Here is a 144,179-nt window from a genome sequence, read left to right as displayed (position 1 = left end):
ATAATATATATATAGTACTTAATGAAAATAAAATATTATATATAAAATATCTAGGGATGAAACTAACAGTACTGAATGAAATTAATAAAAATACTTATATTAGTAACAGTATTATTTATTAAAAGTCAGTAAAATTGATAAATAGTGAGATAAACCAAAGAAAAAAAAAGATCATACAAAAAGTAATATCTTAAGTGTGAGGGGAGATCACTACTAATTCCACAGATATTAAACAGTTAAAAGAAAATACTATGAACATTTCTATGCTCATAAATTCAACAACTGTGATAAAATGGACACAGTTATTGAAAGACACAAACTATTAAAATTCACTAAAAAATAGATAACTGTTATCTATTCTTTTAAACTGTAGTTTAAACCTTTGGGGAAAAAAAAACAAAAACACCAGTCTCAGGTGGTTTTATTGTTGAATTCTGCCAAGCACTTAAGGAAAAAATAACATAAATTTTACACAACCTCATCTAAAAAATATAAGAAAGGTGACAATTTCCTTACTCATTTAATGAAGACATTATTATCCTAATAACAAAACTAGACAAAGCTATTTCAGGAAAGAAAACTACAGACCAATATCCTACATATATATAGAAATAAAAAACCCACAAAAGTATTAGAAAATTGAATTAAGAAATATATAAATATTTTATTCATACTGAGAAAGCTAACCTGGTTCAATATTCAAAATAAATTCATGTAATTAACTATATTAACTGATAAATTAAGCTTACTCATATAGTCCATTCAATAGATACACAAAAATTAATGAAGAAGTTCAGCACCTCTTCTTGATTAAAAACTCTCAGCAAACCCAAAATACAAGACCAATCCTCAAACTAATAAAGGGATTTTTAATATAACCCATAGGCAACATCATATTTAAAGATGAAAGACAGAATACTTTCTTCCTATATTTGAGGACATGGTAAAGAAATTCCTTTCCACTTCTACTATTTATTGATGTGCAAGAAATCTAGCCATTGTTATAAGACAATTAAAAAGAAAAAAAAGGGAAAAAAAAGATATGCAAACTGAAAATCTATAATAATAAAAGCGTAATATGCTAATTAGACCAGACATCCTTCCGGACCAAGCTGCAGTAGGCGGCGGGCAGAGGCAGAGGCAAAGGCCCCTGGCCGCCATGGCAGGCGGGAGCCAAGGTAGAGACAGAGGCAGAGACAGAGGCCCCTTGCATGAATTTCTCGCATCAGGCCTCTAGTAAATAAATAAAATTGTATTAAAAAACAAAATGATTGTTTATAAAGAAAATCCAAAAATATTGATTTAAAAAAAACAACCTCCTAGTACAGCTAAACCTATGTCTTCTGATTGGAGCATTTAATCTGCTTATATTTAAAGTTACTGATGGTACTTATATATTGACATTTTATTTTTTATTTTTTTTATATATTTTATTGATTTTTTACAGAGAGGAAGAGAGAGGGATAGAGAGTTAGAAACATCAATGAGAGAGAAACATCAATCAGCTGCCTCCTGCACACTCCCTACTGGGTATGTGCCCGCAACCAAGTTACATGCCCTTGACCGGAATCGAACCTGAGACCCTTGAGTCCCCAGGCCGACGCTCTATCCACTGAGCCAAACCGGCCAGGGCGACATTTTATTTTTTATACCTATGTTCCTATCTCTCTCTCTTTTTCCTTTGTCTTTCTTTCTTCTTCTTAAAGAAGGCCCTTTAACATTTCTTGCAATACTGGTTTTGTGGTAATCAACACATTTCACTTTCTTTTAGTATATGTGCTGCCGAAGCGAGGATGGCATTTCACTTTCTTTTAAATCTTGGAAGCTCTTTATTTCACTTTTAATTCTAAATATTCTAAATTATAGCCTTGCTGAATACAGTAGTCTTGGTTAGGCACTTGTCTCTCTCTCTCTCTCTCTCTCTCTCTCTCTCTCTCTCTCTCTCTCTCTGTGTGTGTGTGTGTGTGTGTGTGTGTGTGTGTGTGTGTGTGTGTGTGTAATTCTCACTCAATTATATGTTTTTCTATTGATTTTTAGAGAGTGGGAATGAAAAAGGGGGAGAGGGAGAGAGGGGGAGAGAGGGGGAAAGAGAGGGAGAGAGAGAGAGAGAGAGAGAGAGAGAGAGAGAGAGAGAGATTGATGTGAGAATGATACATTGCTTAGATGCCTAGATGCCTCTGGCACACTTCCAGACCATGGCCAGGATCAAACCTGCCACCCTGGCACATGCTCTTGATCCCTTGACTGGAATCAAACCTGTGACCCTTTGGAGTACAGGCCAACACTCTAATCACTGAACAACACCAGCCTGGACTAAGTCCTTGCTTTTCATCACTTTTGATATTTCATGCCAATCCCTTCTGGCCGGCCTAAACTGTTTCTGTTGAGAAATCAGCTGGCAGCCTTAGGTAACTAATTTTCTTTCTCTTGTTGCTCTTAAGATTCTTTCTTTATCTTTAACTTTTGCCATTTTAATTATGATGTTTTTTGGTTTGGGTCTCTTTGGGTTCATCTTGTTTGGGATTCACTGTGTTTCCTGAACTTGTGTGATTTTTTTCATTCTCTAAGTTAGGGAAGTTTTCAGCCATTATTTCTTCAAACAGGTTCTTGATCCCTTGCTCACTCTATTCTCCTTCTGCTACCCTTTTGATGTGGTTATTGTTATGCTTGATATTTTCCCAGATATCACTTTTAATTTCCTCATTTTAAAAAATTATTATTTTTCTTTCTGTTGCTCTGCTTGGGTGTTTTCTGTTATCTTGTCCTCTAAATTGCTGATTCAGTTCCCTGCTTTATCTAATTAGCTGTTTAGTCCTTCTTGTGTATTCATCATTTCAGAAGTTGTATTCTTCATAATTGACTCGTTCTTTTCTATGGTTTTATGTTCTTTTTTAATTTTTACTACTTCTTTGTTTCAGTTCTTACTGGGATTATCCATTCTTCCCTTAAGGTCCTTGAACACCCTTATAATGATTGTTTTGAACTCAGTATCTGGTATCTTGGTTGCTTACATTTCATTTACTTCTTTTTCTGAGAATTTCTCTTGTTATTATATTTGTCTTCCCATTTCTCCTCATATTTCCTTGTCTCTCCATTTTGTCTGCCTTTTTGTGTTTGTCTTTGTACATTAGATAGACCTGCTATGACTTCCAAACTTGTTATGATGGCTCTCTGATGTAGGTGTCTTGTGGGTTCAGTGGCACAATCTTCCAGATCACCTGAGCTAGGTGCTCAAGGAATGTTTATTGTATGAATTATGTTTACCCTCTTGTTGCAGTTGAGTGACACAATCTTCCAGATCACCTGAGCTAAGTGTTCCAGGAATGTTTCTTGTGTGGATTATGTTTATCATCCTGTTGTAGTTGAGTATTGAAGGTTGTTGGACTTTTCATGGGTGGAGTTAACCCTCAAGCTGGCTGACTATAAGGATAAACCTTGATCACAATGTATGGGTCTCTGTGCAGGGGCTAGCCCCTGAGGCAGAGTTATTCCCAGCAAGGTCTGATACCTGCTGGAATCTTCTTTGAGTATGCCACTTGGGTGACTATTTGGGCTGAGCCCTGATGTGGTCTGAATCCTACCAATGGTTTTGTTGATTCTGAGTTAACTTTTGCAGGCTTCTGGTGCAGGTTGATGTTAGACATTGTGTGTAACCACCCTTGGGCCACCTGTCTGGAGCTACTATGCTATTTCCAGTTTGTGCCTGTGTCTACTGGGCCAGGGTGTGCATTGGAGGGGCCAATCTGTGTACAAGGTTCAACTTGCTTCAGTTAATGAGCTAAGGGCAGATCAAGAAAAGGTCCAAGGCTCTCTGAGGTATTTCTCCACCTATTGAATTCTCTGCCACTCCCTGAGTTTTCCTGATCTTCCTCCAGACCTTTCAAAGAAATACTGTAGAGTGGGCCCAGAATGGATACGACCCACAGACACTTCCATAAGGCTGGAGCCCAGTAAGGTAAGGTGATATGGGTCAAGATGGGGTTTGTATGTGTCCTACTTGGGGGCAATGTGGTCAGGTGCTCAATGGGAGGAAAGTGGCCTCTACTCCAGATCCATACCACATAGTCTTTGCCAGAGTCTTCAACTCTAACTTCTACAGAAGGAGTCTACCACAGGTTTAGTTAGGGTATAGCTAGTAGTTCCCAGTGCAGGATAAAGCTGAGCAGGGTGAGGCCACAGGGATTTGGGAGGATCAAAATAATCTCCCATTTGGATTAGTGCCAGCCAAGTCTGCAGGGTTGGGGCAAACTCTTAGACTCTTCCTTGCTCTGCAGCTATACAACCCAGTGCCCTTCTGGGTCCTGGACAGGAGGTTCTGAGGGAGACTCACCCCAAAGGTCCTATTTCAGAGCAACACTCCCTTTTGCCCAAGGGAACTAAAATCAATTGATCAAAACAGTCTTCTGTTTGGGGTGGCGTCAGCTGAGCATGCAGGAGGGGGAAAGTCTCATCCCTGCACCAAAGCTACACAGCTAGATGACTTTCTGAGTGTCTTTCTAGAGATTCTCCAGGAAGAGTGCACCAAAGTTCCCAATTGGGTGCAACCAACAGATTTCTCTGCAAGACTTGAGCGTGGCTGGGTGGTTTCACCAGTATTTGTTGAACCAGGTTAGTGCATTATTCAGGTTGGTGCTGTAAGAAGAGGACTGCTTGAACCTAGGAAGGTGGCACCTGAGGTGGTGTGGGATAGGGACTCAAGACCACTGAGGTCCAGATCTCTCCTTCGGTCCACACCACACAGATCTTCTATTTATGACTCCTATGTGCCCTGCGTCATCTTCCCTTTATCAAGTGCCCAGGAGCAATCTCCTGTGCATTGGCCCTTTAGGAAATCATCTGTTGTTCTGGCAGAATCCCTTCTCTTCCCAGCAGAAGAGTCCCCATTGATTTTCATAGCCAGATGCTATACAGATTCCCCTTCCCATACCTGGTGCTTTGGGTTGGGTTCCTGGCATGGTGCTGAAACCCCAGTTACTCAGGGGGATTATTGTAGTTAAGATATCCCTCTGGATTCTCAGCTGCCACATGTGGGTGCAGGGGCTAGCTCTCTATGTATCTCTGCCCTTCTTACCATGTGGCTTCATCTGTAAATCCATTGTTATAATACTTATTAAATTGTCCTTAAGTTGGTTAGTCAGGTTAATTGCTCTATAATTTAGTTGTAAATTTGCTTTGGCACTGGGAGAGGAGGTGAGTGTAGTTTTCACCTACTCTGCAGCCATTTTGGAATCCCTTATTTTATTAATTTTTAACTGCACTCAGTGGGGCAGGGGGTGGTCCCTCAGCCAAGCCTGAGCCCTCTCGCAGTCCTTGGGTGATTTCTGACTGACAGCTTAGGCGGGAGAGGCTCCTGCCACCGCTGCTGCACTCACCAGCTGTGAGTCCGGCTTCTGGCCAAGTGGCACACCCCCTGTGGGAGCACACTGACCACCAGGGGGAAGCTCCTACATTGAGCATCTGCCCCCTGGTAGTCAATGTGTGTCATAACGACCAGTCATTCCACTGTTCAGTCAATTTGCATATTAGCCTTTTGTTATATAGTATATTATTAGTCTTATTTCCTTCTCCCACATTAGAATGTAAGTTCCATAAGGCCAGATATATGGTGAGTACTCAGTAAAATTAGTTTAAAATATTTGCTGATCAATTTATTGAATGAGTGGGTTCAGGGCTAAGCAATGAGTATATAGGGAAGGAAAAAGAGTACTAGGCAGGTATCTATCTTTTGTATATCTGGCTAGCTAACTTCACACACACAAACATGGACACAGGATCAAATCAAGGACTCATAAATTTTTAAAAATTATATTAAAAAGTTATATTATAAAATCTACAGATGATTCTACGAAGAATTTCAGATAAGGGATTATGTAATCAGATTTGTAGTTTTGCTCTAGTATGAAGGATGCATTTTTAGAGTTATATTTTGGAAAACAAGAATAGTTAGATGCAAATTGATGTTGTCTAGGCAAGGGAAAATGGAGGTCTTGGTAAGATTATTTGGGTGGAATTAAGGAAATGTGTTTAGATCTGAGAGGTATTTAAGAGGTTTAATGAACAAAATTGATGATGAAGTGTATGTAAGAGATGAGTTAGAGGCAAGTATTATGGACTGCTTTCAGATTTCATGCTTAGGTTATTGAGTGAATGATGATGTAATGCAAAGGCATACAGAATAAGAGAAGAACAAATTTGGAAAGTGGGAATTATTAAGTTTTTCTAATGTTGAGTCAGATGTCTGTGGAACTGCCAAATATGCCTTGTATATCAGTATATAAATCTGGAACTCTATTTTATAAATCCTGTAATCTGTATATAAATCTGGAGCATATGAGAAATGTAGTAAGATAAATGAATTCCATAAAAACAGTTGAAACAATGATAATATATGAAATACCCAAGAAGCAGGTCAGGTCAGAAATTCCAATACAGGGAGTGTGAAAAAGAACTTAGGTTAAATCAGACATACTGTCTTAGAAGGTCTAAAAGTATCCAGTTAATAGAAAATGCACTCAATTTAGTTGAACTTGAATCCAAATAGCTTATCTAGCACGGTCAGTTAAATTTTGACAAAATATTTCACTTTATTCTTGCATACACTGATACAATACCAAACTATGTTTCCAAATACAATTATATAAAAAGTCACTGTAAAATAATGATAAATAGTTAATATTTTACAGTCAGGTAGACTTATATTAAAATCCCAGTTTGTCTGCCAATAATTAGATGTCTTTTTGGCAGGCAGTATTCCTAATTTCACTGAGTTTCAGTTTCTACATATGTGTTATACAACATATTAATGATGATAACTAATAGGGTTGTTGAAAAGTTAAATGAGATAATGTATGGAAAATATTAGCACTGTCTTGGACATAATAACCCCCCTCAAATAATGATTCTATGGTTATCATCATTAATATGTTGTATAACACATTTATTTTCATGTGTAATTTCTCTAAAATATATGTTCTTATATGAAAAAATAGAAAATATATAGGGAAGGTTTATTTTGTGTTGGAAATAGATTTCTAGTAGGCATATACCATAAGTAATATCTTGATCATAATGATATTTACCTTACAAGCTAAATAATCTCTCAAATAACATTATAGAGCATCCAGAAGTAATATAAGATATATGAAATGTGGAGACCGGGTAAAGGTCAATGGGGGAAAAAAGGAGACATGTGTACTACTATTTGTAATACTTTAAACAATAAAATAAAATATAAAAAAATGTGGAGAGAAAAATACATACCAAGATTCAAGGCATAGTACTGAGATAAAGATAAAAAATTCATATTTATGAAGAATTTGATGATACGGTTTATTTATCCATTGAACTTAATCAATACCAACATCCAATCCAAATATTTCAAGATTTCAAAAAATTGATAGGGAGTCAAATTATATTGCCAGTTGTCTATATTGATTGAAAAAACTAAAAAAAAATCAAGGAATTCATAAATATGTAGAATATTTTGAAAATAAGAGAGAATGTAAGCAATTGGGGTTTTTAGAAGACTGCAATTGCCTTATACCCAAACATTCTAGTCTTGTAGGAATCTGGACCAATTATGAGTAATGTAAATCAGCAAACTTACCTTATTCTTCTCTGCATTCCACAAAGGATCTATCAGTGTTTTAAAATGATTTAAAAAATATTAAATTAAATTTGTTTTAATATTTAAATGGTCCTTTAAGAGAGAATGTTAGTAAATGTAGGATATCATAAAATGTATACATACATTGAATAATTATAAAAGCAGTGTTTATTATGGCATTTCCTTTTCAAAATTGAGCTATAAGCTATTAAAATATGTATACATTTTGAGAGAGTAAAAATGGCAGGAGAGTAAGTACATGCTGTGACACATTCACAGGACCAAACTAGAATTACAACTAAAATACAGAAAAATCATTCTGAATAATCAACTGAAGACTAACTGGAGAGAACACTGGTAACCAAGGATGGAAAGTGGAGGCCACATAGAGACTAGGAGGAAGGGCAGAGGCACAAAAGGACTGGCCATTCTCCCACAGACAGCAGCTGAAGTTCCAGAGAGATAGGTCACCTGTGTGGGGTTGCCACTGAGAACTCTTGGGTCAAAACCCCAAGCTGTGTCTCCAGCTGAGAGCACAAAAAATAAGAAAGGGTCCCACATAACGTCTGGCTGTGGAAAACATCAGAGTTGCTGTCTGCCTGGAAGAGATTGTTGGAAATGCAGGCATCCTGTTAAAGTACCAACACACAACATTTTGAATGCACCCACTCACTTTGTGCTCCAGCCAAGGGAGGGCAGAGTGGACTGGAGCTGTGTGAGAAGAAGCCAGGGTTTGGGGCTCTGGGGTTAGAGCTTGGAAGGTAGTTATCCCAATTTCCTGTGCTGAATCATTCCCTCATGCTTCAGAGGACATCTTTCTCAGGCAAAAATTTGCTATCAAGGCGTATTTTTCCTGGGGAGAAGGCAGTTGTCAGCCCTATAGGCAAAAAAAATGTCTCACCCTGTGGAGTTTCTGGGGCCCAATAAGATACTGAAAATAAAAATTAGCTTCCAGAGAGAAGCAATTGCCCCACCCTATTGAAAAAACTCTTGCTACCACCTGTGGACAATTACCCGAGGCTACTCAAGAATGAATATAAACAGTCTGGAGGCAAAGGTGGGTATCTGGTATCTTTGAGTCTTGGACTGATCTAACTAGTCAGAAAGAGCATTTGACACTGTCCTACACTAGAGATTGGGAGGCATAGCAGATCTACCTAATACATAGTAAAAAAAAAAAAAAATCAGACAGCCAAAATGGGGAGACAACAACAACAAAACAAATGAAAGAACAAGAGAATTCTCAAGAAAAAGAGATACATTAAGTGGAGTTAAGAAATTTATCAGAGTTAAGAATAAGGATGGCAAAGAAACCCACACTCACTCACTGCCATTAACATTTTACCCCATTGGCTTTATTTCTCCACCTGTCATTCTCTCTCCTGTGCTTGCTCTCTCTCTTTCTGTGGAGACATACCTGATATATGGTAAACTTGAAAATAAGCTACATATATCATGGCCCTTTACTCCCAGATACTTCTGTGTATTTCCTAAGAGATACATTCTTTTATATAATTAACTTTAGTAAATTTAACATTGACACCATAGTTTTATAACTTTTAAAGTAACTTTTCAAAATATTTTGTTAAATTGTATTTTTATAAAGAATTCAAACCTTCAAAGACCCAATCTAGAGCTTAAATCAATTTAATCTTTCAATACCTAACATGAAAAGCAGAAGGAAGGAAGGAAGGAAGGAAGGAAGGAAGGAAGGAAGGAAGGAAGGAAGGAAGGAAGGAAGGAAGGAAGGAAGGAAGGAAGGAAGGAAGGAAAAAAAATAAATAGTAATCCAGCTAGCATATCTAAGCACTGTGGTCATTTTTCTTCATAAAAATAAACATTTGGGGGAAGTAGTGGTTCCAATAACAACCATAACTGTAGAAAAATGTCTTTCATTTATGAAGATTTCTAAGTAAGATACAATAAGCTCTCCTCACTTACTTGTATGCATGGGAATGTAAAGCCAAATAAGTACCAGTAAAATAGGTTGGGCTGTAATCCATATCAATTCTTTTACATAAAATAAAATTATTTAATAAGACTTTCTTAAATTTTGGTAAGAAATCACTTTAGATATGGTAGGCCAGTTTCTTTCTTTTTTTAAATTACATCTTTACTTTTGAAAGTATTACACATGTCCCCGTTTTCCCCCATTGACCCTTTCTATCCTGCCAACATCCCTGTCTTTCTATCCAGGCCTTCACCACCGAAATGTCTGCATCCATGGGTTATGCATGTATGCATATGAGTTCATTGGTTGATCTCTCTCCCCTCCTTGACCACCAACCCGACCCTGCCTCCCCTCTGAGGTTTGATAGTCTATTTGATGCTTCTATGTCTCTGGATCTATTTTGTTCAACAGTTTATTTTGTTCATTAGATTTCACACATGAGTGAGATCACATAATACTTTTCTTTCTCTGACTGGCTTATTTCCCTACTTAGCATAATACCCTCCAGGTGCCTCATGCTGTCCCAAAGGGTAAAAGATCCATCTTGTTCACTGCTGCATAGTATCCAAAGTATAAATGTACCACAGCTCTTTTACTGTGGTACATTTATACTTTGGATCCACTCATCTACTGATGGGAACTTGGGATGTTTTCAGGTGTTAGCTATTAAAAATAGCACTGCTATGAACATAGGGGTGAATTTATTCTTTCTGATTGATGTTTCTTTGGATATATTCCCAGAAGTGGGATCACTGGGTGAAATGGAAGTTTCATTGTTTCTTTTTGCCATTGTTGTCAGCTAATTATTTTTTAAATTATTATATTTAAAAAATCTTTATTGGAGAGACAAAACGGTGGCGGAATAGACAGACATGTCCCGAGCCTTGTCCTGGAGCAGATAGAATGAACAGCTGAAACAAATAACATCCAACCCGAATTGGCTAAGGAGACTCAGCGTGTGAGACATTTTGCAACCAGGAAGGGCATAGGATCCCTGGAAAAAGGTAAAATCAAGGATCTGGGCAGGAGAGTCTGCCAGACCTCTGAGCCCAGAGGGTCAGAGGGAATCTGCACAGCACCAAGCCACAGCCCTGGGGACAGGCACAGCCTCTGACTGTGGAAAGAAGGGCCACAGGACTGCTGGACTGCAAGGGATTCTAGAACTGGGTCCACAGTCACAAAAGGCTGAGCCCGGCTTCAGGCTGAGCGGTATTCCTCCTGTGGCAGCACACTGACCACCAGGGGGAGGCTCCTGTGTTGAGCATCTGCCCCCTGGTGGTCAGTGCGTGTCATAGTGACCGGTCTCTCCGCCATTTGGTGGATTTGCATATTAGCCTTTTATTACATAGGATAGTATAACTAGTACATACTGTTGAAAATGTGGGTAATAAAGAAAAGCACAATATACAAATTAAATCACTTCAACTGCCACCAATTCAGAGAAACTTCGATATAAATTGTTCAGCAAATTTTTTTTAAGTCACAACTATGCACAAGCCAGTATCATATTTACCCCTGGCAAAAATTGCTAACTGCTTATCCAGTATCTGCTCTTCCCTTTTTTTTTAATAAGATACTACTGATTTTATTGAGGCATCAGGAAATTTTCAGATTCTTCTTTGCAACTAGGAGTGTTCTTGTGATACAATTGATATAAGCATAAGAAGAAGTCATTGGAGAGTAATTTTATTCATAAATAAAATAACATTTACTTTAAAGGTTTTAGTCATAGTTCTTTTCATTTGCAGTTCTTCCAGCTTGGCACACAGCCAAATGCTGATCATTAGGAAGAATGCCCCATGATAAAAGTAGTGGAGTGGTGAGGGTGAGTATCCCTGTCTTGTTCCTGTTTTTAGGGGAAATGGTTTTAGTTTTTACCCATTGAGTATGATGTTGACTGTAGGTTTGTCATATAAAGTTTTTATTATGTTGCAGTGTGATCCCTCTATTCCAACTTTGCCAAGAGGTTTTATCAAGAAAGGGTGTTGGATTTTCTCAAATGCTTTGTCAGCATAAATTGATAAGATTATATAATTTTTATCTCTTAATTTGCTTATGTGATGTATCACGTTTACTGATTTGCGGATATTGTACCATCCTTGCATCCCTGGGATAAATCCTACTTGGTCATAGTGTATGATCTCTCTGATGTACTGCTGGAGCCAATTTGCTAGAATTTTGTTGAGGATTTTGGCATCGATTTTCATGAGAGATATTGGCCTGCAATTCTCTTTCATTGTGTTGTCTTTATCTGGTTTTGGTATTAGGGTGATGCTGGCTTCATAGAATGAGCTTGGAAGTGTCCCTTCCTCTTGAATTTTCTGGAATAGTCTGAGGAGGATAGGTTTTAGTTCTTCCTTGAATGTTTGATAAAACTCCCCTGGGCTTTTGTTTGCTGGAAGCTTTTTGATGACTGCTTCCATTTCTTCCATAGTTACTGGCCTACTGAGATGTTTAGATTCTTCCTGATTGAGTTTTGGAAGGTCATATTTTTCTAGGAATATGTCCATTTCCTCCAGGTTGTCTAGTTTGTTAGGATAGAGTTGTTCATAGTATTTTTTAACAATACTTTGTATTTCTGTGGGGTCTGTTGTTATTTCGCCTCTTTCATTTCTGATTTTGTTTATTTCGGTCCTCTCTCTTTGCTTCTAGGTGACCCTGGCTAGAGGTTCATCAATCTTGTTTATCCTTTCAAAGAACCAGCTCTTGGTTTCATTGATCTTTTGTATTATTTTTTTGGTCTCTATGTCATTTATTTCAGCTCTGATCTTTATTATCTCCTTCCTTCTGCTCACGCTGGGCTTTTCTTGTTGCTCTCTTTCTAATTCTTTGAGTTTTATTGTTAGATGATTTATTACCATTTTTTCTTTTTTTTTCTTTTTGAGGTAAGCCTGTAGCGCTATAAACTTTCCTCTCAGGACTGCTTTCATTTTGTCCCATAGATTTTTTTTTTATTTAATAAATCTTTATTGTTCAGATTATTACAATTGTTTCTCTTTTTTCCCCTCCATAGCTCCCCTCCACCATGTTCCTACCCCACCCTCTGTCCTAACCCCCGCCCCGCATACTCATCCATAGGTGTACGCTTTTTGTTCAGTCTCTTCCCACACCCCCACTCCCCATTCCCCCCGAGATTTTCAGTCCACTCCCTTTCTATGCCCCTGATTCTATTATATTCACCAGTTAATACTGTTCATCAGATTTGTTATTCCCTTGGTTTTTAGATTCACTTGTTGATAGATATGTATTTGTTGTTCATAATTTTTATCTTTACCTTTTTCTTCTTCCTCTTCTTAAAGAATACCTTTCAGCATTTCATATAAGTCTGGTTTGCAGTGATGAACTCTTTTAGCTTTTTCTTATCTGTGAAGCTCTTTATCTGACCTTCAATCTAAATGATAGCTTTGCTGGGTAGAGTAATCTTGGTTGCAGTTTCTTGCTATTCATCACTTTGAATATTTCTTGCCATTCCCGTCTGGCCTGCATAGTTTCTGTTGAGAAATCAGCTGACAATCGTATGGGTGCTCCCTTGTAGGTAACTAACTGTTTTTCTTTTGCTGCTTTTTATATTCTCTATCTTTTGTTCTTGGCATTTTAATTATGATGTGTCTTGGTGTGGTCCTCTTTGGATTCCTTTTGTTTGGGGTTCTGTGTGCTTCCGGGACTTGTAAGTCTATTTCTTTCACCAGGTGGGGGAAGTTTTCTGTCACTAATTCTTCAAATAGGTTGTCAGTATCTTGCTCTCTCTCCTCTTCTGGGACCCCCATAATTCTGATGTTGGTACACTTGAAGTTGTGACAGAGGCTTCTTACACTATCTTCAACTTTTTGGATTCTTTTTTCTTTTTGTTTTTCCAGAAGAGTGTTTTTTGCTTCTTGGTATTCCAGATCTTTGACTTGATTCTTGCAGTCCTCTAGTCTGCTTTTAGGTCTCTGTATAATATTTTTTAATTCTGTCAGTGTATGCTTAATTTCTAGTTGGTCCTTTTTCATATCCTCGAGGGTCTCGTTAAATTTATTGGTCATTTCTAGGAAATTCTTGAAAAACCTTATAACCGTGGTTTTGAACTCTATATCCAGTCTTTTGCTTTCCTCCATTTCCTTAATTTGTGGCCTGCCTCTTTGTCTCCGCATTTTAGCTGCTTCCCTGAGTTGATGTAGTTGCTTTGTGTGCTAGATGTCCTAGCAGAGCCCAGTAGCTCAGCCTGCCCACTTACCTGAGGTTGACACTCTTGGTGTAGTCCTTTGTGGGCTCTGTGTGCAGTCTTGTTGTATTTAAGCCTTGATTGTTGTTGATATCACTGGGGGGAGTTGACTGTGAGGATCAGCAGTATCTCCGCTGGGAGGGCTTCTGTGCTCAGCTTGGATGGGGCAGAGTCTCAGAGTGGAGCAGACAGCCTTGGTTTCCCGTTAGCCCTGCCTTACGAGGGCCCTGTATCTCAGTGTCCCACGGCAATGGCTGCACGCACCTCTGAGAGAAGGCTGCTCTCGAGTTTCGCTCACTGCCAGACAGTCCAGTTTCTCCCCGAATGAGTCTGGTACGCACAATCTCACCCGGAGCTGGATTTCAGTGCAGTTGGGAGGTTTTGTTTTCCTCCTGAACTAGAAAGCTAGCCATGCATTTGCTGCCTGCCCTCTCTGCGCGCTGTAAGTAAGCCAGCCGTGTATTCAGCCACCTGCCCTTTCCGTGCACACAGGTCTCCGCACCTCCACAGCTCCTCTGAGTCTGTGTCCTTTTCTCTTTCCTTCTAGTTGTAGAATTTCCACTCAGACAGCTTTCTGGTGGTTCTGGATGATGTGCGCTCTGTCTTCCAGTAGCAGTTTTAAAATTGTTGGGCGAGGCAGCAGTATAGGTGTTTACCTTATGCCGCCATCTTGGTTTCTCCCCCGTGTCCCCATAGATTTTGTATTGTGCTTTTATTGTCATTTGTTTCCAGAATGTTTTTAATTTCTTCTTTGCTCCCTTTGGTAACCCCACCACTGTTTAATAGCATGTTATTCAGCTTCCAAGTGTTTGAATTTTTTGAATGTGTTTATTGTAGTTTATTTCTAATATTATGCCATTGTGGTCTGAGAAATTGCTTGATATAATTTCAATCTTCTTGAATTTGGGGAGACATTGCTTGTGACCCAATATGTGGTCTATTTTTGAAAATGCCCCATATTCACTTGAGAAGAACTTATATTGCACGGCTTTGGGGTGAAATGTTCTAAAGATGTCAATTAAGTTCATCTGATCTAGTGAGTCATTTAGGATTGCTGTTTCTTTGCTGATTTTTTGTCTAGAGGATTTATCCAGTGATGTCAGTGGTGTATTAAAGTCCCCTACTATGATTGTATTGTTGTTGATCTCTCCCTTGATATCTTCCAGGAGTTTTTTATGTATTTGGGTGCGCTTGCATTGGGTGCATATATGTTTATCAGTGTTATATCCTCTTGTTGTAACAATCCCTTTAATATTACTAATTGGCCTTCCATATCTCTTGTTATGGCCTTCACTTTGAGGTCTATTTTGTCAGATATAAGTATTGCTACCCCAGCTTTTTTTTTTTTTCATTTCCATTTGCCTGGAAGATATTTTTCCATCCCTTTACTTTCAGTCTGTGTGAGTCCCTTGTTCTGCGTTGGGTCTCTTGTAGACAGCATATATATGGATCAAGTTTTTTTATCCATTCACTCACTCGATATCTTTTGATTGGAACATTTAGTCCATTTACGTTTAAAGTTATTATTATTATTATTATTATTTGTTTTTTAATTTCTTTATTGATTAAGGTATCACATATTTGTCCTCATCTCCCCATTCCCATCCCACACCCCTCCCCACGCATGCCTCCAACCTCCCTGTTGTCTTTAACCACTGGTTAGGCTCATATGAATGCACACAAGTCCTTTGGTTGATCTCTCCCCACACTCCCCTACCCTCCCTCTGAGGCCTGACAGTCTGATCCATTCCTCCTTATTTCTGGGTCTGTTCTTGTTCATCAATCTATGTTGTTCATCATTTCCCCTAGATGTGCTACTAGAAATACACTTATAAGAACCGAAAATGAGACAAGCAATAATGGTTATGCTGAAAGGCAAATGAATCTGTCTGTAGTGAGTTTCTTTCTGGGCCAACAGTTCTTTTGAGACCTAATTTCAATGTCAAACAGTTCCTTATGTGCACATGTCAGAAATGATATTTCAGTTCTGGATGGTGGACAAATGGTGGTAATGCAGGTCCGGCACACTCTGGTTTGGTCCTGGGCAACCTGCAGTGATGCACAGCTGCTGACTGCTAGTATGGCAAGGCGACGTCAGTGTCTTCCATCTCTGGACTGCTTCTTTTTTGTCTTCTTGGCTGGAGTAGTCCTGTCGATTCCTCTCTGTTGCTGGAATCCACATAGTCTTAGAGTTGTTTTCTGAAAATATACAAACATATTCTTCACCAAAACTTAATAAAGGAATATTTCCCATAAATTTGACTTGGGATCCTTTTTCATTTTTTGCCCAAATGATTTTCCTTTGGCTTGTTTTGACACCATGCATGTTTTTCATGGGTGTCTTCCTTTTAGCATTACAATTAATTTTCTAAAGTACAAATTTTCTAGATGTAATTTACTTGCAGGATATTTTTCCTTACATGATATTCTTCTACTATCACCCCTTTTTTGATTTAAATATTAGGAGGCTTTTGAAAAATTTTTAAGGTAGTCTTGATAGCTTTTAAATTATAATTTTTTGCACTATAATATGACTGCTTTAGGTTCATTACATGTTATGCAATTTTATCATAAGATGAACTACCAATAAAAATTTTAGTTAACACTTTAGGAGCTGCTTTTTGTCCAGTACTATTAATTTTTATAGAATATTTGCTTTTTTCAATTAGCCAATTTAAATTAGCCTGAAAACTTGACTACTATTTTACTGTCAAATTTATTACTCTAAAAACAATCTTATTTTACCCTGTTAATATTAGTGGAAAGGATTATTTGCCTTTTTGAGTAGACCCTGAGCATTCCTGGTGGTAGGCTGGATTTAGATATCAAAAACCCACTTCCCCACACCATGGGTTCAAGACAACTCAAACAATTCTTATTGCAGTGAGAGGGCAGCTGCTGTTGGTCAAGTCTCTGTCTGTTACCCAGGTCCCGATTTGAGCTGGGCATGGAACGTTAAGCAGCCATGGGGGCAAGAGACTTCCTTCAGAAGGGACGAGTGTTCAAGCCCCTGCAATGTTGGGGGGGGGGGTGAGGGTCTGTGCCCCACCTCTGTTGATCCCCAAGTTCTCTCCTGATGGCCCCTCTGCGACTGTGCCTGTCTTAGGTTGTTCCTTCCCTGAGGAATCTTACCCGTCTCTGGCTAATCAGCCATCCTCCAAGGCCAAGCAGGGTGATGTGAGGTTCAGTTCTATCTCCTTGGTACGCTATGTCCCAGTGGCCTCCATGCCCAGCACCTGCCTTGGGATCCCCTCGCCTACTGGCAGGCCCCAGCACTAATCACATATCTTGGGGAACCCGGGTTTCTTCTCCAGGGAGGGCTCAGCTTGCCCCACTGGGCGAGAGACAGATCCATGGTACCAGTCATCATGAGGCTTCAACCTCGACATGAACAGAAAACTAAGGCAACAGCTGTGTGCAATTGGATTGTGAGAAGAGGGTCCCTTTTGGCCAAAATGGCAAGAGGGACCAATATAGAATGCTCAGGTGCCTTCCCAGGAGGCCCTCTACACAATGGAAGGGATTAATTCTTTACATGTCCTTTTTAAATTGCTGCCAGACATTCAAAGAATTAGTTTGTAAGTTTCCTTGGGATAATTATGTATTATGCTGTTGTAATTCAAACATCAAGAGATGTGATACCTTTGTCTCCAAGCACCATAAAGATGATTTTTTTATTGATCCCCAAGGGTGCGAGGTACTATTATAGATAAGGGGGGTAATCCAAATCTGGGAAGAATTTTAATGACATTTTAGAATAATATCATGTAAGGATAGTCTTTGTTCTAGTCCATGGCAATTCCATTTCAAACTGGCTGTCCATTTCTTTTTGTTTTGACAAGGTCTTAGTTACATTTTCTATACCTCTCCCAGGAGCAAGTAGTGATAATAGTGACACCCTTTCTTTGATGTCCACACAAGCCAGAAACCTCTCTTTAATTTTACACACAAAGGGGCAGTGTTTTGATTTTGTACAAAAGGGAAGCTGGGTGGAGACCCCTGTGTAATTATACTTTCTTGCCCCACCTATGACCCTCCTGGATGACCAAGGTGTTTGATATTATTGGTGACTACATTAGTCAGGGGATCAGCCCACGTAAGGGGTCTTACCCATGAAGGGTCAGGAGCATAAGTCCAAAATACTTCCCCATTTTCCCCAGGTAATATTACTGTACATCTGATGATTGCTAGCATGGTTAGAAAGGTGTTCTCAGGCATTCCTGGGTTTCTGGTTACCGCACAATTTCTTCCCTGAGGTTTGACGTTCTGATTGATGTTTCTATGTCTCTGGATCTATTTTTTTTTTCTATCAGTTTATGTTGTTCAATATATTCCACAAATGAGTGAGATCATGTGATATTTATCTTTCTCTGCCTGGCTTATTTCACTAAGCATAATGTTCTCCATCTTCATCCATGTTGTTGCAAATGGTAAGAGCTCCTTCTTTTTTACTGCAGTGTAGTATTCCATTGTGTAGATGTACCACAGTTTTTTAATCCACTCATCTGCTGATGGGCACTTAGGCTGTTTCCAAATCTTAGCTATGGTGAATTGTGCTGCTGTGAACATAGTAGTGTATATATCTTTTCTGATTGATGTTTCTAGTTTCTTGGGATATATTCCTAGAAGTGGGATCACTGAGTCAAATGGGAGTTCCATTTTTAGTTTTTTAAGGAAACTCCATACTGTTCTCCACAGTGGCTGCACCAGTCTGCATTCCCACCAGCAGTGCACGAGGGTTCCTTTTTCTCCGCATCCTTGCCAGCACTTGGCATTTGTTGACTTCTTGTAAAGTTATTATTGAAAGGTAATTGTTTATAGCCATTTTTATTTTTTGTGCCTGTGTTCTTTCTTACCTTTTTATTTCTTCTTTTACAACAGTCTCTTTAGCCTTTATTGCATTGCTGGCTTGGTAGTGATAAATTCCCTTAGCCTGTTTTTATCAGTGAAGCTCCTTATTTCCTCTTCACTTTTGAATGATAGCCTTGCTGGATATTCTTGGATTCAGTCCCTTGCTTTGCATCACTTTGTAAATTTCCTTCCATTCTTTTCTGGCCTGATGTGTTTCTGTTGAGAAATCATTTGATAATCTAATGGGGTCTCCCTTGTATGTAACTTTCTGTCTCTCTCTCTTGTGGCCTTTAAAATTCTCTCTTTGTCCTGAACATTTGCCATCGTAATTATGATGTGTCTTTGTGTGGGTCTTTTCGGGTTCATCTTGTTTGTGACTCTCTGTGCTTGTGTGCTTTTTTCTTCCCCACATGACAGAAGTTTTCTGACATCATTTGTTCAAATACGTTTTCTAACCCTTGTTCTTCCTGTTGTTCTGGCACCCCTATTATTTTTATCGTGCTTCGTTTCGTTATCCCATAGCTCCCTTAGGCTCTCCTCCTGTCTTTTAATATTTTTGTCCAATTGCAGTTCAGTTTGTGTGTGTTTTGCTTCCCTGTCTTCTAATTCACTAATTCGGTCATCCATTTCTCCTAGTCTACTGTTGAAACTTTCCATGGTGTTTTTTATTGCAGCTATATCACTCTTCATTTTTTCTTGATTCTTACACAAGTTATTGATTTTTTTCATCCATTTCTTCTTGACACTTACTTAAGTTGTCGATTTTTTCCCTCATCTAATTTATGAACTGCATGACCCTTATTCTGAATTCTTTTTCTGACATATTGCTTCCTCTGCTTCACTTAGCTACTTATCTGGCAATTCCTCCTTTTCTTTCCTTTGGGGGTTTCTTTGTCTGCCCATTTTTGGTTGAACCGACTGATCTAGATGTTGAGTCATGCCAGGGCTGCTACTTGGGTGGCAGTGGATCCACAGGCTGTTGTTACTCCTCAGGAGGTTGCTAAATGGATGCTCCTCAGTTGGCAGCGGCTCTTCTGGTGGGTGCTGTTCGCAGCAATGGTGTCTCCTCTGGCTGGTGGGGGATGCTGCAAACACAGCTGCTGTTCCTTGGATGGGGGTGGGCTGCTCATGTGGCTACTGCTCTTTGGATCAGGGCTGGCTGCATGCTGCTGCTGTTCCTCAGATGGGGCGGGCTGCTCGTGAGGCTGCTGCTTCTTGGACAGGGGCAGGTTTCTTGCCGGGCTGGTGCTCCTCATACAGGTGCAGGCTCCTCATGCAGCTTCTGCTCCATGGACAGGGGATGGGCTGCTTGCATGGCTGCTGCTCCTCAGGTGGGAGTGAGCTGCATGTTCAGCTGCTGCTCCTTGGATGGGGATGGGCCTCTCACCCAGCTGCTACTCGTTAACTCTGTCCACTGGCCCAGTTACCTTTTGAATCTCTGCTTCAAAAACATCATGTAATATGCATAGTCAAGGAGATCACGGGGCATTGCATGGTTCTCATACCCATCTTATCCCTTCTATTTGGCATGGTGCTGCTTTCAAAGTTTTTATCTGTCAAAGGTCCACCAACAGGAGGCCAGTCTTGAATTTAGCCCTGCAGGACAATTCTGTTTGAAGGACAGATTCTTCAGTAGTGACTGCTTGCTTGGCTTCACCTTTAATCTCTACCACTGTTCTTTGACTCCCTGGTCAGGACCTTATTGTATTCTCCAGAAAATCCCAGTGCTAACTGCCCATGAGCTTGTTAAAATCTTAGATTATGTTTCTAGTTTTCTCAGCTGTCACCTCATATTCTATCTCTGGTGTACAGTGTCCCCAACCAATATCTGTTCTCATTAGCGAGGCTCAGGTTAGATCCCAGGTCACTCTTGTTTTTCTTTTGTCATATATTTGCAACCAGGGGCAGAGCATCATGTTATAAAGCTAGGGCCCATAATTTATAAGGCAGGTGAAGAAAAGTAGACTTAATTATTTCTTCTTTTTTTTAGATTTAGAAACTAAAATCTAAGGCACATCAGGGGCTTGCTTATATTCACAAAGGCTCCCATTTTCTGGAAAGAAAGTCAGGGTTTAGAAAATATTGATTATTGTGTCTTTGCATGCCAAATTTCACCTCTTTGCTATACAGTCACTCTCACCTGTCCTCTAGGAGCTAAGTTTTCCTCCTTTAATCAGAACAGCATAAAATGAGAGGAAAGAAATAATATTTTTTTACAATCTGGCATACATCCAATCTGATATGACAAGTCTAAGTCTGTCTTTTCATGGTGCCAATTACTTAAAGGGCATTGATGTCATGCCACCGTTAAAGTAATAGCAAAGACAGATTGTAGAACACTGTGGATTAATTGGTAAGTACTATCCAATCTCTTCACCTAAATAAAGCATTGGGTCATGAACATTAATTTAAAGTACAGCAAAGAAAATAAAATAATTCACTAAAAGCATTTGTCTAATGCAAGCATGTCAAACTTGTCGCCTGCAGGCTGCATGCGTGCGGCCCACAACGAATACTTTCTTTTTATTGTTTAAAGTATTACATATAGTAGTACATATATCTCCTTTTTTCCCCATTGACCCCTCATTCCAACCCCCAGTGTCTTGTGTCCATTGGTTGTACTTATATGCATGCATACAAGTCCTTCGGTTGATCTCTTTCCCCCCCTCACCAACACTCCCCAGTTTTCCCACTGTAATTCAACAGCCTACTCGATGCTTTACTACCTCTGTATCATTTTGTTCATCAAGTTATTATGTTCTTTATTTTCCATAAATGAGTGAGATTATGTGGTATTTTTCTTCCATTGCCTGGCTTATTTCACTTAGCATAATGCTCTTCAGTTCCATCCATGCTGCTGCAAGTGGTAAGAATTCCTTCTATTTCATAGCAGCTTAGTATTCAATTGTGTAGATGTACCATAGTTTTCTAATCCACTCATCTGCTAATGGGCATTTAGGCTGTTTCTAAATCTTAGCTATGGTGAATTGTGCTGCTATGAACATAGGGGTGCATATATCCTTTCTGACTGGTGTTTCTAGTTCCTTGGTATATATTCCTAGAAGTGGGATTACTGGGTCAAATGGGAGTTCCATTTTTAGTTTTTTGAGGAAACTCCATACTGTTCTCCACAGTGGCTGCACCAGTCTGCATTCCCACCAGCAGTGCACGAGGGTTCCTTTTTCTCCGCATCCTTGCCAGCACTTGTCATTTGTTGATTTGTTGATTGCCATTCTGACAGGTGTGAGATGGTACCGCATTGTTTTGATTTGCATCTCTCGGATAATTAGTGACTTTGAGCATGTTTTCATGTCTCTTGGCCTTCCTTCTGTCTTCCTTCAAAAAGTATCTATTTAGGTCCGTTGCCCATTTTTTTTATTGGCTCATTTATGTTCCTTTTACTAAGTTGTATGAGTTCCCTGTAAATGTTGGAGATTAAACCTTTATCAGTGATAACATTTGCAAATATGTTCTCCCATACAGTGGGATTTCTTGTTGTTTTGTTGATGGTTTCTTTTGTTGTGAAAAAGCTTTTTATTTTGATGTAGTCCCATTTGTTTATTTTCTCTTTAGTTTCCATTGCCCTAGGAGCGGTATCGGTGAAGAAATTGCTTCGGCATATGTCTGAGATTTCTCTGCCTGTGGATTCCTCTAGTATTTTTATGGTTTCCCATCTTATGTTTATGTTCTTTATCCATTTTGAGTTCATTTTTGTGTATGGTGTAAGTTGGTGGTCTAGTTTCAATTTTTTGCATGTATCTGTCCAATTTTCCCAACACCATTTATTGAGGAGACTGTCTTGACTCCATTTGATGTTCATGCCTCCTTTGTCAAATATTAATTGAGCATAGTTGTTTGGGTCGATATATCGGTTCTCTATTCTATTCTGGTATTATTTACTTGCTGCTCTATTTAAGGCATTTCCCATTATTGTACAAACACCTTTCTACACTCTTTCCTCATGTTTTGAAGGGATTTAAAATTGTTTTCCAGGTCCGGGCGAGGCCGTGTGCCCCTGGATCCAGGTGAGGCTGGGTCCCGGGCCCGGGAGAGGCCACGCGCCCCTGGGTCCGGGTGAGGCCATGCGCCCCTGGGTCCGGGTGAAGCTGAATCCTGGGTCTGGGCGAGGCCGTGCGCCCCTGGATCTGGGTGAGGCTGGGTCCCGGGCCCGGGAGAGGCCGAGCAACCCTGGGTCCGGGTGAAGCTGAATCCTGGGTCTGGGCGAGGCCGTGTGGCTCTGGATCCGGGTGAGGCTGGGTCCCGGGCCCGGGAGAGGCCGAGCAACCCTGGGTCCGGGTGAAGCTGAATCCTGGGTCTGGGCGAGGCTGTGTGCCCCTGGATCTGGGTGAGGCTGGGTCCCGGGTCCGGGTGAGGCCGTGGGCACCTGGATCCGGGTGAGGCCACGCGACCCTGGGTTGGGGAGAGGCCACGCGACCCTGGGTCTGGGTGAGGCCACGCGACCCTGGGTCCGGGGGAAGCTAGATCCCGGGTCCAGGTGAGGCCGTGTGCCCTTGGATCCGGGTGAGGCCACGCGCCCCTGGGTTCGGGTAAGGCCACGCGCCCCTGGGTCCGGGTGAAGCTGGATCCCGGATCCGGGTGAGGCCGTATGCCCCTGGATCCGGGTGAGGCTGTATGCCCCTGGATCCGGGTGAGGCTGTGTCCCGGGTCCGGGTGAGGCCGCACACACCTAGGTCCAGGTGAGGCCACGCGCCCCTGGGTCTGGGAGAGGCCACGCGCACCTGGGTCCGGGTGAGGCCACGCGCCCCTGGGTCCGGGTGAAGCTAGATCCCGGGTCCGGGTGAGGCCTTGTGCCCCCGGATCTGGGTGAGGCCACGCGCCCCTGGGTCTGGGAGAGGCCACGCGCCCCTGGGTCCGGGTGAGGCCATGCGCCCCTGGGTCCGGGTGAAGCTGGATCCCGGGTCCAGGTGAGGCCATGTGCCCCTGGATCCAGGTGAGGCTGGGTCCTGGGTCCAGGGGAAGCCGCGCGCACCTGGGTCCAGGTGAGGCCACGCACCCCCTGGGTCCGGGTGAGGCCACGTACCCCTGGGTCCGGCCGAGACCCAACCAGAGGGAATCGAACCTGCATTACCACCATTTGTCCACCATCCAGAGCTGAGGGGTCAGTGCCGACATGTACACATAAGGAACTGGTGGACATTGATATTGGGTCTCAACAGAACTGTTGGTCCAGAAAGAAACTCACTACAGACTGATTCATTTGCCTGTCAGCATAACTATTATTGCTCATCTCACATTCAGTTCATATAAGTATATCTCTAGTGACACATGATCTCGTTCATCTAGGGGAAATGATGAACAACATAGACTGATGAACAAGAACAGAACCAGAAACAAGGAGGCATTGATTGGACTATCGGGCCTCAGAGGGAGGATAGGGGAGGGTGGGAGGAGGGGGGAGAGATTAACCAAAGGACTTGTGTGCATGCATATGAGCCTAACCAATGGTTAAGTTCAACAGCGGGTTGGGGCATCCATGGGGAGGGGTGTGGGATGGAAATGGGGGAATGAGGACAAATATGTGACACCTTGATCAATAAAGACATTTTTTTTTAAAAAGTAAAAAAAAAATTGTTTTCCAACGATTTCCAACACTTTACTGACGCTTTAAGTGAATCCCCAGTGGTTTGTAACACTGTGCTATACAGTGTGCTTACTGCTATAATTCAGGGATTAACCCACATTGTACAAAGCCATTTCGGTACTCCCTTCACCTTGAAGAGTGATTTCGATGGGTTTTCTATTTAGTTGAGTTTGCACCTGCTTTTCAGTCACTTCTCTGTGATTTCTAACACTGTGGTATAACATTCTAACTGGTCCAATACAGGGAATTTCCCAGCCTTGTACAAACAGTTTTCTACCCTCTTTCTTCACTATGGGGATTGATTTAAATTGTTTCCCAAATATTTCATGCTGTTACCTGCTGCTTTTAGTCAATTCCCAGTGGATTCTTACACTGTGCTGCATAGCGTGCTTACTGCTCAATTAGAGGGTATTCCCCACATTGTACAAACACCTTTCTACGCTCTTTCCTCATGTTGAGAAGTGATTTCCACAAGTTTTCTAACTATCTTTTCCAGTTTAGAGCTTCTTTTCAGTGAATTCCTAGTGGTTTCTAGGACAGGTATTGTGTAATTGCTGCTCTATTTAAGGCATTTCCCAATATTGTACAAACACCTTTCTACACTCTTTCCTCATGTTATGAAGAAATTTATAATTGTTTTCCAACGATTTCCAACAGTTTACTGCTGCTTTAAGTGAATTCCCAGTGGTTTGTAACACTGCTATATAGTGTGCTTACTGCTATAATTCAGAGATTAACCCTCATTGTACAAACCCATTTCTGTCCTCTTCCTTCACCTTGAGTAGTGATTTCCATGGGTTTTCTAACTATTTAGTTGAGTTGGCAGCTGGTCTTCAGTCCGTTCTCTGTATTTTCTAAGACTATGGTATAAGGTTCTAACTGGTCCAATATTGGGAATTTCCCAGCCTTGTACAAATAGTTTTCTACACTCTTTCTTCACATTGGGGATGGATTTACATTGTTTCCCAAATATTTCATAATGTTACCTGCTGCTTTTCATGAATTCCCAGTGGGTTCTTACACTATTCTACATAGTGTGCTTACTGCTCAATTAGAGGGAATTCCCCGCATTGTACAAACACCTTTCTACACTCTTACCTCATGTTTTATAGGGATTTATAATTGTTTTCAACGATTTCCAACAGTTTACTGCTGCTTTAAGTGAATCCCCAGTGGTTTCTAACACTGTCCTATATAGTGTGCTTACTGCTATAATTCAGGGATTAACACTCATTGTACAAACCTATTTCTGTACTCTTCCTTCACCTTGAATAGTGATTTTGACTGGTTTTCAAACTATTTAGTGGAGTTTGCAGTTGCTCTTCAGTCAGTTCTCTGTAGTTTCTAAGACTGGTAGAAGGTTCTAACTGGTCCAATACTGAGAATTTCCCAGCCTTGTACAAACAGTTTTCTACTCTCTTCCTTCACATTGGGGATGGATTTTCATTGTTTCCCAAATATTTCATTCTGTTACCTACTGCTTTAAGCGAATTCCCAGTGGGTTCTAACACTGTTCTATATAGTGTGCTTACTGCGCTATTACTGGGAATTCCCCGCATTGTCCAAACACCTTTCTACACTCTTTCCTCATGTTGAGAAGTGATTTCCACAAGTTTTCTATCTTTCCAGTTTATACCTGCTTTTCAGTGAATTCCTAGTGGTTTCTAAGACTGGTATTGTGTACTTGCTGCTCTATTTAAGGCATTTCCCTGAATTAGAGATTTCCATGGGTTTTCTAACAATATGGTCCGGTTGTTGCTGTTCAGTCAATTCTCTGTAGTTTCTAAGACTGGGGTATAGGGTTCTAACTGGTCCAATACACGGATTTTCCAGCCTTGTACAAACAGTTTTCTACCCTCTTTCTTCACATTGGGGATTGATTTACATTGTTTCCCACGTATGTCATACTGTTAACTGCAGCTTTAAGTGAATTCACAGTGGGTTCTTACAATTTTCTAAATAGTGTGCTTACTGCTCAATTGGAGGGAATTCCCCGCATTGTACAAACACCTTTCTACACTATTTCCTCATGTTGAGAAGTGATTTCCACAACTTTTCTAACCATCTTTTCCAATTTATAGCTTCTTTTCAGTGAATTCCTAAGACTGGTATTGTGTACTTGCTACACTATTTAAGGCATTTCCCCACATAGTACAAACACCTTTCTACACTCTTTCCTCATGTTTTGAAGGGATTTATAATTATTTTCCAATGATTTCCAACAGTATACTGCCACTTTAAGTGAATCCCCAGTGGTTTGTAACACTGTGCTATACAGTGTGCTTACTGCTATAATTCACGGATTAACCCGCATTGTACAAAGCCATTTTGGTACTCCCTTCACCTTGAAGAGTGATTTCGACAGGTTTTCTAACTATTTAGTTGAGTTTGCACCTGCTCTTCAGTCACTTCTCTGTAATTTCTAACACTGTGGTATAAGATTCTAACTGGTATAAGATTCTAACTGGTCCAATACAGGGAATTTCCCAGCCTTGTACAAACACTCTTTCTTCACATTGGAAATTGATTTATATTGTTTCCTACGTATGTCATACTGTTAAATGCAGCTTTAAGTGAATTCACAGTGGGTTCTTACAAGGTTCTACATAGTGTGCTTACTGCTCAATACGAGGGAATTCCCCGCATTGTACAAACACCTTTCTACACTCTTTCCTCATGTTGAGAAGTGATTTCCACAAGTTTTCTAACTATCTTTTCCAGTTTAGAGCTTCTTTTCAGTGAATTCCTACTGGTTTCTAAGACAGGTATTGTGTACTTGCTGCTATATTTAAGGCATTTCCCTGCATTAGAGATTTCCACGGGTTTTCTAACTATATGGTCGGGTTTATAGTTGCTGTTCAGTCAATTCTCTGTAGTTTCTAAGACTGGGGTATAGGGATGTAACTGCTCCAATACAGGGAGTTTCCAGCCTTGTACAAACAGTTTTCTACCCTCTTTCTTCACTATGGGGATTGATTTACATTGTTTCCCAAATATTTCACATTGTTACCTTCTGCTTTTAGTGAATTCCCAATGAATTCTTACACTGTTCTACATAGTGTGCTCACTGCTATTATTCAGGGATTAACCCGCATTGTACAAACGCATTTCAGTACTCTTCCTTCACGTTCAATACTGATTTCCACGGGTTTTCCAACTATTTAGTCGAGTTTGCAGCTGGTCTTCAGTCAATTCTCTGTAGTTTCTAACACTGGGGTATAAGATTCTAACTGGTCCAATACAGGGAATTTCCCACCCTTGTATAAACATGTTCTACATTCTTTCTTCACATTGGGGATGGATTTACATTGTTTCCCAAATATTTCATAGTGTTTACTGCTGCTTTTAATGAATTCTCAGTGGGTTCTTACACTGTTCTACATAGTGTTCTTCCTGCTCAATTAGAGGGAATTCCCGCATTGTACAAACACCTTTCTATACTCTTTCCTCATGTTGAGAAGTGATTTCCACAACTTTTCTAACCATCTTTTCCAATTTATAGCTTCTTTTCAGTGAATTCCTAGTGATTTCTAAGACTGGTATTGTGTACTTGCTACACTATTTAAGGCATTTTCCCACATAGTACAAACACCTTTCTACACTCTTGCCTCATGTTTTGAAGGGATTTATAATTGTTTTCCAATAATTTACAACAGTTTACTGCTGCTTTAAGTGAATTCCCAGTGGTTTGTAACACTGTGCTATATAGTGTGCTCACTGCTATAATTCAGGGATTAACCCGCATTGTACAAACCCATTTCTGTACTTCCTTCACAATGAATAATGATTTACACGGGATTTCTAACTATTTAGTCGAGTTTGCAGCTGCTCTTCTGTCAATTTTCTATAGTTTATAAGACAGTGGGATTAGATATTGAAGATGGCTGCCGACAGGAAGGCAGACTGCAAGATAGTGTGTGATTGAGAAAACAAAGGGAGAGTGTGTGGTCACCTGGGGAATGTTTGTTGGTGAGTTGAGGGACAGCGATACTCCAGGTGACTGTGGAGGACTGTTGGACGGGGCTCCCGTGACCGGGAAGCCACCACTGCTGTTGAGTTCCCTCCCAGATCGACCGGCTCGGCAGAGGAGACCGTGCCATCTTGAAGGAGAAAGTGGATGTTATTGGGAGCCTGAAAAGCCCTGGGAATCTACAAAAACAGGAACCACCGAACAGCTGCGAACCTGAGAACAACAGTTCCCAAGTGGTGCAAGCAGGCGGATTCAAGAGGAGCTCTACACACCACCATGGAAAGGGGAGAGAGAACTACATAACCACACATGAGGAGAAGAGAGAACATGGGGACACAAAGAAACAGCCCGCATATGAAAGAAAAGCAGGCATCACCATGAAAGGAAGTAAAAGAAATGGAGACAAGCAATCTGTCAGAGAAAGAATTCAGAGAAATGGTCCTAATGTGGATGAAAAGAATGGAAGACATATGCAACAACATGTGTAAGAACCAAGAGGAAATGAAGAAGAATCAAGAAGAAATGAAAAAATGACATTGCTGCTGTAAAGAACTCAATAGAAAGCATCAAGAGTAGACTAGAAGAAGCAGAGGACTGATTCAGTGAGATAGAAGACAAGGTAGGAAAAAATACCCAAGTAGAGCAACTTCTAGAAAAAAAAATTAAAAAGCAGGAGGAGAGCCTAAAGGAACTTTGGGACAACACGAAACAAAACAACATCCGCATAATAGGGGTGCCAGAAATAGAGCAAAGAGAGCAAGGAATAGAAAATCTGTTTAAAGAAATAATGACAGAAAGCTTCCCTGATATAGGGAAGTAAAAACCCACACAAATCCAAGAAGCTCACAGAGTCCCAAGCAAAATGCACCCCAAAAGACTGATGCCAAGGCACATTATAATTAAATTGGCAAACACCAACGACAAAGTAAGAATCTTAAAAGCAGCCGGAGAGAGACAGAAAGTAACCTACAAAGGATCCCTCATCAGACTAGCAACTAATTTCTCAACAGAAACACATCAGGCCAGAAGGGAATGGAATGAAATTTACAGTCATGCAAAGGAAGGGTCTGAATCCAAGAGTACTATACCCAGCAAGGCTATCAATCAAACTTGAAGGTGAAATCAGGAGTTTCACAGACAAAAAAGGAAGAAGGGAATTTATTACAACCAAACCAGCAAAGCAAGAAATGCTCAAGGGTCTGCTGTAAAAAAATAAATACGTAGTGAAGAAGGAACACAGGGGTAAAGAATAAAAATGGCGACAAACAAGTACCTATGAATAATAACTTTAAATGTAAATGGATTAAATGCCCCAATTAAAAGACACAGGGTAACGGATTACACAAGAAAACTTGACCCATATATCTGCTGCCTACAAGAAACCCACCTCACAAAAAAAGACGCACTCAGATTGAAGGTGAAAAGATGGAAAAAGGTTTTTCAGGTGAATGGAAATGAAAAGAAAAAAAAGTGGGGGTAGCAATACTTATATCTGACAAATTAGATCTCAAAGTGAAGGACATAACAAGAGATAACGAAGGCCACTTCATAATACTAAAGGGAGCAATCCAACTAGAAGAAATAACTATGGTAAACATTTACGCACCCAATACAGAACACCCAAATACATTAAAAAAATAAAAACTCCTGGAGGATATCAAGGGAGAGATTGACTGCAAGCAATCATAGTAGGGGACTTTAATACCCCACTATCAACATTGGACAAATCCTCTAAACAAAAAATCAGCAAAGAAACATCAATCCTAAATGACTCACTAGACCAGATGAAATTAATTGACATCTTCAGAACATTTCACCCAAACGCCACAGAATATACATTCTTCTCAAGTGCACATGGGTCATTTTCAAAGATAGACCATATATTGGGTCACAGGCAAAGTCTCTTCAAATTCAAGAAGATAGAAATCATATCAAGCATCTTCTCAGATCACAGTGGCATAAAACTGGAAATCAACTACAACAAAAACAATCCAAAAATATGAAACACATGGAGACTAAATAGCATGGTATTAAACAACGACTGGGTTACCAGAGAGATCAAAGAAGAAATAAAAAAAATCATGGCAACAAACAACAATGAAAACACAACAATCCAAAATCTATGGGACCCACAAAAGCAGTCTTCAGAGGGAAGTTTATAGCTCTACAAGCCTACTGCAAAAAAACAAGAAACAATGCTAATAAATCACCTAACCCAGTGGTCGGCAAACTGCGGCTCTGTTGACTAATGTGTTTGCCAACCATTGCGTAAGGCATTACCCTTACCCAGAAGTTTTGAATTCAGGTTAAAGACATTAGTACATTATTAAAATGTTTTTTAAGTGTTTTTTCCTAAGGCAGTGGTCGGCAAACTCATTAGTCAACAGAGCGGCAAACCGCGGCCTGTGAGCCGCATGTGGCTCGAGAGCCACAGTTTGGTGACCACTGACTTAACCCTACAACTCAAAGAGTTAGAAAGAGAGCAACAAGAAAAGCCCAGTGTACGCAGAAGGAAGGAAATAATAAAGATCAGAGAGGAGATAAACGACATAGAGACCAAAGAAACAATACAAAAGATCAACAAAATCAAGAGCTGGTTCTGTGAAAGGATAAACAAGATTGAAGAACCTCTTGACAGGCTCACCAAGAACCAAAAAGAGAGGACCCAAATAAACAAAATCTGAAATGAAAGAGGAGAAACAACAGACCACACAGAAATACAAAGGATTGTTAAAAAATACTATGAACAACTCTATTCCAACAAACTGGACAACCTGGAGGAAATGGATATATTCCTAGAAAAATACAACCTTCCAAAACACAATCAGGAAGAATCTAAACATCTCAAAAGGCCAATACCTATGGAAGAAATTGAAGCAGTCATCAAAAAGCTTCCAGCAAACAAAAGCCGGGGGCCAGACGGCTTCACAGGGGAGTTTTACCAAACATTCAAGGAAGAAGTAAAACCTATCCTCCTCAGACTATTCCAAAAAATTCAAGAGGAAGGAATGCTTCCAAACTCTTCCTATGAAGCCAGCATCACCCTAATACCAAAACCAGTTAAAGAAAACAAAATGCAAGAGTATTACAGGCCAACATCCGTCATGAACATAGATGCCAAAATACTCAACAAAACTCTAGCAAATCGGATACAGCAGTACATTAGAAAGATCATACACCATGACCAAGTAGGATTTATCACAGGGATGCAAGGATGGTACAATATCCACAAATCAATAAACGTGATACATCACATAAACAAATTGAGAGATGAAAATCACATAGTCATATCAATTGATGCAGAAAAAGCATTTGACAAAACCCAACACCCTTTCTTGATAAAAACTCTCAGCAAGGTGGGAATAGAAGGATAATACCTCAACATAATAAAAGCCATATATGACAAACCCACAGCCAACATCATACTCAATGGGCAAAAACTAAAACCATTTCCCCTAAGAACAGGAACAAGACAGGGATGCCCACTCTCATCACTCCTGTTGGACATAGTACTGGAAGTATTAGCCATTGCAATTAGACAAGAAGAAGAAATAAAAGGCACTCAAGAAAAGAAGAAGTAAAGCTGTCCTTATTTGCAGATGACATGATACTGTACATAAAAAACCCAAAAGTCTCCATCAAAAAACTATTACACTTAATAACTAAATTTGGCAATGTAGCAGGATACAAAATTAATGCCAAGAAATCTATGGCATTTCTATACACCAATAGTGAAGTTACAGAAAGAGAGACTAAAAAAGCAATCCCATTTACCATCGCACCAAAAAAAATTAAGATACCTAGGAATAAACTTAACTAAGGAGGTAAAAGATCTATACACGGAAAACTACAGGACACTGAAAAAAGAGATAAGAGGAAGACGTAAAGAGATGGAAGAACATACCATGTTCATGGATTGGTAGAATCAACATCATTAAAATGTCCATACTACCCAAAGCAATTTATAGATACAATGCACTCCCCATTAAAATACCAACAGCACCCCTAGCCGATTTGGCTCAATGGATAGAGCGTTGGCCTGCAGACTGAAGGGTCCCAGGTTCGATTCCGGTCAAGGGCATGTACCTTGGTTGCGTGCACATCCCCAGTAGGGGGTGTGCAGGAGGCGGCTGATCAATGTTTCTCTCTCATCGATGTTTCTAACTCTCTATTCCTCTCCCGTCCACTCTGTAAAAAATAAATAAAATATATTTTAAAAAATAAAACACCTAAAGCATGTTTCACAGACCTTGAAAGAACTCTCCAAAAATTCATCTGGAATAAAAAAGACCCCGAATAGCCACAGAAAACCTGAGAAAGAAGAACAAAGTAGGTGGGATCTCAATACCAGATTTCAAGCTGTATTACAAGGCCACTGTTCTCAAAACAGCCTGGTACTGGCACAAGAACAGACATATAGATCAATGTAATAGAATAGAGAACCCAGATATCGATCTAAACCACTATGCTCAAGTAATATTTGACAAAGGAGGCATGAACATACAATGGAATCAAGACAGTCTCTTCAATAAATGGTGTTGGACAGATAGATGCAAAAAAATGAAACTAGACCACCAACTTATACCACACACAAAAATAAACTCAAAATGGATCAAGGACTTAAACATAATATAGGAAACCATAAAAATACTAGAGGAATCCACAGGCAGAGAAATCTCAGACATATGCCGAAGCAATTTCTTCACTGATACCGCTCCTAGGGCAATGGAAACTAAAGAGAAAAGAAACAAATGGGACTACATCAAAATAAAAAGCTTTTTCACAGCAAAAGAAACCATCAACAAAACAACAAGAAATCCCAGTGTATGGGAGAACATATTTGCAAATGTTATCACTGATAAAGGTTTAATTTCCAACATCTACAGGGAACTTATACAACTTAATGAAAGGAAGAGAAATGATCCAATTTAAAAAATGGGCAACGGACCTAAATAGAATCTTTTCAAAAGAAGACAGAAGGAAGGCCAAGAGACATATGAAAACATGCTTAAAGTCACTAATTATCCGAGAGATGTAAATCAAAACGAAAATGCAGTACCATCTCACACCTGTCAGAATGACTATCATCAACAAATCAACAAATGACAAGTGCTGGAGAAGATGCAGAGAAAGGGAAACCTCGTGCACTGCTGGTGGGAATGCAGACTGGTGCAGCCACTGTGGAGAACAGTATGGAGTTTCCTCAAAAAACTAAAAATGGAACTCCCATTTGACCTAGTAATCCCACTTCTAGGAATATATCCTAAGAAACTAGAAACACCAATCAGAAAGGATATATGCACCCCTATGTTCATAGCAGCACAATTCACCAAGTACACAATACCAGACTTAGAAGCCACTAGGAATTCACTGAAAAGCAGCTATAAAGTGGAAAAGATAGTTACAAAACTTGTGGAAATCACTTCTCAACATGAGGAAGGAGTGTAGAAAGGTGTTTGTACAATGCAGGGATTTCCCAGTAATAGCGTAGTAAGCACATTATATAGTACAGTGTTAGTACCCACTGGGAATTCACTTAAAGCAGCAGTTAACTGTATGAAATATTTGTGAAAGAATGTAATTCAATCCCCAATGTGAAGAAAGAGTGTAGAGAACTTTTTCTACAAGACTGGGAAATCGCTGTATTGCAGCAGGAAGTGCCTTATACCACAGACTTAGAAACCATAAGGAATTCACTGAAAAGCAGTAGTAAACTGGTCAAAAGACTTAGAAAACACATGGCAATACTTCTCAACATTAGGAAATAGTATAGCAATGTGATTGTACAACGTGAGAAAATTCCTGGAAAAGAGCAGTAAACACACAATACCACAGTCTTAGAAAGCACTGAGAAATCACTGAAAAGCAGTTGTAAACTACAAAATAGTTGGAAATCAAGTGTAAACCACATCCCAACGTGAGGAAAGAGTGTAGAACGGTGTTTGTCCAATGCAGGGAAATTCCTGGTAAAGAACAGTAAGCATACTTTAGCACAGTGTCAGAATCCACTCAGAAATCACTAAAAAGCAGCAGTAAACTCTATCAAGTAGTAGGAAAACAAGTGTAAGTCACTTCTCAACTGAGGAAAGAGTGTAGAAAGGTGTTTGTACAATGCGGGGAATTCCCTCTAATTGAGCAGTAAGCACACTATGTAGAACAGTGTAAGAACCCACTGGGAATTCATTAAAAGCAGCAGTAAACACTATGAAATATTTGAGAAACAATGTAAATCCATCCCCATTGTGAAGTAAGAGTGTAGAACATGTTTGTACAAGGCTGGGAAATCCCTGTTTTGGAGCAGTTAGAACCCTATACCCCAGTCTAGAAACTACAGAGAATTGACTGAACAGCAACTGTAAACTCGACTAAATAGTTAGAAAACCTGTGGAAATCACTAATGCAGGGAACTGCCTTAAATAGAGCAACAAGTACACAATACCTGTCTTAGAAACCACTAGGAATTCACTGAAAAGCAGCTATAAACTGGAAAAGATAGTTAGAAAACTTGTGGAAATCACTTCTCAACTTGAGGAAAGAGTGTAGAAAGGTGTGTGTACAATGCGGGGAATTCCCAGTAATAGCGCAGTAAGCACACTATATAGAACAGTGTTAGAAGCCACTGGGAATTCGCTTAAAGCTGCAGGTAACAGAATGAAATATTTGGGAAACAATGTAATTCAATCCCCAATGTGAAGAAAGAGTGTAGAGAACTGTTTCTACAAGACTGGGAAATCGCTGCATTGCAGCAGGAAGCGCCCTATACCACAGTCTTAGAAACCATAAGGAATTTACTGAAAAGCAGTAGTAAACTGGTCAAAAGACTTAGAAAACACATGGCAATCACTTCTCAACATTAGGAAATAGTATAGCAATGTGATAGTACAATGTGAGAAAATCCCTGGAAAAGAACAGCAAGCACACAATACCACAGTCTTAGAAACCACTGAGAAATCACTGAAAAGCAGTAGTAAACTACAAAATAGTTGGAAAACAAGTGTAAACCACTTCCCAACCCGCGGAAAGAGTGTAGAAAGGTGTTTGTCCAATGCAGGGAAATCCCTCATAAAGAACAGTAAGCGGGGGAGGAACCAAGATGGCAGCAAAATTAAACAACTAAACTGCTGCCTCGCACAACAATTTCAAAAATACAACTAAAAGACAAAACACCTACCACCCAGAAACACGGGAAAGCTGGCTGAGTGGAAGATTTACAACTAAGAAGAGAAAGGAGCACAAACGCTGAAAAGCTGAGGTACAGAGGTGCACAAATTGGGCTGGTGGCGGGCAACTGGGCGCGCAGCTTTTCTTCAACCGGAAGGGAGACAAGCTCCCGATCATTCTGAAATCCAGTTTCTGGGGACATGCGGGGGACCCAGGTGCCTACGGGGAGAAACTGGAATCTCGGCCATCGGGTCGGAAAGTGAGAGTGACTTTTTTGCAGAGGTGCGCCCAGCAATCATTGTTTACTGCGCTGGAGCGTGGGACGCAGGGACTTAGAAACGCAGAAAGGCAGAGAAGGCTGATGGCAGCCATCGCCATTTGCCACGCCCTAGCCTAGTGACTCCCTGATACCCCGCCCGCCCTAGACCCCGCCCCACACATTCTACAAACCTGCCCAGGCTCCACACAGCTGCTTTTACATATAAATGGCCTGTTCTGTGGCAGCTTAACCAAATTAACTGCAGATCCAGTCAGACTGCTCCAAAACCGCCCAAGCAAAGTGTAGAAAGCTGTAGTTCTTTTTTTTTTCCTTCTTTTTGTTTTTATTGAGGTATTATATGTGTACATATCTTACCATTACGCCCCCCACCCCACACCCATACATGCCCTCACCCCCGAGAGTTTTGCGTCCATTGTAGTTCTTGCTGTAACTCCTGCTGGGGGGCCTCAGACAGTAGCTGACCTGCACCCCATTGGAGATCCAGACACTAGTGTATCTAGTGGTCAGTGTGAGACGACACCAGATTTCAACTACTCTCATAAGGGACACATTCAAGAGGCAGACTCAGTGAGCACCAAAGCCCTACTGGAACAAGTCCTGCCCCATAAACGTGTCTCCAGCACAGCAATTCTTCCATTATAGACACAGCGGGTCCTCACAGTCAATTGGCTTGGAGGTCAATTCCTCCCAGTGACACCAACAATAATCAAGACTTAACTACAACAAGGCTGTACACACAGTCCACAAAGGGGTACACCAAGAGTGTCCACATCAGGTAACTGGGAGGCTGACCCATTGAACCAATAGGACACCTAGTACACAAAGCTACCCAACCAACTCAGGGAAGCAGCGAAAATGAGGAGGCAAGGAAACAGATCCCAAACGAAAGAAATGGAGGAGAACAAATGAATGGACATAGAGTTCAAAACCACGATTATAAGGTTTTTCAAGAATTTCATGGAAAAAGCCGATAAATTTAATGAGACCCTCGAGGATATGAAAAACGACTAACTAGAAATGAAACATACACTGACTGAAATAAAAAATATTATACAGAGACCCAACAGCAGACTAGAGGAATGCAAGAATCAACTCAAAGATTTGGAATACAAAGAGGCAAAGGACACTCCTCCAGAGAAGCAAGAAGAAAAGAGAATTCAGAAAGTTGAAGATAGTGTAAGAAGCCTCTGGGACAACTTCAAGCGTACCAACATCAGAATTATGGGGGTGCCAGAAGAAGACGGAGAGCAAGACGCTGAAAACCTATTTGAAGAAATAATGACCAAAACTCCTCCCATCTGATGAAAGAAATAGAGTTACAAGTCCAGGAAGCACACAGTACCCCAAACAAAAGAAATCCAAAGAGGACCACACCAAGACACATCATAATTAAAATGCCAAGGGCAAAAGACAAAGAGAGAATCTTACAAGCTGCAAGAGAAAAACAGTTAGTTACCTACAAGGGAGCACCGATACGATTATCAGCTGATTTCTCAACAGAAACTATGCAGGCCAGACGGGAATGGCAAGAAATATTCAAAGTGATGAATAGCAAGAACCTACAACCAAGACTACTCTACCAGCAAAGTTATCATTCAGAATTGAAGGGCAGATAAAGAGCTTCACAGATAAGAAAAAGCTAAAGGAGTTCATCACCACCAAACATGAAATGCTGAAAGGTATTCTTTAAAAAGAGGAAAAAGAAGAAAAAGGTAAAGATAAAAATTATGAACAACAAATACATACCTATCAGCAAGTGAATCTAAAAGTCATGTGAATTAAAAATCTGAGGAACAGAATAATCTGGTGAACATAATAGAATCAGAGGCATAGAATAGGAGTGGATTGATAATTCTCAGGGGGAAAGTGGTGTCTGTGTGGGGGGTATGAGAAGAGACTGGACAAAAAACATACACCTATGGATAAGGACAGCGGGGGGGGCGGTGTAAGGGAAGAGGGGGAGTGGAAACCGGGTGGTGGGGAGACATGGGGGGAAAAAAGGAGAAACAATTGTAATAATCTGAACAATAAAGATTTATTAAATTAAAAAAAGGAACAGTAAGCATACTATAGCACAGTGTTAGAATCCACTCAGAAATCAATAAAAAGCAGCAATAAACTTTATGAAGTAATAGGAAAAGAAGTGTAAATCACTTCTCAACATGAGGAAAGAGTGCAGAAAGGTGTTTGTACAATGCGGGGAATATACTGTAATAGAGAATTAAGCACACAATAAAGCACAGAGTTAGAAACCACTGGGAATTCACTTAAAGCAGCAGTAAACAATAGGGAATAAGTTGGAAACAAATATACATCTCTCCCCATTGTGCGGAAAGAGTGTAGAAAGGTGTTTGTACCATGCAGGGAAATCCCTGGTAAACAGCAGTAAGCACACTATGGCATAGTGTTAGAAAACACAAGGAATTCTCTTAAAGCAGCAGGAAACTGTTGGAAATCGTTGGAAAACAATTTAAATCCCTTCCAAACATGAGGAAAGAGTGTAGAAAGGTGTTTGTACAATTGCGGAAAAAAATTTGTTAAAAAACACTAAGCACACTATACCACAGTCTTAGAATCCACTCAGAAAACACTGAATAGCAGCAGTAAACTCTATGAAGTACTAGGAAAACCATTGTAAATCACTTCTCAACATGAGGAAAGAATGTGGATAGAAGTTTGTACAATGCTGGGAATTCCCTCTAATAGAGCAGTAAGCACACTATGTAGAGCAGGGTAAGAACCCACTGGGAATTTGCTTAAAGCAGCAGGTAACAGTATGAAATATTTGGGAAACAAAGTAAATCAATCCTTAATGTGAAGAAAGAGTGTAGAAAACTGTTTGTACAAGGCTAGGAAATCCCTGTATTAGAACCCTATACCACAGTCTAAGAAACTACAGAGAATTGACTGAAAAGCAGCTTTTAACTGGACAAAATAGTTAGAAAACCCGTGGAAATCACTATTCAAGGTGAAGCAAGAGTACAGAAATGGGTTTGTACAATGAGGGTTAATCCCTTAATTATACCAGTAAGCACACTATATAGCACGGTGCTAGAAACCACTGGGAATTCACTTAAAGCAACAGTAAACAATACGAAATAGTTGGGAAACAAATGTAAATCAATCCCCAAGGTGAGGAGAGAGTGTACTAAAGGGTTTGTACAAGACTGGGAAATCCCAGTAATAGAGCAGTACAGACACAATACTACAGTCTTAGAAACCATAAGGAATTCACTGAAAAGCAGTAGTACACTGGTCAAAAGATTTAGAAAACATGGCAATCACTTCTCAACATTAGGAAATAGCATGGCAATGTGATTGTACAACGTGAGAAAAATCCCTGGAAAAGACCAGTAAGCACACAATACCAAAGTCTTAGAAACCACTAAGAAATCCCTGCAAAGCAGCAGTAAACTACAAAATACTTGGAAAACAAGTGTAAACCACTTCCCAACGTGTGGAAAGTGTGTAGAAAGGTGTTTGTCCAATGTAGGGAAATCCCTGGTAAAGAACAGTAAGCACACTATAGCACAGTGTCAGAATCCACTCAGAAATCACTAAAAAGCAGCAATAAACTCTATTAAGTATTAGGAAAACAAGTGTAAATCAATTCTCAACATGAGGAAAGAGTGCAGAATGTACAATGCGGGGAAATCCCTTAAATAGAGCAGTAAGCACATACTACCAGTCTTAGAAACCACTAGGAATTCACTGAAAAGCAGCTGTAAACTGGAAAAGATAGTTTAAAAATAACATGTGGAAATCACTTCTCAACGTGAGCAAAGAGTTTACAAAGGTGTTTTACAATGCAGAAAGAATCTTGGTAAAGGAAACTAAGCACATGATACCACAGTCTTAGAATCCACTCAGAAAACACTGAAAAACAGAAGTAAACACTATGGAGTAGTAGGAAAACCACTGTAAATCACTTCTCCACATGAGGAAAGAGTGTATAAAGGTGTTTGTACAATGAGGGGTATTCCCAGTAATAGAGCAGTAAGCACACTATATAGAACAGTGTTAGAAGCCACTGGGAATTCGCTTAAAGCAGCAGGTAACTGTATGAAATATTTGGGAAACAATGTAAATCAATCCCCAATGTGAAGAAAGAGTGTAGAGAACTGTTTCTACAAGGCTGGGGAGTCGCTGTATTGGAGCAGGAAGCGCCCTATTCCACAGTCTTAGAAACCATAAGGAATTTACTGAAAAGCAGTAGTAAACTGGTCAAAAGATTTAGAAAACACATGGCAATCACTTCTCAACATTAGGAAATAGTATAGCAAAGTGATTTTACAGTATGGAGTTTCATCAAAAAACTAAAAATGGAAATCCCATTTAACTCAGTGATCCCACTTCTAAGAATATATCCCAAGAAAACAGAAACACCAATCAGAAAGGATATATGCACCACTATGTTCATAGCAGCACAATTCACCATAGCTAAGGTCTGGAAACAGCCTAAGTGCCCATCAGCAGATGAGTGGATTAGAACTGTGGTACATCTACACAATGGAATACTATGCTGCGGTAAAAAAGAAGGTATTCTTACCATTTGCAACAGCATAAATGGAAATGGAGAGCATTTTGCTAAGTGAAATAAGCCAGTCAGAGAAAATAAATATCACATGATCTCACTCATTTACGGAATATAATGAATAACATAATCTGATGAACAAAAACAGATCCAGAGACAGAGAAGCATCGATCAGACTGTCAAACCTCAGAGGGAAGGTAGGGGAGAGTGGAGGTAGTGGGAAAGATCAACCAAAGGACTTGTATGCATGCATACAAGCCTAACCAATGGACATGGACACCAGCAGGGGGAGGGCATGACTGGGGTGTGGTTGGCAGGGGAATGGGGGGATGAGGACACATATGTAATACCTTAATCAATAACGAAATTTAAAAAAAGAATAAAAATGGCAACAAATAAGTATCTATCAATAACAACCTTAAATTTAAATGGATTAAATGTTCCAATCAAAAGACATAGGGTAACTGAATGGATAAGAAAACAGGACCAATATATATGCTTTTTACAAGAGAGCCACCTAAAAACAAAAGACTCACACAGAATGGAAGTGAAGGGATTGAAAAAATTTTCCATGGAAATGAAAAGAAAAGCTGAGATAGCAATACACATATCTGACAAAATAGACATCAAAATGAAGGCCATAACAAGAGATAACGAAGCCATTTCATAATACTAAAAGGATTGATATAACAATAGGATATAATCCTGGTAAACATATATGCACCCAATATAGGAACACCCAAATACATTAAAAAAACTTATGCAGGAAATAAAGGGAGAGATCAAGAGCAATACAATCATAGTAGGGAACTTTGATATACTACTGACATCACTGGAGAAAATCTTCTAAAAAATCAATGAAGAAAGACCTACCCTAAATGACAAACAAGATAAAATTAAATAACAGACATTTACAGAACATTTCACCCAGAAGATACAAAATATATATTCTTATCAAGTGAACATGGGACATTCTCAGATAGACCACATGCTAAGGCACAAAAAAGTCTCTACAAATTCAAGAGGATTGAAATCATATCAAATATCATCTTGGATTACAATGACAAGAAACTACAGATAAACTACAATAAAAACATCCAGAAAACATGGCGGCGGGAAGGGAGTGAGCAGTCTGCGCAGCCCCGCACCCGCAGGAGGAAATAGAGGGAACAGCTGAAACGAGAGGAATCCAGCCCGAATTGGCGAAGGAGAAGCGGCTGGTGAGACAGTTTGCAGCTGGGAAGGGCAGAGATCTCCTGGAAAAAGGTAAAACAAGGTTCTGGGCAATAGAATCTGCTGGATCCCTAAACCCAGAAGGTCAGGGGAAAACTACACGGCGCCAAGCCGCGTCCCTGAGGACAGGCAAAGTGTCTGACTGTGAGAAAAAGGGTCCACGGGACTGCGGGAGGTAGTAGATTTTAGACCTTGGAGTCTGATTTGGGATCTGAGCTCAGAGGCAGCCCTGAAGAGCTAACTGCCCGACTGCGCAGTGCCGGCAAGAGAGGAGATTGCAAAGACGCGGTCCCACTTCGTGCCGGGGCCTGCGTCTTTCTCCACTGAACCTAGTTCGTAGGACCTTTCGGATACAGACACTTACCCGTGCTGAGGTGCAGGAGAAGGGGAGGAGTGGTGGAACCTGGGGAGAGTGGGCAGAGGTGGAAGCGTGTCTGGGGCTGAGTCACATCGGATCCCCGGTCGCCATTTTCTCCTAAGAGATAACCCCTCCCTCCAGTCTCCAGGCAACCATTATAGGCACACCCAGATACCACTCTGATTAACACTATAGGATTTGAATACTCCCTGAGGCCATAGGTACCGCCAAAAAGAAAAACCTTTAGTATCTATTAAGCAGTTACACTACAGGAGCTCTTCAGAGTGCTTCAGTGTGCCTCGCTGGCAAACTTACCGTGGGTGCTCCTGTGAGCTGCCACTGGGAGTAAGCGCCTATCCAACACAGGTACAGCATTAAAAGCTGAGTCTGCCCACCCCACAACTACAGAACTCTGGGCAACACAGTCACGCCTTTCCAGAGTGCAGGCCCCCCGAGCCACATCACCCTGACAGACGGTTCCTTGGAGCCACTGTGAGTCCCCACTGGACAAGCGTAATTTCAATTTAGGGTGCAAGACAGAAAAATTGGAATACTACCCTCCACAACTGTTGACCTCTAGACACTGCAGTTGTGCCTCTCAAAGTCGCAGGCCTACATCAAATAGTTCAAGTAGGGAACTACACTAGATTACCAAGCCCAGGAAAACGGAGAGATTATACCAGTAGCACCATCACCAAAAGATCCTGGGTAGCAAAGCAATTGGAACTACAATTAAAACATTACACGAAAACATGGGGAGACAGAAAGGAAATTCTCAAAAGAAGGAACAGGAAGAATCACCAGAAAGGGAGTTAAATGAACTTGAGGCTAGCAGCTTAACAGAGAAAGAATTCAGAGTATTCGTTATAAGGATGTTTAAATGGATGGATGACAAATACACACAACTCAATGAGAACTATAAGGAGCTGAATGAAAACGTCACCAACATGAAAAGAAACCAAAAAGAGATGAAGAACGATATAGCTGAAATAAAGAACACAATGGAAGGCTTAAACAGTAGACTAGAAGAGTATGAGGACCACATTAGCGAATTAGAAGACCAGGTAGGAAAAAACACACAAACTCAGCAGCAACTGGAAAGAAGACTTAAAAAGCAAGAGGAGAGCCTAAGGGAGCTTTGTGACGACAAAAAATGAAACAATATTCGAATAATGGGGTTAAAAGAAGGAGCGGAAGAGAAGCAAGGACTAGAAAACCTGTTGGAAGAAATAATGACAGAAAATTTCCCTGATATTGGCAAGAAAAAAACTATCCAAGTCCAAGAAGCATACAGAGTCCCAAACAAGTTGAACCCCAAAAGACCGACATCAAGACAAATCATAATTAAATTGACGAACACCAACGGCAAAGCAAGAATTTTAAAGGCTGCAAGAGAGAGACAGAAAGTTACCTACATGGGATCTCCTATCAGAATATCAACTGATTTCTCAACAGAAACACACCAGGCCAGAAAGGAATGGACTGAAATATACAAAGTGATGCAAAACAAGGGACTGAATCCAAGAATACTAGATCCAGCAAGGATATCGTTCAAAATTAAAGGTGGAATCAGAAGCTTCACAGACAAAAAAGGGCTAAGAGAGTTCATCACTACCAAGCCAGCAATGCAAGAAATGTTAAAGGTTGCTGCTGTAAAAAGAACAAAGAGAAAGGCAAGAAGAAACACAAACACTAAGGAAAAATATGTCAACAAACAGGTACTTATCAATAATAACATTAAACTTAAATGCATTAAATGCACCAATCAAAAGACATAGGGTAGCTGAATGGATAAGAAAACATGACCCATATATTTGCTGTCTACAAGAGACCCACCTTAGAGCAAAAGATTCACACAGACTGAGAGTGAAGGGATGGAAAAACATTTTTCAGGCAAATGGAAATGAGAAAAAAGCTGGGGTTGCGATACTTATATCAGATAAAATAGACCTCAAAGTAAAGGCCATAATAAGAGATAAGGAAGGCCACTACATAATACTAAAGGGAGCAATCCAGCAAGAAGATATAACTCTGGTAAACATTTATGCACCCAAAGCAGGAGCGCCCAAATACATAAAAAATCTCCAAGAAGATATCAAGGGAGAGATCGACATCAATACAATCATAGTAGGGGACTTTAATACACCACTAACATCAATGGATAAATCCTCAGGACAAAAAATCAGCAAAGAAACAGCAATTCTAAATGACACACTAGATCAGATGGATCTAATTGGCATCTTCAGAGTATTTCACCCCAAAGCCATGGAATATACGTTCTTCTCAAGTGCACATGGGACATTCTCAAAAATAGACCACATTTTGGGTAACAAGCAAAGTTTCCCTAAATTCAAAAAGATTGAAATGATATCAAGCATTTTCTCACACCACAATGGCATAATATTAGAAATAAACTACAATAAAAACATTCCAAAAAATTCAAACACTTGGAAACTGAAAAGCATGCTACTAAACAATGATTGGATTATCAATGAGATCAAAGAAGAAATTAAAAACATCCTGGAAATGAATGACAATGAAAACACAACATGGCAAATCCTATGGGACACAATGAAAGCAGTCCTGAGAGGAAGTGTATAGCTCTACAGGCCTATCTCAAAAAACAAGAGAAAATGGTAATAGATCATCTAACTCAACAACTCAAAGAATTAGAAAGGGAGCAACAAGAAAAGCCCACAGTGAGGAGAAGAAAGTAAATAATAAACATCAGAGCAGAAATAAATGACATAGAGACCAAAAAAACAATACACAAGATCAACAAAACCTAGAGCTGGTTCTTTGAAAGGATAAAGAAGATTGATGAACCTCTAGCCAGGCTCACCAAGAAGAAAAGAGAGAGGACCCAAATAAACAAAATCAGAAATGAAAGAGGTGAAATAACAACAGACCCCACAGAAATACTACTATCACTACTTGCCCACGGTAGAAGTGCAGAAAATGTAACCAAGACCTTGTCTATACCAAAAGAAATAGACAGCCAGTTTGAAAGGGTATTGCCATGGACTAGAACTAATAATATCCTTACATGATATTATTCTACACTGTCATTAAAAATTTTCCCAGATTTGGATCACCCCCATTACTTATAATAATTCCTCACAACCATGGGGGGGGGGGGGGGGGTAGGGAATCATCTGTTTGGTGCTTGGAGACAAACGTAACACATCTCTAGATATTTTAGAATTACAACTGCATATTATATAATTACCCCCAAACAAACTTACAAACTAATTCTTTGAATGTCTGGCAGCATTTAGAAAGGACATGAAAGGGTTTAATCCCTTCCACTATGTAGAGGGCCCCCTGGGAAGGCACCTGAGCATTCTAAATTGGCCCCTCTTGCCCTTTTGGCCAAGAGGGACCTGCTTCTCACAATCCAATTGTCCACAGCTGTTTCCTGAGCTTCTGTTCATGCCAAGGGTGAAACCTCGTGATGGCTGGTACCATGGATCTGTCTCTCGCCCAGTGGGGTGAGCTGGGCCTCCTTGGAGAAGAACCTGGGTTCCACAAGATATGTGATCAGTGCTGCGACCCTGCCAGCAGGCGAGGGGATCCCAAGGCAGGTGCTGGGCGTGGAGGCCATGGGGGCATAGGCCACCAAGGAGACAGAATTAAACCTCACATCACCCTGCTTGGCCCCGGAGGATGGCTGGTTAGCCAGAGACGGGTAAGATTCCTCAGGGAGGGAACAACCTAAGATAGGCACAGTCGCACAGGGGCCATCAGGAGAGAACTTGGGGGTCAACAGAGGTGGGGCACAGACCTTCACCCCCCCAAGTTTGCAGGGCCCTGAACCCTCACCCCTGCTGAAGGTGATCTCCTGCCCCCATGGCTGCTCAGCTTCACATGCCCAGCTCAAATCGGGACCCAGGTAACAGAGACTTGGCCGACAACAGATGCCCTCTCACTGCAACAAGACATGATGGAGATGTCTTGCACCCATGATCCGGGGAACTGGGGTCTAGGATATCTAAATCCAGCCTAGCACCAGGAATGCTCAGGGCCTACTCAAGAAGGCAAATAATCCTCTCCACCAATTATTACAGGGTAAAACATGATGGTTGTTAGAGTATTAAATTTGACAGTAAAATAGTAATCATGTTTTCGACTAATTTAAATTGGCCAATCAAAATAAGCAAATACTCTAGAAAAATCAATTGTACTGGACAAAAAAGCTGTTCCTAAAGTGTTAACTAAAATTTTTATTGGTAGTTCATCTCATGGTAAAATTGCATAACATATAATGAACCTAAAGCAGTCACATTTTAGTGCAAAAAAGTAAAATTTAAAAGCTATCAAGATTACAGTATAAAATTTCCAAAACCTCCCAATATTTAAACCAAAAAAGGGGGGATAGTAGAAGAATATCATGTAAGGAAATATATACTGCAAATAAATTACATCTATAAAATTTTTACTTTAGAAAATTAACTTTCATTTGTAATGCTAACAGCAAGTCACCCAGGTAAAACATACATGGTGTCAAAACAAGCCAAAGGAAAATCATTTGGGCAAAAAAATGAAAAAGGATCGCAAGTCAAATTTATAGAAAATATTCCTTTATTAACTTTTGGTCGAGAATATGTTTGTATATTTTCAGAAAACAACTCCGAAACATGTGGATTCCTGCAACAGAGAGGAATTGACAGGAGTGCTCCAGCCATGAAGTCAGAAGAGAAACAGTCCAGAGATGGAAGACGCTGACGATGCCTTGCCATACTAGCAGTCAGCAGATGTGCCTCACTGCAGATTGCCCAAGACCAAACCAGAGAGGGTCGGACCTGCAATACCACCATTTGTCCACCATCCAGAACTGAAATATCATTGCTGTTATGAACACATTAACAACTGTTGGACATAGAAACCGGGACTCAAAAGAACTGTTGGCCCAGAAAGAAACTCACTATAGACTGATTCATTTGCCTCTCAGCATAACCATTATTGCTTGTCTCATTTTCGGGTCCTATAAGTGTATTCCTAGTAACACATGAGCTCACTCATCTAGGGGTAAAGATGAACAACATAGACTGAAGAACAAGAACAGCATTGATCAGACTGTCAGACCTCAGAGGGAAGGTCTGGGAGGGTGGGGACAAGGGAGATAGATCAACCAAAGGACTTGTGTGCTTGCATATGAGCCTAACCAGTGATCACGGACAACAGGGGGAGGGGGGCTTGCGTGTGGGGGGGATTGGGATGGGAACGGGGGGAGGGGGTTGATGACAAATATGTGATACCTTAATCAATAAAGTAATTAAAAAAAACTAAAAAAAACATCCAAACACATGGAGGCTAAATAGCAGGATATTAAAAAATGAATGGGTGACCATTGAATTCAAGGAAGAAATTAAAAACTTCCTGCCCTGCCCTAACCGGTTTGGCTCAGTGAATAGAGCGTTGGCCTGTGGACTGAATGGTACCAGGTTCGATTCCGGTCAAGGGCATGTACCTTGGTTGCGGGCACATCCCCAGTAGGAGGTGTGCAGGAGGCAGCTGATCGATGTTTCTCTCTCATTGATGTTTCTAACTTTCTATCCCTTTCCCTTCCACTCTGTAAAAAATCAATAAAATATATATTAAAAAAAAACTTCCTGCCCTAACCGGTTTGGCTCAGTGGATAGAGCGTCGGCCTGTGGACTGAGGGGTGCCTTGGTTGCGGGCACATTCCCAGTGAGGAGTGTGCAGGAGGCAGCTGAGTTGATGTTTCTCTCTCATCGATGTTTCTAGCTCTCTATCCTTCTCCCTTCCTCTCTGTAACAAGTCAATCAAATATATATTTTTTAAATAAAATAAAAATAAAAAGGGGGGGGGGGAGGTTTTAATCTAAAAAGAAATTAAAAACTTCCTGGAAACAAATGAAAATGAACACAAAACAACCCAAATCTCTGGGACACCACTCACCACTAAAGCAGTCTTCAGGGGGAAATTCATAGCACTACAGGCCTATCTCAAGAAATAAAAAAATTGCTAATAAAATATCCAACACTACAATTTAAATCTAGAAAAAGAACAACAAAAAGCACAGAGTAAGTAGATGGAAGGAAATAATAAAGATCAGAGCAGAAATAAACAACATAGAGACTAAAAAAACAATACAAAAGATCAATGAAAGCAAGAGCTGGTTCTTTGAAAAGATAACTAAGAGTGATGCACCACTAGCCCGATTTATCAAGAAACAGAGAGAACCAAAATAAATAAAATCAGAAACTAAAGTAGAGAAGTAACCACTGACACCACAGAAATATAAAGAAAATACTATGGGACAAGAAACCAAGACGGCGGCATAGGTAAACACTTAAACTACTGCCTCGCACAATTTCAAAAGTACAACTAAAGGACAAAGCAAACATCAAGAATCACAGGAAGGCTGGCTGAGTGGAAATTCTACAACTAAAAGGAAAGAGAAAAGCACACTGAAACTCAGGAGCTGCAGGAGGCAGAGGTACTGAGATGCGCACGTGGAGAGGACTGGCAACTAAGTGTGCAGCTGGCTTTCTCTCAAGCGGGAGGGAGACAAAAGCTACTGACTGTGCTGAACTCCAGTTCCGGGCAAGACGCTGGGGACCCAGACTCATACGGGTTGAAACTGGACTGTCAGGAAAGAGAAAAGCACACTGAGACTCAGATGAACTGTGGAAGGCAGATGTACCAAGACATGCACGTGGAGAGGGCGGGAAGCTGAGTACGAGGCTGGCTTTCTCAACCGGGAGGGAGACAAAAGCTCCCGACTGCACTAAACTCCAGTTCCAGGCGAGACTCTGGGGACACAGACTCATTCGGGGAGAAACTGGACTGTCTGGCAGCGGGTGAAACTCCAGGGCGGCTTTCTCTCAGAGGTGCTTGCAGCGATTACCACAGGACACTGAGACACAGGGGCCTAATTGGGAAGGGTTGACGGGAAATCAATGCTGTCTGCTCCGCCCTGAGACTCCGCCCCATCCAAACTGAGCACAGAGGCTTTTGCAGATCTTGTCTCATAAGGGTGTCTCTAGCACAGTTCTCCCAGCGTAGACACAGCTGATCCTCACAGCCAATTGGCCTGGAGGTCAATTCCTCCCAGTGATACCAACAATCAAGGCTTAACTACCACAAGACTGTGCACACAGCCCACAAAGGAGTGCACCAAGAGTGTCCACCTCAGGTAACTGGGGAGGCTGAGCCACTGGGCCCTATAGGACACCTAGCACACAAAGCCACTCTATCAACTCAGGGAAGCAGCCAAAATGCGGAGACAAAGAAACAGATCACAAATAAAAGAAATGGAGGAAAGTAAATGACTGGACATAGAGTTCAAAACCACGGTTTTAAGGTTTTTCAAGAATTTTCTAGAAAAGGCCGATAAATTTAGTGAGACCCTCGAGGATATGAAAAAGGACCAACTAGAAATTAAGCATACACTGACTGAAATAAAAAATATTATACAGAGATCTAACAGCAAACTAGAGGATCGCAAGAATCAAGTCAAAGATTTGAAATACAAAGAAGCAAAAAACACTCAACTGGAAAAGCAAAAACAAAAAGAATCCAAAAATATGAAGATAGTGTAAGGAGCATCTGGGACAACTTCAAGCATACCAACATCAGAATTATGGGGGTGCCAAAAGAGAGAGAGAGATACTGAAAACCTATTTGAAGAAATAATGACAGAAAACTTCCCCCACCTGGTGAAAGAAATAGACTTACATGTCCAGGAAGCACAGAGAACCCCAAACAAAAGGAATCCAAAGAGGACCACACCAAGACACATCATAATTAAAATGCCAAAAGCAAAAGACAAAGAGAGAATCTTAAAAGCAGCAAGAGAAAAACAGTTAGTTACCTACAAGGGAGTAACCATACGATTGTCAGCTGATTTCTCAACAGAAACTATGCAGGCCAGACAGGAGTGGCAAGAAATATTCAAAGTGATGAATAGCAAGAACCTACAACCAAGATTACTCTACCCAGCAAAGCTATCATTCAGAATTGAAGGTCAGATAAAGAGCTTCACAGATAAGAAAAAGCTAAAGGAGTTCATCACCACCAAACCAGTATTATATGAAATGCTGAAAGGTATTCTTTAAGAAGAGGAAGAAGAAAAAGGTAAAGATAAAAATTATGAACAACAAATACATATCTATCAACAAGTGAATCTAAAAATCAAGTGAGTAAAAAAATCCGAGGAACAGAATAAACTGGTGAATATAATAGAATCAGGGACATATAAAGGGAGTGGACTGACAATTCTTAGGGGGAAAGGGGTGTGGGGGGTGCGAAAAGAGATTGGACAAAAATCGTACACCTATGGATGAGGACAGTGTGGGGGGGAGGAGGTAAAAGATAAAAATTATGAACAACAAATACATATCTATAAGGGCAGAGGGTGGGGAGGGAACCGGGTGGAATGGAGCTATGGGGAAAAAAGAGGAGCAATTGTAATAATCTGAACAATAAAGATTTATTAAATTTAAAAAAAGAAAATAAAAAAAATACTATGAACAACTATATGCCAACAAGCTGGACAATGTGGATGATATGGACAAATTTTTAGAAAAACAGAATCTCCCCAAACTAAATGAGGAAAAATCAGAAAACCTAAATAAGCAAAAAAGAACTGATAAAATACAAGCAGTAATCAAAAGCTCCCAGCAAACAAAAGCCTAGGACTGAAGAGCTTCACAGGGGAGTTTTACCAAACATTAAAAGAAATACTAACTCCTATACACCTCAAACTATTTCAAAAAACCCAAGAAAAGGGAAAACTTCCAAACTCTTTCTATGAAGCCAGCATTACCCTAATTCCAAAACCAGATAAAGACACTACAAAGAAAGAGAATTACACGCTAATATATTTGATGAACATAGACGCTAAAATCCTCAACAAAATATTAGCAAATCAATTCCAGCAATATATTAAAAAGATTGTGCACCATGACCAAGTGAGATTTATTCCAGGGATGGAAGGCTGGTACAGTATTTGCAAATCAATAAACATGATCCATCATAAAAACAAATTGAAAGACAAAAATCACATGATCATGCCAATAGATGCAGAAAAAGCATTTGACAAAATCCAACACCCATTTTTGATAAAAACTCTCAAAAAAGTGGGAATAGCGGGAGCATATCTGAAAATGATAAAGACCATATATGACAAACTTACAGAGAACATCAGACTCAATGGGTAAAACAAAAACCATTTCCCATAAGAACAGGAACAACACAGGCTGGATGTCTGTTTTCACCACTCTTACTTAACATAGTACTGGAAATCCTACCCATAGCGATCCAACAAGAAGAAATAAAAGGCATCCAAATTGGAAAGGAGGAAGTAAAACTCTCTTTATTCACAGATGACATGATAGCATACATAGAAAACCCTAAAAAAAAAAACCCTAAAGACTCCACCAAAAAACTACTAGATTTAATAAACTAATTTGGCAATGTAGCAAAATACATAATCAACACTCAAAAATCGATAGCTTTTTTATTCACCAATAATGAATTCTCAGAAAGAGAAACTAAACAAGAAATCTCATTTACCATTGCAATAAAATATTAAGATACTTAGGAATAAACACAACCAAGGGGGCAAAAGACCTGTACTCGGAAACCTACAGGAAGTTGAAAAAAGAGATAGAAGAAGATATAAACAAGTGGAAGAATACACCATATTCATGGATTGGTAGAATCAACATCATTAAAATGTCTACCCAAGGTAATCTATAGATACAATGCAAACTCTATTAAAAAACCAATGGCATATTTCACAGACCTAGAAAAAATACTCCCAAAATTTATATGGAATCAAAAAAGATCCCAAATATCTGCAGAAATATTGAGAAAGAAAATCAAAGTTGGTGGTATCACAATACCAGATTTCAAGTTATACTGCAAAGTCACCATAAAACAGCCTGGTACAAGAAAAGGCATATAGATCAATGGAAGAGAATAGAGAACTTAGAATTCGACCCAAGCCATTACACTCAATTAATATTAAAAAGGAGGCAAGAGCATACATTGGAGAAGAGATAGTCTCTTCAATACATAGTGCTGGGAATATTGGACAGATACATGAAAAAAAAATGAAATTTGACCAACAACTTACAAAATACACAAGAATAAACTCAAAATGGATAAAAGACTTAAATTTAAGACAGAAAACCATAAAAACCTTAGAAGAAACCATAGGCAGCAAAATCTCAGACATCTCTCATAGCAATATGTTTACAGATACATCCCCTAAGGTGAAAGAAACTAAGGAGAAAATAAACAAATGGGACTACAGTAGGTCCTTGGGTTACGACAGAGATCCGTTCCTATGGCACGACGTAACTCAATTTTCGCCATAGGTCGGAACCCACTACATAAGTACCTACGTCATTCACATGAAGCACATACACAACAGTAATGAAGTGAAACAGTAAAAAAAATTTAAAAGAAAGATAAAAATTCCTGACCTTTACTTGTGGTAAATAAATAATAAAAAACATAAAGCACATATGTACATATGTCGGAATGATGGAACTTTTAAAAAAATAAATACTTTATGCCCTAACTCCGTGGTTGGCAAACTGCGGCTCGCGAGCCACATGCGGCTCTTTGGCCCCTTGAGTGTGGCTCTTCCACAAAATACCATGGCCTGGGCGAATCTATTTTGAAGAAGTGGCATTAGAAGAAGTTTAAGTTTAAAAAATGTGGCTCTCAAAAGAAATTTCAATCGTTGTACTGTTGATATTTGGCTCTGTTGACTAATGAGTTTGCCGACCACTGCCCTAACTGGTTTGGCTCAGTGGATAGAACATTGGCCTGCGGAGTGAAGGGTCCCAGGTTCGATTCCGGTCAAGGCCATGTACCTTGGTTGTGGGCACATCCCCAGTGGGGGGGGGGGGGGGGGTGCAGGAGGCAGTTGGTTGTTTCTATCTCATCGATGTTTCTAACTCTATATACCTCTCCCTTCTTCTCTGTAAAAAAATCAATAAAATGTTTTAAAAAATACTGTAAATGGGAGATGGCGACATAGCCATGAAATGATGTACGTGGAGTCCAACACAACGTGAGAACTGCCTGTACATTGAAATAAAAAGCTTCTGCACAGCAAATGAAACCATCAACAAAATGAAAAGATAACCGACTGTATGGGAGAACATATTTGGCAATGATACATCTGATAAAGGGTTAATATTCAAAATATGTAAGGAACTCCTACAAACTAACAAAAGGAAGACAAACAATCCAATGAAAAAAAAAACGGGCAAAGGGCCTAAATAAATGCTTCTCCAAAGAGGACATACAGATGGCCAAGAGACATATGAAAAATGCTCAAAGTCACTGATCATCCTAGAGAGGCAAGTTAAAACAAATGAGGTATCACCTCACACCTGATAGAATGGTTACCATCAACAAATCAAAAAATGGCAGGTGCTGGCAAGGATGTGGAGAAAAGGGAAGCTGAGTACACTGCTGGTGGGAATGCAGACTGGTGCAAGCATTATGGAAAACAGTATGGAGTTTCCTCAAAAAATTAAATATGGAACTGCCATTTGACCCAGTGATCCCACTTCTAGGAGTGTATCCTAAGAAACCTGAAGCACCAATCAAAAAGAATGTATGCACCCCTATGCTCATAGCAGCACAATTTATAATAGCTAAGATCTGGAAAAAGCCCAAGTGCCCATCAGTAAATAAGTAGATAAAAAAGCCATGGTAGGGATGGAGAAGATGGCTGCCAACGGGAAGGCAGACTGCAAGACAGTGTGTGAGTGAGAAAACAAAGGGAGAGTGTGAGGTTGCACAGGGAGTGTTTGTTGGCGAGTTGAGGGACAGCTATACTCCAGGAGACTATGGGGAACTGCTGGAGGGGGCTCCCCTGACAGGGAAGCCCCCACTGCTGCTGGGTTCCCTCCCAGAGCGACCGGCTCAGATGCGGAGACCGCTTCATCTTGAAGGGGAAAGTGGATGTTATCGGAAGCCTGAAAATCTACAACTATGGCACCCACCAAACAGCTGCAAACCCAAGAACATCAGTCCCCAATTGGTGCAAACACGCGGATTCAGAGGAGCTCTACACTCCACCACAGAAAGGTCAGATTTCGCCTGGGATAAGGTGAGGTCTCTGGTCCCGGCAGGAGAGAGAAACATGAGCACTACGGGAGCTGGAGGACCGGGGGAAGTCTGCACCTAGAAAAATCGGTGGCTGTTGGGGCTGGCGTGATCCGTGAATGTGGAAGGGGGTCCTCAGAGCTGCTAACAGAAGGGAACTCTAAAAAGCAACCCATTTTGATCTGACGCAAAAGGACAGCCTAAAAATTTTAAAAGTGTGCCGGCTACTTAGAGCCAAGGGGGAAAAAAAGACTGCACAGCCTTGCGCGAAGCCCTGGAGTTCGCACACTTACGCTGGCTGTTTTATATATATTTTTTAAATCTTTTCCTTTTCCTCTTTAAATCCTTGCTTCTGATTACTAAGCCCAATACATAGGATCACCCAATTGGGGACACCCTAAGAGACTGCAGGGGAAAGTTGTTTTTCTGGAACCAGGGTACCAGAGCGGGAAATAACCATCAGAGAAACAGCTCTGGGGCAAGCCACTCCCACAAACTGGTATTGAGTGCCACAGGGAAAGCAGGATCTATTTGTGATTCAACCCCTGGGTGGCAGTATTTCTGGATTGACCTCAGGGGTTGAATCACAAATTGACTCTTGTGTAAACACAAATAAAGGAATACAAGAAATAGAGATGGACTGCCTGCTTAAAAATCAGGACTGGCTTACAACACTGAGGAGCAGTGGAACGCAGGGAACTGCAATATTGTCCTGACTAGGAAACAGGTGTGCCAAACAGAACAATAGAGGAAATGAATGACCTTCACTACTGAACATTTTTTTTCATCTTTTACTCAAGAAACTAATTTCTTTTTTCCTCACTTGATTTTACCTTTTTTAAATTATTACATTTTTATTGTCAATCAGTATTATTACTACTACTATTTTACCTTTTTTTTAAAAAAAAAAGTGTCATTTTATTTTCTCTTTATTTTACTTTGGGTTTAGTGTTCCACATTCTATTTTCATCTTTCCTTTAACATCATTTTACTCTATCTCAACTTTACCTTCATGCTGTCACTCTCTTCCTAACTTTTCACCATTTGGTGTCCTGTTTCTCTTACTCTTTTCCTGCTTTGGATTTTCCCTATTCCTTCTTTTTACCCCCTGTTAAAATTTTACCCTACTTATATATCTAATTTCCAATCCCCTGCTCCAAGTCCATACACACCTCTCTCTTCTCTGTCTTAATTATCCAAAAAAAATTTTTTTCTCTGTCCTTTTGTTGTTGTTTGCTTGATTGTTGATTATATCGATTTTTTATGCTTGTTTGTGAGATTGTTTTGCTTATTCTTTTTTTTTGTATGTTTTGTTTGTTTTTTCTTTCTTGTTTTCCCTCGCCTCGCTTGATATTAGTTGTTTGTAGTTTGTATTCATCTCCAGGTAGTTGTTGCTGGCATTAGTTGAGATTAGTGGCTGTTCTATTGGAATTTTCTCCCCATATATATAGTTTGTTCCCCTCTTTGTTCTTATTCTCTTTCTTTTCTCTCTTACTTTTTTTTCCTTTTCCCATTTTCATTTTTGCACTTCTTTCTTTTTTCTCTCTCTCTTCTTCTTTCTCTCCTATCCTCTAATTTGCCTTTCTCTGGTGGTCACCTTTATTTGGGGTTATTAATATCGTGAATACATTTCTGCTCAGTGCCTTATGCATTGTACATGGTTGTGTTGTATTTTGTGCCCTGAGTGGTTGGGGGGCTGAGGGGACTGGGGGACTCCGGAGGCAGGCGCGCGGAGCGGCCGGGCCCGCCGGGGGTGGGCCCGGCCTTGCCACATGCCTGCTGCCCCAGCGGGGCTGTGGTGACTGGGCACCTCCATTTTGTAGCTGTTGGTGCCGCCATTTTGAGGGTGTGGCAGTCAATTAGCATATTCCCTCCTTATTGGCTGTGGGCACTGCCATCTTTGTGACGGAGTGAGGGTCAATTAGCATATTCCCTCTTTATTAGATAGGATAGTACTGGAGTTCCTAACCACAGCAATCAGATAAGTAGAAAAAATAAAAGGAATCCAAAACGGAAAGCAGGTTGTAAAACTGTCGTTATTCACAGATGACCTGATATTGTACTCCATTAACCTTTTGTACTCGGATGTCGAGTGTGACTCGACAAGGTTAGCATCAGTAGCAGCTCTTTTTATACTCTTTCAATGTATCAATAATTTGAAATATAAAAAAATCCAAATAAATAAGTTTGTATGAAAATAAACTCCAGTTTTTTATTCTACTGCCGTGCTTTGTAAAATCTGGGGTATTTAAAAAATTAAATCCTGAGTAGAATAAAGGAATCGAGAAAAAAGCAAGCGGGTGCAAAGGGTTAAAAAACTACTCTATTTAATACAAGATTTTGCCAATGTAGCAGAACAAAATTGCCAGAAATTGTTGGCATTTTTATAGACCAATAATAAAACTCTTAGAAAGAGAAATTATAAAAATAATGCCATTTACCATCACATCAAAAAATTAAGATACTTAGGAATAAACTTAACCAAGAAGGTAAAATACCTATACTCAGAAAACTACAGAACATTGAAAATTGAGATAGAAGAAGATATAAACATGTGGAAAAATATAGCGTGTTCATGGATTGAATCTCTTAAAATGCCAGTGGCATTCTTCACCAATGTAGAACAAACACTCCAAAAATTTATATGGAACCAAAAAAGACCCCATATAGGTGCAGCAACCTGCGAATGAAGAACTATATTGGAGGGATCACAAGACCATAATCAAAACAGCCTGATACTGAAACAATAACAGAAAAATAGATCAATGGAACACAGTAGGGAACCCAGAAATCGAATCAAGCCACTATGCTCAATTAATCTTCGATAAAGGAGGCAAACGCATACAATGGAGTGAAGACAGTCTCTTCAATAAATGGTATTGGGATAATTGGACAGGTACATGTAAAAAAAAAAAAAAAAGAAAGAAACTAACTCAGTCAGACATGCTCCCAGGACCAAACTGGAATAACAACTAAAATAAAAAAACTATCCTGAATAATCAACTGAAGACTAGGTGGAGAGAACCCTGATAACCAAGGACTAAAAGCACAGACCACATAGAGACTGGTAGGAGGGGCAGAGGCACAAAAGGTCTGGCCAGGCTTGCACAGACAGCAACTAAAGTTCCGAAGAGATATCTCAGCTGTGGGGGGATGCCACTGAGAACTCTGGGGTCTAATCCCCAAGCTGGGCCCCCAAGCAGAGAACACCAGAACTGAGAGGTGCTCATAACATCTGGCTTTGAAAAGCAGCAGGGTTGCTGTCAGCCAGGGAGAGATAGTTGGAAATGCAGGCCTCATCTAAAAGGGAAAATGCACAAAATTACCTGTGGACACTCACCTGTGCTGCGTCAGAGGGAGGGCAGAGTGGATTAGAGGTATGTAAGAAGAAGTCAGGATAGGGGGCTCTGAGGGTAGAGCTCAGAAAGCAGACACCCCACTTTCCTGTGCTGAGTCACTCACTCATGATATGGGAGTCATCTTTCTCAACCATACAATTGCTATACCAGGGGCTTGGCCTGGGGGAAAGACAGTTACTCATCATATTGGAAAACACCTTGCCCCAAAGTGCAGTTTCAGAGAACCATTAAGAGACTGAGAGTAGCCCTAGCTGGTTTGGCTCAATAGATAGAGCGTCACCCTGCAGAATCAAGGGTCCCAGGTTTGATTCTGGCCAAGGGCACATGCCTGGGTTGAAAGCTCGATCTCCAGTAGGGGGCATGCAGGAGGCAGCCAATCAATGATTCTCTCTCATCGATGATGTTTCTCTCTCTCTCTCTCTCTCTCTCTCTCTCTCTCTCTCTCTCCCTTCCTCTCTAAAAATCAATAAAATATATTTAAAAAAATTAAAAAGAGACTGAGTAACAATTAGCCTCCAGGCAGAAGCAACTGCTCCATCCTGTTGAAAAAAAATTCTTGCCACACCTGTTGACGATTGCCTGAGGGCAATTCAGAATGAATACTAACAGTCTATTGTCAGAGGTGGTCTCTGGAAGATTTTAGACTCTGCATAATCTAATTAGCCAGAAACAGCATTTGACACGGTCCTGCACCAGAGATTGAGAGGTGTAGAGATCTACCTTATACAGAGTCAAAAACCAAAAAACGGCAGTCAAAATGAGGAGACAAAGAAACAACCCACAAATGAAAGAAGAAGGGAATTCTCCAGAAGAGATAAATGAAATGGAGGTAAGAAACTTATCTGATACAGAATTCAAAATAATGATGGTAAAGACGCTGAACATCATGAGAAAAGATATCCTATTTCATAAAGAGGAAATATGCAAATTGACCATCACAAAGATGGTGGCGCCCACAGTGAAGGCTGGGTTTCCATAACACAAAATAGCTGCACCCACAGTGGAGGCGGGGTTTCTGAAACACAAGATGGCTGCACCCACAGCAGAGGCCAAGAACCCGAAACGAGCCTTAATGAGCAATCAGCAGGGAACTGAGGCTGCGTGGCACTGGGCCGGGGCAGGGGACCTGAGGCTATGCTCCCTGCCCACTGAGGCTTGACAGAGGACCTCAGATGTGCCCCCTGCCCTGGTCCCAGGCAGGGGGATCTCAGGCCACAACCCCACCCCGGCACCAGGCTGGGGGACCTGAGACCATGCTTCCCACCCAGCGGGGCTTGGCAAGGGACTGCAGGCCATGCCCCCCACCTGGCAGGGCTGGACAGGGGACCTCAAGGTGCACTCCAACCCTGGTGCTGGGCCAGGGGACCTCAGACTGAGCCCCCCGCCTCGAGCCAGGGGACCCAAGGCTGCACCCCCCCGCCCAGCGGGGCTTGACGAGGGACCTGAGGCTGCACCCCCCCACCTGGCGGGGCTTGATGGGGGACCTCAAGGCGGGCCCCCCTCCCTGGTGCTGGGCCAGGGAACCTGAGGCTGTGACCATGCCTGGCGTGCACCAGGGGACATAAGGCTGTGCCCCCCGCCTGGCGCTGCTTGATGGGTAACCTGAGGCTACGCCCTCCCACCCTGTGGAGCTTGACGGGGGCCCTGAGGCTGTGCCCTCCACCCTGTGGGGCTTGATGGGGGACCTGAGGCTGTGCCCCCACCCCCAACCAGCAACAGGTCAGGGGACGTGAGGCTGCGCCCCTTGCCCAGCAGAGCTTGACAAGGGTGGGGCTGAGTGGGTCTGGGTCTCGTGTGATTTTGAGGCGCCACAGGTGGGCGGGAACTTGACTCTGGGTCCCGCAGCATGCACCAGACTCTGACAGGAGGAAGATTTTCATATACATTTTACTAATTTTCTTGAATCTCTGACACTTCTATAGAGAAAGGGCAAATAGCAATATTAAAATATTTCCTCTAATTAATCCCCTTTGAATGTGCAAGAATTTCATGCACCGTGCCACTAGTAGTAACGATGAAAAAAGAAGAGTCAGAAATAAAGAATGATATAGCCCAAATAAAGAACACATTAGAAGGAATACATAGCAGATTAAGGGAAGCTGAGGAATGAATCAGTGAATTAGAAGACAAAATTGAAAAAAAATCATTCAGAGAACCAAAAAGAAAAAACAATTAAAAAACAGGAGGACAGCCGAAACCGGTTTGGCTCAGTGGATAGAGCATCGGTCTGCGGACTGAAGGGTCCCAGGTTCGATTCCGGTGAAGGGCATGTACATTGGTTGCGGGCACGTCCCCAGTGGGGGATGTGCAAGAGGCAGCTGGTTGATGTTTCTCTCATCGATGTTTATAACTCTCTATCCCTCTCCCTTCCTCTCTGTAAAAAATCAATAAAATATATTTTAAAACAAAACAAAACAAAACAAAAAAAAAACAGGAGGACAGCTTAAAGGAGCTGTGGTAAGATATGAAATGTAACAGTATTCACATATTAAGAAGCCAGAAGAGGCAGAAAGGGAGAAATAGATAGAGAATGTATTTGAAGAAATAATGGCAGAAAACTTCCCTAACTTGGTAAAGGAAAAAGTTACACAAGATCAGGAGGCACAGAGAACCCCAAGCAAGTAGAACTTAAACAGGCCCATACCCAGACACATCATCATTTAAATGCCAAGATTAAAGACAAAGAGAATCTTAAAGGCAGCAAGAAAAAAGTGAACTGTTACCTACAAAGGAGCTCCATAGGCTGACACCTGATATCTCATCAGAAATTCTATAGGCCAGAAGGAAATTGCTTGAAGTACTCAAGGTAATGGAAAGCAAAGATCTGAAGGGAGAGATGGATAGTCATTGTAGGGCACTTAAACAACCTGCTGACATCACTGGATAGATCTTTCAGACAAAAACTTAAGAAGGAAAGAGTGACTCTAAAGGATACACTGATCAGATGGATGGAATTGACGCTTATAGAACATTTGACCCCAGATCTACAGAATATACATTCTTCTCAAGTGGACATGGGTCATTCACAAAGATAGATCACAAGTTGTGACACAAAACTAGTCTCTAAAAGTACTAGAAGATTGAAATCATATCAAGCATCTTCTCAGATCACAGTGGAATGAAATTAGAAGTCAACTACAGTAAAAAAACAAACAAAACAACTAAAAACATTCAAACATATGGAGCCTAAATAGAATGTTATTAAACAATGAATGGGTTACCAACAAGATCAAGAAAAAATTCTTGGAAACAAAGGAAAATGAACATTCAACAACCCAAATCTCTGGGACACAGCTAAAGCAGTTCCGAGAGGGAAATTCATACAAATATAAGCCTTCGCCCAAAAAAGAAAACTATATTATAAACGGCCAGTGGCTGTAACGCTATAATGACAAACGACATGTCACCAGGAGGTGCATTGATGGGTCTCGCAGCGTGGCAGACTTGGGGTCCTGTGGCAACACAGCTGGCCTGGGATCCTGCAGCAACGCAGGAGATCTGAGTCTCACAAGATTTCGCACTCTGGGCCTCTAGTATTAACAATAATGTATTTAACCCTACAACTAAAGAACTAGAAAAAGAACAACAAGAAAAGCCCAAAGTAGGAGGAAGGAAATAAAAAAGATTAGAGCAGAAATAAATGATATGGAGATTTAAAAAAAAACACACACCATAATAAAAATAATCAATGAAACCAAGAGGTGGTTCTTCAAAAGGATAAACATGATTGATGAACCATTAGTCAAAATCATCAAGAAAGAAATGGGGGGAGAGGAGACATATGTAATACTTTAAACAATAAAGAATTTAAATGGAAAGAAAAAAAAAGAATCATTAAGAAACAAAGAGGACCCAATCAAATAAAATCAGAAACAAAAGCGGAGAAGTGAGAAGGAAGATGGCTGCCGACGGGAAGGCAGACGGCAAGATAGTGTGTGATTGAGAGAACGAAGGGACAGTGTGTGGACCCACTGAAGGCAGTGTTTGTGAGTTGAGGAACAGCTATACTCCAGGGGACTGTGGGGGACTGCTGGACACGGTTCCCCTGACCGGGCAGCCTCCACTGATGCTGGAATCCCTCCCGGAGCAACCGGCTCTGACGCAGAGACTGGACCATCTTGAAGGGGAGAGTGGATGTTTTCGGAAGCCTGAAATTCCTGGGAATCTACAACAACTGCACCAAGCAAACAGCTGCAAACCCGGGAACACTGGTCCCAAGTAGAACGAACACGCGGATTCCGAGGAACTCTACATCCCCGCAAGGGAAGGTCAGATTTCGCCTGGGATAAGGTTAGGACTGTGGTCCAGGCAGGAGAGGTAAACGCGCACGTGGGAGCCAGAGGATCTGGGGAAGTTTCTTCCCAGAAAAGACTGCAGCTATTGGGGCTGGCATGATCCGCGAATGTGGAAGGGGATCTGAAATGCTGCTAAAAGAAGGGAACTCTAAAAAGCAACACATAACTAAACTGAGCGCAAAAGACCAGCCTAAAAATTTTAACAGTGTGCCGGCTGCTTACACCCAAGGGAAAAAAGACTACACAGACTTGCACCACAGCGCCGGAGTTCGCACACTTACTCTGTCTGGCTCCTTTATTTACCCCAATTTAAATGCTTGCTTTTGATTACTAAGCTCAATACATAAGATCACCCAATTGGGGACACTCGAAGAGACTGCAGGGGAAAGTTGTTTTCGGGGAACCTAGGGATCACAGTGGGGAATAACAATCATAGAAACAGCTCTGGGGCAGCCGATTCTCCCAAACCGGTATTAAGCGCCACAGGAAAAACAAAATCTAAACGCTAGCGAGAGAAGACCTATAGACCCAGAGGTCAATCCAGAAACACTGCCACCCAGGGGTTGAAGCTCAAATTGACTCTTGTGTAAACACAAATAAAGAAAAATAAGAAACAAAGTACTGACTGCTTGAAAATCAGGACTGTGGCCTACAACACTGAGGAGCAGTGGAATACAGGGAACTTCAATACTATCTTGACTAAGAAAGAGGTGAGCCAAACAGAAGAGTAGAGGAAGTGAATGACCTTAACTACTGAACATTTTTATTTTTATTATATCCTTTACTTAAGAAACTAATCTTTTCTTTTTTCCATCCTTCATTTTACATTTTTAACTATTACATTTTTATTTTTAATCAGTATTATTACCACTACTATTCTACTTTTTAAAAAAACTGTCATTTTATTTTATTTTGGGATTAGTGTTCTACATTCTATTTTCATCTTTCCTTTAGTATCATTTTACTCTTTCTTTACTCTCTTACTTTTTTTTCAATTTCCCAATTTCATATTTACACTCTTCCCTTTTTTTTCCTCTTCTTCTTTCTTTCTTATCCCGTAATTCTCTCTTCTCTGGTGGTCACCTTTATTTCGGGTTACTAGTATCGTGAATACGTTTGTGTTTAGTGCCTTGTGCGTTGTGCCTTGTTGTGTTGTATTTTGTGCCTTTAAATCAATGCAGGAGAGAGAGAACTACATAACCAGACACCAAGAGAAGAGAGATCATGGGAAGACAAAGAAACAACCCTTATATGAAAGAAAAGCAGACATCACCAGAAAAGGAAGTAAATGAAATGGAGGCAAGCAACCTGTCAGAGAAAGAATTCAGGGAAATGATCATTAGGTGGATGGAAAGAATGGAAGACAAATTCGACAATAAGTGTAAAAACCAAGAGGAAATGAAGAAGAACAAAAAAGAAATGAAAAATGCCATCGCTGCTGTAAAGAACTCAATACAAAGCACCAAGAGTAGACTAGAAAAAGCAGAGGACCATATCAGTGAGCTAGAATACAAGGAAGGAAAAAATACCCAAGAAGAGCAGCTTCTAGAAAAAAAATTAAAAAGCAGGACAGTCTAAGAGAAATTTGGGACAAGAAACAAAACAACATCCGCATAATAGGGGTTCCAGAAAGAGAGGAAACTGAGCAAAGAATACAAAACCTGTTTGAAGAAGGGAAGGTAGGGGAGGGTGTGTGTGTCAGAGGTAATCAACCAATGACCTTGTAGGCATATATGCATGGCACATGGACACAGACCATGGGGTGGTGAGGTGGGCTGTAGGGGATCAATGGGGGGGGGGGGGGAGAGTGGACATATGTAATACTTTCAACAATAAGGGATTATTTTAAAAATTAAAAATAAATAAAAAAATTTAAAATTTAAAAAAGACCAAAAGAAAATAAAAATATTAATAATAAAACAGCAATAAGTTCACACCTATCAACAATTACTTTAAATGTAAATGGATTAAATGCTTCAATCAAAAGATATAGGATAGTGAATGGATACAAAACAAGACCCATATATCTGCTATCTAACAAGAGACCCAATTCAGATTGAAAGTCACACACAGACTGAAAGCAAAGGAATAAAAATGATATTTCATGTAAACAGAAACAAAAAACCTTGGGGAGCAACATTTATATGGGAGAAAATACCCTATTAAAAAAAAAGGCTATAACAAGAGACAAGAACCCAGAAATTCCACTTCTGGGAATTTATCCAAAGAAACCCAAAAACATTAAATCAAAAAAACCTCTATGCATCCATATGTTCACTGCAGCATTATTTGCCATAGTGAAGATATGGAAGTAACCCAAGTGTCCATCAATAGATGAATGGATAGCCCTGGCCGGTGTTGCTCGGTTGTTAGAGCATCGGCCTGCACACTGAAGGGTCTCGGGTTCAATTTCCGAACAAGGGCACACACCTGGGTTTCAGGTTCTCACCTCTCTCTCTCTCTCTCTCTCTCTCTCTCTCTCTCTCTCTTTCTTTCTCTCCCTTCCTCCCTCCCCCTCTTCCACTCTCTTTGAAAAGCAATGAACAAAACATCCTTAGGTGAATATAAAAACAATTTGATCGGAGGTCACTGTTCAATTTCCAGTCAGGGCACATGCCCAGGTTGCATGTTCGATCCCCAGTGTGGGGCATGCAGGAGTCAGCCGATCAATGATTCTCTCTTATCATTGATATGTCTATTTCTCCCTCCCTCTCCTTTCCTCTCTGAAGTAAAAAATGTATGTTTTAAAAGTAGATGAATAGATAAAGAAGTGGCACATATATTATATATAGTGGAATATTACTCAGCCATAGAAAATGAAATATTTCTACCTGCAATAAGGATGGATCTAGAGGTTATTGTGCTAACAAAATAAGTCACACAGAAAAAAACAAATACCATATGACTTCACATACATGTGGCATCTAAAGAAAAAATAAATGAACAAACAAAACATATACTAGTACAAACTCATAGGTACAGAGAACATTTTGATGGTTGCGAGATGGCAGCGGGGCTAGGAGGATAGGTGGAAAAGTAGAAGAGATTAAGAAGTACAAATTGGTAGTTACAAAAATCATGGGGATGTGGGATAGAGCATATGGAATATCCTACTTAATAATAGACAAATATGCAAATTGACGATACCTCTGACACACCCACAAGCCACGCCCACCATCCAATCAGAGCGAGCATGCAAATTAACCCAAACCAAGATGGCTACAGCCACAGAGAGCAAGGTTTCCTAGGTAACAGAGGAAGCCAAGCTTTCCTCCTGCCCTTGCCAGGCCTAAGCCTCCACTCAAGCTACAAAGTTTCAATTATAGAAGGTAAACAAATTCAAACAAATGGCGTCAGACTGGAGCTTGAGAGAGCAGGCCAGGGTTGTCACCGGCAACAGGGGAAGCAAAGTTTTCCAGACACCCTGGCCGGGCCCACCCGCTTAAGGCAACAAAGTTTCAATTATAACCCCAACACAAATGGCTACCGCCGCGGAGGGAGCCCCAGGCTTGGCTCTGCTCCAGGCTACAAAGTTTCAATTGTAGAAGGAAAATAAATTCGATACCAGGGCCTCCGCTTGGGTTGCCAGGGGGCATGGCCCGCCTGCAAACCACCACAGGCCCCTCGCTCAGGCCGCCCCACGCCCCAAGGGAACCCCCACCTGATCCGGGACACCCTTCAGGGCAAACCAGCTGGCCCCCACCCCTGTACCAGGCCTCTATCCTATCTAATAAAAGAGTAATGTGCAGATTGATCATCACTGCAACACACAATATAGCTGCCCCCATGTGGTCAAAGATCCTGCCCCCATGTGGACACAAGATGGCCACCACAAGATGGCCAGCATGAGAGGGCAGTTGGGAGGCACCCGGCCTGCAAGGGAGGGCAGTTGAGAGGGACCAGGCCTGCAAGGGAGGGAAGTTGGAGGTGATCAACCCTGCAGGAGAGGGCAGTTAGGGGTGACCAGGCCGGCAGAGGAGGGAAGTTGGGGGCAAACAGGCTGGCAGCAGAGTGGTTAGGGGGTGATCAGGCTGGCAGGCAGAAGCGGTTAGGGGCAATCAGGAAGGCAGGCAGGCAAGCAGTTGGGAGCCAGCAGTCCTGGATTGTGAGAGGGATGTCCAACTGCCCATTTAGGCCCTGGGATCGGGCCTAAACGGGCAGTCGGACATCTCTTGAGGGGTCCCATATTGGCAAGGGTACAGGCTGGGCTGAGGGACAAACCTCCTCCGTGCATGAATGTCGTGCACCGGACCTTTAGTAGTCAATAATAATGTAATGGCTATGTCTGGTAACAGACTGGTGCTGGACTTGTCTGAGTGACTGCTACTTAAGTTATATGAATGTCTAATCATTGTACTGTGCATGTGAAATTAATATGGTATTGTATGTTGACTGTAATTGTTAAAAAATTTTTAAGTAGAAACAAGCATTGATCATTTTATATACGCTATAGCATAGAGATTAAAGTGTCAAAAAATTTTAAATACCTTTTAAAATTTAATCAGATATAGACAGTCATAAGAACCAAAATAAATTTATTTACAAAATTTCTTATTTGACCAGTGAAGAACCAAGAAAAAATATACCAAGAAACAATCAACTATGACCCCACAAATAGTCTTTAACCCAGTTCATACAACCCAACAACCAGAGCAGCTCCTGATAATTAGGCTTAAAAAAATGTCCTTCTACATTTCCTTCAATTGAACAAGAACATACATTTAACCATAGGATCTGTATAAGTAACATCTTGGTACTTGTAGACTCACTTGAGTCACAGTTTCTAGAGTGTTTTTCCCTTTCTACCTTACATAGATGTTTCACCATGTTTGTTGATTCCTTTGTTGGCTTCATTTTCTTTTTCTCCTCCTTTGCTGGTTTTCTCTTTTTCTCCTCTGTTGGCTCCTTTCTCTTCTTCTTTGTCTTGAACACTGGTGTAAACTACTTTGTTATGGCCTTCGCGGTTCCGAGCAATTTCAATGGCAAAAAATTGTATCCTGGGAGCTGGAAAGTGAATAGAATTTATTATTGTCCTGGTCACAGTTTTTCTAGACCTACTGGAAATCGATTGACAAACCTTAACTAACATGCAAAGTATTCAAATATAATCATAATTTTCAGAGATGTGAAATTTTAATCCTATATAAAAAAGAGGTAATATGCAAATTGTCCAACACACAAGATGGCCACCCCCATGTGGTCAAAGATGGCCGCCCCCATGTGGACACAAATTGGCCACCACAAGATAGCCAGCAGGGAAGGGCAGTTGTGGGCGATCAGGCCAGCAGGGGAGGGCAGTTGGGAGGGACCAAGCCTGCAAGGGAGGGCAGTTGGGGGGGATCAAGCCTGCAGGGGAGGGCAGTTAGTGGGGGACCAGGCCTGCAGGGGAGGGCAGTTAGGGATGGCCAGGCCGGCAGAGGAGGGCAGTTGGGGGCGACCAGGCCAGCAGGGGAGGGCAGATAGGGGTGACCGGACTGGCAGGAGAGGGCAGTTAGGAGTGACCATGCCTGCAAGGGAGGGCAGTTGGGGTGACCAGGCTTGCAGGGGAGGGCAGTTAGGGGTGACCGGGCCAGCAGGAGAGGGCAGTTAGGGGTGACCAGGCCTGCAGGGGAGGCAGTTGGGGGCGACCAGGCTGGCAGAGGAGGGCAGTTAGGGGCGACCAGGTTGGCAAAGGAGGCAGTTAGGGATGACCAGGCTTGCAGGGGAGGGCAGTTGGGGGCGACCAGACCTGCAGGGGAGGTTAGGGGCAACCAGGTCGGCAGGGGAGGGTATTTAGGGGTGACCAGGCCAGCAGGGGAGGGCATTTAGGGGTGACCATGCCAGCAGGGGAGGGCAGTTAGGGGCAATTGGGCCAGCAAAGGAGCAGTTAGGTGTCGATTAGGCTGGCAGGGAAGTGGTTACGGGTGATCAGGCTGGCAGGCAGAAGTGGTTAGGGGCAATCAGGCAGGCAGGCAGGCAAGTGATTAGGAGCCAGCAGTCCTGGATTGTAAGAGAGATATCCGACTGCCCGTTTAGGCCCGATCCCACAGGCAGTCGGACATCCCTCAAAGGGTCCCAGATTGGACAGGGTGCAGGCTGGGCTGAGGGACACACACACACACACACACAACACACACACACACACACACACACACACACACACCTTGCACGAATTTCATGCACCGGGCCTCTAGTCCTATAATAAATAAGGCTGAAAATACTTAACTATCTTATCTCACAGTTATACAAGAATTAACCCATTGGGGTAAAGGGGAGAGATCAACCAAAGGACTTGTGTACATGCATATGAGCCTAACCAGTGGTTAAGGACAACAGGGGGGTGGGGGCATGTGTGGGGAGGGGTGTGGGATGGGAATGGGGGGATGAGGACAAATATGTGATACCTTAATCAATAAAGAAATTATAAATAAAAAGAATTAACCCTTTGCACTTGCTTGCTTTTTTCTCGATTTCTTTATTCTACTCGGGATTTAATTTTTTAAATACCCCAGATTTCACAAAGCACGGCAGTAGAATAAAAAACTGGAGTGTCTTTTCATACAAACTTATTTATTTGGATTTTTTTACATTTCAAATTATTGATACAAAGAGTATAAAAAGAGCTGCTACCGATGCTAACCGTGTCGAGTCACACTTGACATCCGAGTGCAAAAGGTTAATCACATGATCTTTTAAAAAAATATATGTTTTTATTGATTTCAGAGAGAAAAGGAGAAGAAATAGAAATATCAATGATGAGAGAGAATCACTAATTGGCTGCCTGCTGCACACCACCACCATCAGGGATTCAGCCTGAAACTTGGGTATGTACCCTAACCAGAAATCAAACCGTGACCTCCTGGTTCATAGGTCAATGCTCAACACCTGAGTCACACCAGCCAGAGAGTTAACATAATCTTTAAAGATATCTATATATATATAAAAGGCTAATATGCTAAGTGTCCTTCCCTCCAACTGGGTAATGACATCACGTAGCAATGCCAGGCTTCCTCTCCCTAGCTACAACTAGCCTCCTTACAGTTTCTTTAGTCCAGGAACATGACTTGCTTTATGACCAGGTGAAAACGCTTTACACTGTAACCAAATGTCTGTGTTTTCCCATGCCTCATCTCATTTGATCCTCACAGAAGTCGTGGAGTAGGTAGATAGGAGACTTGATGGAATCCTATTTTCTATTCATTATCCAGAAAATGGAGATTTAGAAAGCTTAGAAACTTGACCCAACTGAAAAGAAGAAATGGTGGACCTTGAAAGTGACTTCAGGTTTTCTCAATGCACAGAATATAGTCAAACACTGCTGCAGTTAAATATTTTACCCCTTGTTCTCCCTGCATGATCTACAATAATAATCTGCTTTGTGTTGATATTTACTGCTGTGTTGCTGAAAGAGAAGTTGGGGTTACCTGAAAGAGAAGTTGGGGTGCTTCACTGGGTTGGAAAAGTTTAGCTAAATAAGAAAGCAGGTCTAAGTTTGTTCTATATCTATAAAAGGCTAAGTTGACTCGTGCATGCTTGATACATATAAAGCTCTCGCTGGCACCAATCACACATGTGTGTTTCCATCTGTCATTGTCGATCGTGAATTTGGTTGACACTTCTATCATATAGAGAAAGGGCGAATAGTAATATTAAAATATTTATTCTAATTAATTTCCTTTCAATGTGCACGAATTCGTGCACTGGGCCACTACTAACAAATAAGATGACACCAAATTAACCATCAATATAAACTATTCATCAGTAAAGTCAGATCTTCCATTCACCTTATACAGAAACAATTCAAGAGGCAAGAAACTCACCAAAGATAGTGTTTTCCTCAGTGTAGCCTTGAGAACAATCCAGTCGCAGCAAAGTACCATAGTTGAAGTCTTCTATAACCCCATCAAACTTCAAACAAAATGGCCTCCACTTCTAAAAAAGGCAAAAAAGATGCCTCACCTGAATAATCCACTGCAGACTAGCTGGACAGATCCCTGAAAAACAATGAAGGAAAGTGGAAACCGCATAGAGACAGGTGGGAAGGGCAGAGGCGAGAATGTGCTCCCCAGGCTCCCACAAACAGCAGCTAAAGTTCCAGAGAGATATCTCATCTATTGGGAGTTGCCACTAAAAACTCTGGGGTCTAAACTCCAAGCTGGGTCCCCCAGCAGAGAGCACCAGAACTGAAAAAAAGTGCCCACATAACATCAGGCTATGAAAAACAGTAGGGTTGTTGTCTGCCAAGGAGAGTCAGGCACCTTCTTAAAGGGCCAAAGCACAAAATTTTGTGTGCAGCCAGTAGAGGGAGGGCAGAGTGGACTGGAGCTACGTGAGCAGAAGCCAGGGATGGGGCACACACCCCAGTTTCCTGTGCTGAGTCATTCTCTCACACTGTGGAGGACATCTTTCTCAGGCAGACCTTTGCTATCCAGGCAGTCTTTGCCTTGTGGGGGAATACAGTTACCCAACCATACTGAAAAACCCCTTGCTCCACACTGTGGAGTTTATGAGGCCCATTAAGAGACTGAGAATAACAATTAGCTCCAGGCAGAAGCAATTAACACATCCTGTTGGAAAACTTCTCGCCCCACTTGTGGACCATTGCCTGAGGCTACCCAAGACTGAATCCAATCAGTTTGCAGGCAGAGGCAGGTCTAGAAGGCTTTGCTTAATCTAATTAGTCAGAAACAGTTTGATGCTGTTCTGCACTAGAGATTTAGAGGCGTAGCACATCTACCTAATAGACAGACAAAATGGGGAAATAAAAACAACCCCCAAAAAGGAAGAACAAGAGAATTCTCCAGAAGAGCTAAATGAAATAGAGATAAAAAATTTATCAGACATAGAGCTCAGAATAATGATGGCAAAGATGATCAACGGCATAAGAAAAGATATAATAACTGTGCAGAATGACATAGCAACAATAAAGAACATAGTGGAATGAAAACACAGCAGAATAGGGAAAGCTGAGGATCAGATAAGTGAAGTAGAAGATAGGATAGAAAAAAAATCATGCAATCAGAGAAAAAGAAAAAACAATTAAAACAGTACAGCTTAAGGGAGCAGTGGATAACCATGAAACTTAACAGTATCCTATCTAATAATAGACAAATATGCAAATTGACCATACCTCCGACACACCCACAAGCCACGCCCACCATCCAATCAGAGCGAGTATGCAAATTAACCCAAACCAAGATGGCTACAGCCACAGAGAGCAAGGTTTCCTAGAGGTAACAGAGGAAGCCAAGCTTTCTGCCAGCCGTTGCAGGCCTAAGCCTCCACTCAAGCTACAAAGTTTCAATTATAGAAGGTAAACAAATTCAAACAAATGGCAGCAGAAAGGAGCTTGAGAGAGCAGGCCAGGGTTGCCGCCAGCAACAGGGGAAGCAAATATTTCCACACACCCTGGCCGGGCCCACCCGCTTAAGGCAACAAAGTTTCAATTATAACCCCAACACAAATGGCTACCGCCGCGGAGGGAGCCCCAGGCTTGGCTCTGCTCCAGGCTACAAAGTTTCAATTGTAAAAGGAAAATAAATTCCAGATACCAGGGCCTCTGCTTGTGTTGCCAGGGGGCGTGGCCCGCCTGCAAACCACCACAGGCCCCTCGCTCAGGCCGCCCCATACCCCAAGGGAACCCAACCCTGATCCGGGACACCCTTCAGGGCAAACCAGCTGGCCCCCACCCCTGTACCAGGCCTCTATCCTATCTAATAAAAGAGTACTGTGCAGATTGATCATCACTACAACACACAATATAGCTGCCCCCATGTGGTCAAAGATCCTGCCCCCATGTGGACACAAGATGGCCACCACAAGATGGCCAGCATGAGAGGGCAGTTGGGAGGCACCCGGCCTGCAAGGGAGGGCAGTTGAGAGGGACCAGGCCTGCAAGGGAGGGAAGTTGGAGGTGATCAACCCTGCAGGAGAGGGCAGTTAGGGGTGACCAGGCCGGCAGAGGAGGGAAGTTGGGGGCAAACAGGCTGGCAGCAGAGTGGTTAGGGGGTGATCAGGCTGGCAGGCAGAAGCGGTTAGGGGCAATCAGGAAGGCAGGCAGGCAAGCAGTTGGGAGCCAGCAGTCCTAGATTGTGAAAGGGATGTCCGACCGCCCGTTTAGGCCCGATCCCTAGGACATCCCTTGAGGGGTCCCAGATTGGAGAGGGTACAGGCTGGGCTGAGGGACAACCCCCCTCCGTGCACGAATTTCGTGCACCGGGCCTCTAGTTCACATAAAAGTGGCGAGAAGGAAAGTGAGCAAGGAATAGAGAACATGTTTGAAGAAAAAAAGGCAGAAAACTTCCCTAATCTGGTGAAGGAAAAAGAAACACAAGTTCAGAAGGCACGTAGAGTCCCAAGTAAGAAAACCTCTAACAGGCCCACGCCTAGACACATCATCAATTAAATACCAAAAATTAAAGACAAAGAGAATCTTAAAGACAGCGAGAGAAAAGCAATATCTATACTAATAAAAGCCTAGGTGGCCCTTGCGTGCAACGGCGTCACCAGATGGCCACAAGATGGGCACCACAAGATGGCCTCACGGCACAGTGGAGGCGGGGCCCAATGGCCGCTCCGTGTGTTGAGGCCTGGGGGTCCCGCGGCTCCGCACAGCGCGGAGGAGGCCGGTCCTGGCGTCTCTGCCGCATCGCGTGGAGGAGGCAGGTCCTGGCTGAGGAGGGCAGTTGTGGGCGATCAGGCTGGCAGGGGAGGGCAGTTGTGGGCCATCAGGCTGGCAGGGGAGCAGTTAGGCGTCAATCAGACCAGCAAGGGAGCGGTTAGGGGGCGATCAAGCTGGCAGGCAGGCGAGCAATTAGGAGCCAATGGTCCCGGATTGTGAAAGGAATGTCCAACTGCCCCCAAGGGATTCCAGATTGGAGAGGGTGCAGGCCGGACTGAGGGACACACCCCCATGTATGAATTTCGTGCTCTGGGCCACTAGTGTTACCTATAAAGGAGTTCCCATAAGACTGACACCCGATTTCTCATAAGAAACTCTACAGGCCAGAAGGGAATGGCATAAAGTACTCAAGGTAATGAAAAGCAAGGATCTGAAACAAAGATTACTATATCTAGCAAGGCTATCATTCAAAATAGATGGTGACATAAAGAGCTTCCCAGACAAAAAAGGCTAAAGGAGTTTATCACCATCAAGTCAGCATTAAAAGTTTTGCTAAAGGGACTCCTATAATGAGAAGAAATAGAGAGAGAAACCTAGGCATACAGAATTAAAATGGCAATAAATAAGTACCTCTTGATAATAATCTTAAATGTTGATGGATTAAATGCTCCAATCAAAAGACATAGGATAGCTGAATGGATAAAAAATATATAATACAACTATATGCTATCTACAAGAGACCCACCTCAGAACAAGACACATAAAGGATGAGAGTGAAGGGATAGAAAAAAAATTTCCATGCAAATAGAAAATAAAAAATAGCTGGGGTAGCAATGCACTTATCTGACAAAATAGACTTCAAAACAAAGGCCATCACAAGAGACAACAAAGGTCACTATATAATACTAGAAGCCCGGTGCATGAAAATTCATGCACTTGGGGGGGGGGGGGAGCGGGTCCCTCAGCCCGGCCTGCACCCTCTCACAATCCAGGACCCCTCGGGTAGGGACCCTAGGCCTGGCCTGAGATCAGGGCCTATCGGGGCTTTCCTTCCCCGGGCTGCAGGCAGCTGGCCCCACCCCCGCTGCTGCCACTGCTTGCCATCTGTGCAGCGCTGCACCCCCTCCTTTGCCACTGGTGGCCTCCCTCTGCAGGCGACAGGCTGGGGTGCAATGGCTTGGCTGGCCTGGGCCTCCCTCTTTCTTTGCTGGGGGGTGGGGCCAGCCCTTCGAGGGGCTGTCTGCCTACCTGATCGCCCCAACCACGTGCCTACCTACCTGATCACCCCTAACTGCTGGTCTGCCTACCTGATCACCTATAACCACTCTGCCTGACTGCCTGATTGCCCTTAACCACTTGCTTGGGGGCGGGCCAGCCCTGCGAGGGGCTGTCTGCCTACCTGATCACCCCTAACTGCTGGTCTGCCTACCTGGTCACCCCTAACCACTCTGCCTGCCTGCCTGATTGCTCCTAACCACTTGCTTGGGGGTGGAGCCAGCCCAGCGAGGGGCTGTCTGCCTACCTGATCTCCCCTAACTACTTGCCTGCCTACCTGATCACCCCTAACCACTGGTCTGCCTATCTGATCACCCCTAGCCCTCTCTGCCTGCCTGCCTGATTGCCCCTTACTGCTTGCTTGGGGGTGGGGCCAGCACTGACTTCTGGTTGGTCAGCCTCCGGTTGTTACTGGTCGTTATGACCCAGGGTTTTTATATATTAAGACTAGAAGGACTGATCCAACAAGAGGATATAACCCTATTAAACATATATGCACCCAATGTAGGAGCACACAAATATATAAAACAACTTTTACAGGACTTTAAGGGAGAAACTGACAACAATAAAGTCATAGTAGGGGACTTTAAAACCCCACTGACTTTACTGGATAGATCTTCCAGACAAAAAATTAACAAGAAACAGTGACTCTAAAGGACACACTGGATCAGATGGATTTAATTGACATGTATAGAACATTTCACCCCAAAGCTGCAGAATACACATTCTTCTCAAGTGCACATGGATCATTCACAAAGATAGATCACATGTCAGAACTCAAAACAAGTCCCTACAAGTTCAAGAAAATTGAAATCATATCAAGCATCTTCTCAGAATACAGTGGAATGAAATGAGAAATCAACTACAGTAAAAATACCCAGAAATATTCATACACATGGTGGCTAAATAGCATGTTATTAAACAATAAATAGGTTACCAATGAGATCAAGAAAGAAATCAAAAACTTCCTGAAAACAAATGAAAATGAACATACAACACCCCTATATCTCTGGGACACAGCAAAAGCAATCTTGAGAGGAAATTTCATAGCACTACAAGCCTACATCAGAGAGAGAGAGAGAGAGAGAGAGAGAGAGAGAGAGAGAGAGAGAGAGAGAGAGAGAAATTAATATTAAACTATTTAACCCTACAACTTAAATAACTAGAAAGAGGACAACAAGAAAAGCCCCGAGTAAGTAGAAGGAAGAAAATAATAAAGGTTAGAGCAGAGCCCTGCCTTTGTGGCTCAGCAGTTGAGCTTCGAGCCAGGAACCAAGAGTTTGCCAGTTCAGTTCCCGGTCAGGGAACATGCCTGGGTAGTGGGCTTGATCTCCAGTGGGGGACATACGGGAAGCAGCCGATTTATGATGTTCCTCTGTCATCAATGTTTCTATCTCTCTACCCCTCTCCCTCTCCCTCTCCCTCAAAATCAATTTAAAACATTTTTAAATATGTATTTTTAAAAAAGACTAAAGCACAAATAAATGACATAGAGACTAAAAAAAATTTTTTTAAAAATCAATGAAACCAAGAACTGGTTCTTTGAAAGGATAAACAAGCTTGATGAACTGCTAGCCAGACTCATCAAGAAACAAAGAGAGCCATAGCTGATCTGGCTCAGTGGACAGAGCATCGGCCTGTGGACTGAAGGCTCCCAGGTTCGATTCTTGTCAAGGGCACATGCCCGGGTTGCGGGCTCGATCCCCATTAGTGGGCGTGCAGGTGAAAATCAATCAATGATTTTCTCTCATCATTGATGTTTCTATATCTCTCCTCTCCTCCTCTCTCTGAAATCAATAAAAATATATTTTAAAAAAATTTTTAAAAGATACAAAGAGGACCCAAATAAATAAAATCAAAAATGAAAGTTGTGAAGTAACAACTGACACCACAGAAATACCAAGGCTTGTAAGAAAATACTCTGAATAACTATATGCCAACAAGCTGGACAATGTGGATGAAATGGACAAATTCCTAGAAAAATACAATCTCCAAAAACTGGATCAGGAAGATTCAGAAAACCTGAATGGGCCAATAGCAACTGAGGAAATAGAAGCAGTAATCAAAAAAACTCCCAGCAAACAAAAGCGCTGGTCCTGATGGCTTCACAGGGCAGTTTTACCAAACATTCAAAGAACTAACACCTGTACTCCTCAAACTATTCCAAAAAATTCAAGAGGAAGGAACACTTCAAAGCTCTTTTTATGAGGGAGACCAGCATTATCCTAATTCCAGAACCAGAAAAATACACTACAAAGAGAATTACAGGCTAATATCCCTGATGAACATAGATGCTAAAATCCTCAACAAGCCTGGCTGGTGTGGCTCACTGGTTGAGCATTGACCTATGAAACAGGAGGCCATAGTTCGATTCCTGGGCAGGGCACATGCAAGAATTGTGGGTTCGATCCCCAGATATGCAGAAGGGAGCCTATCAATGATTCTCATTTTGTTGTTGTTGTTAATCCTCACACAAGGATATTTTTCCTTTGATTTTTAGGGAGATTAGAAGAGACAGAAGCCAATCAATGTGTCAAGGGCATGTGCCCTTGACAAGAGAGAAACATCAATGTGAGAGAAACACATTGACTGGTTGCCTCCTGCAAGAGCCCTGACCAGGGCCTGGCCCAGGGAGGAGCCTGCAACCAAGGTACATTCCCTTGACCAGAATCAAACCCAGGACCCTTTGGACTGCAGGCTGACACTCTATCCACTGATAAAGTGAGCCAAATTGGCTGGGGCCAATGTTTCTCTTTCACCATTGATGTTCCTATCATTCTCTCCTTCTCCCTTCCTCTTTAAAATCAATAAAAATATTTAAATAATAAATAAAATCCTCAACAAAATATTAGCAAATCGGATCCATCAATATATTAAAAAGATCATATACCATGACCAAGTGGGGTTTAGTCCATAGACGCAGGATGGTATAATATTTACAAATCAATAAACGTGATACATCACATAAACAAAGATGCCTTATCTAACTAATGCAGGAGGCTGGTGAAGTCAGAACCACTTTCTCAGTAAGGAAAATAACCATAGTAAAAAAGACTAGGTTTGAGCTGATTGCTTGTTTTTCTTTTTTAAATATATTTTTATTGATTTCAGAGAAGGGAGAGGGAGAGATAGAAAGATCAATGATGAGAGAGAATCATTGATTGGCTGCCTCCTGCACGCCCCTTAATGGGGATCAAGCCCACAACCCGGGCATGTGACCTTTACTGGAATTGAACCTGGGACCCTCAGTCCGCAGGCCAATGCTCTATCCACTGAGCCAAACCGGCTAGGGCTGACTGCTTGTTTCATTAGCAACAAATTTATATGCTACCTATTGTGTCTTTAGACTGATATTTCCCAACATGAACAATAATTTTACCTGACAAAGTACTTAGATCCTTTACTACAGAACCAAAATTTGATTTCTTATTTTCAATAATCCTCACCTTAGGATATTTTTTCCATTGATTTTTTTTTTTTAAGAGAGAGTGAAATGGAGGGGGAGAGACAGAGAAAAACATTGACATGAGAGAGACATATTAATTGGTTGCCTCCCACACGAGCCTCTACCAGGAACAGAGCCTCGAACAGAGCCTCAACTAGGAACCGGGGATTGAGCCTGCAACCAAGATACGTGCCCTTGACTGGAATCGAACCCAGGACCCTTTAGCCTGCAGGCCGACGCTATAGCCACTGAGCCAAACGGCTAGGGCAAAATAGAGTTTTTAGTTATTGGAGTTTTTAGTTATTGGCTAAATGACTATTCATCCCCACTGAAGCACAAATAAGACAAAGGAGGAGGGAATTTGGCCCAAAGTCACAAAGTTAAATTGTAAGAAAGAAGTCTATTCAATAGAAGCAATTTTCCAAAGATCAATTAACATCCTTATAAGAGTTAAAAGTTTATATTCTTCATCAGCCAAGAGCCTACTCTCAGTGAAAATTTTTTCCAATTATAAGAGTTACTAAAAGCCCAGTGTGCGAAATCGTGCAGCCCCGCCCACCCCATTGGGTTTGTTTTGCTGCGCCCGCCGCCAGCTGCGGTGGGCCTCACGAGCTCATTTGTGCCTGGCTGGTAGAGCCTAGGCTGCTCTGAACCGTTTGGCTCATTCCCTTAGTAACAGCTTTTACCTTGGGCCTCAATTCCTCTCCCAGCCTGCGCCCTTCCCCTGTGTGCCGCCTTCCGCCGCCACAGGTCGCGTGTGCCCCCGCCCCTCCCACCACCACCACCCCCCCCCCCCCGCCCCCAGCAGGAACACCTCCGCTCGCCACCTGGGGACCCGCGCCGCGCTCCCCACCCCCGCCTGCCTGACGCCCATCCCCTGCGCCTTCTTCACCCTACGACCCCTGGAGAGCCTGCGGAGAGCCAGCGCTGGGGGACTCCCCTGAGTCCCAGAGTCCCACCCCACGGGGCCAGTCCCTGTCAGCGCCCGCGGGTATGCAGCATCAAGTCCCTGCCCACCCGCGTGTGCCTGGCAACGTCGCAGCCCCGCCCACCCACACGCGCCCCACCTATCCACACACTGCGAGAGCCGCTGCTCATTTGGTCATGATGCCATAACAGCATCACGACAACAAGCCTTTTATGATATAGACAGTGCTCTATAAAAGTACAAGCTAATCAAGTAAACAATGAGAAACACAAATTTTAGCATGGCCTGTGATAATGTCAACTTAAATCCAGAGAATCCAAACACCTCCCTGTACCCTATTTGCCAATCTTCCTTCCAAGTATTCTGGTTAAACTACTCACAGGTAAATTTATTCCTCCTCTCTTGAAAGGGCTGGGTGGTTAGGAATCAAATGACCAAGTCCAAAAGGTAGAAAAATAGACTCAATGAACATATAAAAAAACATAAACCAAAAAAACAGTCATTTCATAACTTACTTATTGGTTGATGACTACATAAGAGCCCTGATTCTTTATTTACTTTCCTTAAAACACTCCCCTCCAGTTTTAAATGTATAAAAATGTATTCATCATCAATAATTGTTGGTCAGATGCTAGGCAATATTTAAGAGAGAGAATTCTTACCTCTTTAGCTGATACTGATTTAAGTTCTTCTGGATCCAATATATCTATCCTGAGTTTCTCAAAATTTTTCCGAAATTCAGAATAGATTTGGTCATCCACTTTGGTGAGTTTCAGGAACTGTGGGTCAACTGATGAAATCAGCTGCCAGACAATAAGACAACATACATATGCTAGTCTCTAATTTACTACACTTCTATTCCCCCTTCCTCAAAAAACTTACGGTTTTCAGGGCAGAAGAGTTCATTAGGAAGTATATAAACAGCTTAGGTTTGAGATGAAATCATGCGATAGTTTTAAAGGGTCATAATACCCTACAGTCCATTTCACCAATTCAGATACTTTTGGCTTTGGCACTGCCTGGCTATTGCCCTCTGTTGTTCATCCATTCAGTCAACAAGTATTTATTAAGTGCCTACTATGGGCCCAGCACCCTTTTCTCAGTTAGCAACAGAAATATGGGAAAAGAAGCTCAACTCCTCATTATCAAGACAAAATTCACTTCCACACCCCTGTTCTCTGTAGGTAAGATCTTACAGTAATAAAAATTATCTCCAAAACACAATTGTTTACATTGCTGAGAATAGTGATTAGCAGAAAATCAAACAGTACATGTTTAATTCTGCTTAATAATGATGACAGACAACTCACCTTGTAGTAGACTTCAGCATGCTGCATTGCTCTCATGGCCCATGCCATTTCAATATCAGGCTGCAAAGGAGTAAAAAATGACAGGTCAGGGACATTAAAAATAGCGTCAGAGTAAGTAGCTGCTGCACGAACATGCTCCCAGGGCCAAATGGAAATTACAACTAAAATACAGAAAAACTTCCTGAATAATCACCAGAAGATTCACTAGAGAGAACCCTGATAACCAAAGATGGAAAGTAGAGACTGCATAAAGACTGAGAGGAGGGGTGGAGGCACAAAAAGGGCTGGCCAGGCTTCCACAGACAGCAACTAAAGTTCTGGAGAGATATCTCAGCTGTGGGGGGATGCCACTGAGAACTCTGGGGTCTAATCCCCAAGCTGGGCCCCCAAGCAGAGAACACCAGAACTGAGAAGGATACCCACATAACATCTGGCTTTGAAAAGCAGCAGGGTCGCTGTCAGCCAGGGAGAGACAGTTGGAAATGCAGGTCCTCTCTACAAGGGCCAATGCACAAAATTTCCTGTGGACACTCACCTGTGCTGTGGCAGAGGAAGGGCAGAATGGACTGGAGCTGTGTAAGCAGAAGTCAGGATAGGAGGCTCTGAGGTTAGAGCTTAGAAAGCAGACACCCCGTTTCCTGTGCCAAGTCATTCGCTCATGCTGCAGAGATCATCTTTCTCATGCAGACATTTGCTATACAGGCAACCTTGCCTGGGGGGAAGACAGTTGATCCACCTATTGGAAAACACCCTCTCCCCCCCCCCCCCCCCCCCCCGCAGTGCAAAGTTGCTCAGGCCCATTAAGAGACTGAGAATAAGTTAGTCTCCAGACAGAAGCAACTGCTCTACCCTGTTGAAAAAAATTCTTGCCATGCCTGTGGATGATTGCCTGGGGGCAATCAAGACAAAATCCTATCAGTCTGTAGACAGAGGCAGTTTCTGGAGGCTATAAGTCTGTCTGATCTAACTAGTCAGAAACAGCGTTTGACACTCTCCTGTACCAGATATTGAGAGACTTCGCAAATCATACAGAGTCACATGCCCAAACAAGCAGCCAAAATGAGAAGATAAAGAAACAACCCCCAAATGAAAGAACAAGAGAATTCTCAAGAAGAAGAGCAAAATACAATGGAGATAAGAAATTTATCTCATCCCTAGCTGGTTTGGCTCGGTGGATAGAGTGTCAGCCTGCAGAATGAGGGTCCTGGGTTAGATTGTGGTTAAGGCCACATGCCCAGGAAATGGGCTCAATCCCCAGTAAAAGGAGTGCCGGAGGCAGCCAATCAATGATTCTCTCTCATCATTGATGTTTTTATCTCTCTCCCTCTCCCTTCCTCTATGAAATGAATAAAAGTATACTAAAAAAAAGAAATTATCTCATACAGATTTCAAAATAATGATGATAAAGATGCTCAACAACATGAGGAAAGATATAATATCTATGAAAACAAAAATAAAGAATGACATAGCACAAATACAGAACACATTGGAAGGAATACACAGCAGATTAGGGGAAGCTGAGGATCAAATCAGTGAATTAGAAGACAGAGTTGAAAATATCACTCAATCAGAAAACCAGAAAAAGAAACAATTAAAAAACAGGAGAACAGCTTAAGGGAGATGTGAGACAATGTGAAACATAACAATATAAGAATAGCAGGTGTGCCAGAAGAGGCAGAAAGGGAGAAAGGCATAGAGAAGGTGTTTGAAGAATAATGGAAGAAAATTTCCCTAACCTGATACAGGAAAAAGTCACACAAGTTCAGGAGGCACAGAGAACCCCAAACAAGCCCACACCCAGACACATCATAATTAAAAAGCCAAAAATTAAAGACAAAGAGAGAATCTTAAAGGCAACAAGAGAAAAGAAAACGATTACCTACAAAGGAGCTCCAATAAGGCTGACACCTGACATCTCATCAGAAATCCTACAGGCCAAAAAGTAATAACATGAAAGCAAGTCTCTAAAACCAAGATTACTATATCCAGGAAGGCTATTATTCAAAATAGATGGTCAAATAAAGAACTTCCCGGACAAAAAAAAAAGGCTAAAGGAGTACATCATCACCAAGCCAACATTATAAGAAAGGCCCTTGGAGGAACCAAGATGGCGGCATAGGTAAACGCCTGTACTTGCTGCCTCCCACAACCATATCAAAATTACAACTAAAATATAGAACCGTGGGAAAGCTGGCTGAGTGGAAGTACTACAAATAGAGAGGTAAAGAAGAAAATGCAATGAGACTCATAGCAGGTGCGGAGACGCAGAATGGGCTGGTCCATCACCCAGGTGTGACGTTTTTTAATTGGGAGGGAGATTGCCTCTGCAGAGGCTGCCTGGAGGAGCAAGGAGTCCCAGCCCCACACCAGGACAACGCCAGCACAGAGACCACACCATCTTGAAGAACAGAACTGCTTGAGACTAGAATCCTAGCCTTGCCACTACCTAATTTGTTCTCAGTCGTAAATCGGAACCCTATAGCCACTCGGGTAAAAGACCTGCGACCACAGCTGTAGACCCACAGACACCTAGACTCCAGGCACCCCGGCCGCAGATTTCTGTGAGTCACAGAGCCAATCCCCCTCCCCGCTGGCCCACGGCAGTGGCATAGGAACTGCAAGACCCTCTCCACGCAAACAGGCCTCCTGCCCACACACAGCAGCAGTTCTACCTGAATTTGAGCCTGGGCACGTTATCTTGGGGAGTTTCCCGCGACCAGACCCCATGCCCACACAGGGTGGCTGCGCTGAATTTGAGCCTCGGTGCATGGACACAGGGAGTTTGTCTCCCACAGTTCACACCCACGTTACCAGACCCCGCGCCCACACAGGAAGCTGCACTGAATTTGAGCCTGGGAGCTCGAACTCAGGGAGTCTGTTTCCCGCGACCAACCCCACAGGGCGACAGTGCCACCTAACTTCAATTCAGGGAAAGCACACACCGAAGGCTGTTTTCCTCAGAACAGGAGTGGACCTCCTGCTGACAGGGCGACTGGGCAACCCGGTCCCGCAAGAATCAGGGACCCTGATTCTCTTCACAAGAGGCAGAACTGAGCACCAGTAACTTGCTGTTTCTCATCCTGCTCGCCTGGGATCCCTGATTCCCAGTGCATTCACACTAAGAGCCAGTGACTCCAATTCTTGGCGCATGTGCACACAGGGACCCTGATTCTTGGCAGGAGACTGTACCAAGCAACAGACACTCTGATACTCGATTCTTGGGGTGGGCACAGGGGGTCTCTGACCCCTGACATGCGCTAGGGGACTCTGAGTTTGGGCATGTGCGAGCAGGGTCTCTGTTTCTGCATGGCACAGGAGGGGTCCCTGATTCTAGGTGCACACATGAAGCCACAAAAGCACTGGTGACTCTGATCCTGAGCAAGCCTGGTTCCCACTAACCCATGACAGCCACACATCTTGGGGTGGGAGTTCTTCAGTGACACTTGGGGGGTGCGAAGCTCCCAATGCATACAACATTGATCCCCACAACTCAACATTTGAACCTTCTGGTGATAGAATAGGGAGACAATAAAATAATCCCCAGAGGAAAGAAAAGGAGGCATTGCCAAGAAAGGAAATAAGTGAAACCGAGGCATGCAAAATGACAGAAAAAAATTCAGAGTAATGGTCATGCAGTTCATACACTGCATGGACGAGAAAATCAACAACCTATGCAAAATCCAGGAAGAAATAAAAAGTGATATACCTACAATCAAAAACACCATGGAAGGTTTCAACAGCAGACTAGAAAAAGCAGAGGAATGAATTAGTGAGTTAGAATATAAGGTACAGAAACAAGCCAAATCTGAACAGCAACTGGAAGAAAAATTTTAAAAACAGGAGGAGAGCTAAGGGAGCTTTGGGACAATGCAAAACAAAGTAACATACGTACAATAGGGCTGACAAAAGGACAAGAAGAGCAGCAAGGATTAGAAAATCTATTTGAAGAAATAATGACAGAAAACTTCCCTGATATAGGGAAGAAAATGTTACAAAAGTACAGAGAGTCCCAAGCAAGATGATACCAAAAGACCCACACAAAGACACGTCATAATTACAATGGCAAATGTTAACAACAAAGAGAGAATCTTAAAGGCTCCAAGAGAGAGAGAGAGAGTTACCTACAAAGGAGCCCCCATCAGATTATCAAATGATTTCTCAAAAGAAACACATCAAGCTAGAAGGGAATGGAAGGAGGTATACAAAGTGAGGCAAAGCAAAGGACTGAATCCAAGAATCCAGCAAGACTATCAATCAAAATTGAAGGGGAAATCAGGAGCTTAACACACAAAAAAAGACTAAGGGAATTTATCACTACCAAGCCAGCAATGAAAGAAATGCTAAAGGGAATGCTGTAAAAAGAAGAAATAGAAAGGGAGGAAGGAAGACAGGCATGAAATACAGAAATGGCTACAAACAAGTTCCTATCAATAATAACATTAAACGTAAATGGATTAAATGCTCCAAACAAAAGACATCAAGTGAGTAAAGGGATAAGAAAACATGACCCAAAAAATGCTGTTTACAGGAGACCCACCTCAGAACAAGGGACTCACACAGACTGAAAGTGAAGGGATGGAAAAATATCTATCAGGCAAATGGAAATGAAAAAAAAAAAAAGCTGGGGTAGCAATACTTATATCTGACAAAATAAACCTCAAAGTGAAGACTATAACAAGAGACAAGAAAGGCCACTTAATAATTCAAAGGGAACGGTACAACAAGAGGATATGACTCTGGTAAATATATATGCACCCAATGCAGGAGCACCCAAATACATAAAAAAAAAATTCTAGAAGGTATCAGGGGTGAGATTGAAAGCGACACAATCAGAGTAGGAGACTTTAATACCCGATTAACATCACTGGATAAATCCTCTAGACAAAAATTAGCAAAGAAACATCATTCCTAAACAACTCACTAGATCAGTTGGACTTAATCTACATCTTTAGAACATTCCAACCGAGACTACAGAATATACATTCTTCTCAAGCGCACATGGGACATTTTCAAAGACAGACCACATATTGGGACACAGGCAAAGTCTCTCCAAACTCAAGGGGACTGAAATTATATCAAGCATCTTCTCAGATCACAATGGCATAAAATTAGAAATCAACTATAGTAAAAACAATCAAAACAAGTCAAACACTTGGAGGCTGAATAGCACACTATTAAACAATGAGGGGGTTACCAAAGACATCAAAGAAGAAATAAAACACATCCTGGAAACAAAAAACAATGAAAACACTACAATCCAAAATCATTGGGACACAATGAAAAGAGTACTGAGAGGGAAGTTCATAGCATTACAGGCCAACCTCAAAAAAAAAAAAAAAAGGAAAGAAAACTGATAATAAAACATCTAACTCTGCAACTTGAAGAATTAGAAAGGGAGCAACAAGAAAAGCCCAGAGTGAGCACAAGGAAGGAAAAACTAAGATCAGAGCAAAAATAAAGGACATAACACACACACACACAAAAAAAAAATATCAATGAAACTAACAAGAGCTGCTTCTTTGAAAGGATAAACAAGATTGATGAACCTCTAGCCAGGTTCACCGAGAAGCAAAGAGAGAGGACCCAAAGAAACAAAATCAGAAACAAAAGAGGTGAAATAACAAGACCCCAGAGAAATACGAAAAATCATAAAAAAAAAAAATACTATGAGCAACTCTACTCCAACAAACTGGTAAACCTTGAAGAAATGGACATATTCCTAAAAAAAAATACGACCTTCCAAAACACAACCATGATGAACAAAAAAATCTGAATAGGCCAATAACTATGGAGGAAAATTAAGCAGTAAACAAAAAACTTCCAACACACGAAAGCCCTGGACCAGACGGCTTCACAGGGGAGTTTTATCAAACATTCAAAGAAGAAATAAAACTTATCTTCCTCAGACTATTCAAAAAAATTCAAGAAGAAGGAGCACTTCCAAGCTCTTTCTACGAAGCCAGCATTACCCTAATCCCAAAACCAGATAAAGACAACAAAACGAAAGAGAATTACAGGCCAATATCCCTCATGAACATAGACGCCAAAATCCTCAAAAAAATTCTACCAAATCGAATCCAGTTATACATTAGAAGATTCATACAACATGACCAAGTGGAATTTATCCCAGGGATGCAAGGATGGTACAATATCCACAAATCAATAAATGTGATACACCATATAAACAAACTGAGAGATAAAAAACCATATAATCATATCCATTGATGCAGAAAAAGCATTTGACAAAATCCAACACCAATTCTTGATAAAAACCCTCAAAAGGTAAGAATAGAAGGATCATACCTCAACATAATAAAAGCCACATATGACAAACCCACAGCCAACATCATACTCAATGGACAAAAACTAAAACCATTTCCCCTAAGAACAAGAACAAGACAGGGATGCCCACTCTCACCACTCCTGTTCGACATAGTACTGGAAGTATTAACCATTGCGATCAGACAAGAAGAAGAAGAAATAAAAGGCATCCAAATTGAAAAAGAAGAAGTAAAACTGTTCTTATTTTCAGATGACATGATATTCTACATAGAAAAACCCAAAGATTCCATCAAAAAACTACTAAACCTAATAAATGAATTAGGCAATGTAACAGGATACAAAGTTAACACCCAAAAGTCTATGGCTTTTCTATACACCAATAAGGAACTCACAGAAAGAAAAATTTAAAGAGCAATCCAATTTACCATTACAACAAAAAAAATTAAGATACCACAGAATAAACTTAACCAAGGAGATAAAGGACCTGTATTCAGAATATTTCAGAATGCTGAAAAAAGAGAGGGAGAAATGAAAAAATGGAAGAATATACCATGTTCATGGATTGGTAGAATCAACATCATTAAAATGGCCATACTACCCAAAGCAATCTATAAATTAAATGCAATCCTCTTTAAAATATGAACGGCATACTTCAAAGACCTAGAACAAATTCTCCAAAAATTCATCTGGAATAAAAAAAAAGACCCCAAATAGCTGCAGCAATCTTGAGAAAGAAGAACAATTTTGGAGGGATCACAATACCAGATATCAAGCTACACTACAAAGCCACTGTTCTCAAAACTGCCTGGTACTGGCACGAGAACAGACATATAGACGAGTAGAACAGAAAAGAGAACCCAGAAATTGACACAAACCATTATGCTCAATTAATATTTGACAAAGGAGGCAAGACCATACAATGGAGTCAAGACCCAAGCCATTATGCTCAATTAATATTTGACAGAGGAGGCATGAACATACACTGGAGTCAAGACAGTCTCTTCAATAAATGGTGTTGGGAAAACTGGACAGATACTTGCAAAAAAATGAAACTACACCACCAACTTACACCATACACAAAAATAAACTCAAAATGGATAAAGGAGTTAAACATAAGATGAGAAACCATAAAAACCTTAGAAGAAGCCATAGGCAGTAAAATAGCAGACATTTGTCGTAGCGATATATTTAACGATACAGCAATGGAAACTAAGGAGAAAATAAACAAATGGGACTACATCACAATAAAAAGCTTTTGCACAGCAAAAGAAACCATCAGCAAAACTACAAGAAAGCCCACCACATGGGAGAACATATTTGCCAATATTATCTCTGATAAGGTTTTAATGTCGAACAGTTACAGAGAACTCATACAACTTAACAAAAGGAAGATAAACAACCCAATCAAAAAATGGGCAAAGGACCTAAATAGACACTTTTTGAAAGAGGACATTCAGAAAGCCAAGACACATATGAAAACATGCTCCAAGTTACTAATTATATAAGAGATGCAAATCAAAACAACGAGGTACCACCTCACACCTGACAAAATGGCTATTATCAACAAATAAACAAATGACAAGTGCTGGAGAGGATGGGGAGAAAAAGGAACCCTCATGCACTGCTGGCCGGAATGCAGACTGGTGCAGCCACTGTGAAAAACAGTATGGCATTTCCTCAAAAAACTAAAAATGGAACTGCCATTTGACCCAGTAATACCACTTCTAGGAATATATCCCAAGAAAACAGAAACACCAATAAGAAAGGATATATGTACCCCTATGTTCATAGCAGCACAATTCACCATAGCTAAGATTTGGAAACAGCCTAAATGCCCATCAGCAGATGAGTGGATTAGAAAATTGTGGTACATCTACACAATGCAATACTGAGCTGCTATAGAAAAGAAAGAATTCTTACCATTTGTAACATCTCATGGATGGACCTGGAGAGCATTATGCTAAGTGAAATAAGCCAATGAAAGAAAAATACGTGATCTCACTCATTTATGGATAATAAAAAACATTTTAAACTGATGAACAAAAATATACAGAGGCAGAGAAGCATCAAACAGACTGTCAAACAACAGCAGGAAGACTGGGGAGTGTGTGTATGTGTGTGGGGAGGGGGGGGGAGGTAAAATATCAACCGGACTTGTATGCATGCATATAAGCATAACCAATGGATGCAAGACACTGGGAGAGGGGTGAGGGCATGTGCCAGGAGGTAGGGGAGGCTGGGGGAAGGTAAATTGGGGGAAAAAAGGAGACTACGTACTATGAATTTTAATACTTAAAACAATAGTAAAAAATAATAATAAAAATTTTTTAAAAAGAATCTTCTAAAAACCTCCGAGGAACTTAGTGAGACCTTCTAGGATCTAAGTGAGAATGCCAAAAAAAAAAAAAAAAAAGGAAAAGGACCAGTCAAAATTAAGCATACACTGACTGAAATAAAGAATAATATACAGGGATTCAACAGCAGACTAGAGGATCCAAAAATCAAGTCAATGATTTGAAATACGATGAAGCAAAAAAACACCCAACCTGAAAAGCAAAAAGAAAAAAGAATCCAAAAGTATGAAGATAGTGTAAGGAGCCTCTGGGACAACTTCAAGCATACCAATATCATAATTATGGGGTGCCGGAAGAAAAGAGAGAGCAAGATATTGAAAACCTATTTGAAGCAATAATAACAGAAAACTTCCCCTACCTAGTGAAAGAAATAGTCGTAAACAGGAAGTGCAGAGAACCCCAAACAAAAGGAATGCAAAGAGGACCACTCCAAGACACATCATAATTAAAGTGTCAAGGGCAAAAGACAAAGAGAGAATCTTAAAAGCAGCAAGAGAAAAACAGTTAGTTACCTACAAGGGAGTACTCATATGACTGTCAGCTGATTTCTAAACAGAAATGATGCAGGCCAGAAGGGAGTGGCGGGGAGAAAGATGGCGACCGGCAGGAAGGTAGGGAGAGAGAGAGTGTGAGTGAGGAACCCATAGAGGAGAGTGTAGACGTGTGTGGTGTGTGTGTGTGTGTGTATGAGCTAGGGTCAGTTAGATTCTGCAGGTCTTCCAAGGGGCTGCCTAACCGGGCAGTCCTAGACGGCGGAGCCCCGCGCACAAAGCGGACACTTCTCGGCGGCTGGTGTGGACGCGGAGACCACGCCATCTTGAGAAACAGAGCTGCCTGAGACTCGAATCCTGGCTTCTGACACAAACCAGGGCCCTGCAGCCACTGGGGACAGAGAACTGCTATCACAGCTTCTGACCAACAAACAACAAGAATCCAGACTTCCCGGCAGATTTCCGTGAGTCAAAGAGCCTATCCCCAAAACACTGAACAGCTGCGAGCACCAGAACACCGGTCCCCTATCAGCGCAAACATTCAGATTCAAAGGAACCCTTCACTGAACCACGGAAAGGTCAGATTTCGCCTGAAATAAGGTGTGGTTTCTAATCCCCGCGGTGGGAGGGAAGTGCGCGAGCCGTGGGACCGGCGAGAACCGGGAGGTCTGTGCCTAGAAAAATCGGCGGCAGTTGGAGCTGCCGTGAGCCGTGAATGTGGAAGGGGGTCCTCTGAGCTGCTAACAGAATTGACCTCTTAAAAGCAACTCATTTTAATCTGACGAGGAGGATCAGACTAAGAATTTTCAAAGGAGTGCGGGCTCCTTAGTCTGGCGCACAGACCCACTGTCCGCACACTTGGGCTCTTTCCGACTCTGATTACTAAGCCCAATACATAGGAAAACCCAGGTGGAAAAACCCTGAAAGACTGCAGGGGGAAGTTGTTTTTTCGTAACCTGGGAACAGAGCTGGCTGTGACCATCAGAGAGGCAGCTCTGAGGCGCACACCTTCACAAACCGGTAGTGAGTGCCATAGAGGGGAAAAAAAAAAAACTAGAGAGGCCCGGAAGTCAATTCAGAAACACTGCCACCCAGGGGCTAAAACGCTACTTGTCTCTGGTGTAATCAAAAACAAATACGAGAAATTAAGACACGGCCGGATTAAAAAGCAGGACTGGCTTACAAGACTGAGAAGCAGTGGAACGAAGCTGAACTGAAATACCGCCCAGACTGGGAAACAGGCATACCAAACAGAATAATAGAGGAAGTGAATGACAACCGCTACTGCATATTTTAGACTTCCTATTTTTTAATTTTAAATTCTTTTTTCAATTTTTTTAAATTTTTTTATTCTAATTTTTTTATTTTCATTTTTTGCATCTTTTACTTAAGAAACTAATTGTTTTTCTTTTTCCTCACTCGATTTTCACCTTTTTAATTCTTACATTTTTATTTTCAATCAGCATTATTATTACTATTATTTTACCTTTTTTTTTTAATGTCATTTGATTTTCCCTTTTTTGTATTTTGGGATTAGTGTCCTACATTCTATTTGCATCTTTCCCTTGCCCTATCTCAACGCTAACATTTTGCCATCACTCTCCTCCTAAACTTTCCCCTTTTGGTCTCCTGTTTTTCTTAACCCTTTCTGGCTATAGATTTTCCCTACTTTTTCAGTTTACCCTCTGCTAAAATTTCACCCTACTTATATATCTAATTCCCAACCCCCTGCTCCAAATCCATACATACCTCTCTCTACGCTACCAAAAAAAATTATCTTTCCCTCTGGCCTTTTGTTGTTGTTTGCTTGAATGTTGATTAGATTGAATTTTTATGCTTTTTTATGAGATTGTTTTGATTATTCTTTTTGTTTGTTTGGTTGGTTCTTTTGTTTGCTTTGTTTTTGTTTGTTTTTTACTTTTGTTTTCCCTTGCCTCACTTGATATTAGTTGGTGTTGCAGTTTGTATTAATCTCCAGGCTCGTGTTGCTGGAATTTGCTGGGATTAGTGGTTGTTCTTGTGGAGTCTACTCCCCATATATATATTTTGTTCCCCTTTTCTCTCTTTGTATCGTTCTTGTGTCTCTTACTTTTTTTTCTTTTCCTTTTTTTTGTGCTCTTTTCCCAAGTTCAGATTCACACTCTTTTTTTTTTGTTTGTTTTGTTTTGTTTTGTTCTTTCTTTTTACTCTCCCTCTTCCACTCCTATTCCCTAATTTGTCTTTCTCTGGTGGTTACCTTTATTGGAGGTTATTAATATCGTGAATACAATTCTGTGCAGTGCATTGTGTGTTGTGCCTGGTTGTGTTGTATTTTGTACCTTTAAATCAACGCCAGAGAGAGAGAACTATATAACCAGACATCCGGAGAAGAGAGACCATGGGGAGACAAAGAAATAGCCCCCATAGGAAAGAGAAGCAGGCATCACCAGAAAAGGAAGTAAACGAATTAGAGGCAAACAACCTATCAGAGAAAGAATTCAGAGAAATGATCATAAGGTGGCTGAAAAGGATGGAAGACAAATTCGACAATATGAGTAAGAACCAAGAGGAAATGAAGAAGAACCAAGAATAAATGAAAAATGACATCACTGCTGTAAAGAACTCAATAGAAAGCATCAAGAGTAGACTAAAAGAAGCAGAGGACCGCATAAGTGAGCTAGAAGACAAGATGGAAAAAAATACCCAATTACAACAGCTTCTAGAAACAAAAATTAGAAAGCATGAGGAGAGCCTAAGGGAACTTTGGGACAACACAAAACAAAACAACATCAGGATAATAGGGGTACCAGAAGGAAAGGAAACGGAGCAAGGAATAGAAAACCTGTTAGAAGAAATAATAACAGAAAACTTCCCTGATATAGGGAAAAAAAACCCCACACAAATCCAAGAAGCTCACAGAGTTCCAAGCAAAATGAACCCCAAAAGACCGACGCCAAGGCACATTATAATTAAGTTGGCAAACACCAACGACAAAGTAAGAATCTTAAAAGCGGCCAGAGAGAGACAGACAGTTACATACAAAGGAACCCCCATCAGACTAGCAACTGATTTCTCAACAGAAACTCATCAGGCCAGAAGGGAATGGAATGAAATATACAATGTCATGCAAAGGAAGGGTCTCAATCCAAGAATACTGTACCCAGCAAGGCTATCAATCAAAATTGAAGGTGAAATCAGGAGCTTCACAGAGAAAAAAGGGCTAAGGGAGTTTATCACCACCAAACCAGCAATGAAAGAAATGCTAAACGGTCTGCTGTAAAAAAAAAAAAAAAGAAAGAAAGAAAGAAAGAAATAGGAAGCAAAGAAGGAACAGAGGGGTATAGAATAAAAATGGCGACAAATAAGTACCTATCAATAATAACTTTAAATGTAAATGGATTGAATGCCCCAATCAAAAGACACAGGGTAACAGATTGGATAAGAAAACAAAACCCATATATCTGCTGTCTACAGGAAACCCACCTCAAAAAAAAAAAAGGACGCATACAGACTGAGAGTAAAGGGATGGAAAAAGGTTTTCCAGGCGAATGGAAATGAAAAAAAAGCTGGGGTGGCAATACTTATATCTGACAAATTAGATCTCAACGTGAAGGACATAACAAGAGATAATGAAGGCCACTTCATAATACTAAAGGGAGAAATTCAACAAGAAGAAATAACTCTGGTAAACATATATGCACCCAATACAGGAGCACCAAGATACATTAAAAAACTCCTGGAAGATATCAAAGGAGAGATTGACAGCAATACAATCATAGTAGGAGACTTCAATACCCCACTATCACCATTGGACAAATCCTCTAAACAAAAAATCAGCAAAGAAACATCAATCCTAAATTACTCACTAGACCAGATGGAATTAATCGACATCTTCAGAACATTTCACCCCAAAACTGTGGAGAACAGTATGGAGTTTCCTCAAAAAACTGAAAATGGAACTCCCATTTGACCCAGTAATCCCACTCCTGGGAGTATATCCGAGGAAACTAGAAACACCTATCAGAAAGGATATATGCACCCCTATGTTCATAGCAGCACAATTTACAATAGCTAAGATTTGGAAACAGCCTAGGTGCCCGTCAGGCCGAGACCAAACCAGAGGGAGTCGGACCTGCATTACCACCATTTGTCCACCATCCAGAGCTGAGGGGTCAGTGCGGACATGTACTCATAGGGAACTGGTGGACATTGATATTGGGTCTCAAAAGAACTGTTGGTCCAGAAAGAAACTCACTACAGACTGATTCATTTGCCTGTCAGCATAACTATTATTGCTCGTCGCACATTCAATTCTTATAAGTATATCTCTAGTGACACATGATTTCGCTCATCTAGGGGAAATGATGAACAACATAGACTGATGAACAAGAACAGAACCAGAAACAAGGAGGCATCGATCGGACTATCGGGCCTCAGAGGGAGGATAGGGGAGGGTGGGGGGAGGGGGGAGAGATCAACCAAAGGTCTTGTGTGCATGCATAAGAGCCTAACCAATGGTTAAGTTCAACAGGGGGTTGGGGCATCCATGGGGAGGGGTGTGGGATGGGAATGGGGGGATGAGGACAAATATGTGACACCTTAATCAATAAAGAAATTAAAAAAAAAAAAAAGAAAAAAAAAGAAAACTGTGGTACATCTACACAATGGAATACTATGCTGCCATAAAAAAGAAGGAATTCTCATCATTTGCAGCAACCTGGATGGAATTGGACAATATTATACTAAGTGAAATAAGCCAGTCAATGAAAGAAAAATACCACATGATCTCACTCATTTATGGATAATAAAGAACATTATAAACTGATGAACCAAAAGATAGATACAGAGACAGTAAAGCAACAAACAGACTTTCAAATTACAGGGGGAAAGTTAGGGAGAGGGGGGGGAGATAAGAAATCAAACGAAGGACTTGTATGCATGCATATAAGCATAAACAATGGTCGCAAAACTCTGGGGGGTGAGGGCAAGTGTGGGTGTGGGGTGGGGGGGTAATGGTAAGATATGTACACATATAATACCTCAATAAAAAAAAAAAAGAAGGGAGTGGCAAGAAATATTCTAAGTGATGAATAGCAGGAACTAACTATCAAAATTACACTACCCAGCAATGTTATCATTTTTGAATTGAAGGTCACATCAAAAGCTTCACAGACAAGAAAAAGCTACAGTAGTTCATCACCACCAAACCAGTATCAAATGAAAATAGCGGCCCGGTGCCTGGAAATTCATGCACTGGAGGGGAGATCCCTCAGCCCAGCCTGCCTCCTCTCACAGTCCAGGAGCTGTCAGGTGCGGTAGGCGACCTGGCAATCAGGGGAAGGCGATGCCCCCATCAAACCTCTGCTGCTGCCACTGCCAGCAGCGCAGTCTTCAGCCGGTCCTGGTTACCAGAGCCTTAGGTGGCCCTCAGTGGCTGGGCAGCTGCCATCTGAGGCTTGCCTGCGCCACGGGAGTTGGCTGGGCTGCCAACATCCTTGGCTTGCCTGTGCCTTGGGCGTCAGCTGGGCAGCCAACATCCGAAGCTTGCCTGTGCCTCAGGATGGCCTTAGGTGGCTGGGCAGGTGACATCTGAGGCTTGCCTGCACCTAGGACATCGGCTGGGCAGCCGCCATCCAAGGCCTGCCTGAACCTTGAGCTGGCCCTGGGCCGCTGGGGAAATAAGGGCGGGTGTGGCCGCACCACGTGCCTGCCACCCCAACGTGGGGCTGAAAGGGTTGGGAAACTCCGGTGGGGCTGAGGGGACTGGGAGCCGCCATCTTATGGCTATGGGCACCTCCATCTTTGTCACGGCATGATGGTCAATTTGCATATTCCCTCTATTAGATAGGATGCTGAAGGGTAATCTTTAAGAAGATAAAGAAAAAGGTAAATATAAAAAATTATGAACAACAAAATGACAACAAATACATATCTATCAACAAGTGAATCTAAAAATCAAATGAATAAAAAAATCTCATGAACAGAATAAACTGGTGAATGGAACAGAACCAGGCGCATGGAAATGGAACACACTGACGATTCTCAGAAGGAAGGGGGTGTTGGCAGGTATGGGAAGAGATTAGACGAAGATCTTATATGTATGTATGCAGTACCTATGGACACAGACAATAGGGTGGAAAGGGCCATGGGTGGAGTGAGAACCGGGTGTTGGGGAGCTATGGGGAGAAAAAGAGGGACATCTGTAATAATCTCAACAATAAAGATTTAAAAAATTAAAAAATAGCTGTAATTCCCTATAGATAGTCCAAAATGAAAAACCATTAAACATGTCAATTTTAAAAAAAAAAAAAAAAAGAAAGAAAGAAAGGCTCTTTAAAGGGACTGCTGCAATGAGAAGAAATACAGAGAGAAACCTGGGCATACAGAATTAAATGGCAATATATAAGTACCCATCAATAATAACCTTAAGGAGAAACCAAGATGGCGGCATAGGTTAAACACCTAACCTACAGCCTGGCACGACAATTTCAAAAATACAACTAAAAGTCAAAACGGACATGATCCAGAACCACAGGAAAGCTGGCTGACTGAAACGCCCACAACTAGAAGGAAAGAGAAAACCACAAGGAAAATCAGAGGAGCCGTAAAAGCCTGAGGTATGGAGACACGGGCGGAGACACGGGCGCGCGCGCGTGCAGGGAGGATGGAGCCGGAGAGGACGGGGGCACCTGAGTGCCTGGCCGGCGTTCTCTAGCGGGAAGGAGATAAAAGCTCCAGATTGTGCTGAACCCCAGCTCCGACTGCACTGAACCCCAGTTCCGGGCGAGACCCTGGGAAGCCAGGCTCATACTGGGGGAATCTGGGCTGTAAGGCGGAAACGCAGAGGAGCGGCGAAAGGCAGAGCTCTGGAGGCGCGCACATGAATGCGCGCAGAGGACGGACTGTTGCCTGTGCCTCTGAATTGCCCTTGCGGGAAGGAGAAAAAAGCTTCGGTCTACGCTGAACCCCAGTTCCGACTGCACTGAAACCCAGTTCCGGGTGAGAATCTGGGAATCCAGATTCACTGGGGGAGAGACTAGACTGCTTGGCAGCGGGCAAAACTCCAGGGCGCCTTTCTCTCAGAGGTGTCTGCAGGGAGTACAGAGGGACACTGAGGAACACTGAGACTCAGGAACCTCATAGGGCGGAACTGATTGGCAGCCAAGGCGGTAGGCTCCACCCTGAAACCCCCCCCCCCCATCCAAGCTAAGCACAGAGGCTTTTACAATTTTGCAAGCCTAGTTGAATAAGGCTGTCTCCTGGCGTAGACACAGCTGATCCTCACAGCCAATTGGACTGGAGGTCAAATCCTCCCAGTATAACAACAGCAATCAAGGCTTAACAACACCAAGACTTTGCACTCAGCCCACAAAGGGGGGTACCAAGAGCGACCACCTAGGGAGATTGGGGAAGCTGAGTTACCGGCCCCTATAGGTCACTGACCACACAAAGCCACTCCATCAACATAGGGATGCAGCCAAAATGTGGAGACACCGAAGCAGGTCACGAATAGAAGGGATGGAAGAAAGTAAACTAATGGACGACACAGTGTTCAGAACCATATTTATAAGGTTACTTAAGAATCTTCTGGCAAAAACCGGTTTGGCTCAGTGGATGGAGCGTCGGCCTGCAGACTGAGGGGTCCCAGGTTCGATTCCGGTCGGGGGCATGTGCATTGGTTGTGGGCACATCCCCGGTAGGGGGTGTGCAGGAGGCAGCTGGTCGGTGTTTCTCTCTCATCGATGTTTCTACCTCTCTGTCCATCTCCCTTTCTCTCTGTAAAAAATCAATAAAATATGTTTGAAAAAAAAAAAAAGAATCTTCTGGAGGACCAAGATGGCGGCATAGGGCAGACCCCTGATTGTTGCCTACCACAACAATTTTGAAACTACAACTGGAAAACAGAGCAGACACCATCCAGAACCACCGGAGGGCTGGCTGAGCAGATGCTCTACGGCTAGAATAAAAGAGAGGGGGACGAGGGATGATGCTGATGCCGGTGAGCCAAAGATCACACTTTAAGAACTATGGCTTTGGCGACAAAATGGCAGCCTGGAACGTGCTTGGCGCAATTCCCCCGGTGGTCTCTGGCTGAGGGGATGGCGCCGCTTTCTGCCGAGCACGGACAGACGAGCCCCTGGTGGTCATGGGGTGGGAGGCTCCGCGCGTGCTGACCTCCGAGTCATTCGAGAATCTCTGCGCCCCGGAAGCAGCCAGGTGCGCACGCCCGGCGACCGGCTGCCGCTGCAGAACCGAGGGCTGTCGCAGCGACCTCGGACCAGCCCGCCGCCGCACAATGGGCACACCGGAGCCTCGCCGAGCCCGACACCCAGCGACTTCCGGAGCAACCGCCCCGCAGCTTTGAGAAAATGGCTGAAGGAATTGTTGAGAGGGAAATGACCGACAGGGATTGGGATCAAGAAGATGAAGTCCCACTGGGTCCCGGGTCTGGGTGGGGCCGCGCGCCCCTGGGTCCGGGCGAGGCTGGGACCCGGGTCAGGGTGAGGCTGCGCGCCCCTGGGTCCAGCAGAGGCCACGCGCCCCTGGGTCAGGGTGAGGCTGGGACCTGGGCCCGGGTGAGGCCGCACGCCCCCGGGTCCGGGTGAGGCTGGAGCCCATATCCAGGTGAGGCCGTGCTCCCCTGGGTCTGGGTGAGGCTGGATCCCGGGTCCGGGTGAGGCCGCGCGCCCCTGAGTCCGGGCGAGACCAAACCAGAGGGAGTCAGACCTGCATTACCACCATTTGTCCACCATCCAGAACTGAAAAGTCAGTGCCAACATGTACACATAAGGAACAGGTGGACATTGAAATTGGGTCTCAAAAGAACTGTTGGTCCAGAAAGAAACTCACTACAGACTGATTCATTTGCCTGTCAGCATAACTATTATTGCTCGTTTCACATTCGGTTCTTATAAGTATGTTTCTAGTAACACATGATCTCACTCATCTAGGGGAAATGATGAACAACATAGACTGATGAACAAAAACAGACCCAGAAACAAGGAGGCATCGATCGGACTGTCGGGCCTCAGAGGGAGGGTAGGGGAGGGTGGGGGTAGGGGGGAGAGATCAACCAAATGACTTGTGTGCATGCATATGAGCCTAACCAATGGTTAAGGACAACAGGGGGGTGGGGGCATGTGTGGGCAGGGGTGTGGGATGGGAGTGGGGGGGATGAGGACAAATATGTGACACCTTAATCAATTAAGAATTTTTTAAAAAAATAATAAAATAATAATAATAACCTTAAATGTAAATGGATGAAATATTCCAATCAAATGACACAGGGTAGCTGAATGGATACAAAAACATGACCCAACAAGAGAAACTAAGATGGCGGCATAGGTAATCACTTTTACTTGCTGCCTCTCGCAACCACATAAAAACCACAACTAAACGGCAGAACAACTACCACCCAGAAACATGGGAAAGCTGGCTGAGTGGAAGTTCCATAACTAGAGAGATGAAAAAAGTGCATTGAGACTGGTAAGAGGTGCTGAGTCAAAGAAAGTGCTGGCACCTGGTGCTGCTCTTTAACCATGAGGGAGATAGAAGCTCAAACTTGCTCTGAACTCCAGTTCCGGGCAAGACTCTGGGGGACCTAGGCACATACGGGGTGAAACTGGACTGTGTGGCATCAGGACAGGAACGTGAGGGCAGCTTACCCTTAGAGGTGCTCGCAGTGACTATTGTTCCTGCATGGGGATGCGGGGCGCGGAGAACCGGGGACGTCTCTGGTTCAGGGCAGCCACTGCTGTTTGCTCTGCCCTGGTGATTCCCAGAAACCGCACCCCACCAAATTTACAACCCCACCCAAGCTGTGCACAGTGGCTTTTGCATATGAATGGCCTGTCATTTTGTCTAAAACCATGGTCGGCAAACTGCGGCTCACGAGCCACATGCGGCTTTTTGGCCCCTTGAGTGTGGCTATTCCACAAAATACCATGGCCTAGGTGAGTCTATTTTGAAGAAGTGGTGTTAGAAGAAGTTTAAGTTTAAAAAATTATGGCTCTAAAAATAAATTTCAATCGTTGTACTGTTGATATTTGACTCTGTTAACTAATGAGGTTGTCGACCACTGGCCTAAAACAAACTGCAGCTGGGTCAGAGCCCCAGAGATTCAAAAAGAAGGCCCACTGCCTGGTAGCAGCAGTGGCCTTGCTTCACACTGGGCCTTGTCTGGGCACTTCCAAACCCCATAAAAAGAGGAGGAATCTACAGATGTCTCTGTAACTCCTGATGGCTGGCCCCGGATAGTGGCTGACCTTGCACCTCCGTGGAGATCCAAGAGCCAGTGTACCCACTGGTCAGAGTGAGACCATACCAGATTACAACTCTTCACATCCATTAGAGATACACTCAAGGGGCAGACTCAGTGAGCACCAAAGCCCCACTGAAACAAGTCCTGCCCCATAAGGTTGTCTCCTGCACAACACATCTTCCAGTGTAGACACAGCTGGTCATCACAGCCAATTGGCCTGGAGGTCAATTCCTCCCAGTTATACCAACAGCAATCAAGGGTTAACTAAAACAAGACTGTGCAAACAGCCCACAAAGGGGTGCACCAAGAGTGTCCACTTCAGGTGACTGGGGAGGCTGAGTCACTGGGCCCTGTAAGACACCAACCACACAAGGCCACTCTATCAACTCAAGGAGACTTAGGAGCTACCTAGTACATAAAAACAAACACAGGTAAGCAGCCAAAATGTGGAAACAAAGAAACAAGTCACAAATGAAAGAAATGGATGAAAGCAATTTCATCCAATACTGGATATAGAGTACAAAACCATGGTTATAAGGTTACTCAAGAATCTTCTAGAAACCTCTGAGAAATTGAGTGAGACCCTCAAGGATATGAAAAAGGCCAATCAGAATTAAGCATACAGTGACTGAAATAAAGAATAATATACATAGATCCAACAGCAGACTACAGGGTCCCAAGTATCAAGTCAAAGATTTGAAATACGATGAAGCAAAAAACACCCAACCAAAAAAGAAAAAAGAATCCAAAAATATAAAGATAATGTAAGGAGCCTCTGGGACAACTTTAAGCGTACCAACATCAGAATTATGGGGGTGCCAAAAGTGAGAGAGAGCAAGATACTGAAAACCTATTTGAAGAAATAATGACAGAAACCTTACCCTACCTAGTGAAAGAAATAGATTAATAAGTCCAGAAAGTACAGAGAACCCCAAACAAGAGGAATCCAAAGAGGACCACACCAAGATACATCATAATTAAAATGCCAAGGGAAAAAGACAAAGAGAGAATATTAAAAGCAACAAGAGAAAAACAGTTAGTTACCTACAAGGGAGTAGCCATACGACTGTCAGATGATTTCTCAACAGAAACGATGCAGGCCAGGAGGGAGTGGCAAGAAATATACAAAGTGATGAATAGCAAGAACCTACAACCAAGATTACTCTAACCAGAAAAGCTATCATTCAAAATTGAAGGTCAGATAAAGAGCTTCACAGACAAGAAAAAACTAAAGGAGTTCATCACAACCAAACCAGTATTATATGAAATGCTGAAAGGTATTCTCTAAGAAGAGGAAGAAAAAGGTAAAGATAAAAATTATGAACAACAAAGTGACAACACATACATATCTATCAACAACTGAATCTAAAAATCAAGTGAATAAAAAAATCCGATGAACAGAATAAACTGGTGAATAGAAAAGAATCAGGGGCATAGAAAGGGAGTGGACTGACAATTCTCGGGGGAAAGGGGGTGTAGGGGTACGAGAAGAGATTGGACAAAAATCTTACACCTATGGACGAGGACAGTGGGTGGGGTAAGGGCATGGGGTGGGGTGGGAAGCGAGTGGAGGGGAGCTATGGGGGGGGAGAGAAACAACTACAATAATCTGAACAATATACATTTATTTAAAAAAATAAAAGCATGACCTAACCAAATGCTGTCTACAAGAGATCCACCTCAGAACAAAAGACACAGAATGAGAGTGAAGGGATGCAAAAAAATTTTCCATACAAATGGAAAAGGAAAAAAAGCTGAAATAGCAATACTCATAACCAACAAAATAGATTTCAAAATGAAGGACACAACAAGAGACAACAAAGGTCACTAAAGAGGAGGAAGATGGCTGCCGACAGGAAGGCAGACTGCAAGATAGTGTGTGAGTGAGAAAACAAAGGGAGAGTGTGTGGTTGCACAGGGAGTGTTTGTTGGTGAGTTGAGGGACAGCTATACTCCAGGAGACTGTGGGGGGACTGCTGGATGGGGCTCCCCTGACCGGGCAGCCCCTACTGCTGCTGGGTTTCCACCTGGAGCAACGGGCTCGAAAGCGAAGACCGATCCATCTTGAAGGGGAAAGTTGGTTATTGGACGCCTGAAAAGCCCGGGGAATCTACAACTACAGCACCCACCGAACAGCTGCTAACCCGAAAACATCATTCCCCAATTGGCGCAAGCACACAGTTTCAGAAGACCTCTACACTCCCTCACGGAAAGGTCAGATTTCGCCTGAGATAAGGTGAGGTTTGTGGTTGTGGCCGGAGAGAGAAACGAGCGCACGGCTGGAGCTGGAGAATCTGGATAAGTCTGCGCCTAGAAAAATCCGTGGCCTTGGAGCTGGTGTGATCCGTGAATGTGGAAGGGGGTCCTCAGAGCTGCTAACAGAAGGGAACTCTAAAAAGCAACCCATTTTGATCTGGACGCAAAAGGACAGCCTAAAAATTTTAAAAGTGTGCCGGCTGCTTAGACACAAGGGGGTAAAAAAAAGACTGCACAGACTTGTGAGCAGCCCTGGAGTTCACACACATACTCTGGCTCCTTTTTTTCTTTCTTTATTTTTCTTTAAATGCTTGCTTCTGATTACTAAGCCCAATACACAGGATCACCCAATTAGGGACACCCTAAGAGACTGCAGGGGAAAGTTGTTTTTTTGGATCCTGGGGATCAGAGCGGGGAATAACCATCAGAGAACCAGCTGTGGGGCAACCCACTCCCGCAAACCAGTATTAAGTGCCACACGGAAAACAAAATCTAAACACTAGCTAGAGAGGACCTATAGACCTGGAAGTAAATTCAGAAACATTGCCACCCAGGGGTTGAATCACAAATTTACTATTGTGTAAACACAAATAAAGGAATACAAGAAATAGAGATGGACTGCCTGTTTAAAAATCAGGACTGGATTACAACACAAAGGAGCGGTGGAACTCAGGGAACTTCAATACTGTCCTGACTAGAAAACAGGTGTGCCAAACAGAACAGTAGAGGAAGGGAATGACCTTCACTACTGCACATTTTTATTTTTATTTTTTTATATCTTTCATCTTTTACTTAAGAAACTAATTTTTTTCTTTTTTCCTCACTTGATTTTACCTTTTTCATTATTACATTTTTATTTTCAATCAGTATTAAAGTTTCATTTCATTTTCTCTTTATTTTAGTTTGGGATTAGTGTTCTACATTCCGTTTTCATCTTTCCTTTCACATCATTTTATCTATCTCAACTTTACCTTTATGCCAACACTCTCTTCCCCACTTTCCCCATTTTGTTGTCCTGTTTCTCTTACCCTATTCCTGCTTTAGATTTTTCCCTATTCCTTCTTTTTACCCCTGTAAAAATTTCACCCTAGTTACATATCTAATTTCCAATCTCCTGACCCAAGTCCATACACACCTCTCTTCTATTTCATCACTATCCAAAAATGTTTTTCTCTGTCCTTTTGTTGTTGTTTCCTTGATAGTTGATTATATCGATTTCATATGCTTGTTTGAGAGATTGTTTTGCTTATTCTTTTTGTCACTTTTTTAAATTTCTTTATTGGTTATGGTATCACATAATTGTCCTCATCCCCCTATACCCATCCCGAACACCTCCCCATGTATGCCCCAACTCCCCTGTTCTCCATGACCACTGGTTAGGCTTCTATGTCTGAATACAAGTCCTTTGGTTGACCTCTACCCCTTTCACCCACCCTCCTCTGCCTTCCCTCTGAGGTTTGACAGTCTGGTCAATGCTTCCCTGTCGCCGGGACTGTTTTTGTTCTTCAGCTTATATTGTTCATTATTTCCCTTAGCTGAGTGAGATCATGTGATACAAGAAATACACTTATAAGAACCGAAAATGAGACAAGCCACAATGGTTATTTGCTGGGAGGCAAATGAATCGGTCTGTAGTGAGTTTCTTTCTGGGCCAAGAGTTCTTTTGAGTCCCAATTTCAATGTCGAACATTTCCATATGTGTACAGGTCAGCAATGATATATCAGTTCTAGGAGGTGGACAAATGGTAGTGATGCACGTCCGACGGTCTCTGGTTTGTTCCTGGGTTTCATTTTTTCTATTAAGGTACTATATGAGTACATATCTTACCATTGCCCCCTCCACCCCACTCCCATACATGCCCTCACCCCCCAGAGTTTTGTATCCATTGGTTATGCTTATATGCATGCATACAAGTCCTTCGGTTGATCTCTCATTTCCCCACCTCTCCCTAACATTCCCGCTATAATTTGAGAGTCTATTCGATGCTTTACTGTCTCTGTACCAATCTTTTTGCTCAACAGTTTATAATTTTCTTTATTATCCATAAATGAGTGAGATCATGTGGTACTTTTCTTTCATTGACTGGCTTATTTCACTTAACATAATGTTCTCCAGTTCCATCCAGGTTGATGCAAATGGTAAGAATTCCTCCTTATTTATGGCAGAATAGTATTCCATTGTGTACATGTACCATAGTTTTCTGATCCAGTCATCTGCTGACGGGCACCTAGGCTGTTTCCAAATCTTAGCTATTGTAAATTGTGCTGCTAAGAACATAGGGTTGCATATATCCTTTCTTATTGGTGTTCCCAGTTTCCTAGGATATATTCCTGGGAGTGGGATTACTGGGTCAAATGGGAGTTCCATTTTCAGTTTTTTGAGGAAACTCCATACTGTTCTCCACAGTGGCTGCACCAGTCTACATTCCGACTAGCAGTGCATGAGTGTTCCTTTTTCTCTGCATCCTCGGCAACACTTGTCGTTTGTTGATTTGTTGATAATAGCAATTCTGGACGTGGTGAGATGGTACCGCATTGTCGTTTTGATTTGCATCTTTCAGATAATTAGTGACTTTGAGCATGTTTTCATTTGTCTCTTGGCCTTCCTTCTGTCTTCTTCTGAAAAGATACGATTTAGGTTCGTTGCCCATTTTTTTTATTGTATCATTTATCTTCCTTTTATTAAGTTGTATAAGCTGCCTGTAGATGTTGAAGATTAAACCTTTATCAGTGATAACTTTGACAAATATGTTCTCAAATAGAGTGGGATTTCTTGTTGTTTTGTTGACGGTTTCTTTGGCTGTAAAAAAGCTTTTTATGTTGATGTAGTACCATTTGTTTATTTTCTCTTTAGCTTCCATTGCGCTAGGGGCAGTATCAGTGAAATTCTTTCGGCATATGTCTGAGATTTTGCTACCTATGGATTCCTCTAGTATTTTTATGGTTTCCTGTCTTATGTTTAACTCCTGTATCCATTTTCAGTTTATTTTTGTGTATGTTGTAAGTTGGTGGTCTAGTTTCATTTTTTGGCATGTATCTGTCCAATTTTCCCAACACCATTGATTGAAGAGACTGTCTTGACTCCATTGTATGTTCATGCCTCCTTTGTCAAATATTAATTGCGCATAGTGGTTTGGGTCAATATCTGGATTCTCTATTCTATTCCATTGATCTATATGTCTGTTCTTGTGCCAGTACCATACTTTTTTGACAACAGTGGCTTTGCAATACAGCTTGAAATCTGGAATGGAGATCCCTCCAACTTTATTCTTCTTTCTCAGGATTGCTGTGGCTTTTCGGGGTCTTTTTTTATTCCAGATGAATTTTTGGAGAGTTCTTTCTAGGTCTGTGAAATATGCCATTGGTATTTTAATGGGGAGTGCATTGAATCTATAGATTGCTTTGGGTAGTATGGACATTTTAATTATGTTGATTCTACAAATCCATGAACATGGTATGTTCTTCCATCTGTTTATATCTTCCTCTATCTCTTTTTTCAGTGTCTTGTAGTTTTCCGCGTATAGGTCTTTTACCCCCTTAGTTTAGTTTATCCTAGGTATCTTAATTTTTTGGTGCGATGGTAAATGGGATTGCTTTTTTCGTCTCTCTTTCTATAAGTTCACTATTGGTGTATAGAAAGGCCATAGATTTCTTGGCGTTAATTTTGTATCCTGCTACATTGCCGAATTCATTTATTAAGTCATTAGTTTTTTCAAGGAGTCTTTCAGATTTTTTATGTACAATATCATGTCATCTGCAAATAAGGACAGCTTTCTTTCTTCTTTTCCAATTTGGATGCCTTTTATTTCTTCTTATCTAATTGCAATGGCTAATACTTCCAGTACTATTTCAAACAGGAGTGGTGAGAGTGGGCATCCCTGTCTTGTTCCTGTTCTTAGGAAAATATGGTTTTAGATTTTGCCCATTGAGTATGAGGTTAGCTGAGGGTTTATCATATATAGCTTTTATTATGTTGAGGTATGATCCTTCTATTCCCACCTTGTTGAGAGTTTTTATCAAGAAAGGGTGCTGGATTTTGTCGAATGCTTTTTCTGCATCAATTGATATTACTATGTGATTTATATCTCTCAGTTTGTTTATGAGATGTATCACGTTTATAGATTTGCGGATATTGTACAATCCTTGCATCCCTGTGATAAATCCTACTTAGTCATAGTGTATGATCTTTCTGATGTACTGCTGGAGCTGATTTGCTAGAATTTTGTTGAGGATTTTGGCATCCATGTTCATGAGGGATATTGGCCTGTAATTCTATTTCATTGTGTTGTCTTTATCTGGTTTTGGTATTAGGGTAATGCTGGCTTCATAGAAGGAGCTTGGAAGTTTGGAAGTGTTCCTTCTTTTTGAATTTTTTGGAATATTCGGAGGAGGATGGGTTTTAGTTCTTCCTTAAATGGTTGGGAAAACTCTCCTGTGAAGCCGTCTGGCCCCGGGCTTTTGTTTGCTGGAAGCTTTTTGATGACTGCTTCAATTTCGTCCATAGTTACTGGCCTATTGAGCTGTTTAGATTCTTCCTGATTGATTTTTGGAAGGTTATATTTTTCTAATAATATGTCCATTTCCTCCAGGTTGTCCAGTTTGTTGGAATAGAGTTACTCGTAGTATTTTTGAACAATCCTTTGTATTTTGTCGGTGTCTGTTGTTATTTCACCTATCATTTCTGAATTTCTTTCTTTGGGTCCTCTCTTTTTCCTTCTTGGTGAGCCTGGCTAGAGGTTCATCAATCTTGTTTATCCTTTCAAAGAACCAGCTCTTGGTTTTTTGAAAGAATAAACTTTTGTATTGTTTCCTTGGTCTTTTGTCTAGTTTCTTTGGTATCTATGTGCTTTATCTCTGCTCTGATTTTTATTATTTCCTTCCTTCTTTTTACACTGGGCATTTCTTGTTGCTCTTTTCTAACTATTTTAGTTTTAGTGTTAGGTAATTTATAACCATTGTTTCTTGTTTTTTTGCAGTAGGATTGTAGAGCTATAAACATCCCTCTCAAGACTGCTTTCGCTGTGTCCCATAGAATTTGGAATGTTGTGTTTTCATTGTCACTAGTTGCCATGATGTTTTTTATTTCTTCCTTGATCACTCTGGTAACCCAGTCATTGTTTAACAGCATGCTGTTAAGTCTCCATGTGTTAGACTTTTTTGGATTGTTTTTATTGTAATTGATTTCCAGTTTTATGCCACTGTGATTTGAGAAGATACTCGGTAAGATTTATATCTTCTTGAATTTAAAGAGACTTTGCCTATGTCCCAGAATATGGTCTATCTTTGAAAATGACCCATGTGCACTTAAGAAGAATGTATATTCTGTGGCTTTGGGGTGAAATGTCCCAAAGATGTCAATTAATTCCATCTGGCCTAGTGAGTCATTTAGGATTGATGTTTCTTTGCTCATTTTTTTTAAAGGATTTGTCCAATGATGATAGTGGGGTATTAAAGTCTCCTATTATGATTGATTGTTGTTAATCTCACCCTTGATATCCTCCAGAAGTTCTTTTATGTATTTGGGTGCTCCTGTATTGGGTGTGTATATGTTTACCAGAGTTATTTCTTCTTCTAGGATTGCTCCCTTTAGTATTATAAAGTGGTCTTCCTTATCTCTTGTTATGTCTTTCACTTTGAGATCTAATTTGTCAGATATAAGTAGTGCTACTCCAGCTTTTTATTTTTCATTTCCATTCGCGTGGAAAAACTTTTCCATCCCTTCACCCTAAGTCTCTGTGCGTCTTTTTTTCTGAGGTAAGTTTCTTGTACACAGCAGATATATAGGTCTTGTTTTCTTAACCAATCTGTTACACTATGTCTTATGATTGGGGCATTTAATCCATTTACATTTAAAGTTATTATTGATAGTTACTTATTTGTCGCCATTTTTATTCTATACCCCTGTGTTCCTTCTTCGCTTCTGATTTCTTTTCTTTTTTTTAACAGCAGACCCATTAGCATTTCCTGCATTGTTGGTTTAGTGGTGATAAATTCCCTTAGTATATTTTTGTCTGTGAAGCTCCTTATTTCACCTTAACTTTTCATTGATAACCTTGCTAGGTACAGTATTCTTGCATTGAGACCCTTATTTTGCATGACTGTATACTTTATTCCTTTCACTTCTTGCCTGATGAGTTTCTGTGGAGAAATCAGTTGCTCGTCTGATGGGGGTTCCTTTTTTATAATATATTTTATTGATTATTTTACAGAGAGGAAGGTAGAGGGATAGAGAGTTCGAAACGTCTATGAGAAAGAAACATCGATCGACTGCCACCTGCAGGCTCCCACCTGGTGATGTGCCTGCAACAAAGGCACATGCCCCCGACCGGAATCGAACCCGGGACCCTTCAGTCCACAGGCCGATGCTCTATCCACTGAGGAACACTGGTCAGGGTGATGGGGGTTCCTTTGTATGTAACTTTCTGTCTCTCTGGCTACTTTTAAGATTCTTACTTTATCGTTGGTGTTTGCCAATTTAATTATAATGTGCCTTGGCATCGGTCTTTTGGGGTTCATTTTGCTTGGGACTATGTGAGCTTCTTGGATTTGTGTGGGGTTTTTCTTCCCTATATTAGGAAAGTTTTCTGTCATTATTTCTTCAAACAGGTTTTCTATTCCTTGCTCAGTTTCTTCTTTTTCTGGAATCCCTATTATGCGGATGTTGTTTTGTTTTGTGTTGTCCCAAAGTTCCCTTAGGCCAGTGATGTCGAACCTATGACACACGTGTCAGCACTGACACACGTAGCCATTTCTGATGACACGCGGCCACTGAGGCGGCCGCACGCCGAGGATGAAACATTTGCTGCTCCTGGGGATGAAACATTTGGGAAATAATGACACACTACCCAAGATATGCTCATTTTCTGGTGAAGTTTGACACACCAAGCTGAAAAGGCTGCCCATCACTGCCTTAGGCTCTCCTCCTGCTTTTTAATTTTTTTTTCTAGAAGCTGCTCTACTTGGGTATTTTTTCCCATCTTCTTTTCTAGCTCACTGATGCGGTCCTCTGCTTCTTCTAGTCTACTCTTGATGCTTTCTATTGAGTTCTTTACAGCAGCGAAGACATTTTTAATTTTTCTTGGTTCTTCTTCATTTCCTTTTGGTTCTTACTCATATTGTCAAATTTGTCTTCCATTCTTTTCAGCCACCTTATGACCATTTCTCTGAATTCCTTGTCTGAAAGGTTGCTGGCCTCTAATTCGTTTACTTCCTTTTCTGGTGATGCCTGCTTTTCTTTCATATGTGGGCTGTTTCTTGGTCTCCCCATGGTCTCTCTTCTCTAGATGTCTGGTTATGTAGTTCTGTCTCACCTGTGTTGATTTAAAGGCACAAAATAAAACACAACCAGGTACAACCGACAAGGCACTGAACAGAAATGTGTTCACGATATTAATAACCTCCAATAAAGGTGACCACCAGAGAAAGACAAACTAGGGGACAGGAGAGAAAGAAGAGTAAAAAGAAAGAAAAAAGGAGTGTCAAAATGAAATTGCGAAAAGGAGAAAAAAATAGGAGAGACTAGAACTAGACTGAGAGAGAAAAGAGGAACAAACTATATATAGGGGGAGAAAACTCCAATAGAACAATCACTAATCATAGCAAATGCCAGCAACAAGTACCTGCTGATTAATACAACGTACAACACCAAATAATATCAAGCGAGGCAAGGGAAAACAAGTAAAAAAAAACAAAACACAACATACAAAAAAAGAATAAGCAAAACAATCTCACAAAAAAGTATAAAAATTCAATATAATCAACATTCAAGCAAAAAACAACAAAAAGACAGAGAGAAAAACAATTTTTTATATAGTTAAGACAGCAAAGAGAGAAGTGTGCATGGACATGGAGCAGGGGATTGCAAATTAGATATATAAGTAGGGTGAAATTTTAGCAGGGGTAAACAGAAAGAATAGGGAAAATCAAGCAGGAAAGGGTTAAGAGCAACAGACATCAAAAGGGGAAAGGTTAGGAAGAGAGTGATGGCATAAAGGTAGAGTTGAGATAGAATAAAACGATGGTGAAAGAAAGATGAAAATAGACTGTAGAACATTAATCCAGAAGTAAAATTAAGAGAAAATAAAATGACACTTTAAAAAATAATAGAAAAAATATATATAAATAAAATTTAAAAGGTAAAATAGTAGTAGTAATAATGCTGATTGTCAATAAAAATGTAATAATTAAAAAGGTAAAATCACTTGAGGGAAAAAGAAAAAAATACCATATTTTCCAGCGTATAAGGCGACTTTTGAACCCAGAGAAATGTTCTCAAAGTCAGGTGTCGTCTTATACGCAGGGTGTCATCTTATAGGGAGGGTATATCCCAAACTCTATATTTTAACTGGAAAAGTTGGGGGTTGTCTTATATGCACAGTTGTCTTATACGCCGGAAAATACAGTAGTTTCTTAAGTAAATGATGCAAAAAATGAAAATTTAAAAAATTAAAATTAAAAATAAAAAAATAAAATGTGCAGTAATGAAGGTCATTCATTCTATTGTTCTGTTTGGCACGCCTGTTTCCCAGTCAGGACAGTATTGCAGTTCCCTGCGTTTCACTGCTCCTCAGTGTTGTAATCCAGTCCTGATTTTTAAGCAGGCGGTGTCTTAATTTCTGGTATTCCTTTATTTTTGGTTACACTAGGGTCAATTTGTGATTCAGCCTCTGGGTGGCAGTGTTTCTGGGTTGACTTCCAGGATGCTAAGGCCTCTCTAGCCTTTTTTCTCTTTGGCACTCAATACCAGTTTGCGAAGGCTGGAGGGCAAGTTCAAGCAGACTGCTCACCCCTGAAACTCCCAGGCTATGCCTCCACGTCAGATCAAAACGGGTTGCTCTTTAGGGATCCCACGTTAGCAGCTCTGAGGGCCCCCTTCCACAATCACGGATCACACCAGCCCCAACAGCCTCGGATTTCTCCAGGCACAGACCTCCCTGGTCCTCCAGCTCCCACAGTGCGCACGTGTTTCTCTCTCCCACCGGGACTAGAGTCCTCACCCGAACCCCGCAAAATCTCACCTTTCCATAGTGGAGTAAAGAGCTCCTTTGAGTCCAAGTGTTCGAGCCACTTGAGACCAGTGTTCTGGGGCTCACAGCTGTTTGGAGGTCGCCGCAGTTGTTGGTTTTCAGGCCTCCGACAAGATCCACTTTCCCTTTCAAGATGGCGAGATTTCCCAGTTCGCGCCCATAACTCCAGGAGGGGATCCAGGTGCCTTGGGGGCTGCCCTATCAGGGGAACTGCGACCAGCAGTCCCCCACCTTCTCCAGGAGTTCAGCTGTCCCTTAGGTTGCTAACAAGCACTCCCAGTGCGACCCTCAGCTGTTTTTTCTTTCTGTTCCGGGACAAGGCTCAGAACGCGTGTCTATTCTGCCACCATTTTTCTGCTCCTATTGTTTTTGTTTGTTTGTCCTGTGTTTCTCTTTTTTTGTTTGATTTTGCTTTTTGCTTCTGTTTTCCCTTGACTCGCTTGATATTAGTTGTTTGTAGTTTGGATTCATCTCGAGATACTTGTGCTGGCACTTGTTGCGATTAGTGGCTGTTCTATTGGAGTTTTCCCCCATATATATATATATTATTCCCATATTCCTTCTTATAATCTTTCTTTTCTCTCTTACGGTTTTTTTCCTTTTCCCAATTTCATTTTTGCACTCCTTTTTTTTTTTTCTCCTCTTCTTTCTCTCCTATCCTCTAATTCGCCTTTCTCTGGGGGTCACCTTTATTAGGGGTTATTAATATCGTGAATACATTTCTGTTCAGTGCCTTGTGCGTTGTACATGGTTGTGATCTCTTCTGTGCCTTTAAATCAATGCAGGAGAGAGAGAACTACATAACCAGACACCCAGAGAAGAGAGATCATGGGGAGAAACAGAACCATGTCGCATATGAAAGAAAAGCCGGCATCACCAGAAAAGGAAGTAAATGAAATGGAGGCAAGCAACCTGTCAGAAAAAGAATTCCGAGAAATGGTCATCAGGTGGATGAAAAGACTAGAAGAAAAATTCGACAATATGTGTAAGAACCAAGAAGAAATGAAGAAGAACTAAGAAGAAATGAAAAATGACATCGCTGCTGTAAAGAACTCAATAGAAAGCAACAAGAGTAGACTAGGAGAATCAAAGGACCGCATCAGTGAGCTAGAAGACAAGGATGGAAAAAATACACAAATAGATCAGCTTCTAGAAAAAAAAATTAAAAAGCAGGAGGAGATGTCAAAAACGGTTTGGCTCAGTGGATAGAGCATCGGCCTGTGGACTCAAGGGTCCAAGGTTCGATTCCGGTCAAGGGCATGTACCTTGGTTGCAGGCACATACCAGTAGGGGGTGTGCAGGAGTCAGCTGATCAGTGTTTCTCTCTCATCGATGTTTCTAGCTCTCTATCCCTCTCCCTTCCTCTCTGTAAAAAATCAATAAAATATATTTTTAAAAAAAAAGAAAAGAAAAAGCAGAAGGAGAGCCTAAGGGAACTTTGGGACAAAACGAAACAAAACAACATCCACATAATAGGGGTTGCAGAGGAGAGGAAACTGAGCAAAGAATAGAAAAGTTGTTTGAAGAAATAATGACAGAAAACTTCTCTGATATAGGGAAGAAAAAACCCACACAAATCGAAAAAGCTCACAGAGTCCCAAGCAAAATGAACCCCAAAAGACCGATGCCAAGGCGAATTATAATTGGCAAACAACAATGACAAAGTAAGAATCCTAAAAGCAGCCCGAGAGAGACAGAAAGTTACATACAAAGGAACCCCCATCAGGCTAGCAACTGATTTCTCAACAGAAACACATCAGGCCAGAAAGGAATGGAATGAAATATACCAAGTCATGAAACGGAAGGATCTGAATCCAATAATACTGTAACCAGCAAGTCTATCAAACAAAATGGAAGGTGAAATCAGGAGCTTCACAGACAAAAAAGGACTAAGGGAGTTTATCACCACCAAATGAGCAATGCAAGAAATGCTAAAGGGTCTGCTGAAAAAAACAAAACAAAACGCAGAAATAGGAAGTGAAGAAGGAACACAGGGGTAAAAAATAAGAATGGTGACAAACAAGAACCTATCAATACTAACTTTAAATGTAAATGGATTAAATGCCCCAATCAAAAGACATAGGGTAATGGATTGAATAAGAAAACATAACCCATATATCTTCTGTCTACAAGAAACCCACCTCAGAATAAAAGACACACACAGACTGAGGGTGAAGGGATGGAAAAAGGTTTTTCCAGGCGAATGGAAATGAAAAAAAAAGCTGGAGTAGCAATACTTATATCTGACAAATTAGATCTCAAAGTGAAGGATATAACAAGAGATAAGGATGGCCACTTCATAATACTAAAGGGAGCAATCCAACAAGAAGAAATAACTCTGATAAACATATAAGCACCCAATACAAGAGCACCCAAATACATAAAAAAAAACTCCTGGCGGATATCAAGGGAGAGATTGACAGCAATACAATCATAGTAGGAGACTTTCACACCCCACTATCACAATTGGACAAATCCTCTAAACAAAAAAATCAGCAAAGAAACATCAATCCTAAATGACTCACTAGACCAGATGGAATTAATTGACATCTTCAGAACATTTCACCCCAAAGCCACAGAATATACATTCTTCTCAAGTGCACATGGGTCATTTTCAAAGATAGACCATACGTTGGGTCACAGGCAAAGTCTCTTCAAATTCAATAAGATAGAAATCATATCAAGCATCTTCTCAGATCACAGTGGCATAAAACTGGAAATCAACTACAATAAAAACAATCCAAAAATATGAAACACATGGAGACTAAATAGCATGGTATTAAACAACGACTGGGTTACCAGAGAGATCAAAGAAGAAATAAAAAAAATCATGGCAACAAACAACAATGAAAACACAACAATCCAAAATCTATGGGACCCACAAAAGCTGTCTTGAGAGGGAAGTTTATAGCTCTACAAGCCTACTGCAAAAAAAAAACAAGAAACAATGCTAATAAATCACCTAACCCAGTGGTCGGCAAACTGCCCCGCCAGCAGGTGAGGGGATCCCAAGGCAGGTGCTGGGCATGGAGGCCACGGGGGCATAGGCTACCAAGGAGACAAAACTGAACCTCACGTCACCCTGCTTGGCCCCGGAGGATGGCTGGTTAGCCAGAGACGGGTAAGATTCCTCAAGGAAGGAACAACCTAAGACAGGCACAGTCGCAGAGGGGCCATCAGGAGAGAATTTAGGGATCAACAGAGGTGGGGCACAGATCCTCATCCCCCCCAACATTGCAGGGGCCTGGACACTAGCCCCTTCTGAGGGAGGTCTCCTGCCCCCATGGCTGGTTTGTGCTTCCCATGCCCAGCTCAGATCAGGACCCAGGTGACCGACAGAGACTTGGCCGACAGCAGCTGCCCTCTCACTCCAACAAGAATTGTTTGAGTTGCCTTGTACCCATGGTGTGGGGAAGCGGGTTTACGATATCTAAATCCAGCCTACCACCAGGAATGCTCAGGACCTACTCAAGAAGGCAAATAATCCCTTCCACCAATATTTACAGGGTAAAACAAGATTATTGTTAGAGTAATAAATTTGACACTAAAATAGTAGTCAAGTTTTCAGGCAAATTTAAATTGGCTAGTTGAAACAAGTGAATATTCTAGAAAAATTAATTGTTCCAGAAAAAAGGTGTTCCTAAAGAGTCAACTAAAATTTTTATTGGTACTTCATCTCATGATAAAAGTGTGCACCATATAATGAACCTAAAACAGTAATATTATAGTGCAAAAAATTAAAATTTAAAAGCCATCAAGAATACATTATAAAATTTTCAAAAGCCTCCTAACATTTAAATCAAAAAAGGAGGGAATAGTAGAGTAATATCATGTAAGGAAAAATATCCTGTAAGTAAATTACATCTAGAAAATTAATACTTTAGAAAATTAATTGTAAGGCTAAAAGCAAGACACCCATGAAAAACACACAAGGTGACAAAACAAGCCAGAGGAAAATCATTTGGGCAAAAATTGAAAAAGGATTCCCAGTCAAATTTATAGAAAATATTCCTTTATTAACCTTTGGTCGAGAATATGTTTGTATATTTTCAGAAAACAACTCCGAGACCATGTGGATTCCAGCAACAGAGAGGAATCAACAGGACTACTCCAGCCATGAAGACAGAAGAGAAGCAGTCCAGAGAAGGAAGACGCTGATGTGGCCTTCCCATACTAGCAGTTAGCAGCTGTGCATCACTGCAGATTGCCCAGGACCAAACCGGACAGAGTCGGACCTGCATTACCACCATTTGCCCACCATCCAGAACTGAAATGTCAGTGCCGACATGTACACATAAGGAACTGTTGGACATTGAAATTGGGTCTCGAGGGAGCTGTTGGCCCAGAAAGAAACTCACTACACACTGATTCATTTGCCTGTCACCATAACCATTATTGCTAGTCTCATTTTCGGTTCCTATAAGTGTATTTCTAATAGCACATGATCTCACTCATCTAGGGGAAATAATGAACAACATAGACTGATGAACAAGAACAGACCCAGAAACAAGGAGGCATGGATCAGACTGTCGGGCCTCAGGGGGAGGGTAGGTAAGGGTGGGGGTAAAGGGGGAGATCAACCAAAGGACTTGCGTGCAGACATATGAGCCTAACCAGCGGTTAAGGACAACAGGGGGATGGGGGCATGTGTGGGGAGGGGTGTGGGATGGGAATGGGGGGATGAGGACAAATATGTGATACCTTAATCAATAAAGAAATTTAAAAAAATAATAAAAATAAAAATAAATTCAAAAAAAAAATCAAACACATGGAGACTAAATAGCATGCTACTAAACAATGACTGGGTTACCAGAGAGATTAAGGAACAAATGAAAAACATCATGGCAACAAACGAAAGTGAAAACACAACATTCCAATATCTATGGGACACAGCGAAAGCAGTCTTGAGAGGGAAATTCATAGCTCTATAAGCCTACTGCAAAAAAACAAGAAACAATGGTAATAAATTACCTAACCCTACAACACAAAGACATAGAAAGAGAGCAACAAGAAAAGCCCAGTGTAAGCAGAAGGAAGGAAATAATAAAGATCAGAGTGGAGACAAATGACATAGACACACACACAAAAAAAAAAACAATACAAAAGATCAACAAAACCAAGAGCTGGTTCTCTGAAAGGATAAACAAGACTGATGAACCTCTACACAGGCTCACCAAGAAGAAAAGAAAGAGGACCCAAATAAACAAAATCACAAATGGAAGAGGAGAAATGACAACAGACCCCACCGAAATACAAAGGATTGTTAAAAAATACTATGAACAACACTATTCTAACAAACTAGACAACCTGGATTAAATGGACATATTCCTAAAAAATACAACCTTCCAAAACTTACTCAGAAAGATCTAAAAATCTGAATAGGCTGATAACTATGGAAGAAATTGAAGCAGTCATCAAAAAGCCTCCAGCAAACAAAAGCCCGTGGCCAGATGGATTCACAGGGGAATTTTACCAAACATACAAAGAAGAAATAAAACCTAGCCTCCTCAGACTATTCCAAAAAATTCAAGAGGAAGGAACACTTCCAGTTTCCTTCTATGAAGCCAGCATCACCCTAATACCAAAACCAGATAAAGACAAAACAATGAAAGAGAATTACAGCCAATATCCCTCATGAACATAGATGCCAAAATCCTCAACAAAATTCTAGCAAATTGGATCCAGCAGTACATCAGAAAGATCATACACCATGACCAAGTAGGATGTATCCCAGCGATGCCACGATGGTACAATATTCGCCAAATCAATAAATGTGATATAGCACATAAACAAATTGAGAAATAAAAACCACATAGTCATATCAATTGATGCAGAAAAAGCTTTTGACAAAATCCAACATCCTTTCTTGATAAAAACTCTCAGCAAGGTGGGAATAGAAGGATCATACCTCAACATAATAAAAGCCATATATGGCAAACCTACAGCTAACATCATACACAATGGGCAAAAATTAAAACCATTTCCCCTAAGAACAGGAACAAGACAGGGATGCCCACTCTCACCACTCCTGTTCAACATAGTGCTGGAAGTACTAGCCATTGCAATCAGACAAAAAGAAGAAATAAAAGGCATATAAATTGGATAAGAAAAAGTAAAACTGTCCTTATTCGCAGATGACATGATACTGTATATAGAAAACCCTAAAGACTTCATCAAAAAATTATTAGACTTAATAAATGAATTTGGCATTATAGCAGGATACAAAATTAACGCCAAGAAATCTATGGCATTTCTATACTCCAATAGTGAACTTACAGAAAGAGAAACTAAAAAAGCAATCCCATTTAGCATCGCAACAAAAAAATTGAGATACCTAGGAATAAACTTAACTAAGGAAGTAAAAGACCTATATGTGGAAACCTAAACGACACTGAAAAAAGAGATAGAGGAAGACATAAACAGATGGAAGAACATACCATGTTCATGGATTGGTAGAATCAACATCATCAAAATGTCCATATTACCCAAAGCAATCTATAAATTCAATGCACTTCCCATTAAAATACCAACGGCATATTTCACAGACCTAGAAAGAACTCTCCAAAAATTCATCTGGAATAAAAAGACCCCGAATAGCTGCAGCAATCCTGAGAAAGAAGAACAAAGTAGGTGGGATCTCAATACCAGATTTCAAGCTGTATTACAAAGCCACTGTTCTTAAAACAGCCTGGTACGGGCACAAGGACAGACACATAGATCAATGGAATATAATAGAGAACCCAGAAATTGACTCAAACCACTATGCCCAATTAATATTTGACAAAGGAGGCATGAACATACAATGGAGTCAAGACAGTCTCTTCAACAAATGGTGTTAAAAAAATTGGACAGATACATGCAAAAAATTGAAACTAGATCACCAACTTTCACCATACACAAAAATAAACTCAAAATGGATAAAGGACTTAAACATAAGACTGGAAACCATAAAAATACTAGAGGAATCCACAGGCAGAGAAATCTCAGACATATGCCTAAAGAACTTCTTCACTGATACTGCTCTTAGTGCAATGGAAGCGAAAGAGAAAATAAACAAATGGTACTACATCAAAATAAAAAGCTTTTGTACAGCAAAGGAAACCATCAATAAAACAGCAAGAAAGCACACTGCAAGTGAGAACATATTTGCCAATGATATCAACGATAAGGGTTTAATCTCCAACATTTACAGAAAACTCATACAACTTAACAAAAAGAAGATAAACAACCCAATGAAAAAATGGGCAACTGATCTAAATAGACACTTTTCAAAAGAAGACAGAAGGAAGGCCAAGAGACATATGAAAACATGCTCAAAGTCACTAATCATCAGAGAGATGCAAATCAAAACATCAATGCGGTACCATCTCACACCTGTCAGAATGGCTATAATCAACAAACAGCAAGTGTTGGCGAGGATGCAGAGAAAAAGGAACTCTTTTTGCACTGCTGGTGGGAATGCAGACTGGTACAGCCACTGTGGAGAACAGTATGGAGTTTCCTCAAAAAACTAAAAATGGAACTCCCATTTGACCCAGTGATCCCACTCCTAGGAATATATCCCAAGAAACTAGAAACACGAATCAGAAAGAATATATGTACCCCTATGTTTACAGCAGCATAATTCACCATAGCTGAGATTTGGAAACAACCCAAATGCCCATCAGCAGATGAGTGGATTAAAAAACTGTGGTATATCTACAAAACGGAATACTATTCTGCAGTAAAAAAGGAGCTCCTACCATTTGCAACAACATGGATGGAGATGGAGAGCATTATGCTAAGTGAAATAAGCCAGGCAGAGAAAGATAAATATCACATGATCTCACTCATTTGTGGAATATAATGAACGGCATAGACTGATGAACAAGAACAGATCCAGAGACTGAGAAACGTCAATCAGAACCTCAAACCTCAGGGAAGGAGGGGGTGGGTAGGAGAAAGGGGGAGAGATCAACTAAGGGACTTGTGTACATGCAATGAGCCTAATCAATGGACACAGACAACAGGGTGGTGGGGCACGAATTGGGGATGGGGGATAATGGGGGAATAAGGACACATATAAAAAATCATAATCATAATAAAAATAAAAAATTAAAAAAAATTAAAAAGAAATTGTGAGGTAACCAGAACCCCAAGTATGCCTGAGAACATCTTTCTTACCATGCTAGCAGTCATCAGTTGTATGGTAATATTACCTCGGGCAAATGGGGAAGTATTTTGGACTTATGTTCCTGACCTTTCATGGGTAAGAGCCCTAAAGTGGGCTGATCCCTCTACTAATGTAGTCACCAATAATACCAAACACCTTGGTCATCCAGGAGGACCATGGGTGGCACAAGGATGTATAATTAAATAAGGGTCTCCACCCAGCTTCCCTTTTGTATGACACAAAATCAAACCATTGCTCCTTTGTATGTTAAATTAAAGAGAGGTTTTTGGCTTGTGTGGACACCAAAGAAAGGGAATATCACTACTTTCTCCTGGGATAGATGTAGAAAATGTAACTAAGACCTTGTCTATATAAAAAGAAATTGGCAGCCAGTTTGAAATGGAATAGCCATGGCCTAGAGCAAAGAATATCCTTACATGATATTATTCTACAATGTCATTATAATTTTTCCCCGATTTGTGTTATCCCCATTAGCTATAATAATACCTTGCACCCTTGGGTATCAATAAAAAAATCATCTTTTTGGTGCTTGGAGACAAAGGTAACACATCTCTAGATATTTTAGAATGACAACAGCATAATGTACAATTATCCCCAACAAACTTACTAATTCTTTGAATGTCTGGCAGCAATTTTAAAAGGACATGAAAGGATTTAATCCCTTCCACTGTGTAGAGGGCCCCCTGGGAAGGCACCTGAGCATTCTATATAGGCCCCTCTTGCCTTCTCACAATCCAATTGTCCACAGCTGTTGTCTGAGCTTTCTGTTCATTCCGAGGTTGAAGCCTCGTGATGGCTGGTACCATGGATCTGTCTCTCGCCCAGTCGGGTGAGCTGGGCCCTCGCTGGAGACGAAACCTGGGTTTCACGAGATATGTGATCAGTGCTAGGGCCCTGCCAGCAGGCAAGGGGATCCCAAGGCAGGTGCTGGGCAAGGAGGCCATGGGGGCGTAGGCTACCAAGGAGACAGAACTGAACCTCAAATCACCCTTCTTGGCCCTGGAGGATGGCTGGTTAGCCAGAGACAGGTAAGATTCCTCAGGGAAGGAACAACCTAAGACAGGCACAGTCGCAGAGGGGCCATCAGAAGAGAACTTGGGGGTCAACAGATGTGGGACACAGACCTTCACCCCCCCCCCAACTTTGCAGGGGCCTGAACCCTCACCCCTGCTGAGGGAGGTCTCCTGCCCCCATGGCTGCTTAGCTTCCCATACCCAGCTCAAATCGGGACCCAGGTAACAGACAGAGACTTGGCCGACAGCAGCTGCCCTCTCACTGCAACAAGACTTGATGGAGATGTCTGGTACCCATGGTGCGGGTTAGTGGGGTTTTTGATATCTAAACCCAGCCTAGCACCAGGAATGCTCAGGGCCTACTCAAGAAGGCAAATAATCCTTTCAACTAATATTTACAGGGTAAAATAAGATGGTTGTTAGAGTATTAAATTTGACAGTAAAATAGTAGTCAAGTTTTCAGGCTAACTTAAATTGGCTAATTGAATTAAGGGAATATTCTAGAAAAATCAATGGTACTGGACAAAAAAGCTGTTCCTAAAGTGTTAACTAAAATTTTTATTGGTAGTTCATCTCATGGTAAAATTGTGCAACATGTTATGAACCTAAAGCAGTCACATTTTAGTGCAAAAAATTAAAATTTAAAAGCTATCAAGATTACATTTTAAAATTTCTAAAAGCCCCCTAATATTTAAATCAAAAAAGGGAGGATAGTAGAAGAATATCATATAAGGAAAAATATCCTATAAGTCAGTGATGGGCAACCTTTTGAGCTTGGTGTGTCAAACTTCGCCAAAAACCTGAGCATAACTCGGGTAGCGTGTCACTTTGAGGAAAAAACATTATTTCGCAAATGTTTCATCCTCAGGAGTAGCAAATGTTTCATCCTCGGCATGCGGCCGCCTCAGCGGCCACGTATCATCAGAAATGGCTACATGTGTCAGTGCTGACACGCGTGTCATAGGTTCGCCATCACTGCTGTAAGTAAATTACATCTAGAAAATTTTTACTTTAGAAAATTAACTTTCATTTGTAATACTAACAGCAAGACACCCATGTAAAACATACATGGTGTCAAAACAAGCCAAAGAAAAAATCGTTTGGGCAAAAAATGAAAAAGGATCGCAAGTCAAATTTATAGAAAATATTCCTTTATTAATTTTTGGTCGAGAATATGTTTGTATATTTTCAGAAAACAACTCCCAGACCATGTGGATTCTGGCAACAGAGAACAATTGACAGGAGTGCTCCAGCCATGAAGACAGAAGAGAAACAGTCCAGAGATGGAAGACGCTGATGATGCCTTGCCATACTAGCAGTCAGCATCTGTGCGTCAATGCAGGTTGCCCAGGACCAAACAAGAGAGGGTCGGACCTACATTACCACCATTTGTCCACCATCCATAACTGAAATATCATTGCTGAGATGTACACATAAGGAACTGTTTGACATAGAAATTGGGACTCAAAAGAACTGTTGGCCCAGAAAGAAACTTACTATAGAATGATTCATTTGCCTCTCAGCATAACCATTATTGCTTGTCTCATTTTCGGTTCCCATAAGTGTATTCCTAGTATCACATGAGCTCACTCATCTAGGGGAAATGATGAACAACATAGACTGATGAACAAGAACAGCATCGATCAGACTGTCAGACCTCAGAGGGAAGGTAGGGGAGGGTGGGGATAAGGGAGAAAGATCAACCAAAGGACTTGTGTGCACGCATATGAGCCTAACCAGTGGTCACGGACAACAGGGGGTTGGGGGCATGCATGGGGAGGGGTTTGGGATGGGAATGGGGGGGGATGAGGACAAATATGTGATACCTTAATCAATAAAGTAATTTAAAAAAATATTTGACAAAGGAGGCATGAACATACAATGGAGTCAAGACAGTCTCTTCAATAAATGGTGTTGGGAAAATTGGACAGATATATGCAAAAAAATGAAACTAGACCCGTGGTCGGCAAACTGCAGCTCGCGAGCCACATGCAGCTCTTTGGCCCCTTGAGTGTGGCTCTTCCACAAAATACCACGGCCTGGGCGAGTCTATTTTGAAGAAGTGGCGTTAGAAAAAGTTTAAGTTTAAAAAGTTTGGCTCTCAAAAGATATTTCAATTGTTGTACTGTTGATATTTGGCTCTGTTGACTAATGAGTTTGCCGACCACTGAACTAGACCATCAACTTACACCATACACAAAAATAAATTCAAAATGGATCAAGGACTTAAACATAAGATCGGAAACCATAAAAATACTAGAGGAATCCACAGGCAGAGAAGTCTCAGACATATGCCGAAGCAATTTCTTCAACTGATACCACTCCTAGGGCAATGGAAACTAAAGAGAAAGTAAACAAATGGGATTACATCCAAATAAAAAGCTTTTTCACAACAAAAGAAATCATCAACAAAACAACAGGAAAGTCCAATGTATGGGAGAACATATTTGCAAATGTTATCACTGATAAAGGTTTAATCTCCAACATCTACAGGCAACTTATACAACTTAATAAAAGGAAGATAAATGATCCAATAAAAATATAGGCAATGGGCCTAAATAGAATCTTTTTGAAAGAAGACAGAAGGAAGGCCAAGAGACATGAAAACATCCTAGATGCAAATCAAAACGACAATACAGTACCATCTCACACCTGTCAGAATGGCAATCATCAATAAATCAACAAACGACAAGTGCTGGCAAGGATGCGGAGAAAAAGGCACCCTCATGCACTGCTGGTGGGAATGCAGACTGGTGCAGCCACTGTGGAGAACGGTATGGAGTTTCCTCAAAATACTAAAAATGTAACTCCCATTTGACCCAGTAATCCCACTTCTAGGAATATATCCCAAGAAACTAGAAACACCAATCACAAAGGATATATGTACCCCTATGTCAATAGCAGCACAATTCACTATAGCTAAGATTTGGAAACAGCCTAAATGCCCATTAGCAGATGAGTGGATTAGAAAACTATGGTACATCTACACAATGGAATACTATGCTGCTATAAAAAAGAAGGAATTCTCACCATTTGCAGCAGCATGGATGAACCTGGAGAGCATTATGTTAAGTGAAATAAGCCAGGCAATGAAAGAAAAATACCACATGATCTCACTCATTTATGGAAAATAATGAACATTATAACCTGATGAATAAAAAGATAGATACAGCCGAAATCGGTTTGGCTCAGTGGATAGAGCGTCGGCCTGCGGACTGAAAGGTCCCAGGTTCGATTCCGGTCAAGGGCATGTACCTTGGTTGCGGGCACATCCCCAGTAGGGGGTGTGTAAGAGGCAGCTGATCGATGTTTCTCTCTCATCGATGTTTCTAACTCTCTATCCCTCTCTCTTCCTCTCTGTAAAAAATCAATAAAATATATTTTTTTAAAAAAAGATAGATAGAGTGCTCACTTTGGCAGCACATATACTAAAAAATGGAAGGATACAGAGATGATTAGCATGGCCCCTGCACAAGGATGAAACACAAATTCGTGAAGCATTCCATATTTTTTTAAAAAAAGATAGATACAGAGGCAGTAAAGCACCAAACAGACTGTCAAATTACAGCGGGAATGCTGGGGAGTGTTGGGGAAGGGGGGGGGGGGGGGAATAGATCAATCAAAGGACTTGTATGCATGCATATAAGCACACCAATGGACACAAGACACTTGGGGGGGTGGGATGAGGGCATGCGACAGGGGGTAGGGAAGGCTGGGGGAAGGTCAATGGGAGAAAAAAAAGGAGATATATGTACTACTATATTTAATACTTTAAACAATAAAAATAAAATAAGATAAAATAAAATTAAAATAAAATAAAATAAAAAATAAATACAGAGGCCATAAAACTGGGAACAGTGCACTGCCCCGGCAGGGGGGTTATTAGTGCTGGCGCCAGGCCAGACCATCAGATATGGTCTGGAGACCCCAACACATGGGGCCTTTTGGCAAAACCCACAAAAAGACCAGAAGCATAATCCATATTTGCGGGACAAAGACCCCAGAAAGATATAAAAGAGAAGCTCCCTGCATGTTACTTTACTCAGATTTGGGAAGTTATTTCTCTGGGTACACCAGCGTAAATAAACAGTGTAACTCCTTTCTCTAAAAGCGTTGCTTGGTTTTTCTTTGGTCTTCTGCAACAACTTTACTGGATAGATATTCCAGACAAAAAGTCAATAGGAAACAGTGACACTAATGCTACGGTCGCCAACCTTTTGTACCTCACGGACCACCAGTGGTCCGGGGACCATCGGCTGGCGACCACTGCTCTAAAGGATACACTGGATCAGATGGATTTAGTTGACATTTACAGAACTTTTCACCCCAAAGCTTCAGAATATATATACTTCTAAGTGCACATGGATCATTCACAAAGATAGACCACATGTCAGGACTCAAAACAAGTCTCTACAAGTTCAAGAAGATTGAAATCATATCAAGCTTCTTCTCAGATCACAGTGGAATGAAATTAGAAATCAGCTACAGTAGAAACACCCAGAAACATTTAAACACATGGAGACTAAATAACATGTAATTAAACAATGAATGAGTTACCAATGAGATCAAGGAAAATATCAAAAACTTCATGAAAATGAACAAGCAACAACCCAAAATCTCTGGGACAAAGTAAAAGCCATCCTGAGAAGGAAATTCATAGCACTATAGGCCTACCTCAAAAAACAAGAAATATCAACAATAAACTATTTAACCCGACAACTTGAAGAACTAGAAAGAGAACAGCAAGAAAAGCCCACTGTAAGTAGAAGGAAGGAAATGATAAAGATCAGAGCAGAAATAAATGACATAGAGACTAAAAAATATATATACCAAAAAAATTTAATGAAACCAAGAGCTGGTTCTTTGAAAGGATAAACAAAATTGATGAACCGTTAGCCAGACTCATCAAGAAACAAAGAGGACCCAAATACATAAAATCAGAAACAAAAGTGGAGAAGTAACCACTGACAATACAGAAATACAAAGGATTGTAAGAAAATACTAGGAACAACTATATGCCAACAAGCTGTACAATGTGGATGAAATGGATTAATTCCTAGGAAAATACAGTCTCCCAAAACTGAATCAGGAAGAATCAGAATACCTGAATAGGCCAATCCTATTCTCTGAATAGGCCAACAACTGATGAAATAGAAGCAGTAATCAAAAAACTCCCAGCAAAGAAAAGCCCTGGTCCTGATGGCTTTACAGGGCAGTTTTAACATACATTCAAAGAAGAACTAACACCTATACTTCTCAAACTATTCCAAAAAATTCAAGAGGAAGGAACACTTCCAAACTCTTTCTATGAAGCCAGCATTACCCTAATCCCAAAACCAGATAAAGACACTACAAAGGAAGAGAATTACAGGCTAATATAGTTGATGAACATAGATGCTAAAATCCTCAACAAAATATTAACAAACCGGATCCAGCAATATATTAAAAAGATCATACACCATCACCAAGTGGGATTTATTCCAGAGATGTGAGGCTGGTACAATATTTGCAAATCAATACATGTAATACAGCACATAAACTGAAAGAGAAAAATCAAATGATCATACCAATAGATGCAGAAAAAGCATTTGACAAAAATCCAACACCCATTTTTGATAAAAACTCTCAGCAAAGTGGAAATAAAGGGAGCATAGCTCAACATGATAAAGGCCACATATGACACACCTACAACGGACATCATACTCAATGGGCAAAACTAATACATTTCCGCTGAGAACAGGAACAAGACAGGGATGTCTGCTTTCACCACTCCTGTTCAACATACTCGTAGTCCTGGAAGTCCTAGCCACAGTGATCAGACAAAAAGAAATAAAAGGCATCCAAATTGGAAAGGACGAAGTAAAACTCTCATTATTCGCAGATGATATGATATTGTACATAGAAAACCATAAGTACTCTACCAAAACACTACTAGATTTAATAAATGAATTTGGCAATGTAGCAGGCTACAAAATCAACACCCAAAAATCGATGGCTTTTTTATATACCAATAATGACTTCTCAGAAAGAGAAAACTAAAAAAGAAATACCATTTACCATTGTAACAAAAAAGATTAAAATACTTAGGAATAAACTTAACCAAGAAGGCAAAAAAGACCTGTTTTTGGAAAACTACAGAATGTTGAAAAAAGAGATAGAAGATATAAACAAGTGGAAGAATATACTGTGTTCATGGATTGGTAGAATCAACATCATTAAAATGTCCATATTACCCAAGGCAAACTATAGATTCAATGCAATCCCTATTAAAATATCAACAGGATATTTCATAGATCTAGAACAAATACTCCAAAAATTTATATGGAATCAAAAAGACCTCTGAATAGCCACAGCAATCTTGAGAAAGAGAAACAAAGTTGGAGGAATCACAATACCAGATTTCAATTTATACTAAAAAGCCACCATAATCAAAACAGCCTAGTACTAGCTCTAGAACAGGCATATATGTCAATGGAAAAGTACAGAGACCCCAGAAATCGACCTAAGCTATTATGCTCAATTAATATTTGACAAAGAAGGCAAGAGCATACAATGGAGTTAAGACAGTCTCTTCAATAAATGGTGTTGGGAAAATTGGACAGATACGTGGGAAAAAATGAAACTAGCCCACCAAATTACACCATAGACAAGAATAAACTCAAAATGGATAAAAGACTTAAATGTAAGTCGTGAAACCATAAAAATCCTAGAAGAAACCATAGGCAGCAAAATCTCAGACATCTATATTATGGATACATCTCTTAGGGCAAAGAAAACTCAGGAAAAAATAAACAAATGGTACTACATGAAAATAAAAAGCTTCTGCACCTCAAAAGAAACCATCAACAAGACAAAAATGGAGCCCACTGTATGGGAGAGTATATTCAGTACTGATACATCTGATAAAGGGTTAATATCCAAAATATATAAGGAACTCATAAAAGTTAACAGAAGACAAATAATCCAATTAAAACAGATGGGCAAAGGACCTAAATAGACACTTCTCCAAAGAGGACATACAGATGGCCAAAAGACATATGAAAAAATGCCCAAAATCACTGATAATTTGAGAGGTGCAAATTAAAAGGACAAATCAACAAGTGACAAGTGCTGGCGTGGATGTGGAGAATAGGGAACCCTAGTACACTGCTGGTGGGAGTGTAACCATTTTGGAAAACAGTATGGCGTTTACTCAAAAAATTAAATGTGGATCTGCCATTTGACCCAGTGATCCCACTTCTAGGAATATATCCTAAGAAACCCGAAACACTGAATCAGAAAGAAAGTATGCATAGCCTATGTTCATAGTAGCACAATTTACAATAGCGAAGATCTGGAAACAGCCTAAGGGCCCATAGTAAATGAGTGGATAAAAACCTGTGGTACATCTGTACCGTGGAATACTATGCAGCAGTAAAAAAGGAGGACCTCGCCCCAGCTGGTTTGGCTCAGTGGATAGTGTCAGCTGCAGACTGAAGGATTCCAGGTTTGATTCCAGTCAAGGGCACATGCCCAGGTTGCAGGCTCCATCCCCAGTTGGAGGCATACAGGAGACAATTGATCAATGATTCTCTCTCACCCTCCTATCCCTTCCTCTTTGAAATCAATAAAAAAATATATTTAAAAAAAAAAAGAAACTAGAAAACAGTCACAAGCGAGATGCTACTTTTGGAAAAAAAAAAAAAAGGGAGAATCTCTTACCCTTTGAGATAGCATGGAGGGACCTGGAGAGAATTATGCTACGTGAAATAAATCAGTCAGAGAAAGACCAGTATCATACAATCACACTCATATGTGGAATCTAAGTAACAAAATAAACTGATGAAGGGAGTGGATCCAGAGACATGGAAGCATGGAACAGAATGTGGAATCTCAGAGGGAAGGCAGGAAGGGTGGGTGGGTGGGAAGTAATCAACCAAGGACCTTGTATACATATATGCTTGGCCCATGGACACAGACAATGGGGCCCTGAGGGTCTGGGCAGGGGTTGGGGGGCAGGCTACAAGGAGTCAATGTGGGAAAAAGGGGGGACATATGTAATACTTTCAACTATAAAGAATTATTTTTAAAAAATAAAAATAAAACTACCCATGCCTGGACACCCCTTGGAATGTCAAAAAAAAATGCCAGGTCAGAAATCTCCCAATCCTGCCACTAGAGAACAAATTAAGGAAGCCTATGTATGCTCAGGAGAGCTACCAAAACTGGTGTTACTGTTAAAGGATAAAAACTAGACTAATGGGTTTGGGCAATAAAATAATTCTTCTGTCCTTATGACAAACAAAAAACTACCTACACAGTCTAATAAATAGAATGAGCCAGGGACTATCTTTTCCTGGAAGCTAATGAAAGTGCTAGAAACTAAATAAAACAGTAGATAATATTCTCAAGACTGAGTTAGGCCCTGTTTAGAGCGTTGTCTCCCATAGCCAAGGTTGTGGCTTAGATCTCTGGTTAGGGCATATACAAAAATCAACCAATGAATGCAAAAATAAGTGAAACAACAAATAGGGTGCTCTCTAAAACCAATCAGTAAATTAAAAACATTTTTAAAAGACTGAGTTAAATCATTGCAAAACTGAAATAATAAACACACATATACAACTGAACTCTTGAAACAACAAAATAATGGAAGTGAAATTATTCTTCACTTTTAAGAGTGTGGCATTTCATAATCATCACTTGTTTATCTGATAGCCAATTTCCCACCCTATAACACTTAGAAATGAAACAGTATCATGAAGCAGGTTAATTTATAAATACCCCTTACCAAGCACCCACCACCTGTTCCATTAGAATCTCCCACTCAAATTGGAGGGATCTATTTCATTGATCCCAGAAGAATCCCTTTGCAGTTTTATCTCCAGGCCCTTTGCCTGACTGCTAATTCATGTCCTTTGTCCACCTACACTTTGAGGATCCAATTTGAGATCCACTATCACAGTGAAGTCTTCATCTACTGTTTAGGCTCTATATGCTTATTCTTAAACTAAACTGCTTTGTATCTTATGCCCTGATTCACTCATCTAGCTTAGATCACATTCTTATTTGAGTGTTACTACTGTTCTCATAACCTTGCGTTTTGTATCTCAAATACATCATGGGCCCTAGCCAATTTGTCTCAGTGGATAGAGCCTCTGCCTGTGGACTGAAGGGTCTCAGGTTTAATTCCAGTCAAGGGCACATACCTCAGTTGCAGACTTGATCCCTGGCCCTGGTCCGGATGCATGTGGGAGGCAACCAATGGATGTGTCTCTCATAGAGATGTTTCTGTCTCTCCCTCCTTTCCACTCTTGGGTGAGGATTAACAACAACAAAACAAAAATATCCTTGGGTGAGGATTAACAACAACAACAAAACAAAATAAAACAAAACCTCAAATACATCATGTGCTTCCTCGTTAAGAATCTAAACAAGACACACCATAAGCCAGTGCAACTTTACTGCACAGTGGAATCACTCGAGGGCCTTTAAAAATATGGATACCAGGCTCTCAGTCCCAGATATTCTGATTTAATTGAAATGGATTGTGCTCTGGCCATCGGGATATTTAAATGCTTCACACGGGATTCTAATGTGCAGCAAAGTTTGGGAACTACTTCCATTGGTATTAGTCCTGCGTTTGTGGACCAAACGGATCAGAATGATCTGAAAGGCGCGATTTTGTAGCGCACACGTAAGATATCAGGGCAGGGGGTTACAATTTCGTGGCAGGCCCTGCAGACATCACAGACTAGGTGAATTGGAAACTAGCCCACCAAATTACACCATACACAAGAATAAACTCAAAATGGATAAAATGTGTGTGTCATACTCACGTCGTTGCCGTAAGACTCAGCTGGGAGAGAAAGAGCATGTGCCACTGATACCAGTTCCCCGGAAACCTGGGAAGAAAAAAGGAGGAGGAGAGGGAGAGTTCAAGGCTAGAGTCAGCTCGACTTCCCCATTCACCCAACCGCAGAGCAGTGCCTCACCGGCTTTTCAGTTCCACCAGTCGCCTCCATTTTGCAGCTAACAAAGCGCCGCTCCACTTCCCGGAAATGACTTTACGTGAGCTCTTTCCGTTGTCCGCTGGGAAGGGAGGGCGGGGCAAGAATGGCTTTCATCAGCCTGCGCCTGCGCCTGCGCCTGCGCCTGCGCCTGCGCCTGCGCCTGCGCCTGCGCCTGCGCCTGCGCCTGCGCCTACCCGCAACCTCCCTCGCCTGGAGGCGGTAGTCCCTGGCCCCTCCTCACGCCCACGCCCTCAAAAGTGCTGCTTAGTTGCTAGGCTGGGCTGTTAGAGGGATCTGAGGCGCCTAAATACTCAGTAAATCTGTGATCATGGGAAAAACCTGAGTTAAAATAATACAGCTTTCGGTCCCATTGCACTGAATACTAGCAGCGAATCGAATTCACACTATTTGTAAATGCAGACACAAACAAATACTGGCGCACAGTTGGATAAAGAGTGCAGTAAGCCTGTCCAGTTTGTTTCAGTGGTAGAGCATCAACCTATGAACCAGCAAGTCACGTTGGATTCCCAGTCAGGTCACTTGCCAAGATTGCAGACTGATCCCGATCCCCTCTCTCTCATCATTGATATTGATGTTTCTATCTCCCTCTCCCTTCCTTTCTGAAAATAAAAATAAAAAATAAAAATATATATATAATTTTTAAGAGTGTAGTAATATATGACTTGGAGGAGCAGAGGGTATTTGTATGCTAAATATTAAGAAGTTAAGACTTCATGCCAAAACCGGTTTGGCTCCGTGGATAGAGCGTCGGTCTGCGGACTGAAAGGTCCCAGGTTCGATTCCGGTCAAGGGCATGTACATTGGTTGCGGGCACATCCCCGGTAGGGGGTGTGCAGAAGGCAGCTGGTCGATGTTTCTCTCTCATCGATGTTTCTAGATCTCTGTCCCTCTCCTTTCCTCTCTAAAAAATCAATAAAATATATTTTTTTTAAAAAAAATACTTCACCCTGCCCTAGCTGATTGGCTCGGTGGATAGAGTTTCTGCCTACAGACTGAAGGGTCCCAGGTTCGATTCCCTAAGGGTACATACCCAGTTGCAGAGTTGATCCCCAGTGGGGGTGTGCAGGAGGCAGCCAATCAATAATTCTCTCTCATTCTCTCTCTCTCTCTCTCTCTCTCTCTCTCTCTCTCTCTCTCTCTCCCTTCCTCTCTGGAATCAATAAAAATATTTTTTTAAAAAAAGACTTACCCTAAAAGCAATGGCAAGCTACTGAAAGCCTTTTAAGTAGACAAACCTCACAATCAAACAAGTTCTAAGAAGATCACTGTGCATGACAAAATTGCAGAAGGCAAAATTGGAGGCAGAAAGATCAACTTAAAGGCACTGGGTAATGCAAACCTAAGCCAAGGTGCTGGCAGTTAAGATGAATTTTGAGAATTAATAAGGGAAATGCAATCAATAGGACTTTTTGATTTATTGGATATGGAGGATAATAAAGAATTAGGATTTCAGTATTACTTCCAGGTTTCAGAATAGAATTCGGGGATGAATGTCATTGAGCTAGAAAACACAACAGGGATGATGAATTTAGTTTGAGGAGGTGTGTTTGAAGAATCTGGGACAATTATATAGAGTTGACTAGTCAGAGGGAAATCTGATCAGAGATATAAATCTGACAGCTGATACTTCAGGTTTAATTCAGCTGTCTCAAGGAGACTGCCGAACTCTAAAGACACAAAGAGCCTCAGGGCAAGGACAGAACTATTTATGAAGGAAAAAAGGCAGGGGGAAAAAAGGCTGCAAAAAGAGTTGTCAGAGAGACGTCAGCAAAGAACCAAGGGAGAGTCTCACAGAAGCCAAAGAATAAGAGAACTTCCAGGAAGAAGTGATGAACAGTCTCTAATACTCTGGGTTAAGTACACTAAGACCAGAAATATTAAGAGGTCATTGACAACTTTAGTAAGAACGGTTTTGGGCCCTGGACAGTATGGTTCATTGGTTAGAGTGTCATCCTGCACTTGGAAAGGTCTCTGGTTAGATTCTAGGCCAAGGGTTACAGGTTTGATCCCCGTCCTGGTGGAGCACGAGCGAGATGTGTTTCTCTCACATCACATTTCTCTCTCTCTCTCTCTCTCTCTCTCTCTCTCTCTCTCTCCCCCCCCTTCCACTTTCTCTAAAACAAACTCAATGGAAAAAAATATCCTCCTATGAGGATTAACAAACAAACAAAAAATTAGTTTTAGTGGAACAGTGAGGACAGAAGTCAGATGACAGTGGTTTCAAAAGGAAGTGAGAGTTAAAGGACAAATGACAATGACCATAGAATGTCCTTGCAAAATAAAAAGAAACATGAGATCCAGGTACTTTTTTCAATTGTGGTAAAACACACATAAAATAAAAATTTATCATCTTAACCATTTTAAGTGTATAGTTCAATAGTGTTAAGTACCTCCACATTGCTGTGCAATAGACATCCAGAACTTTTTTGTCTTGAAAACTGAAACTCTACACCCAATAAACAACTCCTCATTTTTCCCTTCCCCCAGCCCCTGGCAACCTCCATATTACTTTTTCCTATAATTTAACTACTTTAAATACCTCAAATAAGTGATATTTGTCTTTCTGTGACCAGATTATTTCACTTAATATAATGTCCTCAAGGATATATATACACACACTTCGAATAATTATAAAGGCAGTGTTTATTAAAATACATTTCATTTTCAAAATTGAGCTACCACCTGTTAAACTGTATATACATTTTTTGAGAGATAAATACCCATGTTGCTGCCAGGTGACAGTATTTCCTTTCTTTTTAAGGCTGAATAATACTCCCTTGTACGGATATACTACATCTTTCATCTATTGAGGAACATTTGGATTGCTTCCACCTTTTGACAATTTTGAACATGGGCATTCAAATATCACTTTGAGACCCTGTTTTCAATTCTTTTGGATTTATCCAGAAATTAATTTTAAAAGAACTTCAGGGATTTTCAAATTATTATTTTAAGTTTAGAGAAATTTAAGTGTACTGGGGAATTGGCCTTACACAAAAAGACTGTTCTGGAAGGTGTACAGTATATCAGAGAAATTGAGGTGTTCCCTCCAGATGTTTTTTTGTTTTCTCTATAAAGCCTAAAAGGGCACCTAAGAGCAAGAAGGAATGTTAGTCTTCTCTTGAGAAGTTCTGCATAGCAGCTTGAAGAAGATGGGAAAACAATTTAACAAGGAGATAAAGGGATGTTTGCAGAGACCAGGAATTGTGTCCTCACAAGATTGAAAAAGCCAATTGCTTCTGTACCACCAAATAGCAGGAGATAAAACTGTCTCACACAGCCTTTCACTTTGCCATGCAAGGGGACCAGCTCAGGCAGATGTATTAGAATGAGTATTGGCCTTCACACCCACACCTCTTATTTCAGATGGACTCAATGTAGAAGTTTTAAGCAACATATGAAAAATGACTTAATGAATAAATCTTGAACCCTGAATCCAAATACACATTATTGTTAAGCATCCATTCAACATGTACAATAAATATAATCTGTGATAGGCTAGAAGCCATACTTGACATAAAATAGTATGTCTTTGGGCAATGAGGTCACTGAGATAGATATTAAACATGAATTGAGTAGCAAAATAGGCAGAGAGTGTTCAGGAATGTGATTCTTATCAACTGTTTGGCTATTGGATTATAGACAGGAAAACATACTTGGTTAGCCTTGAAACCAAAAGTTGAAAGAAAAAAATAAAACTGGCACTCTCATCAGAAATCATGTGAGTAATCTGTGAAAGCAAAATACCTGATTCACAAAGTATAACAGGTAAAAGAGATGGCCTGTGCCATCTTGCTGGAGTTGTTAGTAATCATATACCAGGTCTGTTTTGTAGTCAGGAGGAACTACAACAGTCCCTAGGATGCCATCCTGGCCAACCTGACACAGTTGTTATAGGAATTGACGCAATTTGCTCCCTTTTGACACAGGGACTTGTAAATACCCAAAAATCTTGTTCTGTCCTGGGGTGCAGCAGGGGGTGACATCATGACACTGGTGCCACCAATACCTCTACTTTACTGAAAGATACAGCCATTCACTAATCTCCTTAAGTCCCTCTCAGCTTTGTGGCATGTCCATAGTCGCACCTCCATTCAGGTTTAGTGTTCCAAAGGGTGCTATGTTAAAAACTTTCTTACCTGCCATGAACTCTAGCTACAGCTCTTTTGTAGCTGATGAACAGATTTGCTTCTCAGGTAGGAAATATCAAGAAACACCATTTAATATCCATAATACCAGATAAGGTCTCTCTCTCTCTCTCTCTCTCTCTCTCTCTCTCTCTCTCTCTTTCTCTCTCTCATTAAATGGGAGGGAAAATACCTAACTTGTAGAGTTATTCTGAAATTAATTATGTAGGGTGAAAAATAACCTAACTTAGGAGAGCTGCTCAATTTATGGAAGCTATGCTTTTATATACTACTAGAGGCCCAGTGCATGGATTCGTGCACCAGTGGGGTCCCACAGCCTGGCCTGCACCCTCTTACAATCTGGGACCCTTCGGGGGATGTCTGACTGCCAGTTTTGGCCTGGTCCCCGCAGGCGAGGCCAAGGGACCCCACCGATGCATGAATCCATGCACCAGGCCTCAAGTATGCATATAAGATCTTTGGTTAATCTCTTCCCACCCTCCCCGCTCCCTCCTTCCTTCTGAGAGTCATCATTCTGTTGTTAAACAACCACCTAAACATTTTGTATGTATTTGCATGTACTTTAAATCAGACACCAAATTTCAAAGTAAATAATGAAAAACAGTTGACTTGGGATTTTATATTTAAAAATAAAAGCATGACATGAAATTTTGATGTATCTAACAGCAGAGTTCTGCTTACCTTTAGTACTCTGCACTGATTTTTTTACATACTTTTTATTAATAAATAGAATTTATTGTGGCTCTGATTATGTACATGAGCGATGGGCCAAGCCTGGCTGGCCAGACTTTCAGTTCTTTGAATGAGCCCTATTGGTTACTGTTTTTTCATGTATGATAAGACATTCGTTTTCCAGTGAAAACAAAGAAATAAGCAGTAGTGAACTGTCTGTCACACCGGTACTCATTCATTCTTCCTTTCTTTCCAATTTATTGGGCTGGCATTGGTTAATAACATTATACAAGTTTCCACAGTACAATTCTATTACCACATCACTGTATAGTGGGTTGTGCACTCACCATCCCAAAATCTAGTGTCCCTCTGACACCATATACTTAAGGTGACCAGACGTCGTCCCGCTTTTGGAGGGAGAGTCCAGATTTTTAACAATTTGTCCCGCGTCCCACGGCGTTTTAAAAAAGTCCTGATTTTTGGAAAGAATGCACGACAAGCTAGGGAACGGCGGGAGAACAGGAAGGGAATATACGGTTTTCGGCGGCCATGTGGCTATTTAGCCAGGATATGAGTTTTATATTATTTTTGTTAATTTTATAATGTTAAACTTTAATAATAACAAATAATTGTTGAGAACTGATTATCGAGAACTGCTTATCAAAGTTTGCATTGTTGATCAGTTGTTAGAATTCGACCACCATTGTTTGGACTTAATGAACAATGGCATTTTTGGGGATTGGCAACGACAAAAACATTCTGTAACTGTCTCTCAGATGATACACATCGTACTGCATGCTAGTAAGCTAGTTAAACAAGTGATGTCATTACAAATCAGCTATTCAGATAATTTAGGTAAGTAATTTATTTATTTATTTCATAAATACATACATTTTCTTGAATTTAGCAGACAGTACTCGTATTATTTATATTATATAGTCTAGCGCCAGGCCTTGAAAGTGACACTTACAACTTACGTTACGGCAAATTCAGAAGAAAAATAATACAAGTTAGTATTGTTATTATTTAGAAAGAAATATAGAATTAAAATAATTTTAAAAATATAGTTACTTTATAACAATCAAATTAATTAAATTTATAAACTAACAATAAAATATGTTCATGTAATTATGTACCTACTTACTGTGTTTTTAAGCAATATGTATATAATAATTTATAATATAATTTTAAATTATTTTTTTTAGATTTTTAACAATGAGTAAGAAAAGAGGATGCAAATTCAACGATGATCTAAGAAGTGAATTTTCTTTTATTAAAAAAACCAAAAGCCCAGGTGAGGCCGTGCGCCCCTGGATCCGGGTGAGGCTGGGTCCCGGGTCTGGGTGAGGCCGCGCCCCTGGGTCCGGGAGAGGCCATGCGCCACTGGGTCCGGGTGAGGCCACGCGCCTCTGGGTCCGGGTGAGGCTGGATCCCGGAACAGGGTGAGGCCGCACACACCTGGGTCCGGGTGAGGCCACACGGCCCTGAGTCCGGGTGAGGCCTCGCCCCTGGGTCCGGGCGAGACCAAACTAGAGGGAGTCCAACCTGCATTACCACCATTTGTCCACCATCCACAGCTGAAAAGTCAGTGCCGACATGTACACATAAGGAACTGGTGGACATTGAAATTGAGTCTCAAAAGAACTGTTGGTCCAGAAAGAAACTTACTACAGACTGATTCATTTGCCTGTCAGCATAACTATTATTGCTCGTCTCACATTCGGTTCTTATAAGTATATTTCTAGTAACACGTGATCTCACTCATCTAGGGGAAATGATGAACAACATAGACTGATGAACAAGAACGAACCCAGAAACAAGGAGGCATCGATCAGACTGTTGGGCCTCAGAGGGAGGGTAGGGGAGGGTGGGGGTAGGGGGGAGAGAACAACCAAGGGATTTCTGTGCATGCATACAAGCCTAACCAATGATTAAGGACAACAGGGGCGTGGGGGCATCCGTGGGGAGGGGTGGGGGATGGGAATTGGGGGATGAGGACAAATATGTGACACCTTAATCAATAAAGAAATTAAAATAAAATAAAAATTATAATAAAAAATAAAAATAAAATTTAAAAAAATTAAAAAACCAAAAGCGATTACAATATAGACCAAATTTTTAATCAAGAACCCCTGCCCCCCCCCAACCCCGGCACGAAACCGTTTGGCTCAGTGGATAGAGCATCTGCCTGTGGACTCAAGGGTCCCAGGTTCAATTCCTATCAATGGCATGTACCTTGGTTGCCGGCACATCCCCAGTAGGGGGTGTGAAAGAGGCAGCTGATCTATGTTTCTCTCTCATTGATGTTTCTAACTCTCTATCCCTCTCTCTTCCTCTCTGTAAAAAAATCAATAAAATATATTAAACACCCCCTCCCCCCTCAGTCAATAGTGTCCCCCTTTACCAATGTTAAAATCTGGTCACCTTATATATACTTGACCCTTTTCATTCGCCTCCTTTCTGGTTTCTCTCTGTAACCACCCTTCTGTAGTCTGTGTCTCCACCACGAGGATTTAAGAAACTGTCCACAGGATAAACTGAGGCCCTGGGGACTCTGGAGGGGGGCCCAGTTCCTCACAGCCCTGAGACAAACGGCCACACCTCCCATCAGCCAGGGCGGTGGCCTCCCTGAAGGGCCTGGCTGGAATGGCGGGAACTTCCTGCTGCTCTTGCTGTGGCTTCCGGGGGTGGGGGGAGGGAGGAGACTGGCCTTCAGGAGTAGGCCCCTTGGAGTCTCAATTGCAAACCGAAATCCCGGGCACCCCCTCCACCAGCTCCCTCCCCGCCCCACTATCCGCTGGCTGGCTGGGCTGCCAGCTCCAGACACCAAAGCTTCCCCTTTCTACTGTCTCGCTCAGGCGCCAGCGTGGACTAGCTGGGCCGCAGGTACAGGCCCTCCCGGATGGATGTTCCTCCCGGCTCGGAGAAGTTCTGGCCGCTGGATGGCAGCAAGACTCCGTACATGCCCGACTTCCTTCTCCCCCGCCCTCCGCGTTTAGAAAAAAAGCGGCCCTCAGAATCAAAACGCAAATTACCGACAGGGTAAGGCAGGTCCGTGTTAGGAGTCAGCAGAGCTCCAACTCCTTCCCTTAAATGTCTTTGATTAGCAGCCTGGCAGACAACAACCCCCCCCCCCCCTCTCTCTATTGTTTGTTTGTTTTTCCGTAGACCACGGTGCCAAGTCGGGGGGGGGGGGGGGGGATTTTAATTTTCTTGTTTTGTTCATCAAATGAATGTCTAGCTGACTCGTTTTTATTTTGTCAAAGACCATTTATTCATTGAGGTATACTTGAAATAAACTCTCATTAATTTCAGGTGTACAACATCATGATTAAATATTTGCATACTTTGCTAAATGACCACCACAATGACTCTAGTTAACGGTGTGGGGGACAAAGAAACTCTCCTCTACACTCAAGGTTCCTTCCAATCATCAAAATGACATGACACAGATCAGCAAGAGAACATATCCAAATTTAATACACACATATGTGTGGCAACCCCGCGTACACGTCAGGTCACAGACCCCACATGCACGAGAGGTTCAGAGATGGATAGAGGGATCCAGGTACATAAGACATCCCAAGTTAGGGCTGATGGGGTCATGCACCTTTGGGGTCTGGAGAGGGTCATTGCAGTATGGTAATAAGAGCAGATGTTTAGCAAATAAGAGATTGCCCTGCCATATAGGTGGGTCAAAAAGACATTGTGGCTGATGGTGTCTCATTATGAGCCAGACGCCTTATTTAAGTTGTTCTAGGTCAGTGATGGCGAACCTATGACACGCGTGTCAGCACTGACACGCGTAGCCATTTCTGATGACACGCGGCCGCTGAGGCGGCCGCATGCCGAGCATGATACATTTGCTGCTCCTGAGGATGAAACATTTGCGACTAGAGTCTTGGTCTAGTCGCAAATGTTTCATCCTCCCCTATTAGACACTCTGTGCCGGAGGTCTGTAGGCCAAAACAACAGAAGTCCGGCACAGAGCGTCTAGTTCTGGGACTTCCGGTTAAGCCGGGATCTTTGCCCTCACTTCCGCCGGCAGAGCAGGGAGCAGCGGAACGCAGCGGGGGACGCATCTCTGGGGGCCCTGCCATTACCAGTAACCAAATAACAGTTAACCACAGCAACCATTATCTACTGTTCTGGGGTATCATGGATTTCTAATCCATCATTACTGAGATAAGTGAGGGGGAGGCTGGGAGAGGCAAGGGTTTGTGGCATGCTATGGGTGCCATTTCCCGCCATTAGAAATAGCGGCAGCCATTTTAATTCACATAAGGAACACCATCTTGCTCCATAGTGCAGACTCCATTTCACCACTATTACTGTTGTGCATCCTTATTAACCCCTATTTCTGCTTATTAACCCTGCCCTTTCCTAAAAGACAGTTATATGCACCATTTTGTGGTTAGTTAGGCTAGTTAACCCCTAATTGCCTGCAGGCCTAACAAGCTATCTATAATTCTATCTTCTGTCACTGACCCCTGATGGAGAACCTAAAAAATAAAAAAAACTAAGGTTAAGTAAAGGAAGTGGCAGTAGCAGTGGCCAACCCTTTCAAGAGACATGGACCGAGATGTATGGCTTTATAGAAAAAAATGGCAGATCATTTTGCATTCTATGTACTGAACCGGTAGTAAGCAGAACGTGGAATATAAATAGACATTTTGAAACTAATCATTCCCAGCTCTTGGAAAAAAGTGAGGATGAAAGGAAGGAATACATTTCCAGGCAGCTACACCTTTATAAGAGCCCATCTAAATCCATCCTTAAATTTATGAAAGGCTCTACAAATTTAACATCTGCAAGTTTGAGCATTGCTCACTCTATAGCTCAGCATGGAAAAGTGCTCAGTGAGGGAGAATTTATTAAAGAAACTCTCCTAAGATGTGCACCAGTTCTATTTCACGATATGCAGAATAAAGATGCAATTATTAAGAGAATATCTGAGTTACCACTCAGTAGAAATATCATAAAAGACCGAATAATGAGACTGAACACAAACGTACAACATCAATTAAAGAGAGACATAAGGAAGTGTAAATATTTTTCGATCTCTCTTGATGAAACTACTGATGTCACATCACATGCTCAGTTGGCCATTATTGGTCGATATTCTGAAGGTCTCACAATGAGAGAAGAGTTGATAAAGTTAGTATCAGTGTCAACAAGTAAATCAGGAAGCGAAATATGTAAGGTTGTTATACAAACATTTCGTGACCTAAGCATTGATATCTCTAAAGTTGTGTCAGTGACGACAGATGGGGCGTCAAATATGGTGGGGGAAAAAGTCGGATTTGTCAAATTGTTTACAGAAGCTATTGGATATCCGATTGTGCCTTTTCATTGTATTATCCATCAGGAGGCTTTATGTGCCAAGGCAGGATTCACCGACTTAAACGACTTAATGTCAGTTGTTACAAAAATAGTTAATTTAATAGCTGCTCGCCCCCTTCACAAGCGAGAATTTTCGGCACTTTTACTGGAGGTTGATTCCACCTACAGTGGACTGCTGATGTACAATAATGTAAGATAGCTGAGCCGAGGCAAAGTTCTTGAGCGCTTTGTGGAGTGCTTTGAAGAAATTAAGGTATTTCTTGACGATAAGGATCTGGGAAACTTTCCTCAGCTTAATGATGATAAGTGGGTCAACACCCTGATGTTTTTTTTACAGATCTCTCTGTTCATATTAATGAACTGATTTGGCAAAAGTATCGACGTTATGTTTGGATACATAAAAGCTTTTGAAAGTAAAGTTAAAATTTTCAAGCGAGATGTAGAAACTAAAACTTATAAGTATTTTCCTCGAGTAACAAAGTATTTTGAGAAGGCCAGTGCAGCTGTACAAAATGAAATGGAACTCTTGCATATGAAGTACCAGCATGTTTTAGACTCGTTACTTGACCAGTTTAGTGATAGATTTAGTCAATTTAGAAGTCTAGAACAGACCATGAAAATAATTAAGTATCCTGATGTAGTAGTCTACAGTAGTTTGGAATTAAATGGTTTCCAATGGATGCAAATTGATGATTTCGAGATGCAACTTGCAGAATTTCAAGACAGTATCTGGGCTCAGGTGTTTGTCGACTTGAGGTCAAAGCTTGAGAATCTGGAAAGGTGCCGCATGGAGAATCAAGAGGAGTGCCACTAGGAACAGGAAATTTGGAGTGCCTGGATCCGACTACCAGACACTTTTAGCACCCTGAAAAATATAGCAATGGCTTTATCACAATTTTTCCCTCTACATACTTTTGTGAGGCCTTATTCTCAGCGTTAAATAATATCAAAACCAACAAAAGAAACAGATTGACAGATGAAGTTAGTAGCGCTTGCTTGGGCCTGAAGTGTACAAAATACCAACCTTCAATTGAAGATTTAGCCAATGAAATTCAGCAACAAAAAAGTCACTAATAGGCAGGTTAGTTAAAGAATTCCCCCTCCCCCTCACTTATCTTAGTTCACGGCACCCCACACAAGCTAAATGATATCAAGACAAACAAAAGAAACCGACTGAGGGATGAACAAAGAAGTCACAGGAAAGTTGGGTAAGTTAAATATTTAGTTTTTGGTTTATTAAATACAATTATATATAACACTTATACATTTATGTTATTTAAACTATAAATATCGCGAAATAATGTTTTTTCATCAAAGTGACACACTACCTGAGTTAAGCTCAGTTTTTTGGCGAAGTTTGACACACCAAGCTCAAAAGGTTGCCCATCACTGTATCGAAGTAGTGAAAGGGAGGGACAGAAGATTCTCTGGAGCCCAAGGCCAAAGTTTCCTTTAGCTCAAAACAATCCACATACCAGAGACACATCCTGGGTGATTTGTCTTGAGCCCCCACAGTTCCATCCTCTTGAAACTTCCCTGGAAGTTTCACACTCCAGAAGCTGGACTGATAGACCATTCTATCATTAATTCGGTCTCAGTCCTGAGAAAAGTTCTTCAGTTCAGTTAAAGTTGTGTCTCATCTTGGGAGGCGGTGATACTCACAAAGTATCACCTCTGATGTAAGCAATCAGGTATATAGTGAGAGGCATCTCTATGGAACAAGAGAAAAACAAAGGTTAATGATCAGAGCAGAACTATAATCCCAGTTTTTGAGTTCTGAAAGCAGGCACCTGGCAGTTTCTAGAAGTCCACCTCGATTCACCTTCACATGGAGTGAAAGCAGGCAGAGAGAGTCTGATAGATTCTCCTGGCCTGTCCCTTGAATGACTCTGGTACTAGTAAGCTTAAGCTTTCTGCAAAGGGCATGGTGATTGTCCATTGATGACCCTTGTGGTGACTTCTCTAATGTCTTACATCAACTTGTCACACTTAAAAAAAAAAAATTATCTTCATTGTTGAAAGTATTACAGATGTCCTCTTTTTTCCCCTTTGATCCCTTCTAGGTCCCAACCCCCACTCCACCCTCCCCCCCCCCCACCCCCACCCCCACCCCACCCCCCCACCCCCCCCCACCACCCCCCCACCCCCGCCAGCCCCATGCCCAGGAGGCCTTCATGACAATGACACTATTGGCTGTGTCCCTGGGTTAGCTCTGGTTTATATATGTATGCATACAAGTTCTTTGGATAATCTTTTCCCACCCAAGTTGTCCCACTTTAGCTTGCGTGGCCTTTGTGAAAAGGGCAGTTTTAGTTCTCAATGATTTCAAGTCAAGGGTGGAAAACTAGAAAAGCAAAAACAAACAAACAAAAACTTAGTTTGGAGGTTTTCAGCCAAATATTTAAAAACAAAACAAAAAACTAGAAAACTTCGAAATCCAGTCGTGTGTATTGGTAGAAATCTTAAAAACAACAAACATACAAACTCAAAAGACAATGAAGAGCATTAGAATCAAATGTCTACAATGGTATATTATAGTTTGTATTGAGAGAATTTTTCTCTCAAAAATCACCCTCATTTTTCTTTTTATCAAAGATAGCTAAATTAGGGCTAATTTACTAGCAAAATAGGCCTAATTTCAATAAACTCGGTGTAGTTATTTGTATAAAGCCAGCAATAATAGTGATTAACCACACAGGCTCTTTTAAATCAGGAAGTTTGTCATCAGGAATCTTCAGACTGCACCTGAAAAGGCCTCCGGAGGCCTGAAAAGGGAAGGCAAAGACTTGCCAGCCGACATTGTCCTCAATACCTATAGATTTGGGTAGATTCCTCTCTGCTTGGAGGTCCTGAAAACATCCTGAGTCTCCTGCAACTGCCAAGTACTGACATTCTTTACCCACATGGTAAAGTAGCTCATGTAAAGAGAGAAAGCCAGGTGAGGAAGCTACCCGGCCAATATTTTTGAGACTTGTTATTGCCTTCCCTACGTCACTCTTCATGCCTTAAGGTCGGCTGGTCATCATCTGAGTCTATGCATGTCTCTCTCAAATATGACATTCCAGTCAAAGCCTTGGTAATAAAACCAGTTTCCAATTCTGTCCTGTTATAAAGAGACGTTATATCACATTCCTATCGAACTTACACAAACAAACATATTGCCATGAAGACAATAATACTCAGTCACTGAGAGGTTCCACATTCTGGAGGAATCAGGTAGAGAGAAGAAAATAAATGTTTCAGTCCTGCTTACAATGGCATAATTTACCAAATTGCTAAGTCATGGGTAGTTTAAGAGAAACAAGTTACCTCTCCTCTGAAAAAAAATATTTTTATTTTAAACCAGAAAAAAAAAGTCATAAAACTGTAACCATTTTGCCCTAGCTGGTTTGGCTCCGCCGATAGAGCATCGGCCTGTGGACTGAAGGGTCCAGGGTTCAATTTAGGTCAAGGCCACAATTTAGGTCAATCCCCAGTGGGGAGCATATAGGAGGCAGCCAATCAATGATTCTCTCTCATCATTATTCTCTCTCTCTCTCTCTCTCTCTCTCTCTCTCTCTCTCTGTGTGTGTCTCTCCCTCCCCCTCCCTCCCTCCCTCCCTCCCTCCCTCCCTCCCTCCCTCCCTCCCTCCCTCTTCATTCCTCTCTGAAATCAATCAATTAAAAAACAATTTTTTTTTAAATGGCAACTATTTTCCCCAGTTCATTCCGTCCTGTGCAATTAGACTTGTTCTGCTTGAATCCAGGTGTTTTTCCCCTTAATTCTCTTGAACTTGCCTGATATTTGAGGGTGACTGGGTTGGTGATGATTCCAAGAAGTTTGCAGGACTGTCCATCAAGGCTCACATGATTTGCTCAGTTTGATATAAGTGTCTGGATCACCAGAGATTGTGGAAGGTATACCCCAAGTGGCAAACAATTTCTTTGCCACTGTGAGGGCATGAGACTCTTGTGCCACAATCTGATACACAGCTTCATTCATTCATTTTAGTGTGTCCCTCCGTTTTGGTGATAGACACCTGATGTCAGGACATCTTAGGTTTACAGCAGTTTTACATAATTTCTGGAACACTTATAACATATACTTATACAAATACAACATAAAGAAGGCTCAATGTTATCTCTATTTTAAAATATGTTTTCATTGATTTTTAGAGAGAGAGAGGAAGGGAGAAAGAGATAAAAACATTTTGATCAGAGGGAAACATAATCAATCAGCTGCCTCCTGCATGCCCCCTACTGGGGACTGAACCCACAACCCTGGCATACACCCTGACGTGGAAATCAACCAGTGACCTCTTGGTTCACATGGGACAAGGCTCAACCACTAAGTTACACTGCCCTAGCTGTTATTTCTTATTTGTCAATGCTTCCCACATAATTTCAACCACCAAAATAAACCTAACAACTTTAATATTTATCTTATGTAGAGAGAGAAAACAAAACTTTTTAGGTGTTCCAGGAGTCCCTCTGGAGTATCCCAAACTTAATCCTAGGTCAAGACTCTATTTATAATTTAAATTTTGGAAAGTCTGTCAAAATGTACCAAAAGGTGTGGACATTTGCTAAACTGAATCGTGCATCATTATGAAGCAATACTTAATTGTCCACTTAACCAGAGTGACAATAAAAGATTTCAAAGACAAATACAGAAGTTTACGTAATTGTTAGCAACGCTGATTTCTTGATATTGAGGAGATTCGGTGTGTTTGTTGGTGTTGTTTTTCAAGCAATGGAGGATCTGATTAAGACAGCATGAAACACACAAACTTACTGCGATAAAACAGAGTCTTTTATTTCTAGGCAGAAACCTTTCCGCAGCAGTAGTAGCAGACCAATTGTTCTTTATAGCAGAGGGAGAGAGAACCTAATCTAATTTTTTAAACTTTTTTTTTCTTTATTGATTAAGGTATTACATATGTGTCCTTATCACCCCATTGCCCCCACCCCCACCCCCCACTCATGCCCTCACCCCTGTTGTCTGTGTCCATTGGTTCCTAATCTAATTTTGCCTCAGCTTACTTTTTATATTTAAACTAGAGGCCCGGTGCACAAAATTGTGCACTGAGGCGGTGGGGTCCTTCAGCACGGCCCGTGCCCTCTC

The 144,179-nt window shown here is 41.5% G+C and overlaps 1 protein-coding gene across 2 annotated transcripts; it reads right to left on the bottom strand.

Annotated features, from left to right (window-relative positions):
* Positions 1-66,024: 66,024 nt before the first annotated feature.
* PBDC1 (polysaccharide biosynthesis domain containing 1) lies at positions 66,025-128,979 on the bottom strand. Of its 2 annotated transcripts, XM_079765130.1 has the most exons (6): positions 128,874-128,979; positions 128,718-128,783; positions 79,065-79,124; positions 78,417-78,557; positions 69,306-69,417; positions 66,025-66,510 (listed from the first exon to the last, which is right to left on the bottom strand). In XM_079765130.1, the coding sequence occupies exons 1-6, from the start codon at positions 128,901-128,903 to the stop codon at positions 66,314-66,316; spliced, it is 606 nt and encodes a 201-aa protein (XP_079621256.1). In that variant the 5' UTR covers positions 128,904-128,979; the 3' UTR covers positions 66,025-66,313. The 2 variants fall into 2 exon arrangements, with proteins under 2 accessions (XP_079621256.1, XP_079621257.1); XM_079765131.1 differs by lacking the exons at positions 128,718-128,783; positions 128,874-128,979 and adding an exon at positions 128,088-128,709.
* Between the last annotated feature and the right edge of the window lie 15,200 nt (positions 128,980-144,179).

Source organism: Cnephaeus nilssonii, assembly GCF_951640355.1.
Source record: "Cnephaeus nilssonii genome assembly, chromosome: X".
Classification (NCBI taxonomy): Eukaryota; Metazoa; Chordata; class Mammalia; order Chiroptera; family Vespertilionidae; genus Cnephaeus; species Cnephaeus nilssonii.
This window is presented reverse-complemented; position numbering and strand designations above follow the sequence as displayed.

Coding starts and splice junctions, on each gene's coding strand:
- PBDC1 (XM_079765130.1), bottom strand. CDS start 128,903: ATGGAGGCGACTGGTGGAACTGAAAAGCCG. Junction 128,784..128,873: donor CTGGTGGAACTGAAAAGCCG/GTGAGGCACTGC, acceptor TTTTCTTCCCAG/GTTTCCGGGGAACTGGTATC. Junction 69,418..78,416: donor AATCAGTATCAGCTAAAGAG/GTAAGAATTCTC, acceptor TGCCTTTTTTAG/AAGTGGAGGCCATTTTGTTT.